General features: G+C 37.6%; 3 protein-coding genes across 10 annotated transcripts; all 3 read right to left on the reverse strand.

Annotated features, from left to right (window-relative positions):
- Positions 1 to 12,642: 12,642 nt before the first annotated feature.
- Positions 12,643 to 54,763, reverse strand: LOC127653714 (BTB/POZ domain-containing protein 8-like). Of its 2 annotated transcripts, XM_052140506.1 has the most exons (20): positions 54,711 to 54,763; positions 51,367 to 51,497; positions 49,351 to 49,509; positions 46,431 to 46,610; positions 41,653 to 41,786; positions 39,898 to 40,018; positions 37,373 to 37,462; positions 33,723 to 33,803; positions 33,514 to 33,610; positions 30,541 to 30,629; positions 26,527 to 26,629; positions 24,495 to 24,677; positions 24,231 to 24,404; positions 22,526 to 22,655; positions 21,352 to 21,413; positions 19,366 to 19,969; positions 17,674 to 17,761; positions 17,392 to 17,513; positions 15,346 to 17,208; positions 12,643 to 13,601 (listed from the first exon to the last, which is right to left on the reverse strand). In XM_052140506.1, the coding sequence occupies exons 3-20, from the start codon at positions 49,452 to 49,454 to the stop codon at positions 13,066 to 13,068; spliced, it is 4,761 nt and encodes a 1,586-aa protein (XP_051996466.1). In that variant the 5' UTR covers positions 49,455 to 49,509; positions 51,367 to 51,497; positions 54,711 to 54,763; the 3' UTR covers positions 12,643 to 13,065. The 2 variants fall into 2 exon arrangements, with proteins under 2 accessions (XP_051996466.1, XP_051996467.1); XM_052140507.1 differs by lacking the exon at positions 54,711 to 54,763 and having other exon boundaries at positions 39,898 to 40,015; positions 51,367 to 51,793.
- Positions 54,764 to 55,392: 629 nt separating this feature from the next.
- On the reverse strand, positions 55,393 to 75,805 carry LOC127654181 (epoxide hydrolase 4-like). Of its 2 annotated transcripts, none has more exons than XM_052141240.1 (7): positions 75,461 to 75,805; positions 74,655 to 74,740; positions 70,131 to 70,288; positions 67,083 to 67,211; positions 64,204 to 64,232; positions 62,495 to 62,643; positions 55,393 to 57,383 (listed from the first exon to the last, which is right to left on the reverse strand). In XM_052141240.1, the coding sequence occupies exons 1-7, from the start codon at positions 75,701 to 75,703 to the stop codon at positions 57,140 to 57,142; spliced, it is 1,038 nt and encodes a 345-aa protein (XP_051997200.1). In that variant the 5' UTR covers positions 75,704 to 75,805; the 3' UTR covers positions 55,393 to 57,139. The 2 variants fall into 2 exon arrangements, with proteins under 2 accessions (XP_051997200.1, XP_051997198.1); XM_052141238.1 differs by having other exon boundaries at positions 64,204 to 64,307.
- Positions 75,806 to 79,235: 3,430 nt separating this feature from the next.
- Positions 79,236 to 116,489, reverse strand: LOC127653895 (bromodomain testis-specific protein-like). Of its 6 annotated transcripts, none has more exons than XM_052140726.1 (23): positions 116,174 to 116,313; positions 115,958 to 116,072; positions 115,017 to 115,849; positions 113,700 to 113,993; positions 113,346 to 113,483; positions 113,115 to 113,253; positions 112,843 to 112,967; positions 106,457 to 106,822; positions 106,225 to 106,353; positions 105,889 to 106,110; positions 102,685 to 102,860; positions 102,090 to 102,367; positions 100,748 to 100,840; positions 98,149 to 98,274; positions 96,578 to 96,639; positions 96,284 to 96,431; positions 95,660 to 96,016; positions 95,263 to 95,351; positions 87,553 to 87,664; positions 87,397 to 87,464; positions 87,113 to 87,306; positions 80,723 to 80,912; positions 79,236 to 80,549 (listed from the first exon to the last, which is right to left on the reverse strand). In XM_052140726.1, exons 4-23 carry the CDS (start codon positions 113,895 to 113,897, stop codon positions 80,481 to 80,483), a joined length of 3,279 nt encoding a protein of 1,092 aa, XP_051996686.1. In that variant the 5' UTR covers positions 113,898 to 113,993; positions 115,017 to 115,849; positions 115,958 to 116,072; positions 116,174 to 116,313; the 3' UTR covers positions 79,236 to 80,480. The 6 variants fall into 6 exon arrangements, with proteins under 6 accessions (XP_051996686.1, XP_051996685.1, XP_051996688.1 ...); XM_052140725.1 differs by having other exon boundaries at positions 115,723 to 115,849; positions 116,174 to 116,312; XM_052140728.1 differs by lacking the exons at positions 115,958 to 116,072; positions 116,174 to 116,313 and adding an exon at positions 116,341 to 116,476 and having other exon boundaries at positions 115,017 to 115,058.
- Between the last annotated feature and the right edge of the window lie 5,407 nt (positions 116,490 to 121,896).

The raw sequence follows: 121,896 nt of genomic DNA on the forward strand, positions 1-121,896 counted from the left end.
ATCTCTAATATCTGTTGTTTAGGATCATTCTGGTTTTGCAGTATACTACAGTAATACTGGGAAATGAGTAGTGAACAGGACGAAGGCTGAGTGTTGGCTCTGTTTCACCGAAGTTGGGTATGTCCCAGGAAGCACAGTGTGACAAGGAGGGCTAATCAGCTGAGGAGAGGGATAGAGCTGAGGACTACGCATCCCTCCTCCTTCCTGGATTTTGGCACCAATGTTACAAGTTTAAGATGGTCAAGGAGGAGGCAGGAACCAGACGAAGCATCAACGTAATATTTGAATGAAACAAACAAAAAGTCACAAAACACAAACACACACTCGGCAGCTGCATGTGGTTCTCTCTCTCTCGCACTTACGGCCCAGCCTCCCTCCACGTCACACACATCTATATAATCTTTATAAAAGGGTAAAGTTACAAAGTACTTAAGTACAAAGTAAGTTTTTTTAAAGACATTGTCTGACTGAGTTTACAACTATATTACAACTGTACACAGTCAGTAAGAGTTTCAGTGACTTGTTAAAGCCATTAACAGACTTTTAAGCTGAAAATAGTTCAGATACTGACCCATGGTGTCCCCACAGGCTTTGCTTTCTGATTCTGTCTCTGTTTTCTTCTCCATCAGGCCTTTGGTTTCTTGTAACATCTTCTCCATCTGCGTCAGCTGAGAGGCATTTGCTCCGCTCGCCCTACGGATGAGCAAGAGTTCTCTCTCTCTCTCACTCAGCTCTTTTTTACACTTACTCATGTTCTCTGATAGTGGCCTGTCCAGCATACAACAGCACACGGTCAAACACTGTAGGACATCAGTTCTAAACCAGAGGAGAGGACTCCAATCAGCTTCAAACAGAATCGTCAGCTTCAGGCAACTCAATAGGAAGTTCTACCAAACACCACCTTGATATATGATTAATATAAATTCCTGACTGTCTCTCATGGAAGTCCGATAAGTTGTCTCTTCAATAGCAAGGAGAAGATGGTCTTTTATACTTGGTCTCCAGAACAAATTTAGATTGCAAACAAACAAACAAACAAAGAGTGAATAGAGAGTTGTGGCAGTCATGAGATCAGCCTGATTCACAGCCTCCAGCTACACTTCACCACACACTAATGGATAATAAAGCTCTGAACTCGGTGTACCTCAACATAAAAAACAAAAAAACACTTTTAGTCAAAACCAATAACACTGTTATTGTTATTTTGTTACTTTCTTGCACTGCACTTCTACAGGTGCATTCCACTCCTTCCTGCCTACTCCTTATAGCATACAAGCACCAATGATTTCAATGTAATCCAGACTGGAAAAAATTGGTTAGGATCTTGCACGACGGCTGACGACCGTGTATGCATTCAAATAGTGGATTTCCTGAAACAAAATAAGACAGAACATAATAAATGATGAGGATAGAACAATGTTTAGATCCATGGTGCAGGTGAGGTGTATCTCCTACATGGTTTATTGGGATCTGAACAAACACTCCGTACCCTAAGAGCTACAGGGACTTATTATAAAACCTCTGGTGCATAAACTTACTCTTTAAAGTTCTCTCTTATCTACCTGAGGGCAGAGGCCAGCAGGAGACAAAAGATGGATGTCCTTCTCACATGCTGTGACAAGAGTTTCAAAATGGGACTGCATGTTCAATACTAGGCTTAAGATGCATTGTTCAATAATACAGTATTTTTTTTAGAAGTATAGTGTGATTTAGAAATCTTTAGGTTTTGAAGTTTACCTTCTCTTTTGGAAACATGAGTATAATATAAAAGTTATTTTCCAAAAGAAATTCCAACACAAGACCGGTTTTGCATTTAACCTGCATGCATTTTTTGTGTAAAATTATCATTTGTGTACTTAGAAATAATAATTTGATTGTATGTTTCAAATTCAAAATATTGATTTATAATATTTGCAATTATACAGTAAAAGAGACTAATTAATTAACTTACAACCAGAACTTCATAAGCTACTTTAAGAAATCATCTGAGAGTGAATGAACAAAACAACTCCATTTATTTACACTCTGAGCCCACAAATGGCTCCTCAACTGAACACTGGGAGGATTGTACTATGGCTACTATAGACCCAGTACTTCAGGCTTGTGCTTCCTTTTAAAATGAAAATCTGCCTTTTTTGAACTTTGATCATTATGTTCTACCAACTTCAAGCTAAAAATGTGCGTGCAGGGCAAACAGCAATTTCCGATTCTGTATATTTTGAAATTTGTAAATCCAGAGTTCAAACACAACAGGGCTGAAGTTAAAGCACTTTTCCTGACCTCTGTCTCATCTAGGCCCTGTATCCACACACACACACACACACACACACACACACACACACACACACACACACACACACACACACACACACACACACACACACACACAGGCAGGCAGAAGAGCATACTCTACTGCACACACAAACATAATCAGCTTGAAGTTTTATGTACACATTGATGAATTTAGACATGACAGGTGTCCAATGTATGCCAGCCTCTATTTCCACTACATCTCACACACTCTGTAATTAATGAGCATTGTCAACATCACATCTCTGAGTGAACTTGAAGGCTTACTGGTTGTTCTACTCACAGATATTCCTTTTTTTTCTCTCTCTCTCTCTCTCTTTTTTTATTTTTTTTAGAAAAACTTTCTGTCTTTTAAGAACTCTGTGTAGCTAATTCTCTCACAGAAAATGAGTAATAAATATAGATTTATTTCCACTATTTACTTTCTCTATTTCCGTACTGCAACAGGCTCTACTGACACCATCTCCATCTGCTTCAGATAGTTGCTGAATTCGGACTGGGCTAAAGTGCTCATCATCAGACTCATTTTACACGCTTCGGGAAAATATGGAAATTATGGGGCATTTTGCATCCCGGAATGGAATTCTATTTATCCAGGACTGATTTTTCAAATAAATTTTTTCCAAAAACCATGATGATCCTGGAAAATCCAGGATGGGTAGCAACCCTACTTACAGTTGTTATTCTTAAATAATAGTTGAACAGCTCTTATTGCACACATGAGAATGGAACTCTTTGTGACATCTCATGATTGGTCACAGACTATAACAAAGAATAGAATGTTAACAAGATTTTGAATGTTTGAAGCTTTAAAAAAGAGCTAAATACTTCAGTTTGCATCCGTGATCTAATTGTGTCTAGCTGCCAGTTTACTGTGAAGGACAGCAATTGTCAGTAGAATATAGCACATTTGGAGAACATTCTGTTTGTACGGAGAGCTAAAATGACCTTGTTCTACAAAGTCTCTCTGAAACGGAGAGCAAAGTGGAGCACTAATTGTGTGTGACCTTCAACGGGAGGTGGATGGAAAGCTGTTCTTTTCAACATTCATCCTGTTTAGTCCCTACGGGTGTGCAGAGAGGTCAACCAACCTCTCTCAGGGTTATGGTTTGTCATATTTGTGTAGTGAGAATCACCCTGGCAGCAACTGAAATGAACTGGGCCTCCCACAAGACACCAAACTATGTGGTGATTTTTTTTATATCATGTCACTTAAGTTGTGTGTGTGTTTATTAACCCTTGTATTCTGTTCTTTATGGGTTTATATGCTGTGCATTAGAGGTCATTTTTGAGTGTAATTTGCACCAAAATCATGATTTAAATTTGCTATATCACTATCTTCAATGATTTAAAAACCTTACGTTTTCGAGGGGTTTGTGGATTTATATATTATATTTTTAACCTTATTTACCTCTAAATAACTAAACAACACCATTAATTTTTATATAGAATAATATATACATATATTTTGATAAATTCACTTTTACACTTTAGATATATCACAATGTTATTCAGGGACATATTGTTATACATTGGGGCAGATTACTGGCATCTGCTGTAGAAAAAACAAAACTTCAGATATGAAATAACAACATATAACCAGCAGATGACTGCAGAGGTCAACTCATTTGCCTGATTGTAACAAACAAATTTTTGTTTTCAGAACATATGACTAGTTATGCACTTAGACATTAAAGAATCAGTCTTTTTGTCAAAGTTTAATCAAAGTTCTTTCATTTTTGTTGGTTTGAGGTGTTTTGATGTGTCAGATTTTCCACTGATGCCACAGTGTTACAAAGACAAGACTTAGAGTAATATTTTAGTTACCTATTATTTATTTCAAACATCCCAATTTAATAACTGTGTGTGTGTGTGTGTGTGTGTGTGTGTGTTCTTCATTGTGGATCTCTCTCTCTCTCTCTCTCTCTCTCGTGTGTGTGTGTGTGTGTGTGTGTGTGTGTGTGTGTGTGTGTGTGTGTGTGTGTGTTTGTGTGTGTGTGTATGTGTATTCTACCAAATGTGTATGCAACCAAATGTCCCCACAATTATAGTAAAACCTGAGATTATTTACCTGGTGGGGCCCTGCCAGCAGTCCCCATGAGAGAAATGGCTTATTAAACATACTAAATTATGTTTTTTGTTTTTTTTATGTAAAAATGCAAAAAGGTTTCTGTTAGCATTAGGTTTAGCAGTAGGGTTAGTGTACAGAAATTATCGTTAGATCTGTATAAAATTCATAAAATACATGGAAGTCTATGGAGAGCCCCGACGATGATATAAAAACAAGTTTCTGTATGTGTGTGTGTGTGTGTGTGTGAGCATGTGAATTCCACATTGTGGATGTGTTATAGTATCACCACATAATTTCTGTGTGTATGTGTTCTGCATTGTGGCTGATTTATTGATTTTATTTGACAAATAAAAATGCTTTATCATCTCACCAATTAATTTCCAATAGGGTCAAATTTGACCCTGAACACCATTAGTGTTACTTTTATTGCACATCACTACACCAACAGAATCCAGCCCAGTTTTTTGGTGTGTGTATGTGTGTGTGGGTGTGGGTGTGGGTGTGTATATAGAGAGTACATTTAGGAAAAGTCACCAAACCACATCCCACTGAGATAAACCATGTTTTTTTTTTTAAAGAAGCAAAGTTCAGAAATGGTCAAAAGAAGACCCCAACAGAAGATTAGATTTAATATAAATTGGCCCCTCCCTCCATCATCCAGGGCACCAGCTAAAGAGTTTCACCGTAACAGAATAAAAAATTATCCAAATGGAAATTGGAGGGAGTTGACGATATTGATAATCTGAAGGATTTGTAAGATTTAGCCTAACCCTTTAGAGCTGTTCTGTGTCACCAACACAAGGAAAACACAGTTGTAATAAAATGAGTTTTATTTTCAAAACGATAAACAAGAATAACTAACAAAAACTACTAATATTGTACTATATAATATGTGAAAGAATAATATAAATGAATAGGTAAATAAAAGTGCATAGTATGGAAATATGCAAGTGGTTGAATTGGATGTAGCAATGACATAGTATGACTATTATCTTTTTGAAAGATAAATTGCTGTTTCTCTGTTAATTGAAAAGGTGAAAAGCTTTGTTCTATTTAAACAAAAAACGATAATGTGCAAAACATTTGTTAAACAGGTTATGTAATCTTAAGAACAATAGGAAATCATAAACTGAAAGTATACACTAATGCCAAGGTCTCTGGAGTAGTGATATTTATGCTCTTCTCGATTGGTCGATGAGTTCAGCGATAGCAACGTCTTCCACTGCAGCAAGTTTCTAGAACTGGAACATGCAGATGCATGAAACTTGAAGAGAAGGCTTGCTCGCCAGATCTAAGCCTTGTCGCTCTAGATATCTTCCTGGAATAGGAATTCCAAACTTCTTGTCTCTTCTAGTGAGACTTGGTCTACTTGGTCAATCTTCTACTGTCTCTCGGATGGAGACAAAGAATTTTGGATGATCTGTTATCCCGTCTCTCATGGAGTGAGACCAGAACAGAGAAGTATTATAGAAGTGTATCTTGTTAACGACCCTATGGACGGGGACTCATGATAAAGGTGAATTACTGTTAACATCTCCCACCACTCAGCCTGGGGACCTAGAATAAAGGTGTGGCAGATTTTGGATGCTTTATACCTTCCTGATGAGGAGGAGATTCCAGTTTGGCACTTCTTGTTTCAGGGTTATGATTGGCTGGTGACAACGGAGGGGGCCCACACAGTGTGGCTTACCCTCCCTTCTCTGTATGAAATGTTTGCATATTTTAAAATACATAGTTAAAACAGTGTCTTTAGAGTTTCATCTATGCATTGTTCCTTTTCCAAACCTCTTCAGAATAAATTTTTCTGAAGATATAGAGACCAAACATGATATAGAAAGATTAAATATTATGCATGCATTCATATATAACTTAACAGTTCAATTTGTGTGAAATATTATATTAAATTAAACAACTGCAATTTACATCAATTGTTCTGTGAACAAACATGGAGTAGATGTGAAGCAGTGACCATGTTAGGAGTAAAGATCTGTACAATGCTGTCATTCTTTGTTCAGTTTTTGCCACATAGCAAGTTTATGTGGCTTCGAGTCCTTAGCTCAACTCTGGTCTTAGGTCAAACCTTAGTATGGGGGTTTGAGATGTTGCTAAGAAACCACTCATGGACCAATGAGAAGTCCTTTCCAATGTTTTGTAAGTTCAAGGGCCTTTTTTTTTAAGTATCTGATGGTTGCGCTTGGATTTTTTTGTGTTGATCCTGCCATGATCCTATCAAAATGGAGCCACTCTTCTTTGCCTTGACAGTTAGGGAGGGGCTCTACCATCAGGTTTTTCATCTAGTCTGATTGTTCTCCTCATTTGCATACTTTGGTGATGCAGAGAAATCTCTAAACAAACTGATTGGTGAGGACCTTCTGGGTTGTTCCCACTGGTGAAAGATCAGCCTGAGAGAAAGGTGGAGTGTCTGGTGGAGCATCAGCCTTAGAGAAAGGTGGTACATCCAATGGTGTGTCAGTGGCAGAGTAAGGTGGAAGGAGTTCAAAGTGGAATGTTAGCCTGAGAGAAAGGTGGAGAGAAGGGTGGAGCATTCGTTGGCAGAGAAAGGTGGAGTGTCCGATGGAGTGTCAGCCTGAGAGAAAGGTAGAAAGGCAGAGCATCTGGTGGTAGATCAGCAGGAGTGAAAGATCAAAGTAAACACCCTAGCAACTGCCTTCAGTGTCACTCTGTCCAGAAGTGCAGAGAAGAAAGACAAACTTGAGCACCAGGACAGCTCTGCTCCATCGTCTTATGTCGTCATTGAAGAGCCTCAGAAGGAGAGAACTAAAATGGCAGTGCCTCACATTGCTACTGAATTACAGCTCTGAAATGACACTGCCTGTCCTGCTGTCCAAGGAAGTGCCCACTCCTCACATGAAGAATCAGACCCTGGACACTTCGGGAACTACAATGATGCCCTCCATCAGATCCTGAGCAGGTGGCACCAGACACAAGTTAGCAGCATTCTCTGCAAATGGAGAATTAGACCCTGGACACTTCAAAAAGAACAAGTGATGCTATTGTCATGGCTTCTGCCACTTTTTTGAAAAATAACTCTCAAAGTCTTGGGGTTTTGATGCCAAAAGTTAGACTTTATTATCAGAGATAAAAAAGCTGAGTTGTCGGCTTTAACAAATTGTTAAATTTACATTGAAGAATCAGACCCTGGACACTTTGGGAACTACAGTGATGCCCTCCATCAGATCCTGAGCAGGTGGCACCAGACACAAGTTAGCAGCATTCTCTGCAAATGGAGAATTAGACCCTGGACACTTCAAAAAGAACAAGTGATGCTATTGTCATGGCTTCTGCCACTTTTTTGAAAAATAACTCTCAAAGTCTTGGGGTTTTGATGCCAAAAGTTAGACTTTATTATCAGAGATAAAAAAGCTGAGTTGTCGGCTTTAACAAATTGTTAAATTTACATTGAAGAATCAGACCCTGGACACTTTGGGAACTACAGTGATGCCCTCCATCAGATCCTGAGCAGGTGGCACCAGACACAAGTTAGCAGCATTCTCTGCAAATGCAGAATTAAACTCTGTAAACTTCAGAAATAACAAGTGACGCTATTGTCATGGCTTCTGCCACTTTGTGAAAAATAACTCTCAAAGTCTTGGGGTTTTGATACCAAAAGATAGACTTTATTATCAGAGATAAAAAAGCTGAGTTGTCGGCTTTAACAAATTGTTAAATTTACATTGATTTACAAGCAGACAAGAATCAACTCCCAAGAATGTACACAAAAGTTTATTTAACTAAAATACGAACACATAACTAATCTAAACAAAAACATACACATGAAATCACTCATACATGGGAAAGGGAAAAGTGAAAATAAAATAAAACCGGAACAGAATAGAGGAAATTAAGAGGCGGAACATGTCTTTTAACTTCTGATGAAGGTCCCTCCTCTCGAGTCTGGCGTGACCAATGAGAAAGGTGCAATTTCCAAGTGGAAAATGTTCCTTTGTTTGGAAACTGACTCATTTGCATGATTGGGGGTTAAGTTGCTAATGTGTGCCCCTTTATGCTCTGATTAATAAAAAACACTTTACAAGACAGTAATGATCCTATACACAATGTCCTGGGGATATACATGTGAATTTATAGACAGTTTGTCTATATTTTAATGAAGAAAAGTCTGTTGTTCTGGGCTTTGAGTCCATTTCTTATTGGGTGTTACATCCCTATGCATGTATGTGTATGCATGCTTGTTTTGTGTTCTCTTCTGTTTCCCTCTCTTTTTACACACTCTGATTAGGTTTCTGTTATTGGTTATCTGGGCTGCCAATCTTAATTACCCTATTGACATCATCTCCACTCTCCACCAATGGATGGCCTTTCCTTCCCTTTAAAAGCTGTTTGAATCCATGTGTTTGGAGCCTTTTTTCGTTTGATGACAGCTTTACTTGTTAGCTTCTGATTTTGTGTATTGTCCCTGGTTCTTTGTGACCTTGTACATTCTTTATGTATACTGACACAGTCACTCATTACCCATTCGTGGTTATGTGACTTTTCATCAGTACTATTTATATAACTCGCTGCTCATCTAACCAGAGTGGAAAAGTGGACAGGTAAGAAGTCACGTGACATACACCTTGCACCACGCAGAATGTGATTTTGTATTAGACACCTGTACTTTTGGTGTTTTTTTTGAGAGCAGGCAGAATAGTTTAGACATTGGCATTTCCAACGCTGAAGACCTGTTTTATTTTCTTTTGCGTTTTGTTTGAACTAACAATTTGAGTTTAGAGGGCTATAAAAATAAGTTAGAACTGTTTTGTTTTCATTCTTTCTTTTCTTTGGCTCCACTCAAGTCCTTTTTTCCTCTGGTTTCATTATTAGTATGATCTTTGCACAACCTGTAAACACCCTGTTCAGTTATCTTTTACTTTTCGTTACGGTGATACAACTCCAGAATAAATTACCTTTTTATACCGTTTACTTGCCTGGTTGCTTTTTGTCATTTGCCAACCCAACACACACCTTTTACAATTAAAATGTTACCCCCTCATACCCTTAGACAACCCTAGGGGTCGTAACATGGGGAAAGATTGCTCTGGCATGCAGCTAGCCTCCCCAACTTGGAATGTCACTGTCCACTAGTTGCTGGACCTTGTAAAGACAGTGTAAAGGCTTGATAATGATCAGTGGGGGAGCAGAAACAAGAGTCTGCTTGGGCCTACTTAGATCTTTGCTTGTTACAGTCTTGAGACATCTGTTGGCTTATTCATTAAATAATTAATAATTGTCTGATGGGTCCAGATGCTACACATTTAACCATATGTGAGCAGTTTACCATATGTGAGCACATTCCATTCCAACACAGGGCTCTACATAGACACACACCGTAAGATACATGCTTGACCATCAGAAATAAGTGTAGAATAAAATGGTTATATTTACATATAATCATTCTACACTATTCCATCAGATCCTAAAAAGGGCTGGTCTTTGGGCCATAAAGCAGATGAAACTGTGACGGTTGCAGCCACAGCAGGTAAACCAAAAAAAATATGGTGCAACTGAATTTGGTGTGCCCAAAATATATATTTTTTAAATATGTCACATTGAATTGCTGATACAATTGTTAAAACGTAATAAAATCTTGTTACAAAAATTATAATATTTACTAAAAATTCACTATGTAATATATTTGAGAACTTTTTCTATATGTGTCTGTCAGTAAACTTTTGAACTGACTGACAAAAGTGAGTCAAACAAACTATTTCTCTTCAGGAGTATAGACCCATAAAGATGACTTTATATTAATTCAGACTCAAGTTATACAAATGCAGGTATCTCCTGACCTACTCCCACGTACTCTAGGCATGCAAATCCACTGTTGTTGTTTTTACCTTTGTCTCCTGTTATTTAACTGATAACACCTTCATGCTGTTTCTTTGCGACACCGATGGCTCAAATGTGAGTATTGCCACCATGTGGACCCACTAATTTGGGCAAATAATTCCAGGCACATTCACATTCTGTGCGGTTAGAAAAATTGGGCTGTGCGAATGCAGTACTCGAGCATTCTGTTGATGACGACATTTGCATCATGCATCCTGTGTGTGTGGACACGCAGCGTTTGCGTCTCACACCGAAAATATGAGCAATTAATCTGCAAATTAACCAAACTATTATCAGTTTTGAGGGTTGTGTTACAGGCCCTATTTAAAATATGTAATTTTTAGTTTTTTCCCTGACATTTCTACCTGATTTTAACTGGTGTTTTAACAGTCACTTTTGCACATATTCTGTCCAACTTTCAGTTTGCATTTATTGTTTTGCAGTAAATTAACATTTACACATAGTTATGTAGGTAATTGTCATGGAATTTAAAGCATTTGTCAGCAGTGTCCTGTGACATACTTTCTTCATCTAACTATTTTAAACAACATATTGTGTACCTGTAATTATTATACAGTTTTATAACGAACTGGCGGTGGGGACGGTGTTAGGATCAACGTGCAGGAAGTTTATTAAAAGAGACACAAGCAAATAATACAAAACAGCAGGCAGAGAGACGCAATCATAAAGCAGGCAGATACTGTAAATTCAATAAACCAAATAGACAGTCCAACCAGGCAAACTAAGGGTAATCCAAAAAGCAGTAAATCAAGAAAAACAGGCAATGGTCATAACATGAATCTAGAAACAATTGCAAAGGAAAAACGCTCAGCAAGGCAGGGTAAACTGGCATGAACAATGGAACCGCATGCATGTGGTAAACAGGAAAGGATTCAGTGAAGAAATGGGTGAAGATCAGTATTCAGGAGAGGGCTCCCTCTGGTGGATGGTAAGACGGTAACAAACTCCGATGTTACAATATTATTACTTTATATATCAAACATAACTCCATGACCTCATATTAACTGAGACACTAGTTTATTTGCACTTCTAGAAAAAAGTTTTTAAAAAAAACTTAAAGAGAATGTGTGTAGCTTGTCACAGCACCTAAATTACACACTTTCCCTAGTACTTTCATGTACATTTAAACAAAACATCTGCAAGTTGAGGGAAAAAAGGCCTCGGACATGTAATTTGTCCAGACAGAAGTTTTGACACACCTGGCTGAATGAATTTTAATTCATTTAAACTACGCTGCTCTATGAAATCTCCCTGATCTCCCTCAGGGAGAATGTGTGCATGCTCAAAACTTGTCCTATGCATTCGCAAATCTATTATAAAGCCACACAGCTCTGCCTCTGTTCATCCATATTCTGGCTCTGCAGATGTGTTATATCAAGGGAGAAACGATACACAAGTTTGAGTAATCAATTAGTCATTTGGCCGGTAAACTACTTTTTTTTTTTTTTTTTTGGTTGTTGAAAATGCAGCATAATACATGGTTAAATTCTTATTGTAAGAATGATATTCTGATGTAAGTGACATGAGCAAATACAACCATCAATTCAATGTCTGTTGCGACTGAAATCTCCTTCACGTTATAGGTTACATTTAAAGGTGGAAAAAGTTCTGACATGATTTATATTTGTCTCATTCTTTTACATCACAAGAATCTGGCATTTTAACAGGGGTGTGTAGACTTTTTATATCCACGGTATAGGCTGTTACACAGCTCTTTGGATTACTCCATACTGATCGTTCAATGGCACCATCCAGTGGCCAGATATTGCTCTGTAACAACCACACATCCGGGGATTGACATATCAGACGGCTCATCCGGGTCCTAAGAGCCATCTCTCCTGCTTCACAGTGCAATCTCTACAAGTCGGCTAATAAAATAATTTGAACTCAAATCAATGTTTTATGTGCAGTTATTCAATTTCTTTTGGGTAGTATTGTAATAGGCTGATTATTGAGGAGTCAGACATGCATTTTCAGAAAATAAACATCAACAGAACTCCAACACAGACCGGAAGTTGATTCCAGCTTCTCAAATTACAGTACATAATTGAGGGCATAGAGAAGCATTATAGTAAAATCGTATTTTTGATTACAGCGTTACCTCTAAATTATACCTAGCAATTTTCTATTTATTTGCAAATTACATAATAAAGATTACAGTATGGTCTCCGTTTGTCACCCATCCCTATGCTCCGATGTCTGGGTACTATATTTGGCCACATAACATATTTGAAATAGCTTTGCCCAATTATAATCAACCATACTCACGTATGCACTTATAATTAAGACCAGATGTGCATGTATTCACAACTTTTATATAAGTGTATGCTATTTACCTAAACCAAATAATTCTGCAGAGATTCAAAATGATATCCAAGCAATAAGGTATGGGCAGATAAAAAGATTTATTTACATTTTTTAAATGACCGTAAGAAAGAAGGCAAAAAAATTCAAACAACACAGGTTTTACTGTTTTGAATACAAAACAGTAAAACCACACTGTAAACCACACCACTTACATACTCTCTATACTCTGTTTAAGCTTCATCATTCAGAGACATAAAAAGCAACAATAAAAATGCATTTCTGGTATTCTACAAAAATTCAAGAAACACCCATTAAGTAAACAATAACTTGGAAAATTGCCCACATGCAAAACAACTGTACTGAGGTCAGTCCTTCTTATAGTACTGCAACTAAAAATTTTTTTTCCCAAAACAAATAAGCACAGAAGGGAGGAAGGGATGCAGCAATCCAGAGTCCAATCAAAATGGTGGCTGTAATCCAAACCAGGAGACCCTGTGTTACTGCTGCTGTCAGTGATGTGTTTCCAGCTCCACAATGGTCCACTCCCCCTGTGGAGAAGCAGCATCCTCAGGAGAGAAGCTGGTCACAGTGATGCTGGTGGTGGAGTCCTCCAGAGGAGAAATAAGCTCGGCCCAGCGCTTAAATATGTCCTTCTCATGATATAGGTAATCCTGTTCATTCAAGCAGTCTTGAGACAGGGACAGTGTCTGCTTGATCAGGTACTGCGCAAGGTTTAAATCCTCTGGAATCGAGTTTATGATGCCCAGATTTGACTCTTGGTCAGACAGTAGTTTTCGAAGTAGGCTCCAGTCTCTTTCTGCAAACTTACTGTCTTCACTCTCCACTTCCTCTTTAACTCCCTCTGTCTCTAAACCTTTGCCATCCCAGTGTGACTGCTCCTGCTGTAGCTCATTGCTCCTGTCCATGTCCAATCTTTGTACAAGGGCTTCTCCTACATCCATCTCGTAAATGGGGGACAGGGCTTTAGACGGCCGTCGGTCATGTGTGCAGGTTTGATCCAATGTGTCACAACCATCAATGTCCCCTAAAAATAATTGACAATACTGCACAATGACCAAGTGTTTAATCCTTAAGAAGGCTTTTTTAAACAGATATTTTCTTGAAGACATGCATTGTTTCTAGCTCCACACAATGTACACCCAGATTCACCCCTAGTGCAACTATCTCCTCTATGATACATTTAAGACCTTGCTTGAAATATTATTAATTTTATTTGATTCAATGGCAAGTGCTTTATAATTAAGCAAGTGTGCAAATCCAAAGTCATCCATGGTATACTGCAAGTCTGACTGGATAAGAATGGATAGCTGCCATAAATGTGATGCACACGAAAGCCTACAAATGAATGTATCTCCTTTTTTCATAAGTGCTGTAACAGTGAAATACATGCTTTTGCCTGCACCTGTTTCTCCATCTTAACTCAAGTTCAGTTCAGACACGAAGGATATAAGTTCTCTTTAGTTCTGATCACATGGAGCTTTTTTCCCCATAAAATATACACACCGAAAAGCAAGCAAGCACGAGACATCTTTAGTTAATTTTTTCTTGAAAGCTGTTTTTATGTTTACAGCTACACTGAAGATATGAAGCGGATATGAAGCATGCTGGCAAAGGATTGCTTATTGTTTTACTTAGCAAATGCCAGATGTGATTCTTTTAAAGATGAAACAAGCAAAAAAGCATTAACAGTGAATGGAATACAATACAAGTGTGAAAAAAGAGAGAATTAGGAAGACCTTTTCTAGAAACAAGCCAAATACAGAAAAAAACGACTAACGGTAATTCTACAGAAATACATTGAATAAAATAAAATCAACATAAAAATCTAGGGTTAAGAAAATGGTTATGTACTAGATCCTAATGGAACTACAAGTGGCATGACCATTTGTGAATGAGATTAATAAAAACAAAGCAAAACACAGACACCAAAATGGATACAAACAAACATAGATGAGATTTTGTAAATGCCCAAAATAAATAATGAAACCTAGTGTTGTCATGCAAGAATTCCTGGTGTGTGAATGACTAATAAACAGACAGAGCTCGAAGATCACACAGAGCTCGAAGATCACACAGAAAATGAGTATAAACCAATATCTCAATTTAACACATTCAAACATAATGGCCTCTGTTGTAAGGATGGCCCTTTAAGTGCAGTATTAAAAGGAAGCTTAGCTTACTGTATATTTGTGCATATTCCTATATACAGTATGTATATATTAGATTTGATGGCCAAGTCACATAGTGCTTGTCTTTTGCATAATCCTGTCTTATGGAAAAGACAACAAATAAATAAAAAGACAAGATATTAAGACAAAAATGACTGGGTACTTCGCACAATATGTCTATATATTATGTGCACTGGTACAATTGTAGCAGCCCAGCCATGCCACATAACAGATGATCTGACTCAGCATACTAAGCCACATACAGATATTGTTTACTGGGTAGTTTACTAACTGTAGTAGTTTAAAACATAGTGCCACAGAGTGAAGGCAGTTTAGTTGTCAATTTAGCCAATTTGATTTTTAGACAGCAAAAGGTACACAATTCAAATGAAAGAAAGGGGGAAAAGGAGGCAGTAGTGTGCTTCTAACTAAATGAATGAGCTATCAAGATTCTTCAAAACCCATCGAAGAAGAGTGAAGATTAAAGGAATTGTCTAAATATTTGAGTTTATTGGTTTAGGATGGTAGACTGTGGGTGGTTGTTTCTGAGGTCAGGGGGATGGGAAGTCAGGGGTGATGGGCTCTAACATTATACATTACCTGCTGGAGAGTGTGCAAGTGAGCTCGCAGTCAGCTGCAGCTCAGGTAAGTCAAGCCGTAAGTCAGCTTTTTTGCTGTCTATATGCTTAGCTTGCAGACTGTCATTTTGCTCTGCCAGCCGCAGATTCAGATGACTGGGACGCTCCTGAGCAGGTTGGTTACTGATATATCTGTCTAGCACAGGGGCATCTGATTTAATATGCGCACAATCTTTCTGTAGAGATTCACAGACTTCTGTCAGGAATATCACAGGTTTGGCCTCATGTGCTTTTTCCTTGTGGTTGGAGATATGGTTTCCTTTCACTATGCTTGTTGAATGCTGGGAGCAGATGTCGGTCTGGGAATTGGGTGGTTCACTGTCAAAAACTTCACAATGTGTGAAGGAATCACCTGACTGGCGTGGTGGTGTCTGGGCATCTCCTTCTTCACATCCAAGCTCTTCACACTCATCCACAGAGAGCAAAACAGAACGGCGGAAGTTAGAAGCTGACTGGTAGTCTAGCTGCTCATTCTCTTGGTCCACAGAATCTTCGAATCCCAGGTTAACAATACCTTGAAACGGTGGAGATGGCTCTGCAACTGGGCTAGCCATTCCTTTTGGCAGTACCTCAACTTCAGATGTTTCATCTTCAGTCTCCTCATCCTCAGAGGAGAAAAGCTGGTGGTCCTGTGCACCCTTCTTATTTGTTGTTGTGGTATCCATTTTGCAGGGTTCCTTCTCCATTGGCATGTCATCCTTTCTAATCCATGATCTTGGTCTCTGAAGCCCCACCTCTTCTTCACTTGTTGTCTCTGCCTCCCGTCCTCTAAGCCGGACCTCCACACGTAGTCCAGCCCCGCTCTCGTACATCTTGAGTTCCTCAGGTGTGCTGGTGTCACTGCTGCTGCGACCCAGGAAGTCAGAGCAGCGCATGGTCCCACACTTAGAAACGCCACGCTCATGGGAGTAGCAGTCGTCGTCCTGTGAGGCACCAGCATCATAATCCTCTGACTGTGGCTTAATGTCATCAGAAGAGGTGGTGGCACTGACAGACTCTGACTCAGGGCTAACCTGGGGATGAAGCCCATTCCATGTGTCCTCTAGGGGCAGCTCAGTGCTGCCTAGACTGCACGTTGTATCAGTAGGGAGGTCAGAATCCTTTGAAGAGTTTGTGGAATGGAAGCTATGACCTGGTCCAGAGATATGGGGAGGAATGCAATGGCCTGAAACCAATTTACTTCCACTCACCTCACATTGTCCAGAAGTATCTGTATTTACAGAGTTCACATAGTTTTGTGTTTCTGACTTAATCTTCACCTTTGTGCTGCTTAGTGGATTACTGCCTTTCATCATATCATGACCCTTAGTGGAAGTTGCTGATGAAGCTGTTTCTGAAGTTGCTGTTTCCTGCACAGCCTCTGGCTGTTGTAGCACGGCTTGGCTGAGCAGTGAATTCTGCTCTAGTGATAAAGGAGCTGTGGAAATCTCCACACATGAAGTCACTTCCTGGCCTCTTGCCTTACCTGCAGTAGAAGTTGGATTTGACTGCTGAGAGACATTTTTAAAGTCTGAGTGTAAGGGGCAAGATACTGAAACCTTCACAGCAGCCACAGATTTTTTATATCCAGCAGGATTTGAGTTTTTGACTGCTACCATTGATTTTGGAGATGATTTTGTTGCTGATATTTCTGAAGCTTTCTGTTTGGGTCCGATTTTGTTTGTGGAGGGTAGCGACTGCTTGGAGGAAGACGTGGAAGCTTTTGACTCGGGGATGGCGTTTGTTGTTTTCTTAGTGGTTGAGGTTTTATATATATCTTTCTCTACTACTTTTCTGGGGGAGGCAGGCTTTCTAGAGCTAAGGGCTGAGCGAGGTCTGGATGAAGCTGTTTGAAAGAGGTAACAGACAACATTTGAAGTCACATTTTACAAAAATGGCAGCCTTTATACTTTAATATATGAGATTCAGTATAGTTTCTATTAGTTGAAATGTGTAAAATGTTTCATAAATGCACAAAAGCTCCAACTAATTACTATCAGGAACACTCTGAAGCCTAAATGTTTCTTACCATGGTTTTCTGCAAGTCCTGTTACTGTGTTCCTGCTCTTTGGATCGGAGCGAGTTGCAGGAAATCCAGGTCTTGCTTGGTTGGTTGTGGTGGGTTTAGCCTTGTTTGCTTTATTTGTGGGACTATAGCAACACACAAGGACACATATATTATCAACTAAAATAAATGATTACTCAAAGATTCCTTGGTTTATTATATCTAGACAAAAAGGTGAGAAGGTGATTCACTAGTAGCCCTAGTAGTAGTGGAGGACCACAGGCTTATGTTAAGAAAACCACTCACCTGCTAGACTTGTCAGTGTCTGGTTTCTGTGCAGGTTTTGTCAGAGGAGATTTTGTTGTTGCCTTGGCTTGAAGTTTTGACCTGAGACCTAACACGTAAAAATAATTATTGAGTCTTTAGAAGACCCATTTGAAAAACACAACAACTGTCTGTTAAGCAACAATGGTTTTATTACATTATATTTTGATAATATCAAATGTTTCTAGTTATAATTTAAATTATTTCTTTATGTCTCTGTAATATCATTGTTTTTTACTTCAGTATAGCCCAGTAATCTAATTAAACAGAACAGTACCTGTCACAATTCTGTTTTCAACCCTGTAGAAGTAAAATAAGCATTAATTTTAAGATTTATTATATTAGCTATACCTCATAGGAATTCCATACGATCTGTGACCAAGGAAACAGGCATGTACAGTTTTAGTAGTGCTAAGCAGCTTAAAGGTGAGCTGACACTGGCATACCCAGCTAAAACCTACTCTGCTGAGCACAGCTTCTCTGGGTCAAAGACCCCCCCACCCACCACACCCACAATTTGTTTTTTATTAGAACGCAACATTTACTGAAACTCAGAGGCACACATAAACATACACACATATTTTTACTGATGGGGGACAGAAGCTGTATGTTATAATGCTTTGAATGTGTCTGTGTGCATTTTTCAATAGCAGTCCCTCATCTCTAAAAAGCTCTACTCTAGTTTTCACAGGACCACAAATAATGAGTTATGTAGTTGGGTCCAAACTTGGACAAAGGTTTAAGCTGCTTTACCACTATTGGGCAATAAGGTTCTGAGCACGGTAGGTCATGTTTCTAGGAGCAAATTTTTTTTTGCAGAAAGCGGCATTCTGAAATGTCACGTAAACTAGAACACTGATTTCCTCACACCATTGAAGGGATTAAAAGCAAGCGGTTTAACATACCTAGGTTTTTCTCAAAGACTGTGGCTTATTACGGTGTCAATGTCAACACAGCGGAAAGAATTCAACATTTCTGAAAGTACAGTGGGAAAATCACGTACACTATACATTATATCCATTTATACACACCAATGTAAAATACAGACTGTCCCTCATGTTTGTGTATTTGAGCTTGTACATTGGGGGAAAACCAGAGTTTTATGTAAGAGGGAAACCCCACTATTGCAGCGTAATTCTGCTTTAGATCGTGATAGATAGTGAAGGAAAGAAACACCAGCAATTCTGAAATATATCTGGAAATAAAGTAAAGAGAGAATAAAATACCGAAGTCTTCCTCAGATCCCATGTTTATTATTTACTCAAGTGTCAAGGGAAAATTACATTAATGTGAAGAAAGCTGCTTCCTGAATGAGCCGCATGTATACGTGCAGTAAAGAGAAACCCACGAACATAGCTCATGTAAACGCATACACCGATTTCGAGACTTAAGTAGCTTTCTCACAATAAACGTCTTTCTGATGTCCACGTAAACTTAGTCAGTGTGTCTGATGGTCACTTATTTATTTATTTATATGGACCTACTCAGTCATGCCTATACTAATAATAGAGCTGTGGTCAAGCCTGGCTCAGGTGGTTTTACCAGCCTCCAGTCCTGATAAAGTCCCAGAGTTCAGTATGCTCTATAACAAGATCTACCTTGATGATAGAGGCAAGTTTCATTATGTGACGTGTGGTAAGAGCATAAAGAATCAAGGTGAATGCTGCTACACACCTGTGGTTGTACTGTGGCCATTGGCGCGAGGACTCCCAGTGCTGTTGTCTGGTGAGGTGCTGCCAGAGTTGGAGGGAATATTCTGTACATGTCGGGCATTGCTGGTGCTGTCAGAGGCTGCTTCCTGAGGCATATCTTTCCCTGATGTCGTGTTCTTCTGGACTTTTCCTGCTTTAGTCTGGTCACCCACAAGATCAGCAGGGGAAGACTTTGGCCTTGCTCCAGGGTTGGGTTTCTTGTCCAGCACTACCTTCCCAGTGGATGATCCAAGGGCACCTAAAGTCGTGGAATTCTCCCGTTGAGTGCCTGAACCACCAGTGCCCTTCAACACTGGTTTAACAGTGGATGCAGTCTTGGTTTTAGCTGGTGAGTGAGTTGACTTATCCTTATCATTCTTGCTTCGGAGTGAGACATTGTTACCAGCTTTTGTTTTCCCACAAGGAGATGAGTGAGCTGTTGGCGCAAGAGCATCAGATTTCATGTTGCCTGACGCTGCTGGTACAAGTCTTGCAGGGGAATCACGTGGACCCTGTGATGCCTTAATGGGATGGTGAGTCGGACCATCACATGGAGATGAAGAGCCTGAGAAGCATTTTGCAGGCTTCTGTTACAGGAGTGAAAGAAAGATGTTGAGCAACCTAATTAGCAACCCATTTCATAGGGCAATCCCAGCCATAGACACAACTCCATGAAGTAAAATAACATTATCTTTGGAATAAAGGCTATAAAAATACACTCTTCCAAGTCAACCTCTTTGAGAATTATTTTGTGTGTGTGTGTGTGTGTGTGTGTGTGTGTGTGTGTGTTTCAAATGTCCATTTTTAAATTCAAATTTTCACATTCAAAATCCCATCTGCAGCTGCAAGCATTAAGAGTTATTGTGAAGCTCAAAACATCCATATGCACAGTGTCCATCAAATGACATCCTGCCAACCATTATATAGATTTATTATTCTATCCCCTTTAGGTTGTAGGGCTCTTCTAAACCCTTAAGCACCAATTAAAATTCTCCACAAAAATTCCTGAATGAAATAGTATTTATGAAGTATTTAATATTCTTATTAAATACATCCTTTCACAATCTTTTGAGATTTAAGTAAAAAAATATTCCGGGTTCAATACAAGTTATGCTCAGTCAGCAGCATTTGTAGCATAATATTGATAACCACAAAAATATATTTTGACTTGCATCTGGGTTACAGTGAGGCACTTAAAATTGAAAGTCAATTTTTTTAATGTTAAAATACCCACTTTTTCAAAGGTCTAGCCACAAGAGTCAACAATATGTGACAAAAAAGGATTATAGTTTGATAAAATCACATACTAAACTTTTCCGTGTAAAGATACAACCTATTTTACAACTTTGTTGCCATGCAGATGTAATGTCAACAAACACTAAAACCATAATTTTTTACAGTTATTTTAGGATTTAAACAACTTCACCGCTCCAATAATACACACATTTTAACAGAAGAATTAATGTAAGTGCTTTTATAAAATTATAAGTATCAAATTTCTGCCTTTTAAATCCTCCAGAAATTGGCTACATTCATTTCCATTGTAAGTGCCTCACTGTAATCACGATTTTGGATTTTTTTAAAGAAAAGGAGGAATGAGTCTAAAATAATTTTTGTGGTAATCAACATTATGCCACAAATGCTGTCGATTGAGCTTAACTTGTATTGAACCTGGAATATTCCTTTAAAACAGAGCTTAGCTGTAAATTTAAGTTATTATGATGATTTCCCAATGAGACAGCTCTGTAATTCTGCAACACACATTCTTTGAATCATCCTTTAGGTTGCCGTGGGGTATTGATGTGGCAATGAGCTATTACATTCGTAACAGCCAATGTAGACAATCAGTTTGTCTTTAAGTAAAAGAAAACCTTACAAAAGCAGATCTTAAAGCAGAGTAAGATAATTACAGAAAACATGAATTTTACAATTTTACAGAATAAATTAAAATAACAGAAAAAATGATTACCTGAGAGCTGGTGAGCACAGGTTTTTTTCCAAGTCTTTTGCAGTCGCCTTTATCAAGAGCAGCTGAGAGGGTTGGCGGAGGGAGAAAAGACAGAATTTTAGATTAGACAGCTTTAGTTTAATTAGAACATCCTCTCCAGCATAATCAACATTTCACAAATATTTCCTCAATCAGGCACAAAAATACGTGCATACTTGCAATCATTCACAACACCAATCAGTGAAAGTAGCAGTGTAGCATTGCTGAGAACCATTGATGCGCCTTCATCTCCGAACCAGATCCAGCCTTTGATCATATCACGTCTTATCTAGTGCAGCCCTAATATCATCTAAAAAAAGAACGATCAATGCTGCCTTCCCAGTGCTGCAAATGAGCTCCACTTTCAATAGCATTGCTGTCAACCAGTTCCTCTGAAGGAATGCAGCTCGACAGTTTGTGTGTGCTTTTGCATGCTGAACGCTTTGCAGACATATTAAATGCATTTATGTAAGTGTGTCAAGCTTTGCAGTACAGTGTTGAGGTGGGGGTCTTGAGTAAGCAGAATGTAAGCATGATCTTCACAACCAAAGCAATGCATAATTCATGTGCTAGCATAAATTTCTGTATCCACGTGCGAAACAGGACAACAAAAAGCTAATTGCTCATTTCCTAGGCTCTAATCAGAACCAGAACAATAAAGAAGGTTTGTACCTATTCCCCAACCCCTTCTAGAAATGCTGAAAATGTTGTATGTAGAATATGTTAGCCATCAATGTTAAAGCCGTCATCAAAGCATAACATGTGGACTGACAACAGACAGAAATTGGAGATTACCCAAAAGGGGTTTCCTCACCACCCTTGGCTAAATCACTGACCATGCAAAGAAAGCACTTTATCACTGCATTGGACACACACACACACACACACACACACACGCACAAGCACACACACACACACAAGCACACACACAAGCACCAGCACATTCTGACTGCAGCTTGGATTTGAACACAGAGCTTCCACAGAAAGCTATTTCTTTCTTTGTGTTCTTTTTTTTTGTACATATCTCTCTCTCCTCGTCTTCAAATTGATGCGGTACATTTGTTCCAAGATCTGTTGTTTAAACTTCATTTCCATAAATTATGGTTCTCCTTGTCTTTTATTATTGCTAAATCCTCACCTTTGTCTCTCTCCTTACCTGCAAGTATTTTTTCCCGATATCTGGGTTGTAAAGTGTCCCATCCTTGTGTGTGTCGCACTGCAAAAAAGGACTGAAGCATGAAGGTCCAGAGCCTCGAGCGCAGCAAACACAGCTCACGCCTGAATGGCTACCGAAGGGACAGAATGAATGAGAGAGAGTGTGAGCAAGTCAGTCAGAAAGAGAGAGAGAGAGAGGAGGAGGGTGGGTAGATACAACAGCAGAAGAACAGGAGCGAATCAGCAGATGCTTCAAAGGCTGGTTGTCCTGGAAACCGATCGCCGTTGCCTCCCTCTATCATTAACTGGGTCCTGTCCAGCTAAATGGATGATGTCACCAGCTGAGGCTTGGTTTCCCGCCTTCTGCACTGAATGTTCATTAAAACCCTCTTTATTTTTCATAGATCCTGCCAGTCTTTCCATTTGTGATTCATTTTCCCCTCTGTCCCTCCCTCCCTTCCTCTTTAATGGACACCTTTTAATCCTCCTCTGCCTAATCCATCCTACCATTTCCCCTGGGATGCAAATGAACTCAGAAAGAGAGGGGTGGAAAGAAATAAAATAAGAAAGGAAACAACCAAGAGAAACATGTGAGGTGGAGTTGTTTACAATGACCTCTTCTATTTGTAGTGTCACTTTACTATAATCTGACCCAGGCCTGGCCTCGTCTATAATAGGAGAGTTTAAATCCCAGGATCAAATGAAGCTTCTTGTACATGTACCATTAAACAGGAAATGCTAAGCAGATCTTTACTGCAGGCACAATGCTCGATGCAGCTCAGTGGCTCATCTGTCCAACCAATATTTTAATTACAGTGCATGCAAGGCAGCACTGTACTGTTATTCCTCAAACATTATTCCCAGAATAAATTCAGCTTGAACCACTTAACGTATAGATTCCATTGTAAGTCACTCAAATTGACTTTTATTGTTAAAATGATTGCCGTACATACTCTAACATACAGCGATGACATCATTATAATAATTGCACACTGAATTGCGAATGGTCTCTTTCTTGCATTTATTTGCAAACTGAATTGTGATTGGTCTTTCCTTTTTATATATTCAATCATATAACTGCCGGCGGCTGTTGCTCAGGTGGTAGAGCGGGTTGGCCACTAATCGCAGGGTTGGTGGTTCGATTCCTGGCCCACACGACTCCATATGCCGAAGTGTCCTTGGGCAAGTCAGTGAACCCCAAGTTGCTCCCAATGGCAGCTCTGCCATCATTGGCGTGTGAATGTGAGTGTGATTGGGTGAATAGGACACAGTGTAAAGCGCTTTGGTAACCACTAAGGTTAAAAAAGGCACTATATATATAAATTTACCATTTAATTTGTTGATTCTAGAACTTACTATTCTTTTGCTGCCTTGCAAGCACTGTTGCAGTATTTCCTTCAGGAAATGCTAATTTTGTTACTAAAAAACATTTAACAATCAGCAAATTGCAGTTAACAGACTCAGAAATACTGTTCACAGTAAGCATTTGCAAATTCAATCACCATCCATTTTAATTCGATATTTATTTTAAAAGATGTATTCTACATTCACCTGTTTGTTTTTTAAAGGACATTGTCCACTTTAGCATCAATATGACATTTTTTTTGTCAATGAGATTCTTTATAATAAAAACTATATTGTAATACTGATTGCTTAATCCATTTAAGAGTAATTAAGTGAAGGCTTTCAGTGTTTTGTTACATTACCTCCACTCCTTCTTGATTGGCTTTGTCATCAGACAGATTGTCTACATCTGTTGGGTCACCACTCAGCTGATCCATGGCAGTAAAGAGGTCACAGCAGTTCTCCACAGTTACGCCCTTTCGCACGGCTCCACACACCTTCCTCAGTAGAGTAGGGTCACGTGTGAACTCCTCTCTCTGAAACAGTCCACATTTGACTGTCAGAGCTGACAAGTTAATATGTATATACATCTCTGAACATCAATGACTCTTTGTGCTAGTATTTACCTTTCTGATGTTGTGGAAGGCAGTGGTGTGTGTGACCTGGGGCAGGTGTTTGACAATCATCTGCAGACACTCTTCTTGCAGTTCATTGGCCAAACTGAGCACCTGCTTTGCCCATTTCACTTCTGGCAGACTGCCAATCAGCTGCTCATTGCCACATAGCACAGATGCCACACTCTGCACTGTCTGAAACACAACACACCATAACACTCACGTTCTGGACTGTCTGAAACACAACACACGCCATCACACGGACTCTACACCATTTGCAACACAAATTCAAACACATACTGCACGATCTGAAACAAAGCACACTGTTACACACACTCCGCACCATCATCACTAGCATCAACACAGAACATAATCTAAATCAGGGTTTCTATAACATTTAATTAAAATACTATTTATTTCAACAACAATCCTTTGTGGATGTGTAATTTTAATAACACATTGTCATAATAGCACCTAGTCAGTAAATTAGTCATATGTCCTTTCAGTTAACACTCGGCTTCAGCGAGTAATTCTTCAGACTGTTTCAAACTGTTAACTCATGAGTTTGTGAGTCTACATGCTGGTCATGCTGTGTGTTTGTTGTTGCATGCATCCAGCAAAGTCAACGCAATAGATGTGCTGTCTATTTACTGTATTGGCGCTGTAGATTCAGGAAAGATGCAGGAAACACTGCTGTGCACACCATCTTGAATACAACAAACATCATCACAAACACGCTCTGTCATTCACACAGTGTCCATCTTCCCTCCTTCCTCTGACTCACAATGGCCGCACTGATAGAGGCTGCACATTTCCTAGTTTAATCCCATATATAGGACATCAAGGCTGGAAATCAGGAGGGGGAAAGCCCAATGTTATACAACTGCACTTGGCTTACAGCAGCTGCTCAAGTTCTGGCTAAGTGTGCATGTGAGTTTTAGTGTGCATTAGAGACTATGGTTAAAGAAAGAATGTGCTGTTTATGGCTATAACACACACACAAAGACACTCTCAATTAAGGCCTGTAATTGCTCTGTAGACAAAAGGGCTCCTTAAAACTGAGATCACAGCTCATCTTAATGTTTTATTGTAGGCTGAAGACAGAAGCAGAAGAAAAGTGAGGAAAGAGTGTTTGATGTTGTCTATGGATAAATGCGTCTGTGTACATTTATTTTCCAAAAGTGAGCAAAATCTGACAAAACCTCCCTTTGAGGACATTCAGGGACATCCTCAATTGAAAGTAGATTCATGAATTAAATTAAACAAATAATGTGTTTTTTGTTAGTTTTTTATAAATGGAAAAAGTGTTTTTTAGGGGTAGAATTAGTATGTTGTTTCTCAGCTGTTTCCAACTTCTTTTTGGCACAAAATGAAGAATAACTTCACTGTAAGTATGCAGTGGCCTTAAAGAATGAACTACGAAATTGAAGAACGAACGGGTGTGGCGTAATTTAGAATAAAATTTGGCCAAAATTAAAGAGTTTTTGAGTTTGTTTCAGTGGTTCGTAACAGCTCACCAGGGCGAAAATTCGGAAAAACTTTGTACCAGCTACTAAACACCTTCTTACCGCCATTGGTCCACGTCATCGGAAGGCGTGACCTAGTGGTCCACCTACTTTGAGGCCAACAGTTAATTCACGTCCAGTCAGTCAAGATCAGTCAAGATAAACTAACCGGCGTACAGAGTTATTAGCGAGCTGATGCAAGCTAACCTACGTCTGTACAATCGTTCACGTAGAGACATTTTCCAAGAACATGTTATGCATTTATTTTTTCTAATAAAAAAAGGAATCTAATCGACTTGAATACTCTTGTGTGCTCATGTACTCATTTGTTTTATATGCTGCTTCACTCATACCATCAGTAAGATGTATAACTGTTTGTATTCTGCCCATTAACACACTTTTAAACACCAATCTTTGCAGTTGTATCAATGTCATAATAAAATATAATAACAAAGTGTTATCGGCAATATTGTGGCTGTGTATAGCATGTTAGCGCTAAGTAAACACATGTTGTATGGTACTGTTTGTGTGTTACATACCATGTTTGCAATGACAGTTTTGAGGCACTCTCTCTGTAGTTCTGGAGGGAGGAGGGCAAAATTCCTCTCTGACCAGCACTTCACAAAATGCTCAGCGACCCATCTGTGGATTAAAACACACACACAGACATCCATTAGTGCAAGCAATCATCTCTCATCTGAGACAATTGTTTTCAGTGTGATGCCTGCTAACTGTAGGTTTAGGCTGGTGCAGCCTAAAGGGTAAAGGAATATTTTAATCAAATATGAAAATTCTGTCACCACTTACTCACCTACATAATGTTAAAAATCCACGTTTTTCTTTTCTGTGAATAACGACTTACATTTTGGTCTGTTTGCCATACAAATCTATTTGATGGCTTTAGAAGACTTGCAATGTGGTCATTTGGACTGCTTTCATGGTGTTTTTTGTCCTTTTTGGAGCTTTACATTATAAATCTACTGTAAATAAAAGCCTGTATAAAGCCTGTCAATTCTGTTCCACAGAAGAAAAATAACAATTCAGATTTAAAACAAGATAAGGGTTAGTTAATGATTTTCATTCTTCACTATTCCAATGATATAGGTTATTAAACCAAGTGGCAGTAGCTTCAGCTGGAACTGGATCAGCACTGATACCATACAATCAGATCATTGAGGCTGTACAGATAACCTTCTGTCTTGATGCGTGACTCCTCATCCTACTGCCCGCAGCAGAGGCAGCACCAAAAGTTCAGAGATTCAACACACACTCTTGGAGTCACTGGAAAGATCCAGACCTACATTCACAGCTTTCTGAGCTAGTTTACAGCAGTGTGCCGAGTTTAGAGAGAAAGGATTCAAATTAAGTAATTGAGCATTTACGTAATGGTATGAAATGATTAATGGTCAAGGATTTGATTTGCTTGGTGTCCATTTTGCAGAGGACAGATGCATGTTAGAGTCCCCTTCATACAGAAAATCTTGGCAGTGTGTAGAACTACTCCTGATCATTTTAGTCTGAACTTTATGCAATGCATTTCAGAGCAGATAGTTTTGTGAACCTGGATGCATTACAAAGTATGCATGCATTCAAAATGACTACAGAATTCCTTAACAAGTGATTCTTGATACATGACAAAGGACACCACTGATAAACCATTTTCAAATAATTTTTTTTTTAAAGTAACCTTACATGCAGCACAAAACTAAATCAGTCATGGCGGAGCTCCTTAAGTCACTAATAAACTAATAATCACACTTTATACTTCCATTTGCCACTAACAAACATATACAAGTTAGGCCTAATTCTTAACAGATTAGTGGCTTGTTCATCAACATTTAAATCTATCAAATAAATCTGTCATGACATTCATAACTACATTCACGTATCTTCAGTATTAACTGTCTATTAAGCATTGTATAATGCAATAATGCTTAATAGTTTATTCATGAAAGTTATAAAATAATAATGTATTTTATATGACATAACCTACAGCTAAGAAACAATTCTGGTTTTTTTGAATTGTTTTTCTATGAAAATCTGTGCCAGACCAGTGGTTCCCAACCCTTTTACCTTGAAGCCCCCTCTACGAAGTCTACACGTACATTATATCACCACCATGGATGCATGCTCTCTCTCCTCATGCACGCATATGAGCAAGCATACAGTGCACGAGAGTACTATCATTGATGGTTGTGAGAAATTAATAATGATAGTTATAATACAGTGATTCTTTTGGAATGTATATTGCCATGGATTTTGCATAACTATAGACATGATACTTGATACATTTCTAGCTGTTTACATTTCTAATGGTCTATTACATAGTGATTCAGAGCCATGCAGCAGCTTGGTGGTCTCGTTATAAAGCATCAACAAGGTACGCCATTTTAAGAGGTTTTAAAAGTCTTGCCGTGCATGGTTATGGTGTTATTGAAGTTTCATGACCATTGAAGATCCAAGAAAAAGAAACCCTCAAGCACTTGTCCACGTAACAGCCAGTGCACCTGTGTTAGAAACAGAATAGATTTGGTGCGCGTCATCCTCGTGCTGTTGTGCAAAGAGGCTTTTATTGTTAGTGACCTGTCATGTTTCTTTTGTTATTATTTTTATGTTGGAGATTTTGCTTATCACACTGAGTTAGACGAGGACGCTGACATGTTGTTTACAGTTATCGCGCATTTTATTTATTCATACATTTTTATTAAACTGGCTATTGACAGAGCAAGTTTCCACATTCGCAAGCAGTAATTTTCACTGGCAAATGCGAGTAAAATACACTGGCAAATGCGAGTTTAGTAAGCACTGTAGAACACTGATTATTGTAAATAATTCACAGAATTTACCGTATGTGTAAATTAAATGGTATTTGTAATTATTATCTTTACTAAAATAAAACTGTTTGACTTCTTATGGGGGGTAACTAATGCCTAATGGTGGGTCCCACTGCCTCCCCAAGAGATGTGACGGAATGACACGCCCCTTCCGTGGATCATCGTCACCTCACCTCTTCAGAGGGCCATTTTTTAGCCAGGCCCACAACTGGAGTGGGCAGAGGAGAGAGAGGAGAGACGCTGTGACTTTTCCCCATTTGGTGGTGCGTGATGGGGTTCACCTGAACTCAATGAAGTGCCTCATCACTGCTGCATTTAAAACCCAAGTTTGCCTCTCCTCAGGAGACCGTTCTGTTCCTGCTGGTGTCTGCGGGGAGGATCCAGCACAAATTAGATAGCTCACCTCACCACAGAGAACTTACATTTATTCTTTTGTTAAAACGTGTGTATTATTTGAGCTGTAATATTGTGTAAACCTTTGTATTACATTGTCATGGCAACGAAGTTGTAAAATTAGATATAACTTTACATGGAAAAGTTTAGTAAGCTATTTTATCACACTAAAATCATGTTAACATGCATATTGTTTATGTCTTGTGGCTATACTTTTGAAGGGAGTTTTGTAACATTTATGGATTGGCCCCATTAACTTCTATTGCAAGTTATTGTAAGACTCACTGTAACCCAGATTTGAGCTTTTTTTTTAAAGAAATGGAGTGACAAGTTGAAATGATTTGTTTTCCGGTGATCAACATTATGCCACACATGCTGTACATTGAGCTTAACATGTATTGAACCTGGAACAATCCTTTATTCCTTTTCAAAACTATATTGGACTTGACAACGAACTCGCAGGTCGAAAATAAAAGTGCAGCAAAGTGCTGTGCTCATTTCACAAATGAAGAGACCACTTCTAAATTGTTTTCTTAAGTCTTGTTTCGTTTATAGAAGTCTTTATGTTAAGTTTGAATATTCTGTGTATATACATTACTTACGTTTTTACACAATTTATTGTGTGTATGTTTGTTCTTGGAGCAAACCGCTGAGTCTAATTCTTTTAAGTGAAGGTCTTTTGATTCTGTAGTTTTAAAGGCACAGCAGCAAAATTAAGCATTCATTTTAGGGGGCACAGAGAGGATGGAAAGTATTCATAAAAAAAATTAAAAAAAAGATGACTGTTTATAACATTATAAGGGAAAAATATATCAAAAGTTTATGATATAACCCCTTGTTTTTTGTCTACACCATGCCAGCTTATATGACTATTTTCATGGTGACATTTAGGTTCATACATAAAAACAGATAAAAAACACTAAAAACCTATATAAGATGTTCAAGATCTATTTTTAATAAAAACTTTAAAACTAAAAAAAAAAAGATTCTGGGTTGAATTTGTTAAAAACTGTGACAAGCATATCAGCAGAATTAAAAAAACTTATAGTGGACTAGAAATACCACAGCACGATATGATCCTTTTAAGGTTAAATTGATTAAACAAATGTCCAGAGAACTGTTTGCAAATGGACAAAAACATCCACTAGAAATGAAAAATGTGTTGCACAGTATAAAGTTCATAGTACATTATAGTCTTATGAGAGTAGAGGGGGAGAGATCCGTAATGTCTGGTGCAGTACTATCAGAGAAGAAGGAAGAGTTGACCTCATTTAAAATACTTTATTGAATGTATTAGTATTCTCAGCAGTGCTGAATATACTTCACCTCACACAGGAGCAGTAGAGATCATGCAGGCCTATGGAGTGTGTAATGGCGAGGCACTCCAGTATGGATCTCTGAACTCCATCAACAGGCTGCAGAAAATGAGAAGAATGACTGAGTCAAGTTATTCACACATCGACTCTGTTTCGGTTTCAACAGTCGGAAATCTGTCATTACGAGTTGAACTCTAACATCCACTTGTTTTCCACACAGAGTGTGTGTGTGTGTGTATAATTCTGTTATTTACAACTGAAATCATTCTTAATCTAAAAATGTAGCATTGGAAGAACTCCTAGAAAGCTGGAAGTAAATAGATAAGAAGCAATTAAGAGCTTGCAAAATGGGGTGAATTATTTTGCCCCTAAAACTAATCAAAATAAACTGTACTTTAAAGATGCAACAACGCTGCATCTGAATGTCCATTCTTCCCTACTATATAGTATGCTTAAAACAGCATGTCAATGGAGTACAGTGAATCCTCAGTAAAATGTAAGAAATACCCAAAAGACCTACTACATATGGCAAGATTCGGAAGTGCACGTCCACTGGACACTACTACTGAGAGTTGAGCTGCTCTTTTCAAATGTAAGAGCATGTGCCAAGAAAGTGGAACCTTCTGGTTAAACTGTATTTGTTAAACAAAACCAGAATAGACACATTTTTCAGTTATTGTTACTAAATCATATCAAGTATTAGGGTCATGTGACAATGCCTATGTTCCCAGATGAAGTATGCCTGGGAATGTATTCATTCTCACCTGCATATCTAAAGAATGTACTTTTCTAAAGGCTGAGAAGTACGTTCTTCATCAAATGCAGTACATACTCTGACAGTACTTGAATTCAGATGCAGATCAAGTCAGTTTCAAGTCATCTTGGACTTTATACTGACACCAATTGGCATGGATGCAGCATCAGGCAGAAGCAAATGTTTTTGAATACCAATGCTATTGGAGACATTTTTTTTTTACAGACGTATTTGTCAACTCTGAATAATTAATTCCACAAACTAAATGTAATGGGGGTGTTAAGTCATATTTTTTGCAGGTCATGTGATCATGGAGGCAATCATGAAAGGATATAAATAGAATATAGAATAAAACAGCTTTTTCTGTGGTTATGAAATTATTATCTCATAGCTACATCATTTAAATATCAAAAGTGAAAAAAAAAAAATTAAAGGTGTCATGGCATGCCTTTTTCAACCCTCATTCTGACCATCTGTCAGAAATGCTCGGTTTTGGTGCTGCTGCTTCCTTAAGATTTGACAGTGCACGTCCACTGTTATGATTGGCTCTGTTTTTACTGACCTGATCTCTCCTTGCCATCACTACTCACTACTACTGGGCAGGCTACAGAGGTGATAAGTTAAAGTAGGCATTGATATGCTGTTGTGGAGGTGGTCAGATAAAAATGTCTACCACAGTGTGACATCACAATGTGAAGTAAGTAAAGTCATCTTGACAGCTTGTTTTCAACAAATGCTCTATTTGCTGTGAGGAGGAAGTTTTGAGTTCTGAAACTATACTATGTTTTTACAGTACAATGACCTCTTGTATGTTAATACAAGATTGAGGAAAATTGTATTGCTCATGTCATGACTCCTTTAAGGAAAAAACGTACTTGATCTGATCTTTAATCTTTAATAAGCAGACCACATACGAGTTGAAAAAAAGTTCAAAAGAGGAGAGGGGGAGAATGCATTCCTCTCACAATTCTGTGTAGGATGAAATTGCTGGCTAAAAGGCCACAAACTGGACTGCTCTCAAAGCAGTCTGGGAAAGTAGGAGTGTGATCGAGAAAACACTCTGAAGCACCAACAAGACAGCTCTTCATGAACAGAGAAAGACTGTCACACAAAACACCAACTCTGCTACCCACTGCTGTCTTTAAATCAGAGCGCTCATGTTCTTGACAATCTGCGCCAGCATGAACAGTGTTTGTAGAAATGGAATGAGTCTGTTACAGGACTTCAAAAGGCTGAATTACACTACCTGACTTTAACACTGATTTGAGCTCCTATTTGCAATCAGGCTGAGTCTGTGCTTATCTGCATTGTTGGCTCCAGTGCAAAAACGCATGTGCAAGTAATTTTTCTTCCTAAACAAGTGAGGACCTGATTACATGTTGATTTCTCACTCAAGCAAATCACACCACAGTTCCACTGCAACCGAACTCGGACCATCTCCTACAGGTAGTCTCGGGTTCAGTACCGCATTCCGCTCCCAGGTCCGTAAAACAGCTTTCGCATTACCAATATTTCATGCAAACCATGCTCTGTTTCGGACTAAACTGTCAGTGTGAAAGCCCCCTTAACGCCAATCACCTCAAACAGTCTCCAGAGGTCTCTAAATGCACTTGGCCTGTTTCTTTGAAACAACAACAATGGCAGAGCTCTCGTACACCTATTTTTGTTTACATTTGTCATACATTTTATTGAACGGGAGGGCTTGCATTTCTGTTCGAGTTTCTTGTGATCAGATTGATTTGAAAGTGGGGTAGTGTGTGATTCTGAATTAACTGGTGTGTGATGCCTAGTTTTTTATTTTCTGTATCCATTTACACTGTCGGTAAGTGTGTGATGCCTGTTATTTTTATAATTTGTTCAAAAGTTGTTTAGAGTAATTCTGCCTTAAGAGATGCAGAAAAATTACAAAGCCACAGCTGGGAAAAGAGCTGTTTGAAAAGCAAACGAGAAAACTACAGTGATGGGAGGAATACAGCTTTGGAGTCACACCTTAAGAGCTAGAGTGTCTTTTTGGCTGTTAAATTGAATGCTCTACAACAGCTGAGCCAAAGCCCAGACTTTACTTGCTCACAGATCACATAATGTATCCCCAAAGGGTAATAAATGACAGGATGATGGTGATATCGACACTGCCTGTGAACATCCACACTGCATAACAGGACTATTAACACTTCTGGTCGCTAATAGATAGGATGTACATGCCGCCGCAACTTCTAATACTGGTCTCACCTGTGGGAAAAAGCGGCAGTAGTCTCGGGTCAGGACCATCTCAGCCACATCTTTCAGCCCCTCCAGGCCCAGCATGTCTGCCGCTAACACAACCTGACTGAGAAGAAAACATGCACATACACACATACATCAAAATCCAGCTAAAACCACTGATTGTTTAATCACATCCAGGGGCAGTAAATGTGACTACATAAGGTGCACTGAGGTACCTGACATTGGTTCGTGGAGGAAAGTCTACGATGGCACCGTACATGAAATGAAGCAGAACCTCCATCTCATCTGGACCCAGACTGTTCAGAAATAAATACAAAACAGATACACATTCCATTTATTTTGATGTTTTACATGCTCACATAGGTTATTTTCTTCTCAACATTCTGGCTATAAGGCACTTTACTGCAACTTCACCTTTCTGTTAAATACAAATATGCAGCTTTATTGTAAACGTTCTGATTTATTTATTATTGCTCTAAAATTTAACTTTACTGCATTGTCTGCTATTGTATTTTACTTGATGTATTGCAATAAAAAAAATATTCTACTTGTTTTAAACAAGACTTAGTTTTGTTGTTGTATTGTCCATTTTGTCTATGTCTGAGCCTCGTCTTAAAGCATTTTAATGCCTAGTAACCCCTGTGTAAGCTGTACAAATGATAAATTTAACAACTTGACTTAAATCAAATATTTGTTTCTGAAAATGTATGGATAAAGACTGAAATTATTTAATTAATATATTTTTATTTTCTGTGTTAGCCTATTTCCAGTTGAAACAAGAAGGGCTGGACATTTCAAAGGGCCTGTCCAAGTCAATAGCCTTTCGTTTACTTCAAACTACAGCAAGCACACACCTGACAGTTTGTACTTGGCGGGTGAAGAAGAATATTATTTATATATTTAATATTATTTATATATCTATTATCAAACAAAGGCCATGCAAAGGCCAAGTGCAATTTCTTTTGGGTGTTCTTCTCCAGTTATTGCAGCATATACATCCAATTATTTAGTCCATTCCCTCAAGCACCAGTGATATAAACAAAAACAGCACATTCACAAGAAGTTGTTAATGTAAATGGACTATATACAATGAAATAGAAGAATATAAATATTTCTTCCTTTTATATGTTTAGAAAATGTAACTCTCATCAGGATTTGGATGTACTCTAGATTAATTTATGTGGAATGTAAGTATTATTAATCATTTTCATCAACTGACACAAAATTCATGGCTAGTATTAATAGAGATTGTAATAGACAAAAATCCATTTTTATATTTTGCATAGTTTAACTTTAATTGATTGCTATTTAAAATGTAATTTTAGTGGCATAATTTATGCAATTTATTTGTAGATGAAGAAGCTCAGCAAATAAAAGCTGAGGTAGACAGGGGTAGATTTAAAATCTTACAAATCTTTAAAAGATTCAAAAGCTAGTATTTCTGAAAGTTAACTTAGTATTGACATATATTGTACAGTATATACAGTATACAGTTAAAGTCAAATGTTTGCATACACCTTAACCAAATACATATAAACTCACAATTCCTGACATTTAATTGTAGAAATCATTCCTGTCTTAGGTCAGTTAGGATCACTACTTTATTTTAAGAATGTGAAATGTCAGAATAATAATAGAGAGAATTATTTATTTCATCTTTTATTTCTTTCATCACATTCCCAGTGGGTCAGTAGTTTATGTACACTTTGTTAGTATTTGGTAGCATTGTCTTTAAATTATTTAAATTGGGTCAAACATTTTGGGTAGTCTTCCACAAGCTTCTCACAGTAAGTTGCTGGAATTTTGCTTCAGTATATCCACATAAAAGTCCTTCTTCATGATGCCATCTGTTTTGTGATGGTGTTCTTTGGCTTGCAAGCCTCACCCTTTTTCCTCCAAACATAACAATGTTCATTATGGCCAAACAGTTACATTTTTGTTTCATCAGACCAGAGGACATTTCACAAAAAAGTAAGATCTTTGTCCCCATGTGCACTTGCAAACTGTAGTCTGGCTTTTTTATGGTGATTTTGGAGCAGTGGCTTCTTCCTTGCTGAGCAGCCATTCAGGTTATATCGATATAGGACTCGTTTTACTGTGGATATAGATACTTGGCTACCTGTTTCCTCAGCATTTGCCCTGGGATTGATTTGCACCTAACTAATTTCATCTCTAGGAGACAGAATGCATCTACTTCCTGAGCAGTATGATGGCTGCGTGGTCCTATGGTGTTTATACTTGCATACTATTGTTTGTAAAGATGAGCGTGGTACCTTCGGAAATAACTCCCAAGGATGAACCAGACCTGTGGAGGTCCACAATGATTTTTCTGAGGTCTTGGCTGATTTATTTTGATTTTCCCATAATGTCCAGCAAAGAGACACTGAGTTTGAAGGTAGGCTTAAAAATACAATACAATTGGTAATTACCAAATTTTTGGTAATTTATGGATTTATTGATAGATTATATAAATATATTTATATATATATATATAGATTATATAAATTATATTAATAGATAAATAACTTATTTTAATACAGAGAATGTTATAAATATACATAATTAAATAATGGGTCTATTCTGAAACCTAGAGAGCATCCTCCAGAGGCAGCATTTTATGACATCAAAGGCGTGCTCCCAACGCGAAGGCTGTTCCAATAGGTAATGCTGCCTCTTAAGACATCTCATTTCGGCCAAATTCTAAGGTAGCAGCGCATTTATCCTTCCCTGTGTAGGCGATCCAAGAATGCACAGCGATGAGCTCGGTGGAAAAATAAATCAAAGATGTTTTAGATTTAGATTATAAATGTACTTATAATCCATTCAATACTGAAAAGTATCAATAAATAACAGTTTAATATGATACAAAACTGACTATTTTACCCAAAATGTGTGCGCGCTGTCCATTAGAGTGTTGCGTCATCTCTTTCGCATAACCTGTATTGAAATCAGTTGCGAGTCGAGTGTCACTTGTGCTGGGCATGAGGAGCACTATTTGAAATATGCGCGGAGCTGCTGACTATGTAGAGTGTTTCAAATCGGTCTCTTATGAGGCATCATTTCAGGTAGAATGCTGCCATAGAAGACAGCTGCCTATATAGGCAGGCGACATTGAGGCAGCTCACTAAGTTTTGGAACAGACCCATAGACTAATGTTAGTGTTCCAGTAAGGAAATTTAAGCTTTTCTCCAAGTATTATGTAATTATTTTTCATGTAACACATCTTCTGCATCTTATCAGTGAACGGGGAGGAAGCGGAAAATGGACGACATTGAGTGGAGCTGAAGCAGAGTGATAACAGAATTTTTGAGCACGGAGGGAAAATTGGTGCTGCTCCACTCCACTCACATACTCTGCTCATAACTAGCAGACATAAACTAAAAACCACAAAACTAAAAAAAAATGTAATGGGGTCTTTAAGCACTTTGCTTGGATTGAACTGCTTGATATGCAACACCACACACTGAGAGCTGTTACCTGATTTTTCCAGACACAGACTGAGCTATGAATAATTGATTATTTGTAGGCTGGCAGATGCTCCTTATAGCAGGTCTTACTGAGAGCTAGACAAGACAAGTGACCAGATATTTACAACCTCTTGTATAGAGTGAGAATGCTTAAAGGATAGGTTCTGCAAACATAAAGGTATTAAATTAAATCTGAGACATATATGATGTAGGAACTCCGATTTTAGAATACTGCTTTATATTCTTAAATATAGGTTGCAACAGGGAGCTTCCTGAATCCCTGTGTGAACTTTAATTTGAACAGACATCAAGTAACTGTATCTGACACTTGTACAGTATGTGTGAAAGACCTTTGAAGACTGATGATGAGTTGGAGTGATTTGGCCAACACAACCTACCCCTGCAGAGTGATACATTGGTGCAAACTCTCCATCCAACTGCCACACAACATTGCTCGGAAATACTGCGAGCGCGAGCAAATAATGGCCCTGCAGGAAAGGAGAAACACACACACATAATGTCAGATTCCCCTTTCACTGACAAATATTTCACACAACATCACCCAGGGTTGTGGGCTTGATATTTGTAAAAATGGCCTTGGGGGTGCACATTATGTTGGGCTTATGAAGCTCATAACTGTTTAATGACTGTATTCACAATAGATGCACACAAGAACAGTTCAATAATGTTGATGTTTCCAGTGGGAAACTATTGTAGATACAAACTGAGTCATTATTAAGTTTTGATAGTGAATGTTGACTGTACGATTAAGGGGTCGTTCACACCATATTTGCATCTGTCTGTGCTGTTTTTCAATATATTTTCCAATTTTTCTCAATGAAAACATGTGCTAGATGGACGTCTCTGACCATTGCCCAAAGACACACTGTTTTTTCTGCGTCTCACACAAGAGCACAGTGTTTTTAAGAAGGCATGCCTTCTTATATTCTGGGCTCAATACAAGTTATGCTCAATCGACAGCATTTGTGGCATAATGTTGATTACTGCAGAAATTTATTTAGACTCGTCCCTCATTTTCTTAAAATAAAAAGCAAAAATGGAGTTACGAGGCACTTACAATGGATGTGAATGTGGCCAATTTTTGGAGGGTTTAAAGGCAGATATTTGAAGCTTATAATTTTTTAAAAGCACTTAAATGAATTATTCTGTTACAACTCATGTACATTGTCATCGTCTCCTGGGAGAGGTATGGAAATATGAGGGAAAGCTGATGAAAGTGAATAAGAGAGGAGACAGGGATCAGCTTTGCTGTCATGGTGTGTGTATCCTGCGGTGAGGCCAACAGATCTACTGCAGACACTTCAAGCCTGACATTCTGATCAGGACTGCAGACGCCATTCTCCATTCATACAGCAAAGACCCGCAAAGACGCTGCTCCTGGCTGATGGCAAGGGAGAGCCTATTGCTAAATAATGGGTCATGGCAACTGCTGTAACATCTGCAGCACCGTATATAGATGCTAACAAGCTATTCAATGGCAGAGAACTATACAACAGTGCTGTAATTCATCTAAAGAACATGAGTGTATCCATGAGGCATGCTTAGATTGCCAGGGAGCATCATGGGTTAGTGCATAGTCCCAGGCATTTATGATTCAGCAACATTAACTGGATCCACTAGAACCAGACCAACATGCAATGAGTGAAAACAAAATTGCCTCTTCTTCATAGTTGTAGCTAGTTTTCATTTGTTTTGCAGTTCTCATGCAGTTTCGCATTGCTATTCTTAATTCAGTTAAAGCAGTGTAAGGGATTGTTTAACCTGAAAAAGTTTATGCATCTGTCTATCCTGTTTTTAATTGTTTTTCTTTGTAAACACGTGCTAGGCTGACATCTTTGACCATTGTACCATGTCTCACTGATTTTCCAGCATCTCATGCATCAATGCCATGTTAAAGATGAAGTGTCAACTTTTAAAAGCAAATCTTGAGACACCTGCATTCTGGTCTATTCATTGCACTACATCAAGTTTTTCTAACATAAGAATGCATTCGGTTTGAATGGCCCTTTATTCTTTGATGTTTAAAGGTAAATAGTGTAAAAAAAATTAAATACTTCCTCCTATCCCAGCTAAATATGCACGGACAACTCTAAGTGAGCCATTTATAGGATGACTTCACCCAAAGATGTAAACTGTGGCGCATCTCGACCAGCCTGACAGAGCAACACTTTCAGTTTTGGGGAGGGACTATACACTCCTGGTCAGGAACTTCACATCAACCATCAGAATGGGGAAAATTCTCAGTGATTTTGGCCGTGGCATGATTGTTGGTGCTAGACAGGCTGGTTTGAGTATTTCTGTAACTGCTGATCTCCTTGGATTTTCACACACAACAGTCTCTAGAGTTTACTCAGAATGGTGCCAAAAACAAAAAAAAAACATCCAGTGATTGGTAGTTCTGTGGACAGAAACGCCTTGTTGATGAGAGAGGTCAACGGAGAATGTCCAGGCTGGTTTGAGCTGACAGAAAGGCTATGGTAACTCAGATAACCCCTCTGTACAATTGCAGTGGGCAGAATAGCGTCTCAGAATGCACAACATGTCGAACCTTGAGATGGGTGGGCTACAAAAGTAGAAGACAACGTTGGGCACTTTATTAGGACCATAGTGTTCCTAATAAAGTCTCACGAGTGTATATCTGTTTTGTTGATCAATGGATGACATGATGATCAAAAACTGTTTAAAGAGTCTCTGTGCAAAGAAACGCAGTCAAGTGGTGAATGCTCACACAAAAAGCTGAAAGTGATGGTAGTACAGTTCACTGATTGAATGATGAATTTGAAATCAGTGATACTACATGTCATGCATAAAGACTTATATAAGAGTTAACACTAATGATATAAAAGCACCACAGTAAGTTCATGCAAGACAAACAGAAAGAAGGAGCTGTTCAGGATTTTACCTGTGTGCTGAAAAGACTCTATCTGCCACCTGTATGCTGATGTCAGACATATCACCTCTCTGAAACAGAGCCAAAAGATCTGCCCCAAGCCCTGAGGCTGGCTCTAAATGCCCTAAACCTGTTAAACAAAGAAATTAAGCAGAATGAGTGTTCATGACACCGCAGTGTGTTGGTGGGTTTACTATACATCAGGCACGTAATCGGCTAGGCACAAAAAAGCCGGAAAACGTCCAGAGGAAAATAAATAAAATACTTTGTGACAGTCAACCTCTTTATTAGGCTGCTGATTTCCAGTATCAACTAGTTCAAGTATGTCCCCCAACCCCAACTTTAATGCACGCAAGCTGTAGATGTCAGAGAGAACGGCTCCATCTAGCATTGGGTGAGCAAATTTTCTGCATTCATGCATGGAAATATGGAGTAAGATAAGGTGAGGATGTGATGGTCGATTCTATTTGTTGCAAAAAACAAAATAATTGCTGGCAACAGTTATTTATTTTATTTCATTTCAGTTATTTTCAAAAATTTAAATTTTAATAATCATGCCCAGCACAAGGGACACTCGACTCGCAACTGATTTCAATACAGGTCACGTGAGCGAGATGACGCAACACTAATGAGCATAAATACACTCAGCGCGCACACATTTTGGGTAGTAGCTATGATATTTCTCAACAACCAATGCAATGCTTGTCAACAGCCAGCTAGCGAGCTAATTAACTATCATTAGCAAGTTCACTAGCTATTGTTAGCTAGATCACTAGTTGACAAGCTAAAATGTAACATATTTCAGATTTGCGTTCAGTTAACATAAAGGAATAAAAGAGCACTGGCAAAGGGAAAATAGTGTTAGCACTAGCACTGGACATTAGCGCTAGCTAGTCAGTCTTGCTAGCTAATTGGTTGTTGGTGTTAGCAACTGTTTGTGTATTGACTAGCTAGCTAGTAAAGTGTGTGAAGCATTGCTCCTTGCTTCATAGCAAGAAAAGTACCCACTGTTTTACATGTGATATATTTAATAGGGTTCGCCTCAAGTAATAGCAAGCTTCAGTGTAACCTGAACATAAATAAGTATAGAAAAGGCTGCTATTTGGTATTTTTCATTATGTAAGTTTGTAATCATCTACCGGTTTATATTTATTGTCTTTAATTGATTGTCTTGCATTACCTAACTTTTACTAAATGTACTGTGGCAGTGCCATGGTACAGTGATGTCATCAGATGGTACTTTGATATAAACCCCTCCCATAGTTTACATCAGGTGCTATGTCCAAAAACTGTTTTACATCCAACCATATTATTTCTCTTGATTAATTAAAATAAACCTGTCTTACTTGAATGAAGTCCTAAGGGTGAAAATCATGAACATCCATCTCGTGCATTCTCAACAAAGTATGTGCTTGATGCAGAAGCATGAAAGAGAATGCCCCAGACAGGACATTGTCGATAACATAAACCCTGATTAACTATTACCCCCTATTTTTTTTTTTTTACATATTTACACAATTCACACGGGTCATATTTTAAGGTTGGAAAAAACTGAATTCCAGATTAATCCGAATGAATCACATTTCTGATTCATAAACAAATGCAGTACTGATCAGTAAAGGTCAGTGAGAGTTCAGCTCTTAATTAGTGGAAGAAAGGAGACCCGTAGAGTGATTAGAGCAGAGGAGGATTAAAGTGAACACGTACTGACATCTGACAGCAGAAACTATATATTAAAAGATATCTGGAAATGTTGTTCGTCCTCACCTGTGTCAGAGCTGTCCTGAGAGTCGATATCATGGCCATCTGCAGAGGTACTGTTCAGTGCCGGTGGGTGGCCATTGTGTGTATTTAAGGCATTATTCTCCTTCTCCAGGCACTTGTCTTCTGTGTACACTTTCCTGTGGTACCAGGAGTACATGTAACATTTAATCAAGCAAACATCAATAGCTTTGCTTTTTCACACAGCTCACCCAAAAAAGGTCTTTGCCATGCAATGACAGTTCAAAGTAACCAGATGATTAGATCCAAAAATGACATGTAATGTGACAATGGCTACGTTCACACCACAGCTGAAAGTGGCCAAATATAATTTCACACACATCTGACACGGATCTGTTAATTGGATGACCATGTGAAAAGCCAACAGCACACAGAATCTGACACTTTCATAGGTGGAAATAAATCGGATACAAATCTGATTTCTTCAAATGTGGCTTTAGAGTGAACAGACAGGTCTAATTTAATGTGATTTTTTTTTACGTGTTTCACAGACGTACTTTGTCATTTGAATCACATCCGAATCTGAAATGTGTTTTTCTCACACAACCTCTAAATATTTCAGAGCAAATTGCCTACAGTTTTTCAGATAACTCAAGGGGCCTCTGATAAATCTAATCCCGTCTGAAAATGAATGTCTGTGATTGCTGATATAGCATTTTCACAATGCTTCTCCTCATGTATTTTTAACTGCATGAACTACCGTTAAGATCATACTTATGGGTACCAATCTTCTGCCTGCTGTGCACCTTTCAATATGGATGTAGATTTTTTGCCATCCCATGAAAAAATAAGAAAACAAAATCGACAAAGGGAGTCAAATTGCAGTTAACTGTTAAGACTGGCCACTGTAATATCAGCATCAGGTAAGATACCTTAAATTCTCAGCTCAATTACATATTGTTATGTAAGGGATAATATACAGTCAGCCGGTTGATATCGCACAATAAACCCCGACAGGGTGATCAGGACCCCGATGCGAAGCCTGAAGGAGTTTATTTTGGATAACCAATTGACTGTACATTATCCTGCTTATTACACGGCTACATCGACATTAAATATTGATTTGCATGTAAACTATATAATTTGAGAAGAAAGAAAATCGCTGAACAGCTGAAATCCACCCCCGGTTTGCCTCAGAGTTCTGTTGGTGATTATTTTGTGAAAATTACCATCAGACTCCTCAATACTGAGCCTATTACAAGACTACATGCAAAACAATCAAATAAATAAAAGGACATGAAACGTTGATTTACACTGAAATTAGGTAATTATGTGAGAAGAGATAAATCACTGAACAGCTGAAATCAACCTCCGGTTTGCGTCTGAGGTCTGTTGGTGTTTACTTTGATAAAATGACTGACTCCTCATTATTCAGCCTATTTCAAGTAGAGGTTTGAATCTTCACTGGCCTCACGATTCGATTACAATTCAAAGGGTAACAATTTGATTATAAAACGATTCTCGATGCATCACGATGCATCACGATGCATCTTCTCCTTCAATTTCTTTCTTTTTCAGTTCCTTCAAAATTAATTTTTTACAAATGTTTTTTCCCTTACATCTTTTTATTTAACAGCTGTTTTAAAATCAGGAGTCACATTACATAAACTGGCCTTTTACAATCAGTATGATCTGTGAATAAAACATGGAACATCCACAAGATTAAATAAATAGTTCTATAGTTTAAAAGAGTATCTCAGTTTTTCAGTTTCTTTCTTTAGAACCTCATAATAAAATCTCTTAAAAGCACAAGAAAAAAAATGATTGAATGAAAAACACTGAATACTATTACTTCAACTGATTAAATTTATTATTATTTTTTGTTTGTTTAAGCATTGAAAATCATTATTTCAAATTAATCTATGCCATGATATTCATTTTCATTTTTAAGCACAACTGAAAGTTCCTGTCCTGGATGAGAGATATATCTGCTTCTATGAGAGTGAAGCTGTCAGCTTCTCCTCTCCTCACCTGCACAGGTGATAGTAAAGTGGTTTAAATAGCGCAGTTGTTGCTTCAGAAATGTATCAAGCATCTCGTATGCACTGTTCAATCTGTTTGCTCTAGGTAGAAGATCGCACAACCCTGTGGCGAAAGCTAAGATTTATTTCAAACCTTTAACATCAGGTGTGCATACTGTCCTGACAAGCGAGTGATCGGCAATAAAGCAAAAGACAATGAAATGGACAGTGTGCAAGTGTAGGGAAAGGCATCGGGGAAAAGAATATTAAATGAAAACATCACCAACATCTCACGAACTGCTGCCTCATCATTATTTTCCTCTGTGTTTTCCACGTTGTGTGCAAATCAGTGCAATTATGGGTGCAAGCTCATCTTTCATGTTGTTTGTAGGTTTGTTATCATGAATAAACTCTCCCGTTGCTATGTGCGTGTGTTTGTGAAAGAATTTTGGGATCATAGTTTCATTCCGGAACACATGATCATGTGATTGATACAGCGGGACTGCTAAAAGTCGCGTTTGTGCACTTGACTTTAGTGTATGCACTTAACTTTGTTTCCACATCTGTCTTTGGTCCGCACCATTGCTCTGCCGTGATTTAAACTGAACTCAGAATCGATTCTGAGTCTTTTGAGAATAGATTCAGAATCATTTGAATATGAATCGCGATGCATCGCTGAAACTATTTTTCCCCCACCTCTAATTTCAAGACTACTTACCAAATAAATAAATAAATGTACATGAAACATTGATTTGAGTTTATATTATTTTATTACCTTACTTGTAGATATCGCACTGTGATCCGAGAAGCAGGAGAGATGGCTCGCAGAACCCGGATGAGCGGTCTGATACGTCTAAATTCCCCGATGTGGGGTTGTTGCAGAGCAATATCTGACCACTGGGTGGCGCCATTGACCAACCAGAATTGTATATTCCAGAGAGCAGTGTAATAAAATTTTAGAATTCACACATAAGTTTTGTTTATTTCAGTGGGTTTATTATAAGCAGCCGCTTCTATAAACTCATGTGAAGATTATTTTAATACGGTTTCAAATTAAATTAATAAATTAAGTAACTATATAAAATATATTTTTAAAATGATAAGTCGTTTTAAATGTAAACAAATAAAGTTTGAAAGATAAGCTAATTTTATCACCTAAATTAATTCAATGTGTTCAACCTTCTGTAACGCCCACATCTAGAAAACAGACACACCCACCTCTGTAATAAACGCAGAGTTCAAATCAGTGCATTCAAAAATAGATGAATGTACTGTAAATGCTCTGCTCATGCAAATTCAAAATGCGAATTCAAGTCAAAGGAAATCTAAAATAATTATAGATAACAACTCTTAAGTTACATATAAGTTATGCCATTTTCCTGCTGTCCTTCGATTTTATGGTGTCTTTTGCTCTTATGTAATACTGCACTCATGATAATGATAATTAAATTCCACAATACAAAGGCAAATTACTTTATTTAAAAGTACTTTATCCATCAAGACAGTCTTTCTCAAGCGCTTGCTAACATACAGTATTATTAGATATATAGACATTAAGTGTCCTATCCGTTTAAAAAACGCAACTAATTAAAATTATAAATGAATTTTAATTCATTATTCATATTACAATGAACAACATGCCAGAGTTTGTTATATGCATTATCCCAGATAGTTTAGGTAAGTTTAGGAGCGTCGGCTGTTCATACCAGTATCTGATTTGGGCTGCATTTAAAATGCGATGCAAACAACCTTAAAAAAATCAGATTTGACCAAAAAAATCTGATTTGGGTCACATTCAGCTGCAGTGTGAACTTAGCCAAAGTAGTTCATATGACTCTTGCGCTACATTCATGAGTTTTATCAGAGAATGTTCCATGACTTAACCTTCAGTCTGTTCCTTACACAAAGCAGTTGTATGGCTTCAGAAGACTTTGAATAATAGACATGATCACCATTTCTGTAACTCAAGGTCTCGAATGGCTTCTAGCTCTCATAAAATAGCAGCAACAACACTATGTTATACACACCAATGATCAAAGGAAAAAAAATATTATTGATATTCAGTGGAATTTTTTTAAATTCTACCGTAGCCTAACTGTAGGCAGGGTTGGGAGTAACGGAATACTTGTAACAGGATTACGATATTAAAATATTAAATATACATTCACACAAGAAGACAGAGGGCTCTTTCAAACTGTTATGTGTGAAAAGGTGGATCAAAAAAAGATGATGTTGCATTCACTCTGTCTGGTTTTAAAGAGAGTTTACCCAAAAATGAAAATTCTCTCATCATTTACTCAACCTTATGCCATCCCAGATGTGTATGAATTTCTCAGCTCTGATCCGTACAATGCTAGTGAATGTTGACTAAAATTTTGAAGGTCCAAAAAGCTCTCCACTTTCACTTTCAGAATGTGAAAGTGAAAGTAAATATTTATCGAAAATGTGAAGTATGAAGATGTGAAATATTCTTCTAAAAATCTTCATTTGCGTTTTGCAGAAGAAAGAAGTTCCCACATCTGAGATGGCATGAGGGTGAGTAAATGACAAAACAATATATATTTTTGGTTAACTATACCTTTAAGTCAGTTTAGAGGAGCAAATATTTTGTAAATTGTCATATCAACATTTAGATTTATGCTAAGCTAAAATGTAACATCAAGCCCTTTTACATGCACCCACTACCAGGTATGATTTATTTCAAGAAAATCCACGTTTGATCATCAGTTTTTGAATGCCTAATGTGAAGAACATCATGGTGAGAAGAAATAAGGAAAATAACAGGAGAATGCAGGAACATACTGTATAAACTCTTTGAGGGCTGCAGGTTCAATCCCCTGCAGGTGGATGACAGGTGTAGTTGACTCGGCTCCCTGCAGGAGACGAGGAGCTCGGGCCAGCAGCACGGCTCTGTGCGCTTTCAGCTGAACCGCAGAACCCACACACAGAGTGACGTCAGTCTCCTGCTCCTCATGCAGCAGCCTGTCAGAGCAAGAGATCTCCATCAAAATCACATCAAATCAAACTAATGTAGAGACACTTTAATTGGAACAAAGATTGGGTTTTTTAACACATTGATTGCTCAATGTCTCCTTTGATGAAAAATTAAGGGTTTTATTCATTTGCTCACTGTTCCAAGCCCATATTTCTTGATTTATTCTGCCGTTTTAAAAATGTTGTCCTGACTTACATACAATGGCAGTTAATAAGTGACTGACTTCAAAGCTTAAAAATCCCCAAAAGAGGCATACGTAGAAATAAGATCTTATAAAGGCAGCCAATGTAAGTTATTTTACAGTGAAAATCTCGACAGTGTCTGCCATAGCTCTCTTGTGCACATTCATGAGTGCACATCAGAATCTTGTTTACAATGACTTGCGCGCCGCTTTGCAAAAACATTGCAAGTCCTCGCAAGAGCATCAGAGTCATTGTGAACGAGCTTCTCTCATGCACTTATGAATGGGTACAGAAGAACTATGGTGGAAATTAAGATTTTCACTCTAAAATAACTTGTGATAACCTATGATATGCCTTCAGAAGATTTGTCTTATGACTCACATGCTGCATGAACTAGGCATGCACCGGTACCACTTTTTCTCTTCCGATCCGATTCCGATATCGGAAATCTCAGAATCAGCCGATACCGATCCCGATCCGATACCAGTGTTGTTTTTTTTGCATAATCAGTTTAGAATATCTTTACATTATTGTGTGGAACTAATTGGGAGTATTCTTTAATATGTAAAGAAACACAAACCTCTAACTACAAATTATTTCAATATACATATATAGCTTATTAAGTAATTCTTTTAATTACACTTTATTCATAACTAGTATACTGGGTAATGTAACAGCAAAATTAACAGTAATTCCAGTCTTCAAGTATTCAGTAGAAAAGAAACCAGTGTTTTATTTTTGCCCTTTTTTTCCCCAAAAATGTCAGAACTGATCAGAACTTTAAAGGATTCAGATCTCTTTTTGAAGTGGACTGAAGACATCAGTCCACTTTTCATTCACACAGTTATTTATTGGAACCCATTCAATTTAAATATTGTTATAAATTGTAAACAAATACTAATGATGACAATAATAATAATTAATTGTTATTAATATTATTATTATTGACTTTTAATATTAAATACAATAGTAATATTTAATGCACTTTTTAAACCCTCATGCTTTTATTTTGACATTCTAAACTCTAAAGGAAGTCCTGTATGTATGTTTGTAGGCAAGTTCACAGTAATTTAATTCGCTTCTTATTCAAATTCTGGTAAAAATGAACCTCCAGTGTCATTCAAATGAATATTATAAGTGAACCGAACTATTGAGCATCTACATCTGTGATGCTATACTTGAGTATACTAGCGCTCAAATATTGCGCACCGCTGTGTAGGCTAAAATCACCAGCCTGTGCATGAGTTTGTGTCAACAGAGCAGTACCATTCACTAACGCGCTGGCGCTGCGCATACTATTTATTTACTAGTTAAACACAGCCTTTTGTGATTCACAGAGCTATCACACGTCTTCAAGTGGCTTTGAATAAAATGCAGTCATATGAACTACTTTAATGGTGTTTTAATGGTCATTTTTGGAGCTTGACAGTAACAAACATGACTAACACTTAGTATCGGATTTGGATCAGGCTCGTCATACCGATAACCGATCCAGGTATCGGATCGGTGCATCCCTATTTATGACAAATTTGTATCATTGTTTAAGCTTTAAAGTGAGACACTATCAGCTGCCTCTGTATGGAAATTGGATATCTAATTTTTTTTTTTTATCTCCAGTGTTGAAGAAAGAAAGTCCTGTGGGTTTGGAACAACATGAAGATGAGTAAATAATAACAGAACTGTATTTTCGGGTAGTAACACGAGATACTACAGGTAAAAAGTCTAAAATGTTTCCATTCCTTTTATCAAATGGAAACTTTGCCTACTAAAAAGGTTCTATAGCGCAGTAAATTTAACCCAGGATAAGAGAGGGTGAGATAGAATAAGATGAGAGAAGGAAAAAGGGAGAATTATTTCGACAAACTATGGCAACAAACTATTATGACAAAGACCAAGCGATGGTAGTGGTAATATTCCTGGTATAACCTACTGCACAATAAACCACAGCAACACTCAGATGTCTTCACTGAACACTAAATCTACAAAGTAGGCCTTTTTTCTGATGGCTCTTCCTCCATCTTCACATCCACATCAGCATCTGCATCATTTTTGGCATCTTCTGCTGCGCTGTGACGAATCTGGGTGACCCAGAATCCCATGCTGCCCCAGGCCTTTGTGCTGAGTGCTAGTGTGTTTGTAGTCTGCCCTTTCTGCTCCAGTGTAAGCAAAGACAGATGAAGTGGGAGAGAAGGAAGTTGCATTTCAACCCTAAATAAAACTGCTTTGTGGACTCATTTCTATGTATGACGACATAAGCATGGCTCTCTAGCAGGTGCAAAACTCAGTGCCATAATCATACACCATATTATAGACTGGAATGAAGGGCAGGTTGGCCAATATGTTGACATAAAGCAAATTGGCAGAGTTTGCATATCAAATAACCAAAGAAAGCAGTATGAGCCATGCAACCATTAAAGCAGGTCAGAATGATTTGAATACACTGGTTGCTAAACTAAGATTGCATAATATTAAAATGCTGATAATCCAGGCAAGTTTAAACAAGGAATAACAAATAGTATTTCAAGTTCAAGGTGATTATTATTACCGGTTCAGATCTCCTGAGAGTGCATTAGCCAATCGTTTCTTCAGCTGATTTCTGCATTTGCGCTCTTTGGCTTGGAACTCCCTGGCAGCCTCAGTGGACGACATGTTATTGCCAAACTGCTGAGCCCAAACGTCAGCACATTTCTGTGCCGATAAACATCTGATGAGAGAATCAGCAACACACATTTCAGTGTAGTTAATGACACAGACTCTCAGATCTTTCAGACCTTCATTCTTTTGCAATCAATGATGACAATAATTGAATACCAGTAATTAATCATTTAGATGATGCTTTTATCTGAAGTGACCAACAGTACACTTATTACAAAGACAGTCTACTTTAGAAGTTGACAAATACACGTTTATTATTATTATTTACTTTTTAAGTGTTAAAGGAATAGTTTACCCAAAAATGAAAATTCTGTAAACATTTATCCCAGCTGTGTATGACTTTCTTTCCTCTGCAGAACATGAATTAAGATTTTTTTTAAATCTCAAATTTGCAGTCCATTCAATGCGTGAATGGTGAACAAAACTTTGAAGCACCAAAAGCACATAAAGGCAGCATATAAGTAATCCTTATCTCTCCAGGATTGATTGGATCTCTTCAGAAGACATGGAATAAAACACTGGAGTCATATGGATTACATTAATGCTGCCTTTATTTGTTTTTTGGAGCCTCAAAGTTTAGATCCCCATTCACTTGCATGAACCTAAAGAGCTGAGATATTCTTCTAAAAATCTTTGTATGTGTTCTGCAGAGGAAAGATGGCCATATACATCTGGGATGGCATGAGGGTGAGAAAATTATGAGAGAATTTAAATTTTTGGGTGAACTATCCCTTTAAGAAGGTTGCACCAGTCTTACAACCACTCAAAAAGAAACTCATACAAGGGGGGATATGGGTTTTCAATAACTGCTACTGATAGTAAGATCAGGGTGGCTGATGTCCCATATTCAGGAGACCCCAGCTAGTTGTCACTATTAAGTTGTCACATGGGCCTATATTTCAGTAACAACAAGATTTTAAGTCAAAAGTGCAATTGTGCAAATACTGTATGTATATTCCCCAGCAGAGGTTGTTTCAAACACCAAAAATAATTACAAAAATGTTGTTAAATCTAACATCTACCCCAAGTAAATTTTCACTATCATTGTATTTTTGTTATAGCTCTTGGTAAACAAATGACTATAATCAAACAACACTGGCAAACATTAAGGCAAGGGTCAACTATATTATGAATGCAGAGGTTTAAATGTGTTCTTAGAATAAATCAAGTCAGGGTATGATGCAAATGTGTTTTATTTTTAAAAAAGTGTTTTAAATATCATAATTAAACATAATTTATTAATTACAATAATTTATTTGTTAAAACTATGTTTTCATATTTTTGTATGTTACATTCACTTTGATGTCTTGATCAAGGCACAATTGGATTTGAAAACCTGTCTGCATCTGTGAGTGAGACACAGTGTTAGGCTTTATTATTAAAGTATGGACTCACAGATTATGCTTTTTTGGCTTCTATAGTGTTGCCAATATTATGAATCTCTATTATTTTTAATTTAATAATAGTTAAAAAACACTGATCTCACTGTTAGCAAGATTAGCATTTATTCACACCTTTTCAGAATTTATGGCCATAAAGCTATTAAAACGAAGTCTGCTCTAATAAACCAGCCATAAAATCACAACAGAAGACAGAAAATCACGTCAGTCATCACACTTGAGGTGAATTATGGTTAAATAAATAGTGTGAATGTGTATTCAATGGTCCAGACTGACTGCTAGCCATTAGCCTCTTTCTTTAAACACCAAAACAAAGAAAGGAACTTTGCTAATTGATAGTGAGAAATAATATCCACATTATAAACGGATGATAGTGTTTATTTCTCTCTTAAGAGGATAAAACATGTGATTCAACATAAGAGGATAAAACATGTGATTCAACACAATGACATTTCACAAGCGTCAGTCGTGTTGTCGTCAAGTGGAAGAAGAGGAGACTGACTTACCTCACCCCCTACCACATGCAGTGCATGTCACCATCACTGTGAATTCACATATGCGCTTAAATGTTAATAAATCGTGCTGATACCGAAAGTGTTATTTAAGCAGTCCATGCGATGCTGAAAACTAAGACAACCTCTACATAAGGATGGCTGGCGCGAAACAGACGTTCCGAAGCTTTGCGAGATCCCGAAGCAAAGATGATTCGAAACACTGATCCGAAGCGTGATTCAAAACACCCACGTCACGTGACAACGGCTAAATGAAGCGTCTAAGTGTTTCATCAGGTGGAGTGCTCCGCCGAATCAGGGTTTCATTGATTGGTCGGTTCGGGAACAAATCACACAATCACACAGTATAAAAGTTTTGTCAACGCATTTTCATATCGTGGGTTTTTGTGAGAGGAGTTTGGTTTTGAGATAGTGGATTTTTGGTGATATAGTGACATTTATAGTGCGATTTGTTTAGTTATATTTAGGATTTAATTTACATTTACACATTGACTTAGAGACACACAGAGTACATATAGTGACACATGAATAGATGCATTGATAGAAATATATATATATATATATATATATATATATATATAGATAGGCCTACATATATTACAGATACATATAGATTATTAGATAGATAGGCTATAGATAGGCCTAGATAGATAGATAGAAATGGAGGCTCCACAGAAGAGATGCCGTACATCTGTGGTGTGGGAGCATTTCCATTTGGAAACCCCAAATAAAGTGAGATGTGTGTATTGTGATCGGCAGCTCGCCTAATGCAACAATACATCATCCATGATGCGCCATTTGAGGAGCATTCATCCTGCCATTCTGCAGGGTGCAGAGGATGGTAGTGTTCCCCCTGTACCAAGGCCTGCTACTGACACTGCTGGGCCATCTAAGCAAGGTATGCATTGTTTGAAATATAGGCTAATTATAAGTGAAATATAATAACTAAGTGTTGGGCCATTGTTTAGAAAGGCCATGGACTAAGACATGCCTAACATCCCAATCACAACTGCCAATCACTTTAAAAACAAATGTTGTCAATATAATATTATACTTTGTGAATATACATTTTATATGTCTACATATGAGTACCCAATCTACAGCCAAGACATCATTTTGTTTTTTGTAATTGTTGTATTTCTATAATGCACTTTATCTTTCTCTGCACACTGAGCATAAATATTCATAACATAACTTTGTTTAGGAAGGTTTCCAAATGAACCAGTAGACTACTTTCACGGTAGGCTACTATTTTTCCAATATATTTGTCTGAAAGTATGTTTTATCTTCTCTTTTAAAAGGCAGACAGAGGGAATTGGATGAGGCTCTTCTGAACATGGTGGTGAAGGATCTGCAGCCCTTCACCATCGTGGAGGATGAGGGTTTCAGGGCCTTTGTGAACAAGCTTGATCCAAGCTATGTCCTCCCATCCCGGAAGGTGCTTAAAACAATGGTCAGCTGAAAGGTACAACACAACCAAGGAGAAGACAATGGAGGACCTACAAAAGGCGGAATTTGTTAGCCTTACGGCTGACATGTGGTCTTCCATTAATATGGATGGATATCTTGGTGTAACATGCCATTACATAACACCAGAGGCAACAATGGCAACTGTTTTACTGGGTGTAAGGAGGTTTTACCAAACCCACACAGCCCAGCATCTCATGGAGGCTAAAGCCTTGCTAATGGCTGAGTGGGGAATAACCTCCAAAGTTCACTGCATGGTGACTGACAATGCATCCAACATGATCCTAAGTGCCCAGCTACTCAACCTTCGCCATGTCCCATGTTTTGCTCATAATTTGAATTTGATAGTGAAAAAGGCCCTGGATCAAACCCCAGTCATCAATGAAATTCGCCAGAAAGCCAGAAAGATAGTGGGGTTGTTCAGATCCAGCTGCAAAGCAAAGGACAAGCTTGTGGAGATGCAGAGCTTGATGGGCAGACCAAGTCTGAAAATGATACAGGAGGTTGAAACGAGATGGAACAGCACATTCGACATGCTACAACGCTTGTATGAGCAACGTGAGCCAGTGGCTGCTGCACTTGCCAATTTAAACAGTGATACTGCTCCCCTGACAAGTCTTGAGTATGACATTATTCAACAGTCATTGACACTTCTTCAACCATTCAAACTAGCAACAACAGAGATGTCAGAGGAACAGAGAGTGTCTGCTTCAAAGCTCATACCATTGTACAGGATGTTGCAGCACAAGCTTGCACAGAAAAAGGAAATGCAACGCAGGAATCAACTGTACAATTAGGTAGGACACTATGACCATACGTGTAATTGGCCATAACTCTCATATTGTTGTCATTATTTTAATTAATATGGTTTTCTCTTGTGTTGGCTCATAGGCTCACATCTACAAGAAGGTCTGCACTCCAGATGTGGAGGGTACAAGACTTTTAGAGCCTTGGCACTGGCTACACTGCTGGACCCAAGGTTTAAAAATGTGGCTTTTGGAAATCCTGCCAAAGCCCTGGATGCTGAAAAGCACATCACACTGGAGTGTGCTTCACTGATGCGTTCAAACACAACTCCTGGTGAGTTTCAGTCTATGTTATCTTATGTAATGTGATTCATGAAATTTATACTTCATATGTGTTGTCAGTTTATGATTTGTTACTAATTGCCGTTTTCTTTTAATTCAGAACCACAAATGTCAACATCAGGCCCATCATCAACACCAGTTGAAACACAAGACAGTTTATGGGAACATTTTGACAATCGTATCCGTGAGACCCAGATGATACACAATCCTACAGCTGATGCCACAGTCGAAGTGAAAAAAATACCTCAGCGATGCGTTTTTGCCCAGAACTCATGATCCTCTAACTTACTGGAAAGAGAGAGCAGTAATCTTTCCTCATTTGTATGTCCTAGCTAAAAAATATCTTTGTATGCCAGCAACAAGTGTCCCTTGTGAGAGAATTTTTTCAAAGGCTGGAGAAATTATCTGTAAAAAAAAGAAGTAGGCTGAGTCCTTCAACAGCAGAGAAATTAATATTTTTGAATAAAAATCTATAAGAAAGGGAGACATTGTGGCTTGATTTATTTTTATTAATATTCATTTTTCATGACCAAAATCACATTATGCAATGTGAAGAGACTACAGGTTACAAGCTTCATATATTACAAAAATACAATAAAAAAAAAACCAACACATTTTTTTTATTAGCTCTTTGTAAAGGTTGTTTCAGATCAACACCTGCAAGTGACCACTAGGTGTCACCGTGGAGACGGGTTTCGGATTGATTCGAAGCCTCGAAACAAAATGGCACATTTGCTTCGACTGTTTCATTGCTTCACGAAGCCTCGATCTGCCCATCTCTACCTCTACATGGGAAGCGTTGCCTGACAGTTGCAATTATTTTGTTTGTTTTCCTACCCTCTTGCGGTGAATGTGCGAATTACACGAGATGCAATGTAAGGGAAGGGCTTTGCTGCGCCAACCAATGGGGTGAATAGGCTCCTTTTGATTCCATGAATGAAAATATGAATTATATACAATATGCAATATGCAAACATAGTTCAAATTTACTGTACAAAATCTAAAATTCTTAAAATTGTAAACTTATTGACATATTTACTTATATCAAAAGTGATATGTCAGACAATTTATTTAAATTATTATTATAATTTTTTTTTTTAAATGAACATGCTTTAGGCTTTTTTATTTTATTTAAGATAAAGGGTCCAACAATGCTAAAGAAAAATATTTTCAAAAACCTCTCTGGAAATTATCAATATCATTTAAGAAGCAAAGTGTAAAATTAAGAGTCTGTACCAATTATGGAATATGAGATATTAAATTTTCAAAAAGAACAAAGCATGTTCTTTGAAATACATAATAATAATAATAAGAAGAAGAAGAAGAAGAAGAAGAAGAAGATTTAAGATTTAAAAATATATAAAATCGCTGATTTTTGAGACAAGACACAAAACAGGGTTTAAATCATAGTTTTTATTTTTAATACTAAATTCATTTGAAATGGATATATTTGTTGACACAGGTCTCAGCAATGAACCATATACAGGAACAGGTTTTTATTAAAATGCTTTTTCTGAAAATTGACATTTATTCATCTTACTGAAATTTTTTATCTTTCTTTTTCTCAGTTAAAGCTGCCTCTATAACCTAACTCAAATGCCAAAATTATTTTACAATTCTTAACAGAAATGATCACAATGGGTTGATGGTGTTGACATGTTAGCTGCAACTGCAGAGACTTCAACATTGTTTTTTTAAATATAAAAAAAAAAATTAACAACCAGACCATGGCTGAGTTCAGAATGACTTTCTATTCATATTACTATATATACTACTACTTCAGCCATATTAGTCTATCATGTCAGAAATTGTAAAAGTAGTATGGTAGCATGCAATTCCGAACTCAGTCCACGTGTCCTACTGTTGCATCCACCATGAACAGGAAGTGTGAAAGGGGTACTCAGGGTTATAGCTGACCATGACATTGTCTGATTTATTCAGGATTCTATAAAAGTTATCATTATAAAAAGATTTAATGCAAAGTGAGGACACAACTTTGAATAGACAGTTTTTAATGGAAAATTACATTTAAAGTTTATACTTTTGGAATTGTTTGATATCTTACAGATCATACCCTACATTTGATATTTAGATTTATAAACGTGTTGCATTTTTAAACACTTTGTTTGGCAGTTTAACATTGTGACCTCTTGCTGAAGACAGGTTAAATGTGCTTCCAAGTATAGAGCATGCATTTAAAACAAATTCTAATGAAATTACAAATATAAGTTATACATATACACATTTCTTTTCGATTTAACTTCTCCAGTTGTTATTATGATTTTCTTGATTTCTAACATAAAAGTGGATTATTTTATGTAGACATATTTTGTCCCTTATCTCAAGAATCTGTGAAATCTAACAAGTTATGTTGGCTATTGATCTGGATGTTTTTTGAAAGGTTGGTAGTTAAAGTTTAAAAATGGACAAATCCTTCCAAAATCATAATTAATGTCTGTACCTCTCCTTAAGGTCCAGTCAAGAGTCTATCTAAAGTAACTTTTCACTGTAATTTTTTTAATAAAAATACGAGATCAGGTAAGTGAGTTCCTGTTATTATTTATTTGCTTACAAAATGGTGCAGAGCTGGTTTCTACTTTTTTTAGATGCAGCATTTAGGAAGAGATACAAAATAAGTACGATATTGACACATCACTTTGTTTTGTCATACAAGAGGATCAAAATATAATGGCATTCTCAACTGTTTAAGCAAAGTATTGTCAAAAATTACAAAAAAAAACAAAACACCAGGAACAATATTTTAACAAGACATCACTACCCATATTTTAACATTGTGTTTAGAGTAGAGAGTAGCAAATCTGATGATATAAATGTCTGATAACCCCACAGTTCAGTCTCAAAAGACATGGCACATCTTTACGTTGCAAAATGCTGTCAAAAGGCACCACACAATACAACTTACAGAGATTGTGCAACACATTTTAAAATATTGTCACCATTAAACTTTAAGGCGAATGTCATGTGCAAACTTGAGAAAAACAGATCAAACACTCAACCCTCTAAGCAAACTCTCCAATTAAAATGTGCTTTTGTTCTTTTCCGCTTCATTGAAGTTTCATTTGTTTCTATACTTTAGATGTATCAAATTTAAAATGGTGATTGCATTAATCATTACATTGGTTTGTTTTCACAGGCATCATCCCTGGTCTCCTCGTGCCTCGACAGACAAGGCCAGAGGGAGAAGGACCTCATTATAAGTTCCTGTAGTGTTTCCGGCCCTCTCCCTCCTTGATGAAAGTCCATATGAGTGTATTGACAATGTCAGGCTGGTCTTGCTGCAGCCAGTGACTGGCTCCAGAGATGATGTTTAGGCGGAAATGGTTTCTGATGTACAGACGACAGGCCTCGGCCATGTCCTGCTCCAGAAAAGCATCTCTCTCTCCCCACAGTAGCAAGACAGGAGACCTCACCTCACAGTGACTCAGTGGGAGGACACTGCAGAAAGTAGATATTGAAAACGCAGCATTCATCTTTAACATCTTACTATATTGGTTAGTTAAATAGAGGGTTAAAACTGACTTACTGCAAAGTGTATTCACACATCTTAAAGGAATTGTTCACCCAAAAATGAAAATGATCTCATTATTTACTCTCCCTCATACCATCCCAGACGTGTATAACTTTCTTTCTTCTGCAGAACACAAATGAAGAATTTAAAAACAAATATCTCAGCTCTGTAGATCAATACAATGCAAGTGAATGGTGACCAACACTTTGAAGCTCCAAAAAGCACATAAAGAAATCATAAAAAGTCATCCATACGACTCCAGTGGTTTATTCAATGTCTTCTAAAGCTATCTAATCAATTCTGGGTGGGGAAATACCCAAAAATTGCAGTTTCTAGGCACAATCATAATTTCAAGCTTGATTACACTTTCTAGTGCTTGATGCATGCAAAGAGCACTAGATGATGGAAGTGTAATCAAGCTTGAAATCATGATCGCCAAGGAGACTGCTGATGTTAAGGTTTATAGTTAAACAGGAGTTATATATTTTTGTCTGCTCTCATCCAAAATCGATTGGATCACTTCAGAAGACATTGTATAAAACACTGGAAAGTCATATGGATTACTTTAATGCGTCAACGTTTAGGTCCCCATTGTCTTGCAAGGTATGGACCTACAAAGCTGAGTCATTGTTCTAAAAATCTTTGTTTGTGTTCTGCTTGTGTTTCTTTCTGAGGAAAGAAATTCATACACATCTGGGATGACATGAGGGTAAGTAAATGATGAGAACATTTTCATTAAAATCAATGTTAAGTGTGTGTGTGTGTGTGTGTGTGTGTGTGTGTGTGTGTGTGTGGATAGGTTTGGGTGGTTTATGAGGACTTTTTTTAGGTTGCAAACTGGAAAATGCTCTCATTATTTACTCACCATCATGCCAGCCCAGATGCGTATGACATTCTTTCTTCTGCAGAAAACAAATTGTGATTTTTAGAAGAATATCTAAAATACCATAAAATGCAAGTGAATGGTGCCAACATTTTGATGAACCAAAAAGCACAAAAATAGAGCAATAAAAGTAATATATAAGACTCCAGTGTTTTAATCCATATCTTCAGAATCAATATGATGGTGTGTGTGTGTGTGTGTGTGTGTGTGTGTGTGTGTGTGTGTGTGTGTGAGTGTGAGAGAGAAACAGATCAATAGTTAGTTATTTTGCGAAAAGTAATTTTTTGCTAGAAATTCATCTCTCTGCCCAGTAGGGGGCTGTATGCATGAAGAATGTGTATGACCAAAAACACAAAAAGAATAATGTGTAAGTGATATGTTTCTCACCCAGACCTTTCATATCGCTTCTGGAGACATTGAATTAACCACTGGAGTCTTACGGATTACGTTTATGCTGATTTATGTGATTTTGGAACCCATTCACTTGCATTGTATGCTCCAAAAGAGCTGAGAAATTCAGCAGATGAAAGAAAGTCATACATATCTGTGATGGCAAGGATGAGTAAATGCTGAGAGAATTTTCATTTTTGGGTGATCTATCTCTTTAACTACATTAGTTAACATGAACTATCAATGAACAATACTTGTAAAGCACTTATTAATCTTGGTTTATGTTCATTTCAACATATACTAATACATTTTCTAAATCAAAAGTTGTCAGTGTGCAACTTTAGTTAATGCATTATGAACTAACATGAACTAACAATGAACGATTGTATTTTTATCAACTAACATTAACAAAGATTAATAAGTGGTGTAAAAATGTATTGTTCATTTTTATTTCATAATACCTAACGCATTAACGAATGGAACCTTATTGTAACGTGTTAACCTGTTCATTTCTGTTTTGATTCAAGGTTAGAATATGATACAAGTATGCTGGAGATTTATGACAATCCCCTAAAGAAGAATGTATGCAATTTCATGTCTCTCTCATTGACTTTCTAAAATAAAGTTATGTGTTCCTATTTTCTGTAGAAAATATGTCAGCGCCCTCCTACACACACCCACCTGTCCACCTACACACACCCACTCATGAACACAAACACACAGTCAGCACAGCTCTGCCCTGAGACATAATAAAAGTGTGCTAAAGGAGCAGAGGGAGGGCTTAGTTAAACATGGACATCTCACATGCTCCAAACCATATACTCTTCCAACATATTAACACAGAATATTTGGCTGTCCACAATTGTTTTGAGGATGTGACAAATCAATTCAAATCCCAATATTGATTTTTGTTAGTACTAGTATTAGTACTTAGTCATAGCAAACAGCCAGGAACTGATCTAATGCTGATCTGAACCCATTATGAGTTAATGGCTGTGCAGTTCAGGAAACATGAAATCAATCTCTCTCTTGACAAGGACACATGCACATATGAAATATGTAGTCTTATTCTGTCAACCTCAGTCATGCAGGTTTTCAATATTACTTTTATAACATTAAGAAATATCTATTTGAAAAAAAAAAATTCATTTAAAATCCTGTTTTTAAACATTATTACTATAATTTCTGAAAACAACTCAACGTATTCCCATCAAAACGGTTCCTTGTATACAATATCCCCAAATATCAATATCCAGAGAAGACACTGGAGGGCAACATTCCCTTTACTACATGTCTGTAATTCGGTGGTAATTAGATGTCCCTTTATCACTCACAAACTACTAGACATGTCCATGTCATCTTTTGGCATAAGAAACATCTGTATATGTGCCAAAAGTAACAGAAACATTAATATATTTATACCTGGAAATATTAGATTATATTACTGAATTTATTACAAGCTGTAAGAGTGGTCAGGGACAAAAATTTATTATTATTTTCTTTTTTTGGTGAAAAAAATAAAAAATAAATTATATATATATATACCAATTAGTTCCGGTCCTCGAATCTGATTGGACGAGAGACGTTCCATGAACACTGATGGTGTTACAGCATCAGCACTCAGATGCTTCACTGTGTGTGCATCACAGTGTGTCTGTTAGGAGTTACTGGCTTTATTTTTGAAATTAAGTAATTATGTTAGCCAGCAGGTGGTGGCAAAATATATTTTTTGTGAGTAATAGTAGCCAGTTGGTGAAGTAAAGTGAATCCTTTAGTTATTGTTTACATAGAACTGCGCTCTGTGATCGCTGTATTACGAATACATTAAGCTAGGAAATAGCTTTAAACGGCCTTAAATGGACAACTTCAGGATTAAGCCTCATGCTGAGATACACAACAGACTGATTTATTACAGAACTCAAGTGCTTACCTTTTTCCAGAGTTTCCACATTGGTTACATACTGTTTAAAATGGCGGAGGACATCGCTGTTTCTATAGTGAATGACACTTGTGCACTGGCTACCGTGAAATAGAGAGGAATACCCCCGCTTGGGCGTCTATTTTCCACTGAAAAAGCTGACAGCATCTCTGATTGGGGTGTGGCAACAGGTGATTGCGTATGCTCTCTCTCTCTCTCTCTCTCTCTCTCACACACACACACACACACACACACACACACACACACACATCCATCCATCCATCTATCCTTGTTTATCCAATAACTTGTTAGAAACAGCACAAGCCGTGATACTATTTCTGAAGTGAACTTTTTGAATTACTAATGGAGGCTTGGACGCATCATTTACCAGCAACGGCAGATTCTGATTCGTCGTGTAAGAAAGTAGTTCCATGCACAAATGCGTTTTTATGACCGTACTCGTTTTTTCCTAATTTTTTTTAATTTACTTGTTCATTGAACTGTTGTATATAAGCAATATCACACTGAGCAAGCGTGCTATATGGCCCTAAATCAGCCCTACATCAGCACTTACCTATGTAATTATCACAGCAGTGCTGATGTAGGGCTGATTTAGGGCCATATAGCACTCTTGCTCGTGTGATATTGCTTAAATATATATATACACATATACACACAATCACACACACGCACACGCACACACACTGGTGGCCAAAAGTTTGGAATAATGTTTAGATTTTGCTGTTTCCGAAGGAAATTGGTACTTTATTTCACCAATGTGGCATTCAACTGATCACAAAGTATAGTCAGGACACTACTGTTGTGAAAAACAGCACCATCACTATTTGAAAAAAGTCATTTTTGATCAAATCTAGACAGGCCCCATTTCCAGCAGCCATCAGTCCAACACCTTATCCTTGAGTAATCATCCTAAATTGCTCATTTGGTACTAGCAAATCACTTGCTATTATATAAAACACTGCTGAAAGCTATCTGGTTAATTAAATGAAGCTTAACATTGTCTTTGTGTTTGTTTTTGAGTTGCCACAGTATGTAAAAGACTGGCATGTTTTAAGGTCAATATTAGGGGAAAAAATGGCAAAATAAATAAATAAAACAACTTTCTCTAGAAACTCATTAGTCAATCATTGTTTTGAGGAATGAATGCTAAACAATGCTTGAAATTGGCAAAAAAATATAAAAAATGTAGATTTCATACAAAGGTGTACACTACAGTCTTCAAAGACAAAGGACCACTGGCTCTAACAAGGACAGAATGATATGTGCAAGGCCAGATTTACAACTAAACAAGAGGATAAGTAGATCAGAGTCTCTAGTTTGAGAAATAGACACCTCAAATGTCATCAGCTGACAGCTTCATTGAATTCTACCTGCTCAACATCAGTTTCATGTATAGCAGACAAGAGAAGACTCAGGGGTGCAGGCCTTATGGGAAGAAATGCAAAGAAAAAGCCACTTTTGAAATATAAAAACAAAAAGAAAAGGTTTGAGTGGGCAAAGAAACACAGACATTGGCTAGAATGCCAAAGATCTGCAATGCTGCCATTGCTGCACGTGGAGCATTTTTTGATGAGAACTCTATGAAGTAGCTTAAGAAGCTCTGAGCATTTTGTTTTTTTAATTGTAAAAGTAATTTTTCACGTTATTAATGTCCTGACTATACATTGTGATCAGTTGAATGCCACTTTGGTGAATAAAAGTACCAATTTATTTCCATAAGAGCAAAATCTGTACATTATTCCAAACGTTTGGCCGCCAGTGTGTGTCTGTGTGTGTGTATATATATATATACACAAACTAGAAAATAAGACACAATTTTAAAGAACCTGAAGACATTTCTGAAGTAGTTGAGGGCCCCAGTGAGGGCCCCTGGCTGGGAGAGGGCATACAGGTAGGCTTCAAGGTCTTCTGTGGTGAGCCAGCGGCCCTTACAGCTGATGCCTGTGCTGCGGCTGGTAAATAAACTCTTCAGGGCCTGCAAATCCACATCAGCACCCAATGAGAAAGCAGAATAAAAAATTATCTAAAAATGACACGGCTCCCCCGCTACCCACACACACATTTTACAGAGTTTTACAAAATAATTATTGTTATTCTTTCTCTTATAAATAATTTTTTTTTTAAACAAAAAAGATGTCTTCATTGGCTGGGTTTCCCATTATTATGCATGATATGCATAAAACAATCAGACCTCAAACACAAACTGGTGTCAGCTGCTGTGCAAACTAGGGCTTATTCATAATGACTGAGGGTTGAAGCCAGATGGATGAACTTGGCTCACTGATTAACTCACAAACAATTGTGCATGCTAAAGAGAGAAGCTGGTCAGTCCGGTGAAATAATCCAAATTTAATGAATGTTTTGGGTAATTAAAGTGGTAGAGATTGTCATGCAATTTAAATCACAAGCATTATCAATTTAATCAAGAATCATCCAATTTATGACAAACTGAATCTCTGTAGTTTTTCAAAGATTATCCATATGGACAATACTGATATATATGAGATTACTAAAGGGATGAAGAATTGATTTGTATCCCTCCACAAGCTACCATTTCTTTTAATATTAATTAATTAAATTAGATATTGTAATGAAGGCTGGCAATGACAATGATGATGTGAAGAACCCAAGTGCAGTTTATTCATAAATGTGAAATCAAAAAACCGTGAACATAAACATAAACATGAAACTAAACTAAACTAGACTTGACTTGACTTGACTTGACTTGACTTCCAAACAACATTACATAAACAATAACTGACACAAGTCAATGGCAACTAAACAGGAATTAAACTTTCAAAATAAAAGGCATGAACACAAATCATGAAAAAAAAACACATAAACGTGACACATCCCCCCAACAAGGGCTGCTCCTGACGTCCAAACAAAAATACATGGAGTTCAATGGGGAGCTGGGTGGGGGTCCTTGAGGCATGGCCTGGCGAGACAAGGCGTTGGGCGTGGCCTGGCAAGACAGAGTGTGAGGTGTGGCCTGGCGAGATAGATAGGGTGTGAGGCGTGGCCTGGTAAAACAGGGCGTGGAGCATGAGACCTGGGTAGAGCCACGGAAGGTGGAGCCATGAGAGGCTCATGGGGAAAAAACTGGAGAACTGGGAACTCGGAGAGTAGCCGAAGACTCGAAGGCCAGGGTGCAGCCAGAGGCTCGGAGGACCAAGGCAGGGTCACTTGACGTGGCAGACGTGGTAACATGGCAAGATGAGGTAGAAATGGCAACATGGCATAACGTGCCGCTGAGGCTTGTAAAGCTGGCTCTGGGACGGATGAGGCTTGCATGTGAAGAACTCAAGTGCAGTTTATTCATAAATGTGAAATCCAAAAACCGTGAACATAAACATAAACATGAACTAAACTACACTTGACTTGACTTCCAAAAAACTTTACATAAATATACCTGACACAAGACAGTGGCAAAGAAAAAGGAATTAAACTTTCAAATTAAAAGACATGAACACAAAAAATGAACAAAACACAAAAACATGATAGATATCAACAATATATGTCATGTCATGCTTACCTTGAAGTCATTGATGGACAGCATAAACTCTGGGTAATGAGGCAATTGGAAGAAAAAGTAGTAACATGACTTGAGCATCTGACTTGGGTGACAAAGGGCATAATCTGGACACAGAAGATGATAATAAATGAACAACACATGTATGCCAGCAGAAGACAGAGCAAATGAAACATTTCCCTCTATTTTATGACTTGCACACACATTTTTGTAGTCAAACTACGTCCAGGCATTCATTTAAAACATTTTTTACAAATTCTGGCACGGTGCACTGTGTTGAGGCTGCACATTTTTGCCAAGGAAATCGGTCCTCTCAAGCAATTTGTATTGATTTTTCAAGCATAAAAAAAAAATCCCCTTTGTTAGTGAATAAACTTACATTTAAAAACATTTAAGTCATATAAATCACATGCATGTTATTAGGAATTGCTTAAATGTGTTTATTACCTTAGTACAATATTGGAATGGATATTGATGTTGTATAGATGAATGCAGTCAGCACATATATCAGTTATCATGTTTTTTATTTTATTTTATCATTTTGTTTTATTATTTAACATTTAACATCTACATTCTCTCATGTAGAAGTTTTAAATATTCTGACATCAGAAAAGACTTGGATTCATTTATTTATATTGTCACACTGTGTCGCATCCAGGCGACATCCCTTTCATAATGCATGCAAAAGAAAGTTTAGGAGTAAAGACATCCTGGATCTGTTCCAAAAACTAGGGAGCTGCCTCCTGCCTACATAGGCAGCTTTCTTTTATGGCAGCATCCTAACTGAAATGGAGCCACATAAAAGACCTATTTGGAACACATTACATAAGGATAAAATCCTTGCATCATTCAAGTAGCGCTCACCAAGCAGCGCAGTGCCAACACACCTTTTCAGCCGTCTTGGTTCCATAAGTATTTTCCCCTAAAAAAGTCCTTCATAACAGAGTTCCAGGCCATGAACCAAACCAAACAGCTGCAAAGTGAACCACATTAAAATACATTTTGATTTGAAGCAAAAAAGTATTTAAAAATCGACAAAAAGACAGATTGTGTACTTTTCGTGTATCAAGAGGGGATGAACTGCAATGCCATGAAGCATTGCAATTGACAAAATTAAATACAAATTTATAGAAATGTGTACAACTAGTATGTCATGGAAATGGGCGGTCAGTGCAGAGCTTGTAACTGGTGCTTATTGGTGAGTCGGCATAACGCAGCCAATCCTATGGGACCGGAACTCTTGGAAACAACAGGCTGACTTCCTGAATGATCATGTTGCATTTCCATCTTTTTCCTGAACGTGCAAGTGTTCCACAATTAATAAAGCACTCCTGTTTTCCAATTCCGGTCTCCAGTGTTTTCACTTGGATTGGTGTATGTTTGGTGTAAGTTTAATGTATTACTTTTTAAAAATTGTAAAAAAAAAATATATAGAAAAAAACGATGTGGCTCCATATCACCAATACCTTAGAGTCGCGGTGAGCATTTTTTGACAGTGCCTCACCTGAGTAAGTAGATGACATGAAGCGATTGTCAGAGGTTAGTTCTGTTGATTTCATTAACTACTTTATGACACTTAAATAGTTCTCCATCACAGATGTGTATGACTTTCTTTCATCTGCTGAACACAATTTTTAGAAGAATATATCAATATTTGAGTCCTTTTTTACTATAAATTCTCCTCCCTGCTCAGTCTATCTCCACTTTATCTTTCATTATTACATTCTTCTTCTTGCATTTTGGTGATTCACATTCTTCATGCATATCGCCCCCTACTGGTCAGGGAGAATAAAAAAACGTACTTAAATATTGACTGTTTCTCATCCACACCTATCATAACGCTCCTGAAGATATGAAGTCTGGAGTCGTATGGACTACTTTTATGCCTTTGTGTGTATTTTGGAGTTTCAAAATGTTGGCACTGCATTGTATGGACCAAAAGATATTCTTCAACAAATCTTTGTTTGAGTTCTGCAGAAAGAAAGTCATACACATCTGGGATGGCATGAGGGTAAGTAAATGATGAGAATTTTCATTTTTGGGTTAATTTTCCCTTTAACAGCCTCTGTAAGTCTGTCTTCAATGGTTTATAAGTTATTATTAAAAATAATTTCTCCTATAGAGAAAATAAATGGGATTTTCACTTCAGGAACTTGACTATTGCGCTCCATTGATTTCAATACAGGTGATGCGAGACAAACGACACAATACTCTAGCATAAATATACATAGTACACACACATTTGGGTAAAAAAGTCAATTTTCTATTATTATAAACTATTGATACTTTTAACTATTAAACAGATTTAAACATATATTTTTATTAAGAATTTCTCTCGCTTTGTCCGCCATCTTGGATTTAATTTTCCATCAAGCTCATCACTGCATTCTGAATCGCTTTCCCAGCGAAGAATACAAACTATGCTATTTAAGAATTTAGGCAAAATATGGTTTCTTTAGATGTATAACTAAGGTACCTACATATTGGAGTGTGGGAGTTTGTCAATGATGCCTTTAATCCAGAGGCAGCTCACTAGATTTTGGAACAGACCCCCTTATTAGCAGATATAAATTCCAAAAGTACAAGAAAAACAATAGGTGTGGTCTTGTATATGTCACTCTCAGTGAGTATTGTGTAGTGTTATAAGACTTGCCACAGTCCCCCCATGTCTCTGCCAGACGCCTGCCTGTAATTACCTCCTCCTCTAGGCTGGAGCACAGGAGCCAGATGGAGGGCAAAGCCCCAAGATTCCCCAAGCACAACCACAATATTTCATTGTGAATGATGCACATAATATTAATGAGCCCTAAAAACTAAAGCAGTCCCTCTGGCTTGGCATGACAGAACCTGAAGTCTAATTGTCAGATGTATAGGTCACTTACCAGTGAACACACAGGGGTGAGGGCTGTTCAGCACTATGAGTTTTGTCACCATTTCAGGGTAGTGAATTGCACAGAGCCATGCAATGATGCCACCCCAGTCATGCCCCACGAGCAAACATCTGTTGTATCCTGAGGAGAGGAGAGGGAGGAAGCTGACATGTTTGTTTGTTGTAATGTGTGTATGTATGTGAGTACATGCAAGAAAAGTGAGTGCTTGTATTTGATGATGAATAGTGAGATTCAGTACGCTGGCATGCTGTGCCCATATGTTTCTCTATATTTATGTAAGTGTGCGTGTGTGTATCAGTGCATATTTAAAGTACATTAGTGTCAGTGAGGCAAAACAGGACAGAATGTCCATCAGGATAGAGATTTATTTCTAGAAACTTCTGATGAGAACATCTAGAAATGAGCAAAAGAGTAACTAACCTCTTCCTTAGAGAAATAGTTTCTCTGAAAGAGCATTCTGCCATTATATACTCACCCTAATTTCATTACAAACCCATATGACTTTCTTCTGTGAAACAGAGAAGGTGAATTTTTTAAAAGTATTTAACCTCCTGAGACCGAGCGTGACAGCTGTCTGCATTTTATATTTCTCGTTTTGATTTGTAATAGTAGCCCTTAATAAAAATGCTGATTTTTTTTTATAGAGCAGATAGTTTTCCTAAAAATGATACCAAGCAATGTGGAGTTTCCAGGAGGGTTTTTGGTAATTCATATTTTTAAAATGTTACATTTAAGATGTTACAGACAGTACAGCTGTTTTTCTATAAAACTTTGGAACAATTTGTGTTGGGAAAAGCACAATAAAAATGATTGATGATGTTTTTTCTACTTTGGCTGTCTTTGCACTGTCAAACAAACAAGCAATAGCCAGTGCTGAAGCATTTTAACAATCAGAAAGCAGCATAATTCCTTCCGATATAAGTAATGGCTTGAATCATCCAATTACTGCCAACAATGTTATAATAAAATACAACTATACATTATACATTTTGAATGTAAGTACTGATAACCATGTTGAGTGGGGTTATCAAACATCATTTGCAGCCTGAAAGTCACACTTAGCAGCATAGGAAAGATATTGGATGCTCCCTTGCTCCCTATTTAGTGATTGACTTAACCTCCAAAGTGTCATCTGTCTGCATTGTTATCAAAACAGTTCGAAATGCAATCTTATTTTCTTCCCAACTCCTTATGAAGCCTCTGAAAGCAATTCTTTTTTCTCAATGTGTAAATGCACAGTAAATATATGATTTCTAAGGAAAAAGAGAGCCAATAAGATTTGATGCCATCGATGTAGCCCCCTTTAACGGATCAAACTGATTTTAGATTGAATAATGACCTCAATTTCGCTCTGTTCATTACACAAAGTGATCATATATCTTCAGAACACCTGGAATATAGTGCATAGGTTGTATCGATTACTTTTTCTGTGCTTTAATGTGTTTTTTGGTTCTTTTTCAAAATTGGCAGACCAGAGTCATTATACTGCAAATAACTGTTTTACAATTTCACCTTTTATGTTCCATTGAAGAACGAGAGACATAAGGGTTTGTGTAATGGTGAGTAAATCATAACAGAATTGTAATTTTTTGGGAGAACTATTCCTTTAAGAGGCTGACAGATTTACTACATACAGTACCGCCGCTCCCTAAACGCATATTACACAGTCTGCACTGGCCACCAATTCCCTACGGGGGCACCATCTTACCCTAAGGGGGCACCAGAAAGTCCACCGGCTACCCTTCCTTAGACATTATTCAAGGACCCGATTCAAGCACAGATGATTGCCTCGCACTACGTCAGATTATCATCTCACCCCCCAACCACTCTGACAACATATTATTTTAAAACAGCAAATCCTTCTTTTGGATCATTCAGATTTATGTTTTTCCGCTGTTCTTTAATTCCCATAAGTCATTCCCAGCAGAACAGATAACTTTAGATAACTCAAAATTCACAGAAGACAATTTCAGTTCAGGCCCCAGTAAAGATTTAACTGATGGTATTTTCTGGCTCTGCAATATGATATGGCCCCTTAATAATGTTAATAAATAACAAAACAGTTTTTGTTAAAGAATGACTTTTGGGGCCTTTTTTGCCACATAGGCTATTTGGAACAGGTTCTGGAAATGGCATGACCCGGACTCAAACTCTTGTTGACCTCTACAGCTCCAACTTATGTTAAATTTATACAAATTTACATTGACCGTTGAATTAAATATAAATAAAATTAAATGAAAAATAATAAAGAAAAATGCCACTAAAACAATTATAGAAAATAAGCAATAAACCAAATGCTTAAATCAAGCCAACATTGTTTCTATTTAATCCCAAATATTAATTTTATTGAGCAATATATACAGTAACACAAAATAATGAAATTAAATACTGCTTGTTTCGCAATATACCCTTCTTGGTGAAATAACAACAGTTTATGTTGTCGATCATGTATAAGCTTGATGTATATCATGTGTGTCTTCTTCCTGAGTAACTTAAGTTCAATTTAATTTAGTGTTATAACAAGTACTGACTAGTTATGAATGACACCTTTGCTCAGAGCAAGGGTGGACATATCCACTGTTTGCAACAGAGTGATTCCAATTTCTTGGATCTGAGACCCTGAAGCAAGACATAATCATGAATCTTTATTTTGACGGCCTGTCACAATACACCACCGACCACTTACAAACAGACCCACACACGCCACTATGCGCAAGCAGACAAAATAATTTATCTTTGTCATGATTTAAGATTAATCCAAACCTGAACATGTCCATGAGTCATGCCGTAGTCAGTAGCTCAACTAGCGAATATGTATTTGAAATCCAGGCACAGTTCATAAGACCTAATTTTAAGCAGCTTAAACTGGCAATATCTAAAAAAGCCAAGAACATCTGTGAAATGTTTAACTTCACCACACACTATTGTTAAGACTGCCTCATTAGCATTCACCACTATAAAAATCTTATCAAATTCTTGAGTCATACAAGAATGTGAAATGGAAATAGGGCTGAGATAAGCAAGGCAGTCTGTTCTTACCAAGATACTCCACAATGTCCTTGATGTCAGTGACAAGGTAGTCCAGTTGGTAGCTCTCGGTGGAGGAGGGCAGGTCAGACTCCCCGTAGCCTCGCATGTCTACAGCAACAACACGGAATTCACTCTTAAATTCTCTCAGCTGGTGACGCCAGGAGAACCTAGGAAAACATGGGAGCATTTTGAGAAATATTCATTATAATTTTTAAGGGTTTCATATGAATACATTTGCTAGTTCAATTTAGATGCCAAAAGGCCTATACACACACAGAGCACATACACCTTGGCCATGAAGTTTTGTTATTTTCGTGTAAGTGTGGTGGTTACAAAAATATACAAAGAAAAAGAGAAAATAATAATTAGTGTCATCAGAATATGATGTTGTCATTGAAAAATAAATTGAATGTCATTAATGCATACTGTAAGATTTTGGATGATGGCAATTTATATTCCTTGCCTATGGACAATCGAGTGTTTGATTGCTTTTGCCTTGGGACTTGTTCACCTGCTGGGGGAGGGAGCGTGCTGCTCAGACAATACAGAGACTCTGATGCTGTTGCAGCAGCTCTGTGTCTTGTGTCTTTGTTTACTGTTCAATCTCCCCTTACCAGGTATGACATGAATAAATTGTCATGTAAATACACTTTGTATAATTAAAGGCTGTGAAAAATGGCAAATGTCATTCTGTGAAGTGTATTAATTGTTCGTTAAAGATGTCTAAAAGTTCGGTTCAAGTTAACCATGAGTGTATCACGTGTGCAACTGGTGAATGCTAAACTGATGGCAAAGACCATGCGGTTACAGAAATTGTGAAAGTTTAGTAAATGTATACAATAGTATTTGTACTTTTGATAACTAATTTAACAGTTAAGAGTTAGAAGTTAGTGTTTTAAAGAAGGAATGTGTTGGTTCACCAGAATATATGTACATAGTATTATTAATGTGCATTGTAATCCTAGTGTTTATTGAAATTATTTGTTTAATTTGTGGAAACAGTACCTGATGAGAAGCTGTATGTGAGTAAATGTGTATTTTTCTGTATATTGTGACTTTATCTATTTAGACAATCTGTTGTTATATGTTTATTGATAAATGAGAATGCAGAAATATTTGCATTAAGCTGAGAAAATACAGAGACTCTGATGATGTTGCAGCAGCTCCGTGTCTTGTGTCTTTGTTTACTGTTCAATCTCCCCTTACCAGGCGGTGAGGGTACTACATAAGTATGTGTTAAGTCTAAGCACAAGTGGGCTTGGCGAAATTGTCCATGCAAAGCTAGAATGGACTGGGTCAGGTGAAATTTATTTCTGAGGTTCTTCTCCGGCACAGACCTATTACATAGTCCATTCCCTGTCACGCACCAGCAATATAAACAAAGGCAGCACATTCATAATAAGTTGTTAGTGCAAATGGACTGTACGCTATGATTTATAAGAATAGAAATTTGGACTTACTGTACATTGTTTTGTGCAATAACTTCATAATTGTCGAATGTCAGGTATATTTCAGACAGTGACACTCTCTTTTTATAAATGTGCTTCTCATCAGGATTTGAATTTACACTCCATTAAATTATATACTGTAGAATGTAAGAATTATCTGGAGTGGTGGTGGCATAGTGGTCTAAAGCACATAACTGATAATCAGAAGGTTGTCAGTTCGATCCCCACAGCCACCACCATTGTGTCCTTGAGCAAGGCACTCAACTCCAGGTTGCTCTGGGAGGATTTTCCCTGTAATAAGTGCACTGTAAGTCGCTTTGGATAAAAGCGTCTGCCAAATGCATAAATGTAAATGTAAATTAAAGATTTCCTTCTACTGACACAAATCATGGATAGTATTAACAGTGATTGTATCGCACATAATTCACTTCTACTGGTCGATTTTGATTTGAAAAATTTAATTAATTAACTGAAACATGAAACAAAAAAATATTTCAAAATTCAAATTACTCCAAAAAAATAAAAAGAAAATATAATCAAAACAATGGAGTGGTCTAAACACTCATACCAGTTTAGGCCACTCCATTAACAGTGGCTTAAAAATTATTTGACAACAGGTGGAAAAATACCAGTACATATTAGATCATAAAAATTCTTGTAAATAAATAACATACCAATAATAATAAAAAATAAACCATGACTTCTAGACAGTTTAACACAAATCTCATACATTTTTGTTTCATAAAACAGCTGCAATTTGTCAGAGACAGAATTTGATGTTCCACTATATTTTTAGAGTTTGAACATTAACTTTATTACCAACTGCTTGTGAAATCGCCAAACTGCAAATGTAGGAACTGAATATAGACTTTGTGCTGAAAACAAATATGGTTCTAAAATGTCTTAGCGCAATTACCTATTTCTGAGGAAAAGAGCAAATTGCACTTTGCGGCACTTAATTAACATAAAATACACCCACAGTTTGTGCACATACACTCACAGAAAGCGCAAACACTCCCACCCACAGCCACTTGCGCTTTGCACTGGCATGACAATTACCGCTCTCGTGAAAATTGGTGAAGACGTAGCACACGGTTGTTGCAGGTTGTGCTGCACCTTGCACACTCACGAAATTAGAGCCCTTTGGATTTTATTCATGAAACATGAGCAGAACTGTCTATAAGCAGTTTGTGTAAATTGTATATAAAACAGGATGAACCGATATTTTGTGTCATTACAATATTCGATTATTTACTACAAAATCTACCGATATCGATAACTTTCATGATATGATGCTTTTCATGCTACATTGTTTCAAATCACTGATAAATAATAATAATTTGAAAGAAATGTAAATAGTTAGTTAATTATCCATTGTGTTTTTCCACTCTCTTTTGATTGAGAGGAAATAATTGGCCCCGATCATCGGTTATTTTTTAAACAATTGGACGATAGTGCCGATAATTGCATTTATCAGCCGATACCGATGATTGGCTGCTACATCGATGCATCACTTCATAAAACCATTCTTACATAAATTGACACAAGGAATTAAATGGGACAATTTATGTAAAATAGGTTTATGAACGATTTACACAAATTTTGTTCCGCTTATGTTTCATAAATAAGGCCCAATGATTCTCTTTTCTAATTTATGGGCTTTATACCTTTTATGTACATGAGAGTAAAGAGAAAACAGGAAAGCGAGATGGTATGGGATCGGGACATGGAGCAGGCTAGATTCGAACCCGCATTGCTATGATTGCACAATGCTTATTATGTCTTGCAGACACATGCACTGTACACTGAACCACAGGACAGACCCCTTTGACTCTCTTGGATAATCAACCTCCACACCAAGTACTGGCATAGAAGCAGGCCTGTCTGAAATCAATTTACTTAATGAAAGTCCCCTGAAACTAGTTAGAGTTATGTAAGTCTGATTCTTTTGAGTCATATCATTACACTCATCTGCCAGGCTGGTAGTAGCCTACCCCCCAATCAGAAATTGTTGATTTTGTGTGTGTGTGTGTGAGAGAGAGAGAGACAGACAGACAGAGAGACACAGACAGACAGACAGAGAGAGAGAGAGAGAGAGAGAGAGAGAGAGAGAGAGCAGAACGTGTAAGCCTTACTGATTCTGATGAGTCAGGTACAGCAGAGGTTCTCAGAAATTAAACCCAATATGTTAGAATATAGATGAGCGTCAAATTAACAAACATGCACACTATTCCGACCCCCACATATCCCTATTGCTCAGCACTAAGGGAAATCTTTGACTTGCATTTTTTGAATGCACCAAACTAAAGTGGAGCAGAAGTCATAGGCGAGGGTGTCCTCCAGGTCTCCTCTATATATTCAAGAGTTCATCACTGATTCTGGAACAGTAGATTGGCCAGTGAAGCAGAAAGGAGCCGTGCCACATTAATTAGGCACAGTTCTGTCCTGATCTCAGTTCTGCATTTTGGCAGCTCACAGACATGACAGCTTCACTGGTCCCCAGATACTCAGAGTGCCACGGCACTACATAGAACATCTCATAACTATTATTGCAATATTCCGGCCATATCACTGTTCACAACAATGATACAACACACCACAGATGGTGTTAGGATAAGATGGACAAAAAATCTGCCCCATGCAATGAGATTTAGATATATTAGGTCCAAAACAAGTCAGATTTAGAAAAATTTGTTGAAAGGGAAGGTTTTGTATATCAGTTTGCAGAGCTGAATACACCAAGAATCAACCTGCTTACTACATACGAAGTATATATGTGTGTATATATATATATATTGTATTATATATAGAGTATACTATTTATATACATGGATTTAGACAAAATTAAGGGAGACTCCGGTGTGTGCTTTTAAATTAACAGTAGAGTCATTTAGACTGTGAAAGTAAAAATCCAACAACAAACCAGCACACTTATCTAAGTTATTAATCTATGACTCTGTGTGTAGGCTATAATGTGGAAGACTGACTCAACAACAACGTACTTTGGAACTGTGCCTGGCAGAATCCCTGTAGAGAAGTGTATCCCATGTGCATGAGTGTGTGAGAGTTTTTAATAAAATCTCACCAAAACTCAGGGAATCCATGCAAAAACAGCATAAGTGGCTTTCCTCGTTCTCCTGCAGCAACATAGTGAAATCTGAGTCCAGACTCCTAAATAACCACACAGAGAGCAGAGGCAGTTATTCTTCACTGTAAAAGAAGTATATGATAAATGTCCACCAGTCTTGTGCATCCTGAAGTAAAAATCCATTTGCACATCTCTCTGCTTTATAGAGCTATAAAATATGAGAGAGGGGAGTCTGATCCGCAAACTTCAGCTAATATTGAAGCAATAGCTTGTGTTGACAATTCTGGAAAATTCATACCCCTTTTTATAACAGCCTGCATCAATTGGTATGTGATGAGTTTGGTGGCTGTTTAATGGACATTCTTGGTAATTCAAAATTGTGTTTTTGGAGACAAACATTAAAATTGAACTCTAGGAAAACATTTAAAGTTTCTTTCTGGTATATTTTGTAAGTATCCAGACACTCTAATGGGCAATACTTAAAGCAGCTGTTGTCAAGTACAAAAAGGCAAATACTTTTTAGAGAAACGCACATTATGTGCTAAGCTCTGCAGGTATATAAACACATCTCAACTCTGCCTAAAAGAGCTGTTTTCGGCACCATTTGAGTGGACAGAGGAGTCCAAACTATGACTATCAGTTAGTGTGGTCGCTGTCCACCCAAATGGTGCTGAAATTATGTTCAGTAACGTTCCTTCCAGGAGCAAAGCACCGAAGGGCAAAGTTATCCTAATACACGCACGCTTACAAACACTAATATGCATCCATATTTACCTCGCTCCATAAAGAAACGCGCGTCTTACCTTGATCCTAACATAACAGTGTGTACCCAAGGACGTGTCATTCAGGCACGCGGGGGGTGTCTCACGAACCGTCCACTGAAAGGTTGTTGACGGTCGTAGGATGATATTCCAGCCAAGTTTGAGCAGCGCTACGCCCGTGCACAGCGCGCAATATCCATATATGAGAGACCAGTATCCCATAACTCTGATCTTCAGCGTCAGTCCGACTGTCAACAACAGCAAGTTGTGAAGCAGTCTCGCCATTTTTACATTACTGCTGGAATACGCTTGTTGGTCGCTGTGCCTATTGATACGTTAACTCAATTGCCTTCGATGTGCATCGTAATAATCCTGTCGCACCGTTAAGAGCGCATCCTCCTGACTGGGGAGGATCCCTGGAGCGGAGTCACGCTTACGTATGACAATAGTCATGCTCAATCCCAAAGGTGTTTCATTTGCACCTCGGACTGAACCACTACAACCATCAGACGCAAGAAAATTAGAAAGCTGCTGTGGGGCCCACCGCACAATTTAACGCAACTTTTTGAGCCCGCAACACAGCGCGAGCTCACGGATTGTCCGCCCCGAGAAACTGAATGATAATAAATTATAATACTTCATAATGATTTATTTTGTCATTCCAAAGTCATTGCAGAATATTATAATATAGGCTATTTTATAAATCACCAATTTTCAGTAATCTCGCTGGACCCTAGTGGGCCCCGCCCCCCTGGTTGAGAAGAACAGCTTTAATGCACACGTTCAATTAGGATCAGTCCTATAATTCGGTGCCATTTAAGTTCCCAGTATTTGAGGTATTTTTAATGTTTAACTTCAACGTATTACAATTTGAATAGGCTTTTTTTTTATTTTATTTTTTTTAATACAATTTATAACGTTACACATTGCTGTCAAAGTAGTCAATTATTTTTTTTTATCATTTAAATTTTTTGTATTTGTCCAAAGAGCTGCATGTCAATCACCTTTGATAAAATAAGTGCCAGAGAAATCATTGGATTTCTGAATTTTTTCCCCATGCTGTTGTGGTTTTTCTATCACTTACATGTTTTCATTTATGATAATTGACTAATTTTAACACTAATAGTGGAGTTTTGTGTGTGTGTGTGTCCATTGATTTATTGTCCAACCCTGTTATGTCATGATACTTTTATCTTTAATTAAAGATAGACATACAGTATGTAATGAAATGACATCACACACACTGGAGGTAACAGTTCATTTTAGTTATCTGCATAACTCTTTTGTTTGATGTTTTCCTTTATTTTCTGATGTTAGTCATATGTGGTCAAGCATAACATGTCGACCCTGATATGGGAAGTTATTGGGAAAATGTATGTCATTCTAAAATGTCAATATATATTTATGTTAAAAGAAATAATATAATATCAGTTCACAAACACAGTATAATTTCTAATTATCATTCACAGACCATGTAGTGGATATATTTTATCCACTGAATATCCACCCTGTTATTTTTCACCCTGAACCAGCCCATTTAACTGGATGGACATCTGAATTCTTTATGCCATATATATATTATATATACCAAGGGCGTAGCAGTCACGGGGGAGGTGGGGGACATGTCCCCTGCATTCTTTAAAAAGGTGATTTTTGTCCCATGCACTTTTCCAAGCTAAACCCATTCCAAGTCCAACGGGATTTGTATACAGTATTCTTTGCGTTTTGTTACTGAGCCGCACCACGGAGGTCAATCGGCTCCTGTAGAATGCATGAAGCGCTCTGATTCTCACGCGCTCAGCAGAGGCTTGCGCAAAACTCATTTATATTAACGAAAATATAAATGAATAAGTATAAACTTTGATAGTGAACTCAAAGCGCTCCGGTTTCACTTTAAATGATCGTGTAATGGCAAATGTTCCTGCTCCATACATGCTGTGTTAATGACAAGTAGTGACAAAGAGGAGGTGGTGCACACTAACTCTATTTTTGTGTGATAAAATTATGAAACAAAATCTCAAAGGTTTTACTTAATGACAAATAAGGGCTTGTGAGTTTAATCAGAGCATCAAAATAATGTTTAATGGTGAATAAATTATGAAATAAATATTTGACTATTGTGTAATATAAAACAAATAATATAAATATAATTATATACAAAATAGACATTTTTTTTTTTATAAAATATGAGTTCAAAAAACAAGTGTAAATTTAAAATGTACAAAAAAAGAAAAATAATTTGATACTTATTTTATTTTTCATGTCATTTATAAGGTGTTAAAGCCTTAAAATCATAGTTTATTCCTATTTTATTTTATTTATATATTTGAAGGTATGTAAAAATGACTTCTTGAGGTGTATAAAGCAAACAAGCGGAATTAATAGCTATAATTGAATTATTTGTTTGACAATTAATAATCTGCCAAATTTCATAATGGTGAAAGCCTTAGTCTGTAGACACACACATTTTAAAGGATTCATATTTTCTTTTGATCTTTGATTCAGTGACTAATTTCACCAATTCTAATTCTGCAAAAGTTTGCAATTAATTTGCAATAATTGAGTCTTTAAAATACTACAAATATTAAAAGTAAATGATAAATGTATATATATATATATATATATATATATATATATATATATATATAGTACTTTTTCATACTTAAGTATATATTAATATATACTGTAATATATTAATAATGCACTGTAAGTGTTAGGTCTGTGCGAGCAACCTACTGACAGCTGTGGCTTTATTTTATGATGTAAAAATGGTTTACGCCCCCTAACAATAATACAATTTCAATAGTTAAATATCTACACTACTTTTGATAGAAGAAAAAAGGAAGAAATATTAAATGCAAAAATGTTTCCCACTTGACCTGTATTCTCCTAAATCTATTAAAGGGATAATTCACCCAAAAATAAAAATGATTTTATGATTTATTTACTCTCCTGTCATCCCAGTTTTTTTATTCAGCAGAACTCAAATGAAGATTTTTTAAATGATATTTCAGCTCTGTATGTCCATACAATACAAGTGGATGGGTGCCAAAAATTTGAAGCTCCAAAATCCACATAAGGGCAACATAAAAGTACCTCAAAGACGACTGGTGGTACAATCCATATCTTCTGAAGGGAGGGTGAGAAACAGATCAATATCAGTAATTTGTCATCATAAAATTCTCCTTCCTGTCCAGTAGGGGGCAATATGCATGGAGAATGTGAATCACCAAAAACAGGAGAAAGTAAATGAGAAGGGAAATTTACTTAAATGTTGATGGGTTTCTCACCCATACCCATCATATCATTTCTGAATATATGGACTTAACCACCAGTCATCTGTAGTACTTTTATGCTGCCCATATGTGGATTTTGGAGCTTAAAAATTTGCCACCTATTCACTTGCATTGTAATGGACCAACAGAGCAGCGATGTTCTTCTAAAAATTGTAATTTCAGTTCAGCAGATGAAAGAAAGTCATACACATCTTGGATGGCATGAGGGTGAGTAAATGGAGAGAATTTTCATTTTCAGGTTTCTCCTTGAGAAAAAAAGGTAAATAAAGCTAAGCCGTTAAGGTAGGCTAACTTTAATAATGCATAACAGAATAATTTGCACATCACAAAACCAATAGGTCGAACATATCTAGTAATTTTGCAAGAAATGTGGACTTTCCACTTTTTTGCAGATAAAGCAATCTGCTCATTTTGTATATTGGCATTCTTCATGAGACTTAAGTCTTTCAATCTTAAGCAGGTTTTTGTATGCAAAAGCACCAATTCATTCTTAATATTTTACATTTAATTACTTACATATTTTATAAATCACTCTCTTGAATTGCAAAACAAAGCTCCAAAATTTAAACATATGCAAACTTTTATATATGATGGATCACGCAATACAAACTTGTAATGAAAATACTTTTTTTTTTTTATTGATTTAACGTTTAGAATGTGATCTTTTTGAAACAATATATTTGTCTTTCCCTCAATAGCTTGTGACACCTCAGCATGGTGGTAGACTGAATAAAGTGCTTGTGATGATCATTTACAGGAAGAGACCACTGGAAAACTGCCACAACCATTACAGTCAGAAACACAATATTGAACATGCCTTCAGTCCGGTACAATCATCTGATCACCATAGCTCTGGAGAATCCACCGACTTTAGGCACAAAGAACTGCCAAGAGAGGAACTTTATGGCACTACACTTCCAAATGGATACAAATCAAAATACAGGAAGTGCAAAAACTTCTTAAAAGAAGTCCCATTCATTGAAGGCAGACACCTATAAAATTGGCTGTCCCAGGTAACGAAATACTAAATATGACTTTAACACACATGCTAATGTTAAATATCTGACACTACAGAAAAACTTTATTATTTTTTTGGTGATAACTTAAACAGGACAAGCTCAGTCAGTACATGTTCTGTTTAAATTACTGCAATAAGTCAAATACATGAAATACCAGCTAATACGATAAACAAGGATGCAGCCCTGCACAGGAACATCCCTTATAGTTCTATCAACAGCTGGCACAATACGACCAGCTATGCATTATTCATAAAGCAGAAGAGTTGATGGAATGTGTCAAAGATTTGATTACAATAATATTCAAGAGAAGTAAACACAATCATTCAGTATAAAACAAAAAGATGAACTAAACATGTTAAAGAACACAAAGACTGCTGTAAAACATCAAACATGTTTCTCTTTCAAAACTGCCTCAACACTTGGGCAGCATTTCAGTGCAGGCAAATCCAATTTATCAAAAAACAAAAGCCAAGAAAATACACACAAAACACTGTTAATGGTGCACATATTGGACCTGCAACATTTTACACGGTGCATTACTGTGTTTGTTTGTTTTTCACTAGAGCTAATTTAGTACAAATGTAAAGTGATGCAGCTATATTGCAGTATTTTCGTCCATCAAAAGACTAAGACCCGTTTCAGTCACCAGGACTCTTAGAACAATTTAGGGAAGGGACAAGACAGTCCACACCGTTCACCGAACAGTAACACAATGTACACAACCAAATAATTGTATTAGTTTAAATCTCACTCCAAGTTCTTCTCAAAGGTCGCCATTATGTCACTCTGCATGGTCATGTCAATGATTCCTGACATCTGGCAGGGGATAAAAAGCATGGAAAAGTATTATACATCATATTAAAGTATTTCAATATGAATACATTACAATACTATAAAACACTACAAGTAAAATTACATAGTAAAAAAAAAAATTACATTACATTTTAACTACATTATAGTGTGTAGCCAGCTGAGGATGAGGTACTTACAGCCTCCCTCCTGCGGCGCTCCTGCTCTCTCTTGCGAGCCATCTCTCGTTCAGAATTCTGTGGCAGAGTGCACGACTCCGGTGATGCAGGGGTATCCAAGATGACCGCCATCAGTGGCAGCTCTGCTGACTCTACTTCTGGCTTTGAAGGCTGGCAGTCCAAATTGGTCTTTTGGAGCTGCTGCATCACACTATAAATCATTTAAAAGAGAGATCACCCACAAATCTTGTGTTTTTTGGCAATAAGATTGAGGGGATAAGAGATCAGATTACTACCACTAATATAACTGTTACCCCAAAAATAAGTAACATGGAATTTTCTGGAGTTTGTTTTTCAGAATTCTCCATGTTAGATTCTCAATCCCTGTGTAATGTGGTTCTAAAAATGAGGGCTGCCACCACAAGTGTTGATCCCATACCAGCTGGGTTGTTTCAGTCATGCTTTTCTTCTTTGTGTCCGGCTGTATTATTATAAATGACTCACTGTTTTCTGGTGTCATGCCATCTGCACTTAAAATTGCTGCTGTAACCCCTGTTCCAAAAACAAAGCCGTGACTTTGAGAATCTAGCAAATTTTCGTCCCATCTCTGGTCTCCCTTTTATTGCTAAAATCTTAGAACGTATTGTTGATTCACAACTGCTTTCTCATTTGTCTGCAAATAACCTCTTCAATCTGGCTTTAGTAAAATGCATAGCACTGAGACAGCATTAGTCAAAGTCACAAATGACTTATTGATGGCTTCCGATGCTGGTTGCTTATCAATACTGATTCTGCTTGATCTCAGTGCTGCTTTCGACACTATTGATCATAGCACTTTACTCTCGCGCTTACAGTCTGTCTTTGGTGTATCTGACTCTGCTCTGAGCTGGTTTAAGTCTTATTTTTCAGATTGCAAACAATTCGTTGTGCTGGGTGGCTGCAGATCTGAGGCTGGTATGGTAAAATTTGGTGTTCCTCAGGTTTCAATTTTGGGTCCCTTACTTTTCACTCTTTATATTTTTCCTCTTGGCCAACTCTTGAGGTCTCTAGGTCTTGATTTTCATTTTTATGCGGACGACACCCAGATATATGTTCACTCAAAATCTGAGGTAAATGTGGCCGTATTACATCTTTCCAAGTGTATCACGGTTATTAAAAATTGGATGTCTGCTAATTTTTTTATGCTTAAATAGTGACAAGACCGAGGTGATGCTTATTGGTTCGCCCCACCAGTTACGCAGAGTGCAACCTGTAGCGTTAGAAGTGGTTGGCTCTGTAATCCAGTTCCAATCAAAACTAAAAAACTTGGGAGTAATTTTTGATTCTAATTTAACATTCGATCTTCACGTACGTAATACTGTTAGAGTTTCTTTTTTTCATCTTAGAAATATATCCAGATTACGGCCCATGCTGTCCTTTCCTGTAGCTGAACAATGAATTAATACTCTGGTTTTTTTCTAGAATTGATTATTGCAATGCCTTGTTAGCAGGAGCATCAAAATCTATTCTGAATAAACTTCAGTGGGTACAAAACTCTGCTGCACGTATTCTGACTAGGACAAGACAAAGAGATCATATAAAACCTATTTTAGAGATCCTGCATTGGTTACCTGTTAAATGTCGTGTTGATTTTAAGATTCTGATGTTGACGTACAAGGCATTGAATGGACTCACTCCTCAGTATCTCGCCGAGCTTTTAATACCCTACATTCCAACACGTAATCTTCGCTCTGCTGATGCCGGTCTTTTAGCAGTTCCGGTAACGAATCTAAAAACAATGGGTGATAGGGCATTCTCTTCAGTCGCCCCAAAGTTATGGAACTCCTTGCCTTCCGAAATATGATTTGCACCATCTTTGAAAAGGTTTAAAACATCCCTTAAAACGTATTATTTTACGGAAGCATTTGGGTAAAGGTGCTATTATTAGTGGTTGTTAATGAGACGTATCTTATGGTTTTACTCTGTCTTGATATTTATTTATTTTTTGTTGTTTTTAGGTTTGTAATCTTGTGTGAAATATTTTGTATTGTGTGATCATGTCTCTTTATGTAAAGCGCTCTGAGAATTAACTTTTAAAAGCGCTATACAAAAAAAAGTTATTATTATTATTATTAAATTTTAATTCTCTTATAATTTACTCACCCTCATGCCATCCCAGAGGTTTGTGGCTTTCTTTCTTTTGCGGAACACAAATAAAGATATTTAGAAGAATATGTTAGCTCTGTAGGTCCTTGGCTCTGTCAATGGGTGCCAAAACCCACATAATGGGAGCATAAAAGTAATTCATATTATGACTCCAGTGGTTAAATCCACGTGTGCAGACACGATATGATAGGTGTGAGATATAGATAGATAGATATAGATATTGAAGTAATTTTTTGTCATAAATTGATTTGCAATTTGCAAGAATGTGAATCACCAAAAACAGGAGAATGAGAAACCGAAAGTAAAGTGGAAATTGACTGAGCAGGGAGGGCAATTTATAGCATAATATGGACAGAAATATTGATCCGTTTCTCACCCACGCTGCAGAATATATGGATTTAACCACCAGTGTTGTCTGGAGTACTTTTGATCTTTGGCACCCATTCACTTATGTTGCATGCACCTAAAGAGCTGAGAAATTCTTGTAAAAATCTTTGATAGTGTTCTGCAGACAAAAGTAAGTCATACACATCTGGGATGGCATCAGGCTGAGTAAATAATGAGAATAATCATTTTTGGGTGAACTATTCTTTAAAGGGCACTCGGTCACACAAACTGTAGGCCATGGGTATCTGAATGTTGAGATAAATCAGGCCTGTATGGTAGAGTGGCCAGAGGGAAGCCACTCAGTAAAAGGCACATGACAGCCCACCTGGAGTTTGCCAAAAGGCACCTGAAGGACTCTGACCATGAGAAACAAAATTCTCTGGTCTGATGAAACAAAGATTGAGCTCTTTGGCCTGAATGGCAAGTGTCATGTCTGGAGGAAACCAGGCACCGCTCATCACTTGGCCAATACTATCCCTACAGTGAAGCATGCTGGTGGCAGCATCATGCTGTGGGGATATTTTTCAGCGGCAGGAACTGGGAGACTATTCAGGATCGAGGGAAAGATGCAGCAATGTACAGAGACATCCTTGATGATAGCAAAGAGCGGGATTAATCCCTATGGTTTTTAAAGTAAATGTTTAACAAGCACAAATGAATGTTTGTGTTCAAGTGTCTAGAAACATTTGACCATATAGTGTAGTTCCATGGTAATCCCATTCCTCCTCAGCTGTTGTTAAACCAAAGATGTATTTAGTCCTAGTATTCAGCCTCTTATAAATGACAGCTTAAAGGTGGGGTATGTGATTTTCTTTTTTGACCATTTTTTCAAAATAACTTGAAATCCTATTCCTAACCCACTTACTGGCTGTAAATTAGAAGCACTGAAATGAAAATTAAGCAATTTAATCATCCGTGGAACGGGCAGGACTCGAAAAACTCCAGCCAATCATTTTCAAGACCATCTAGAATCATTGGACAGAAAATGTGTCAATCAAACGGTCGTACCATGCCCCCTCCCCCACCACCCTGGCTGCGTGTCCCGTTCGATGCGCATACTCAAAGCTCGTGACCCAGTAACAGGAAGCGATTGTATTTATGTATGGAGAATAGAGCTTTTATAGTGCTAGTGGGGTTGTTCCACATTTCTATGAATCCTGTTTTGAATAGAAGACCGCTGTACAGACGCCAGGGCTGGCGATGTTCTTTTTTTTTTTACAGTTATGAGAAAATCAGCTCTACACCTTTCAAGAGTGGTATGCGACCCCCTCCTCCTGCTGTGTCAACAATTTGCTCTGAAAAATTGTCTGACAGGTGAATGCACTGTTTGACTAGTGAGTCTAGAACACTGCGCATCTGAGTTTTCGCTCGTGCATGATTGCGCGTCCATGTTTTTCGAATGGGTGGAGTCAGGGCCAGCGTTGGAGGAGAGAAGGTAGGACCTTAGAGTTGTGTATTTTCAAAATCTGCCGGCCGTTTTGCAAATCACATACCCCACCTTTAATTAATGGCATTGCTCCTACTTGTTTTAAACATGAGGTAGTGTAGCCCCTCATCAAGAAACGAACTTAGACCCTAGTGTTTTGAAAAAAATATTGGCCAATATCAAAACTACCATTTCTATTGAAAATTTTAGAAAAGGTTATTTTATCTCAAACTTCTTGCATGATTATCTGAGAATGATATTGAGGTGCTCCAATTTGGGTTTAGGACCTTCCACAACACAGAGACTGTTCAAGTTATCTAATGACATAGCTAGCTGTCGATTCAGGGAATGTTATAGTTCTAAACCTGCTTGATCTAACTGCCGCTTTTGATACTATTGAACATTAAATCTCATCACGGAGCATGGAAGATGAGGTGGGCATCAAGAGACTGGCTTTAAATTTGTTTAAGTCATATTTAAAAGGATAGATCATTCTCAATTTGTATTTGAAACTATACTTCCTCATCAGCATCATTATGCTGTGGTGTTCCATAAGGATCCATTCTCTCAGATTTTTTTCGATCCTCTTCGGCCACCAATGAGATCAATGAAATAAGACTATGGACTAAATCATTAAGTGTATTTGACCAGGATATAAAAAAAATAATAATAAATAAATAAAAAAAAAACTGGGTGTCACCTTTGATTTAGCAATGAAATGTGACAAGCAAATAAAGTGTTAAAAGCAGTTTCTTCCAACTTAGAAAGAATAGCCTTCAATTTGGAGATAGCTCTGTCAAAGATCTGGAAACCGTTATATCTTCATGCACTGAATGCTGTAATTCACTAATTATATATATATATATATATATACACACACACACACACACACATACATACATTTCCCAGTGTTACCTGTACCGACTTCAGTTTAAAATGCAGCGGCTAAGCTTTTGACAGGTGAAAAGAAGAGGGATAAAATAAGCCCCGTCCTGGCATCTCTACATTGGCTGCCAGTTAAGTTCAGGATACAGTTTAAGATCCTTTTGTTTGCATTCATGGTTTTTATTGGTGTAGCTCCTCAATACATTGCTGATATTTTACATCCCATCAAACTGCTAGAACGTTGAGGTCTTCTAATCAGATGCTCCTGTCTTTTACTAAGACAAGGTTAAAATCTAGGGGTGACCAAGTGTTCTCCGTTGTTGCTACCAGACTCTGGAGACTCCTTTAAACATTTCTCCCCTACAGAGGAGGCTTTTAAGCCTCGTTTAAAAGACATTTTTTTGTCAGGCTTTTGAGGTTGAGCAGAGTAATGCACTTTTCATCACAACGGTAATAGATGCAGCACAGACACATAGAACAGAGTAAGGACAGTTTTAGAAGAGTGCACTCTGTAGCTACACACTCTTGTGCACTCATGCAACTGTGCCTCACCACGTCCAGTAAATTAAGTGCTTCATCATATGTATGCGCTCAATATAATCATGCGCGCTCACTCGTCTCCAAGTGCTTGGTTACAGGACTGTGTTCGCTCAGTGTAATTTTGGTGCTCTTTCACTTGTTGTCTGATTGCCCTAATGTTATAAGTGCTGCAATGGCCCGAATCTCTCTCACAGTAGCCCCAGGCCATCAGGCAGTCCTTATTGTTGAGCCCTGGGACCAATTTAAAGATGTAGATTTTCTACAACTTTTGGTCATTCTCAGTGTCTCTTAATTGCATTTTAGTTATAGGAAGAAAATAAACTGCAAAGAGATTAAAATAACATACTGAACACAAAGATGTGAATTTTATTCTGATTATGGGCTACAGTGTTACATGAGCGTTGGGCAAGTCTGTGTGCATTAATAGAAACAGTTTGTGCGCACCCCTTGCCACTGTCACAGTGCATGTTTTCAAGTGCTGGGTGACAGAACATGAACAGTAATAACAGAAAAACTTCTCCCAAATGCTTTATTATTAGTGATATGAGTTACTAAGCTAAAAAAAAAAACTAAAAGGGTAAGCATAGATGTAGGCTTTTCAAAGCGGAGTAACCCGGATGTAGTTGCTACCTATGTAGTATGTTTTAAATTGGCCATTCATGAGATTCCTTTTCGATGAGAACACTGGCTTAAACCACATCCACATTAATCCATTTAAGTATGAAAACTACATTTTCAGTATCCTAATGACAATGTTTTCCAAAGCTTTTATTTTTGGTGGAGGAGAATACCATTCTAGTGTTTATAAGAGGTGTAAACATAGCAAAATCAATGCATTTTCATACAAAGAGGATTAGTGTGTAGAGCGAGCACAAAGAAGCCTTTTAGGTTTTGGAACTAAGCCATGGTATGCTGTGGTCAGCTGGAATTAACTCTCTGCCAGGCAGAGATTGAAAGGCCTTCAAAATGAAACCAAGATTACATAATTCAACTTAATGTATGGCATATAAAAGTGTTTATTTTTATACCCGGTTTTATCTGTGCTGCTCTTCTCTCGACCAGCCTCCAACTGCAGTTTACGAGCTCGCTCTCGTTCCTCTTTCTCCATGGCAACCTTACGGAACTGCTGGAAACTCTCCTTGGATGACTTGATGGTGCAAGGAGTTTGTGCAGCCATCTTACCCAGACTTGTCCAGGAGTCTGCATTCTTCAGAACAATATCCTGAAACACATGCATAAGTTATCAGAGATAACACTCGAGTCGATCTTGTTTTGCCATATATGCAAGTGTGTACCCACAAAGAATTTGTACCTTTTTAGGCAAGTTGGATTTGGCATCTTGAATGGACTTCCATAGTTCGCTGCTATCGTGTTTAGCTCCTAGAAAATGTGAATAAGAACTCAGAAACCATTCAGGAAAAGGAAGCTAAAAAGGATGTAAGAGAAAACTCCAGAAAGAAATGCTGACCAGGCTTTTTATGCAGCTGAAAGGAGGACTCGTCTAGTGATTCTAAGCAGCCCTGCTCATTCCTCATATTGGTTAATGGACTCTCTTGCAGAGGTGACAACAATCTACAATGCTGCAGAGAGAGAATTTTCTTTTAATTTTTATAACACCTTTTATTACAGCAAGACTCAAAATAAAACTCAACACCACCACACTTAAAATTCCCCATTATATTCCCAGTTCCACCAGCAAAATGCAATGCATAATTTTCAACCCAACACAACATCTTTTCTACCTATGTTCCTATGTTCCTTCATAGATGAATAAAATATAAGTCATGTTTTATTCTTGCTCGTGAGCCCCTTAAACAAATCTGCCCTACTATCAGTTATAAAGAGAATTTTATGTTTTCTACTAAAATAGACAGCTATTTTTGCTTAACCCAGAAGAAAATGTAGTAATGGTCCTTTTTTTAAATTTTGAAACCAAAAATGAATGGTCACTGTAAAAACTTCATTAAAAAGGCAGAAAATAAAACTTCCAATAGAACAAAAAAAGGCCTCAATCTCTCACAATGTATAAAACAAAAGGGACATATATCTTTCACAGTTGGATTCAACAATAAGATTAAAGCAATGATTGCAATGATACCATGTAGTATTCTCCAAAGATCACCCACAGACTTAGTCAATGGTGGCTTATAAAGTGAACCCCAAACAGGCTTAGAAATATCAACACCACCTAAATATTCTCTCCATGGTGTCAATACATTTTAGTTTTGCTTTGTTTACCACTTTTACACATACTTTATACAAAGCACTGCCAACCACCTCAATTAAGTCCTTTATTTTGATGACCTTTGCCTTTATCAGAAACTGTGTTAACCATGGTGATGGATCCTGACATAAATTCAGCCGAGCACCATTAATCCTTTGTCCGACCATCACCGCTGTTGAGACAAAACTGTGACTCTTCAATGAAGAGCAGTTTTGCCAGTCCTGTCTGGTCTAGCAAAGGTGGGTTTGTTCCCACAGGCGACGTTGTTTTCTGTGATGTCTGCAAAGGACCTGCCTTACAACAGGCCTACAAGCCCACAGTCCAGCCTCTCTCAGCCTATTGCGGACAGTCTGGGCACTGATGGAGGAATTGTGCACTCCTGGTATAACTCCGGCAGTTTTTGTTGCCATCCTGTACCTGTTCTGCTGGCGTGATATTCAGACGTACCGATCATGTGCAGGTGTTGTTACACATTAGTTTGCCACTGCGAGGACAATCAGCTGTCCTTCCGGTCTCCCTGTAGCGCTGTCTTAGGCATCTCCCTGTACGGACATTGCAATTTATTGCCCTAGCCACATCTGCAATCCTCATGCCTCCATGCAATATGACTAAGGCACATACACGCAGATGAGCAGGGACACTGGGCATCTTTCTTTTCACTCTTTAGTGTCCCAAGTTGTAGGGTTGTGCCGATGGACGTTATCATCTGACCAACATCACGATGTAGAGCCACCATCGTGATGCCACGCCCCCTTTTGCGAGTCTTGCTAGTGTGACTCACTAATCCTAGTCTCTTCTATAGTTAACCTAAAAACTTTGCAGGGATTGCTTTGTAAATTAAATTGAGAATATAACTAATGCATATATGCTATTTTAAATACTGTAGTATATGCCAGAGACGTGACGTGTTAGTCTGTGAAAATACAGTGTCAGGCAGGCTACACAAATATTGATCTTGACATTGTTAGCTTCTTTTTCTTACATGTCTTACAATGTACATTTAGATTAAAATATTTTATGTTGTAGGCTACAAGAAAATAGCCTTTATTAATGAATTATTAGTAGTTGTAGTGTCTCAGAAAATCTTGCTTGTTGTCACATAGCTCTTGTATACACTGAAGCGGCAGTTTAAGATAAACCCAGACCAGCGAACGTCAAATAACTTTTGTCTGGTTAATACTTTTAAAGAACAATTTCCTTGGCCATAAATCCATAATGTCAAATCAAATGAAAGAAACAAGGTGAGTATGAATAACACACATTTATTAAAACATAGAAGAACAACAAATAAAGAACAAGAAAACGGGAACAACACTCAGACCGAAACTCGGCATTAACATTTCACTTATAATTAGCAGCACAATTAACTTCAGCACAGGCTACAAAATAAATTATGTTATTGAAATATTGTAAAGTGGTCATATGAACTACACAAATGAACGTTTAAAAATATGCAAAATCTAATAGCTCCGCAACGGATGGCGAAAAATGCGTAAAGAAGTCTAATATATCTTTCACCATAGACCATGTTTAAATTTCGATGTTTCTGGCCAGAAATACCAACATATTCACTTTATCTGGTTTTAATAAGCTGCGGATTGGAGTAACTACACTACCCGCTGTGCTGAAGACCCGCTCTGATGGAGTACTGGTAGCACATATGCACAGATATTTCCGTGCTAATCTTGCCATGAACGGAAACCTTTTGTCGTTCGTTTTCCACCAAGTCAGCGGGTCCTCTTCCCCATCAATGGCCATTTCCTGCAAGTACATGGTCATTTCTGCCTCGACCTTTTGCTCATCAATGAGTAAAATAATGAAATTATACTTTTTAAGTGGAAAATAGTATTTATGTAAAGAGATATATTAAAATAAAAAGTGCACAACTCTTCTTAAGTGAAAGCTAAAAAAAAAAAAATGCTTCACGTGTCGTGCAACCTACTGATAAAGCGCCGACGAGTCATTAGTTGGGTTAGTAAAATAACAAAATAATAATTTTTCATATCATTTTTGAAAATTATATGAAATTATATTAAACCCCCCCCCCCCACCGACGATATCATCGTCCATCGCGATGTTTTACTGTCAACATCGTCAACTGCCAATTTAGGGGACATCGCCCAACCCTACCGAGTTGTTCATTAATGGTTTATGGTTCATTGAACAAGCATGGAAAACACTGTTTAAACCCTTTACAATAAAGATCTGTAAAGTTATTTGGATTTTTACAAAATTGTCTTTAAAATACAATGTCCTTTTTTGCTGAGTTTATATACAGTTATGTACATGTAATTATTCTGAGAACTCAAGTAGAAAAAAATGGCCAAAATAGAAGAATTCTGAAATCTAGATCTGATCAATGCACCCTGTGCTCTAATACCTAACAGATCTGCTAAAACAGCTTATTTTGTCTTTGAGAGCCTGAATCTGGAGTTCCAATATATCAATCTCTAGATCTTGAATAGATTGAACAGTGTCTCTGGTGACATTAAAAGTGTACTAATGACAAATATTTTGTATCTGTAATTTTCCAATATCCCACCATGCTGTATTGAAAGAATATGACTTCCGAGACTTCCATCCCATCCAAAAATAAAACTAATATTTACCAAAATGTGCAACTTCAAGCAAGGTACTGTTAAAGCACCAATATACACAATTATGCTTAACAAAATTAATAAAACCACATCTACCAACACTGAATGATACAAAATCCAACTGGACAGATATGACAAGACTTATAACATTGTACCTGATGTTCAAAACAATCAAAACGATCCAGTCTTGCTAATGAAATGTGCCCATGTATATTGCCTTTCAATATTATGAAAGTTTCTCCTTACGTCACAAAGCTGATGAGTGTCAAGGATGCTTACTAGTTTTTCACCTCAAGGCTGCATGTGGTTCAATATGATTCCTATCAATATAATTTCATGTGCAATTAACATGCCCAAATATTAAGAAATGTTCTGTTACACTGTATTTTGTCAGCATTTCTGACAAAATAACCACCCAAGCACTAAGAGCATTCTTATGACTGAAAAAATTGTCTATATTCTAAAGTTTCATTAAATCACATAGCTGTGCTGTTTTGCTTACATCCCTCGCTCCATTTCAATTTAAGGATGAGATTTAAAAAAAAAAAAAAAAAAAAACTCATTGTGAGGGATAAAACCTGCACTAAATACCAAACCAATACCATGTCATTATTCTTGTGACAATTCATTGTTAATTGTCTGAGAACACACATTTTGTTCAAACTTCAAGCGATACATGTCTGGGGACTTGATAAACAATATTCTCCCAACTATTTAATTAAACATTTTGCTGAATCAATGAATACTGAAATATCTGGGAAGAAATCTTCCACCTCAACATTCCTCTTTCCTTTCGTGCACTGCAAAAAAGTTCATTCATTCTAAACCATATCCACTGTAATCTCGCATCACATTGTCCAATTCCAGTTCACTCTATGAAACAGACAAATCATTCACACTCAAATGTTCATCTGAACTTCTGGTGGTCTTATTTTGCATTTTCTTTGATATAGATGCCGTTTTGCATAGAATTTTCTCTTCACAGCTGGCACCTTAAAAAAAAGCTTCATCTTCCCTAAGAATTTCCTCTTCCACTTCGTCAATCTCAATATCTAACCTCTCTTCATTGCTTTGATTTTCTTTCTCACAAATTTCATTCTCATTCTCCACATTTTCTTTATCCGCATTTAATTCAAGCGTTTCAAGCCCCATGCCACCCTCTCCATTCTTCTATACAACTTTCTTGATTTTACATAGTAGCAAAAATCACACATTCAAAGCCATCGACTTTAAGTTTAAAGGCATTAATTAACTTGTCAATATTGCTCCTCAAATTCATGTGAAATTGCCTACGAAATGACAACATGCTTCAACAATGGGGATTTGCAACTAAAGGGGATTTTCTTCATTGTGGATACCTGTTTTCCATGTCTAGATAATTTGCATCCCAGTGCTTCATCACTAATGAACGGAGGTCCATTAGAGAGCCAAACTTTCCTTAACGGGTTGATGAGTGGGAATACCCTAATAAAAATATTATTTAGGACTATCCCTTTTTAAACAATAACACAAAAGCACTGTTCATTCTAGAAGCTGATCTAATTCTGCTGTGACCAACCACCTCTCCTACCGCTAAAACATAATTCCTCAACTGAGCTCTCAACTCCGACTGACACTTTGATTCCGTGCCACTGGGTGTGTTGCTCATAACTCGGCCTCTCCACACTCTCCATAACCACCAGTAAAAAAAACTGCCTGACACAAAACAACCCCCCTCTTCCCCCAACAGTATTTGCAGTACGTTGTGACCGTATAAACAAGTGAACTGGAAACAGTGGAGTAAAAAATCTTCATATAATTGACAAACTTTAAGATTAGAAAAATAAATCTGCACTCTCCGAATCACATTCCACCAACTCAGCAAACACTCATGCATGCGCATATGAGAGAGAGAACGCAGTACTGTGCAGTTGACATTTTTTTAACCAGGGCTTACAAATTACACAGAAATACTTCAGAAACCAACAATAATCCAGTCCCCCCCCCTCCCCCATCATCAGGCTTAAACCCTGGTCACTCCACTGAACCTGCTCTCCTTGCAGGAATCAAAGCGCTCAAGTCAGCCAGAGCTACAATCTCTGAGCAAATTATTTTTTTTTAATCCAATTTAGAATGCCTAATTCCCAATGCGCTTTTTACGTCCTTGTGGTGGAGGACAAATCCCAGCTGCCTCCGCGTCGGAGACCGCCAACCCGCGCATCTCATCACGTGGCTTGTTGAGCGCGTTGTCACGAAGACATAGTGTGTGTGGAGGTTTCACGCCACCCCCGCGGCATCCATGCCCAACTCACCACGCACCCCACCAAGAACTAACCACAGTATAGTGACCACGAGGAGGTTACCCCATGTGACTCTACCCTTCCTAGCAACTGGGCCAATTTGGTTGCTTAGGAGACCTGGCTGGAGTCACTCAACACGACCTGGGTTCGAACTAGCGAACTCCAGGGGTGGTAGCCAACATTTTTACCACCTTAGCTACCCAGACCCACTAGTCATACACTATTAAATTATTTTTGGTTGAACTATGATCCTTCTCTCATCTTTCTTCTTGCCCGGGGCAACTCCACGCTTAACAAGAGGAGGTTAGAAGACCCCTTTAGTATAACACTCCACCCCAGAATGTCCTGTCAGGGTTTATTTTATGTCCGGCTGATTGCAGGTTATTCATTTAGTAAGGGATTTTTATTTTATTTGTATTATTGTGCTGTAAGTCACTTTATTAAGTGTCTGCAAACAATGTAATTGTAATCTAGGCAAAACGTTTTTGCCTTTCCAGCAAAAAAAAAAATACAAATCTAATTCAATTAATGTACCAAGAAGTCAGTCTAATTTACTTCCCAGCAAAAGTTCCAGAAAATAATATGTAGCTTACAGGGTGTCAGTAGTCATATGGCTATATCCATGACGACATCACGGAGCTGGTGGATGTTAAGAGACCTTGTGCTCCTCCACCTTCCGTTTGAGGATGCCCCACAGATGCTCAAAAGGATTTAGGTCTGGAGACATGCTTGGTCAGTCCATCACCTTCACCCTCAGCTTCATTAGCAAGGCAGTGGTCGTCTTGGAGGTGTGTTTGGGGTCGTTATCATGCTGGAATACTGCCCTGCGGCCCAGTCTCCGAAGGGAGGGGATCATGCTCTGCTTCAGTATGTCACAGTAAATGTTGGCATTCAAGGTTCCCTCAATGAACTGTAGCACCCCAGTGCCGGCAGCACTCATGCAGCCCCAGACCATGACACTCCCACCACCATGCTTGACTGTAGGCAAGACACACTTGTCTTTGTACTCCTCACCTGGTTTCCACCACACACGCTTGACACCCTCTGAACCAAATAATTTTATCTTGGTCTCATCAGACCACAGGACATGGTTCCAGTAATCCATGTCCTTAGTCTGCTTGTCTTGAGCAAACTGTTTGCAGGCTTTCTTGTGGATCACCTTTAGAAGAGGCTTCCTTCTGGGACGACAGCCATGCGGACCAACTTGATGCAGTGTGCGGCATATGGTCTGAGCACTGACAGGCTGACCCCCCACCCCCTTTGACCTCTGCAGCAATGCTGGCAGCACTCGTACGTCTATTTCCAAAGATAACCTCTGGATATGACGCCGAGCACGTGCACTCAACTTCTTTGGTCAACCATGGCGAGGCCTGTTCTGAGTGGAACCTGTCCTGTTAAACCGCTGTATGGTCTTGGCCACCGTGCAGCAGCTCAGTGTCAGGGTCTTGGCAATCTTCTTATAGCCTAGGCCAACTTTATGTAGAGCAACAATTATTTTCTTCCAATCCTCAGAGTTCTTTGCCATGAGGTGCCGTTGAACTTCCAGTGACCAGTTTGAGGGAGTGTGAGAGCGATGACACCAAATTTAGCACACCTCCTCCCCATTCACACCAGAGACCTTCTAACACTAACGAGTCACATGACACCGGGGAGGGAAAATGACTAATTGGGCCCAATTTGGACATTTTCACTAAGGGGTGTACTCATTTTTGTTGCCAGCGGTTTAGGCATTAATGGCTGTGTGTTGGGTTATTTTGAGGGGACAGCAAATTTACACTGTTATACAAGCTGTACACTCACTACTTTACATTGTAGCAAAGTGTCATTTCTTCAGTGTTTTCACATGAAAAGATATAATCAAATATTTACAAAAATGTGAGGTGTACTCACTTTGAGATACTATATGCTTACACAATCACTTAGCCATGTGTCAGATAACTAACACAAAGATTTAGATCTCGGTTCATACTGAATTGTCCTTCTGTCCCAATCTGGACTGGAGTACACCTATTGAGTACTCCTGATCTAACATGGTACAAAATGGTATCTCCGTGACAAAAAAAGCAGAAGAGAATTACCTCAAACTGAGAGTTGGAGATAGGCAGTAATCCTGTGACAGGCATGACTGTAGGCGGTGAGGTCAGTGGTGACAGAAGAGGAAGAATATCTGCGAGATTGAGGGGGAGAAACACAGAGATGTGTTTTTACCTTGAACCACAACCGAAGTTGTTACAACTCTCATGCAGTGTTGTTAGGCAGTGATCACTATGACAAGCAGCTGGGGGTTAAATCTATTCAACTGATTGTTAATCCACTGAATAGACTTGTCGACAAATACCAGTCAAGATGATAAACTACTAAGGAAGGGAAAGGTTGAGGGGTTGTGGCACATAAAACTATTAGAGCAGACTACAGTAAGGCTGGCAGGGGACACAAGCAAGTGATTGAGATTGGCGATAAAAAACAACCTCTTACCTTTCTGCTCAGACTTATGTGGAGGCTCCTCTGCAACAGCAGGTGAGGGGGAGCCAATCTGAGAATCCTGTAGGTCAGGGATATGGGGGGCATGTGGAGGATTGAGCGAGGGACTATGGGAGAATGTTTGGTCTGTGGGGGGTGCGACTGGTGGGTGTGGGATGATTGACACAGGGGAGCATTTGGGTGAAAATGTTGTGCGATCATTACAAGGGGAGGAAGAAGTGTTGAGTAAAGGGCAGGGGGTCTGGTCTAGAGGTAGACTGAGTGGTAAGGGTGCAGTCCACGTTTTAAGAGGTAGGGGGGCAGCTTTGCCACTAGGTCTGGATGGCCGAGGATGTTGCCGGCTGTGCAAGGCTGTCGTGGAAGGAGGGTAAGAGGATGGACAGAAAAGGGTTAAATTGATAAAATCAAAGCCGTCAAGATCCATCTGGTGTCCAAACTCATTAATATGGTTGTTAGACAAGGCATTAAAATCCAACTGAAAAATGATGGAACCATGTTTCTCTTTAATTTTGTTATAAATGTTATTGCAGTGTTCCTTTTAACAGCTTGATTTGGCCACAGTGCCAAAGAAAACACATTAATGTGAATAGCAGTATGAACAATGGCACTGAGTCGGACCTGAGATTGTGGTGGTGGCGTCCTCGGTAGGCTGCTTTGCTTGAGACACAAACCGGTCTTTGGAGTCTGTCTCAGAGACTGGAGGAGACTGGCAGGTCACATCAAGTAAATGGTCCTTTACCCCAGCAGCAGCTGCCTGCTGCAATGCCTGTTTGGGGAGGGGGCAATATTTCACTTTGGGAAAATCTGGCACACCATGAAGTGAAATGCTTCATGTGCCATCACCAAAGATGAATGAGTGGGCCTAGGCCACATAATGTGGGTCTTTACTATTATAAGGTTGTGTGATTTTACCTTGCTTTTAACTTTGTTGGCATGAAGATGGGCTTTGCTTTGTTTCCTCTTAGTTTTCTTTTCTGCAAGACACGTACAATGTACACTGGGGTCATTTCACTTCAGTCACGGCTGTGGGAAAGGCAAACCTAATCCCCCAAATCCCATGGGTATTCCTGCTTATTTAATTAAGATTAACTGATGTCCACTTATAAAAGAAGTCAGCGTACAATATAACATGTGTTGAAGTGCCACCTGAATTCTAGTTCCAAAACAGATTTCTTATAACAAAAATCTCTCTCTCTCTTTCTTAAAAACAATAAATTACTGATGGTAACATCAGTTTCATTAAAGCAGTCAAAATGTACATAATTTGCTAAGCATTTTTGTGATTGTGTGAACAAGGGAAAAACAATGTGAGATGACAGCAAAGAAAAACAAGACTAATCTTAAAAGTACTACAGTGGTCTATGAAAATGTTTTATTTAAAATTCTAGGTGTTAAACACCAAGGGTAATGGGTAAGCTTTATACTTATTTAGGTGAATATGTCTGCACACATTTACAAATAATGCAATGGATTTAAAGCAAGACAGATTCTTGCTTCTTAATGACAATTTTGTTTGGTCCTACCTCTCATGTTACTATGTCAATTATAATTTACAATTCATTAAATACATTACATACAACATAACGATGTATGCCTTTACAATCTTTTGTAGATTTTGTTACATATATATTTATACATAACCTATTTTCACAAAGTACAAAAGGTTAAATTACAAAAGTAATCCAACAGGAAAAAAAACACAGTAATAAATGAGAGCAGCGGTTAAAAACAAAAACCAACCATGACTCTCAACAGGTATAAAAGTACATAGCACAAACACTGCTCTTTCTGAATGAAGAGAGGCTCTCAGTTACATAGATCAAGGCAAATAAGTGTAGAAGTAAATTTGAAACCTGTATCTTTTGTGTTAGCCTTTACCACTGAGTGAATACTTTTAACATCTGTCTAAGGGTATATCAGAGAACATCAAATGAAACCCACAGCAAGAGCCAGCTGGTCTCAAACTTAAACAATAGAATAACATAAATAAGTGATTGTGATGAAACAAGAACAAAATTTCAAACATCAGAAAACAAATAAATAACAGCACCCAACAAAAAAAATAGAAAAAGTGCAAGAGAGAGAACTTAACGAGTGACAAGAATTGTTTCTTATTTGGAACCAAAAGAGCACTAATAAATATAAATATAAATATATATATGTGTGTGTGTGTGTGTGTGTGTGTGTGTGTGTGTGTAGGGACAAGCAATGAAAAACAAAAGAATACAACTTACACAAATTTTTCAAACGTTCAAAAAGTTTAATAAAACATATTGATGTAATGTTTCAAGTATTTTGTTGTCCAGTTGGTGTTATGGTGAAATAAGTAATAATCTACTGATGGGAACATGGGGTGATGTGTCCGAGTAGTTTATCATTTTTGGTTTGTTTTCAGCACCATTGGCCAGAGAGGGGGGACTCAGGCTGGCCTGAGAGACAGTGAGTGAGTAAAAGGGGTGGTAGGTAGGTGTGGAGCAGCTAACCTGAATCAGAGTCACAGCTATCAGATGAGCTAGAGTCACTACTACTGCTGTCAGAGCTAGACGAGCTGCTGCTGTCGCTCAGGCGAGATGGACGAGTCATGTCTTTAAACTCACCCTCTGATTCAACTGCACCACAGAAAGAAAAGGGAGAAAGAAACATGTAGGATAATTTTGCATCTGCACTGAAAACAATTACATAAATAGGGCTGGGCGATATGGACACTTCGGCATGTGGAGACGTGTAGGCCAGGATTCGAACCACCAACTATTAGCGATTAGTGGCCGACCACTCTACCAACTGAGCCACAGCCGCTCAGATATTCAATATATACCTTATCAGAGGAACCATTTTGTCTAAACAGCCATTGTAGCAAAGCAGAATTAATATTTCAAAGGCATTAAATGAAAATCTATTTCAAAATGATGAAGCCATGTTTCCCACTAAATGAACACAAGGGAGAGTAAAATGTAAACATTTGCGTCGATTTGCACGTTTACACTTATATTTAACAATCAATCATATATGGAGGCTTAATAAAAACGTATTTACCTTCATATATATTTCTTTGTGAATGAACAAGGTGTGTAAAAAACTATTTTTTGGAAACCAAATGAATATTGCATCATACCAAATTATTACTGTGGAACCCAGTAAAAGTTTATTATTGTAATATAATTCTGAATTATAATTATTTTCAGGATTTGATTTGTTAAAGATACATTTATATATTTTTGTCCTATTTACTTCACCCTAAACTGGGGTTTTTATTTTGACACTGCAAGTCGTGTTTATTTCATCTTCACCAGGAGCTTTGATTATGAAATGGGAAGGGCAATGTTTGTTTGACAGTTATGAGTTTCGCATCTTGTGAACCACTGTCAAACTCTCCTTTACAGTCTTTAATCTATTTGTAAATTTGTACAATAAATTAAGTAGTCACTAATATTTGGAATTGCGCGAATGCTTGAACCTGCAGTACTTCACAATGCATCGCTAAAATTATTATATTCCACAGCACTAAATCATATCTCCATTTTTATGTTATTTTGATAAATTATACAGTCCTGAAGGATCATGAAATTAGTCTTAATGAAGCACTATATGGATCTTAAAAATGGCCAAATAAAATTATGTTAACAATATTGTTGAATTTTATATCGTCAGCAAATTCATTGCGATTATATTGTGGGTATTCAATGCATCGTCCAGCCCTACTTATAAATCTAATGACATTGCACTTAAACTTCTTGAACATTTTATCGGACCATTTGTATTTTTACCTTTCATTATAATAAACAAACATTTAATCATATTCCACATGAACACAATGTTTTCGACAGGGAGGTTTAAAGGAATAGTTCAACCAACAAATTTCAATTCTCTCATCAATTACTCACCCTCATGCCATCCCAGATGTGTATGACTTTCTTCTGCTGAACACAAAGATTTTTGAAAGAATATCTCAGCTGTTGGTCCTCACAATGCAAGTAAATGGTGTCCAGAACTCTGGTCCAAATATTAAATAAAGGCCTCATAGCAATCCATATGACTTACATAGTTTAATCCATGTCTTCTGAAGCGATCCAACCGGTTTTGGGTGACAGACTAAAATGTTATATATTTTTCACTATAAATCTTGCAGTCTCCTTGGCGATCGTGATTTCAAGCTCGATTATAAGGCTGCAACTAACAATTATTTTAATAATCAATTAGTCTAATGATTATTAGAACAATTATTCGACTATTATTGCAAAGATGAATCATTAGTTCTTAACCGATTATACAGCTTGTGGCCCGACTTAAAAGGTTGAATTAAACATGCTTACTAACAATAAAGAGGAAAAATCGTCTTTTAAAAATACCTCTAAATGACATTCTCTCAATTAACGGGAAATTAACAAATATTAAACATTTAATTCAGTAAAGAAATTCAATGCAAAAAATCCTATTTTAATCAAGTTTTTTCTCTTGTTTTCCAATTTAAAATTATCTAAAAACAAAATACATTTACTTATATTTAGACTTGCTTTAAGAGAATGTACCTTAAATATACATTAAGTGTATTTTGTATACAAGTGTATTTTTTTTACTTTGTTATAATTCTGCAAGTGCAGTAAAGACAAAATATAGTTATATTCAAGGTCCTCTAAAAGCAAGTCTATATATTTTATATGCTGCTTCTCAGGTGAATGCATCTTTATTTTTTTTGGATTTTTAGATATTTTAAAATTTGCATTTTTATTAGTATATTCAACATTCTCAACCATGCCCGCTTAATACAACTAGATTAGAATGTGATGGCTCGCAACTTATTCAATTATAACATATGCGCCACTGTGTTTTTTTTTTTTATAAGAAATTAAATTTTTTTTAAAGTCACATTTGGGATGGCATGAGGGTGAGTAAATGTTAAGAGAATTACATTTTTTGGGTGAACTTTCACTTTAATATAATTTAAACGATTAACAAAAATGTGCAATGTACCTATTCCACTATATTTACTTCAACACACACACACACACAAAAATAATTGCATAGTTCAAATGACTGCAAGTATTACACATTCATTAGTTAATAAGAACAACAACAGCTACTTACTCTTGGCCTTTTTATTGGAGATTGGTTCCACAGTTGTGTTTTGTAGCTCTTTCTCAGTGTCTTTGTTTCTAGACTTCTTTTGTAGCTTTATACCTGAAAGGAAAAAACATTTACCCAACTTAACTTTTAGCAACAGGTTTTCCCTATTTTACATTAAATTTAAATTCTTGAAATTTGGTAGAAATCAGTTCCTAAATTAGCATCAAATTAAAATATTATTTCATGTATTTCAGGCATTGCTAATCTACACAATCCTAAAATGACTGTAAAAATTACAAAAACGCACCGATCAGCCACAATATTAAAACCAACTGCCTAATATTGTGTATGTCCCCTTCGTGCGGCCAAAACAGCACCAACCCACATTTCAGAATAGCATTCCGAGATGCTATTCTTCCCTCCGCAGTTGCACAGAGCAGTTATCGGCGTTACCATAGACTTCGTCAGTTCAAACCAGTCTGGCCATTCTCTGATGACCTCTCTCATCAACAAGGCATTTCCATCCACAGAACCCCACTAACCCAAGCGGAGTGATACACACACACACAGCAAAGCATGTGTGAAACCGTCAGTGCTCATGAAACGTCTCTCACCAATCAGATTCGAGGACCGGAACGTGTGTGTGTGCGCTTTTATAAAATGATTAGCTTTAAATTTCTGCCTTAAACCCTCCAAAAATTGGCCACATTCACTTTCATTGTGCTTCATGTAACCTCAGTTTTTTCTTTTTCTTTTTTTTTTTTTTTTAAGAAGAGGAACGAGTCAAAATATTTTTTTGTGGTAATAAACATTATAATATAAATGCTGTCGATTGAGCTTAACTTCTATTGAACCCGGGATATTCCTTTAAGGCAAAGTATATTTGATTTGCTGCATGCTGCAACACCTCACATAGTACGCATTGCAATTTCATCATCAGCGCAGTCAGCGCAGACCGTCCATGGAGTTGACAGTACTAAAGAGTATCACAAAGCAGTCAGTGCATGTGTGCCACACGGGTCCATACAGGCTCACAGTAATAAGAATACCTTGAAAGGCTAGAATGCTCAACCGTGCACGAAATGCAATTGCACACAGAAAGATGAAGTACACCCTATAGTGAGGTGGTTCTCAAAGTGTGGGCATTGAAATGGGACGAGGGGGAGGGCATTGACATTCACAGTCACCTCATCCCTCATTTTTGTGTTTCATATATGACAAAAAGTAGAAAAATATGCATTTTATCTTTTAAAAGCATCATTTCTTTTTATTGTAAACATTATTTGTTTTCCAATCAGGTTATGGGGGGAGATTTAACATCTCTTAAATCTCATATTTAAGAGATGTTAATAGTGTTACTCACGGTCTGTTTCTTTTGGTTTCTTCCGAAGGCATGTCATGATGTACCACTCCAGAGCTCGAAGCGTTGAAGGTTTGAGCATCTCAAAATCGATCTCAATCTCCTCAGGGTCCGTGTCCTTGAGGAGAGGCTCTCTCGCCTTGATAATTTGCACTACTTTGCCGAGCTTGTCTCCTGGAAGCTTGTTAATGTCCAGGCTCAGTCTCCGTTTCTCCTCATAAGACATGGGCAAAGCATTAATCTCATCTTCAGAATCATATGCTCTGCTCTCCTTGTTCCGCCTGAGGACAAAGGTAGTGTGATTTTGATTTCTCCGAGAATAATGTGCATTATAAAACTGAAGCCAGATACGTTTAGGTTGGAATGGCCAGGGATCTCTTCATATAAATGATTTATCGCCAATTACAATTTTTACGATAGATTTTTTCTTTTCTTTTATGATGCATCAAGAACTGTGATCCATTGAATGTGTCTTTTTGGTATAAGCAGGAAAGACTTGAAAGCTTGTTCCTATAAAGCTTGCCTGAATTTAAATAAAATGTAAATTTGAACAAGGCATTTTAAAATCTGTGCGCACACAGACAAAATATTTGCCTACCCTGATGACTTGTTGCTGTTGGACCTCTTCTGTATTTTTGCTGGTTTCTTCATTTCTTCACCTTTTCGCTTTGACTCTCTCACCTTCTTTCTCTTCTTCTTGGACTTCTCTCTTATCTTTGGTTTTAGGAGAGGTGTTTGGGTCAGTAACTGCAGCTGCTCTCGCACTGCTTTCAGCTGATGAGAAATGTGAGAAGTGGAATCACACAAGACTACACTAACTGAAACGTTGACATGTGTAGGGTTGTCACAATACTATAATAATGTCTCTATACTTGGAAGCACATATAACTTGTCTCAGCAAGAGGTCACAATGTTAAACTGCCAAACAAAGTGTTTAAAAAATGAACCAAATTCATAAATATAATAAATATCAAATGAAAGTTAGAGATCTGTAAGATATCAAACTATTATAAAGTAAACTTAAAATAATATTTTCCATACACAAATAAAAAAGCCAATCAAAGCGGTGTCCTCACTTTAAGTCAATTCTGTCAGAAAATGTCATGGTCAGCTCTGAGTACCCCTTTCACACTTCCTGCTCATGGATGCAACAACAGGACACGTGGCCTACCAAGTCTAAAAAAAATTTAATATCTTGGAAAAGCCCCGACCAAGTATTGAGTGCATAAATTAACGTACTTTTCAGAGGGTTGACATTTCAGTAATATAATTTCTTCATAATATTTTGCGATTCTGGATTTTTGATTTCCATCAAAACCGTTATCAAGATTACAACAAAAAAAGGCTTCAAATATTTTGAACCTTTCCACGATATTAATATTTTTTTTTAGAAGCACCTGTATAGGTTTTTTATGATATTTTAAACAATGTATAAGTCTCTGCAGTCACAGCTTCAACATATCAACTCAGTCATTCCCATTGTGATAATTTCTGTCAGAATAGTGGTATCAAGTTTGGCATTTGAGTTAAGGATATAGAGGCAGCTTTAACAGAGGAAAAAAAACAAAATGGCTCTAGTGTACAACACATGGTTAAGATGGAAAAATATTCAAGGTAACACTTTATAATAACTACACGGTATAAAGCATTTGTAAAGCATTAGTTTATAGTCAACTGATCATTTATAAACTATTGTTCCTACATTAATAAGCTACATACAAATATTTTTTTATATTTCACTGTAGCAAATTATTTATTATTGTTTAATAAAGTTAATTTATAGGCAGTTTGATTTTTTTTTAACATGAACAAGGCATGAATTCATAGTAAATAAAGAAATTATATATTAAATTAATTGCATTTACATTCAAATGTAATTGTTATAATGGTTTCTGTTTTAGTAACATTAGAAATGTTTTAGGCATTCCACTTAAGCACCTGCATGTCAGAGCATCTTAAAAGCAAACAACCTGGCAATATCTTTAATGCATCCTTTATTAAAGTTAAAATAATAAGGACGTGCATCAAACTACAAAAATGGCATTTCTTTGTGCGGTCAGCGGCACATCTATGAGTCACGTGAAGGGGGCGAGATTGAAACTGCACCCGACTGAGGCACCCTCTGGCGCGGGGATGCCCGTCCCTCGTGCGCATTTGCTGTAGCTAGATAAATAAAGTGATGGATTGCGACTTATTGAATCATAATATACTGTAGCCAGTGTGTCACGTGTGTATCTTATTGTGAAGTAAATTGGCGATACGCAACTCTAAGATGGAGTTTGTTTTTGTGAAAATATAAGGTGAGAGAGTTTAGTCTTAGCCCATTAAACACTGCAACAAAGTTTTTGATCAGTCTTTGATCAGCCTTTTTTTGGCTTGTTTTCCAAAAATTATATCTAAAACTCCTTTAAAACAATGTACATTTACATTAGTAGCTATACTGCAGAAGAAGAATTGTTACTGGAGAATGTTGAATACAATATTTAAATATTTTTTAAATATCTAAAAACAGCCCAAAACATTTACCAGAGATGCAACATGTACGATAATTAGACATGCGTTTAGAGAATATGTGGAAAACAAGACAAAAACTCTTTGATTACGATAGTTTTTTTGCTGTGAATTATTACTGAATTAAAATTTATAAAAAATATATTTTTTAATTCTTCTTGGAATTCAGTAAATTTCATTTAGAGACATTTTTAAAAGATAGTTTGTCCTCTTTATTGTTAATAAGCATGTTTAATTCAACCTTTAAAGTCTAGGCACAAGCTGAAAAGTCGGTTAAGCTAACCGACTAATCATTGCAATAATCAACCAAATAGTTGAATAATCGTTCTAATAATCGATTAGTCGATTATCAAAACAAATGTTAGTTGCAGCCCTAATACAATCTAATGCTTTACAAATACATTATACCACGTGGTTATTATAAATTGTTACCATATTCAATTGTCAACTCAGTCAGAATTTCCAGAACAGTATGAAAGAAAAAAAAAAAGAAAATAAAACAATATATAAGTATAGAATGTGCACTTAACTCCTTTACTGAAGACCATTATTTGATAATTAAAGACTTTATACTCTCGTTGGATGGATCAAATTAAAATGGCATGCTTTTTAGTGTGTCTGACGGAGTTGACACAGATTACAGTAAAATGTACGTTATGAAATGAATAAATGTAAATTCAGACTAAATTTGTATCTCTTTTTTTTTTAAACCCTAACCGTTCCCTTACAAGGTATGTTAGCTAAAACATTTGATGACAAATTTATCCATTTCAAAATAATTTAGTATTAAAAAATTAAAATGTAAAACATATTTTGTCCCTTATCTCAAGAATCAGTGAATTAATTACAAATGTAATATTATTGTACAAAATTAATTACATTTATTCACATTCATGCAGCATTGGAGGTACACCATTTTTTAACTGTCTGCCCATTCACATAGGTGTCAGATGCAGGTCTTTGGGTGTCTTTTATTCTCATATCAGTGTTTCACATCACAAGCAATGCATTTGAAACCAGTGAGCGAAGATAAAGAACAACATTTCTTAACTCTGTTGGGCAGAGTCTGAGCTGCAAATTCCACTAAACGAGTTAAGCCACTACAATCTGTCAATTTTGCTACTGTTCATAAACCAGCAATAGTGGTACAGTTTGAAAAACACTGTGGTATCACCAGTATTTTGAAGCTTGAGTGTCTTGGTGTACTGTGGAACTGGTGTACCGTGCAAAACTATCTACAAGATAGTATCTACAAGGTAACTCAAATATCTGCAGCAGTGAGGTATCTTACCTGTTCCTCCAGGCTGGCGAGTCTCCGAGCCCGCTCTTCTTCATTCTCCTCCTCAGAGTCTGAGGAGTTGTCTGATGGAGAAGACGATTCGTTGTCGCTGCTCTCAGAGCTGGACGGACTGTCTGCTCTCTCTAATTTCCCTTTCATTCTGTTAGGACCAGGAACTGAGGCGGAGTACCTCGGCTCATCAGGTATCTTCGAGAAGAGGGACTCAAAAACATCCTGGGTAAAAGAAACCAACACAAACCCTGTCAGAAAATCTCTATTTACAAGCAGGGCATATTACAAAATACAAAATGAGACAACTAAAGGCTTCTTAACAACCCACTCACACACCTGGAGTTTCCTGGCCATGGTCACTACCTCATGGGTAGGTGGATTGTATTTGTAGCAGTTTGAGAACATAAGCCGCATATCTGCAGCAAATTGTAATGCATCCGTGTACTCGCGAGATTCAATTTTTTTCTGTTAAGAATAAAAACACGTGCAAATTACATATCACAATAATAGTGAACAAAGATTATCCAGTTACATTCACAATGTTTTTTTTTTTTTTTTAAACACTTACTCTGATTGTACCAAGATCCATGGGTTGATGAATGATTTCACGATAATCAAGAAGGCCCAGTGCCTCCGCATCCACAGGTTTATAAAAGGGCCAGGCGTATGCTGTATGCTTTTTGGCAAACATCTCTTTCAGGATGGCATTGCAGTATTTAAGTCTCTCTGACAGTTTGGTCCTTCTGCCAACCTGATGCTGTAGTGGTAACTCAGGAAGGTCTTTACAGGGGGGTTTGATAGGTCGGCTGCTGCCTCGTCTGGAGAATAACTTCAGGACTTTTGGTTCTGTTATGCAAGTGGATGACTCTGAGCTAGTGATGGAAGATGCCATAAGGGTTGTAGTGTCTGCTTTCCTTTTCAAACCATTTTTCAACTAAAGGAAATGGAGATACATGAATTCAGAATGGTTAAAATACTGTGTCAGTGATTCCCATCCTTTTTGCCACTAGCACCCATACTGCACCATCAGTAAGGCTCAAGTACCTCTTCTTCGACACAAAACAAAAGATGTGTACCAAAGACTAAATAACAAGTAACATTCTCATTAATATTGATTATTTTTGAGAACGAGTACTGAGAATTCATTTTTGGTACCTGCCGATACAGAGTTCTTTTCTGAACTCCATAATCAAACGTTTACTTACATTTTATCATTAAAATGGTGTTTAAACAAAAGCATGAATTAAAACTTTAATCAAATTAAAATATAACTATTTCAACATAATATTGTATTCTTTTTTTAATCAAATAAAGTGCTTGTATAAAGAACCTCACAGCACAATCCAAAATACAACATTGGAGTAATATTGTCAAATAAAGTACTGCAAAACAGAGCATCACAGATGTTACATACTGCTCAAGTATAATACAAGTAATACTGATTATTATTATTATTATTATTATTATTATTAGTAGTAGTAGTAGTATAACACTGAATATTACACAATTTTACAGTAGTAAAAGTAATTTACTTAAAGTAATACTTTTTCCCCAATAAATATAGCTTTATTTTGACAGCTTTTATTTTGAAAGGTTTGTGTTGTTTTGACCAAGGAGCTCTGAAGTTATGATGATAGTTTCCCACTCTAGAAATGCCAGTCACTACATGACTGAAAATGATAATTAAACCGCAAAAGGCAGCTATTTAATTAAATATGTACTCTGTATGTGCCTCGCGCTACAACGTGAATCAGCACTCCGTTTACTGTCATCTGCTTCAAACAGAGCGTGCAATGCTCATGATTGTGTTTTCCCTGTAGGAGAATTGGGAGCTTTAAAAAGCTCAGAGCAGCCGGAATCAGCACAACACTGTCTCCCCACATTCATAAGCGCTAGCATTTGAATTACATGCAAACTATATATTGAGCTCATTAATTCACAGCTTTTGTGGTTAAATAATCTCACTAGGATATAACGTGATTTTAATTTGTAGGCTGAATGTTAAAAGTAATGACATTTGTATGTCAGGTTTTTGGTATCTGAGCATTTTTCCAAGTACGAGTACCAGTACAAGAGCGTGGTATCGGACCATAGTAAGATCTATTGACATCCCTTTATCAATACCCATTAAGGCAGGGCATTAATATAGATTTCCAAATTCTATTCCAATTCACAAGCTCCCGATTCAATTCTGATTAATTTGGATACATTTCAGTTATAAATGTACATTTTGCTAACACATGAAAGAAATTCTCTCTCAGCTAATGCTGTTAATTATATTTCCATGGTAAAGCTGATCATGCCTGCTTGCTGCAAACGAGCAGCACCTGATCGCCATTAGTTCCCAAGCTATATCTACCTCCCTATGTTTTGTGTTCGTTGCTCAATTTTTTGAGTCCTGTTGCTTACCACGTTCTCCCTCTGCCATATTTTATCCTATATCATGTTCTGTGTATTGGTTACCAGTCTGCACTGTGTGCGCCGGGATTGTGATTACCATCCTGCCTGTTGCCTTGCCTCCTTTGACGTTTCCCCCCCGAGTTTCTTCTCAGCGATACCTCACTGCACTAGATCTCCTCTACACGATCACTACGCACACAAGCCTTCAGACACACCATCTTTCTCCACGCTGCAGTCGGTGCCGGGTGCCTCTCGAAGCTTTACCAGCCTAGCTGTGTTTATTAAATAAACTGTTCATTGTTCTCCACACTTGGAACTTGTCACCTTTCCTGGCAGAACAATTGAGCTAGAATGAATCCGGCAGAGCAGACTGACATGCGTGCTGCACTCGCTCCACAGGGAGCGTTTCTAGGTCACCAGCATGACTAGATCTCTGCTTGGAGCAACCACCTGAAGCAGAATCAATGCAGATTGAGAGGACATGCTTATCTCGGAAAGAGACAGCGGCAAAAGCGCATCTCCTCTAAGCAAAAATCCCACACAATGACCTGTTCTCCCAGCCGCAGCACAGATCGACTATGCACACGTTTCCACCCTGGTTGACTCTGGAGCGGAAGGAACTTAACTGATGCTGCCACAGCTTCCAGGTGGCATATTCTGGTGGTAAAGTTGGCCGAACCCATTATGGCGTACTCCTTTAGCTGCTCATCCCTGTCGACAGTCACCTATTCTACAGAGCTGCTCACCCTCATCACTGGAAACCAGCAACTTGCCATTCTACTGGTCCACTCTCCCTCTGCACCGGTGGTACTAGGGTATCCTTGGTTGGTAACACACAATCCATATTTTGACTGATTAACAAATTATCTTCTAGCCTGGAGTCCCTTTCGTCTCTCCCATTGTCTTAACTCTGCCATCACTTCTGTCCATTCTTATGTGTATTTTCAGGATGAACCAGCAGATTTATCCAGTGTACCCGTGGCATACCATGATCTGGGGCCGGTGTTCAGTCAGTTTCATGCCACGACACTTCCTCCTCATCACCCGTACGATTGCGCAATTGATGTAAACCCTAGGACTTCTCTACAAGGTTGGTAGAGATTCATGAATAAATATACTACTGATTCTCTGGCAGCCAGTCTCATCTGCCCTTCCACTTCTCTTCTTCCTCTGCAGGGGCGGGGTTCTTCTTGGGGAAGAAGGATGGCTCGCTTAGACCCTGCATAGATTATCGGGAGCTGAATGATATCACGGTAAAGAATTGCTATCCTTTGCTGTTGATGTCTTCGACTTTCAAACTCTTGCAGGGGGCGTCCGTCGTTACAAAGTTGGACCTACGCAATGCTTACAACCTGATTCAGATCATAAAGGGGGATTAGTGGAAGACAGCCTTTAACACCCAATTGAATTTTTGGTTATGCCCTTTGGATTGGTCATCACTCCAGCTGTCTTCCAGGGGTTCGTGAATGACGTGCTTCGGGAAATGGTCGATCGATTAGTTTATTTAGACAATATTCTGATTTTCTCCCAGAATATGGTGTACTTCAGTGACCGCTAGAGAACTGACTGTTTGTTAAGGAGGAGAAGTCTGAGGGAGTGCGCATGTACCCTGCTAAAGTAGTTTCTGATTGACCATCCACATAATCCTGCAAGTCCTTACAAAAGGTTTATAGGGTTCACCAATTTTTACTGACACTTCAGAGATTTCAGACATCGGCTGAGGAAATGTTTTTCCTAATTAAAAGAGAGGTTTACCACCGCTACCATTCTAACTACTCCTGACCGGTCACATCAGTTCATAATGGAGGTGGATGCGTCATAGGTCAGGGTTGGTGCTGTCCTGTCTCAGTGCTCTCCTTCGGACAGGATGGTGCATCAGTGTGCTTTTTTCAACCGCACAGTCTGTCCCCAGGTGAACGGAATTACGACATCAGTAATAGGGAGTTGTTGGCTGTCAAATTGGCCTTGGGCGAGTGGCGTCACTGGTTAAGAGTACCTTTCGTAATCTAGACTGACAATAAGAACTTAAGAGTATATCCACGGTGCTAAACGTCTGAACTCCAGACAGGCCCAATGGGCACCGTTTTTCACCCGGTTCGACCTTCATCCTACCGTCCAGGCTCCAAGAACATCAAGCCCGATGCCCTTTTCCGGTGTTTTGAAGTCGGGACCTTCACCACCCTTCTGGACCCCATCCTCCCCACCTCCTGGGTGGTGGGTATCGTGTCCTGGGACGTGGAGTCTAAAGTCCGTTCCATGCTGCGTAACACCACCTCTCCCGCCAGATGCCCAACGGGTCTGTTATTCATGCTGTGATCATTATGGACAAACGTTCTCCGATGGGGCCACTCAAACGTCGCCAGTCCACCAGGGGCTGCTCATACTCCGGTACCCATTAGACAGCAATTCTGGTGGCCATTGCTAGTGCAGGACATTCATAGTTACGTTTCCTCCTCCCGTCTAAGCCGCTAACATGTCTTCCCGTCAGCCTCCGGCCGGGCTCCTCCGACTGCTGTCAGTCCCCTCGAGACCCTGGGCTCACATTGCCATAGACTTTGTTCCCGGTCTCACCCCTTCCCATAGCAACACGGTCATAATGACCACGGTGGACCGTTTTTCAAAGGCGGCCTCCCGGTCAATGTGGTTTCTGACAGGGGACCCCAGTTTGTGTCACGGTTTTGGGCAGAATTCTGCCGACAGCTGGGGGCTAATGTAAGTCTGTTCTCTGGGTTCCATCCACAGACTAGTGGGCAGGTGGAGCAGGTGAACCAAGAACTTGACGTCACTTCCCGTAATAAGTTTTCTTGGGAGCTCTCATTTAGCCTGGGTTGAGTATACCCACAATTCCTCTCCGTTGTTATCTATGGGGCTATCACCCTTCCAGTGTTGACTAGGTTACCAGCCCCCTCTGTTCCCTGCCCACGGTCCCATCCACACACCTTCATCCAACGGTGCCATCGCACCTGGCGAATAGCCAGAGAAGTCCTCCGGACTGGCACTCATATTAAGAAAACAGCAGATCACCACCATTCTGAACCTCAAGCTTACGTCTGCGGGCAGAAGGTCTGATTGTCTACCAAAACATTCCTATCTGACACTGTTCATACTTTAACCTGGATTAATAATTAATTCTGGGTATTCATGTTCTAATTTTTAACACCGTACATTCGTAAACCTCACAGGTTAACATTCTTATTTGCATATATGCAGTGTCGATAACAATGATTGTGAATACAGCTAGCAACGTACATGCAACCCGTCAATGGAGACGATCTGCTCTTCTGTGGAAATATTGCCAAGCAATTCAGCTCTGTCTCTCGTCTTCAAAGCAGTGTAAAAACCCTTTTGTGTGAGTCAATTTAAGGGCTAATTCACTTATAAACGAAAATTGTCAATTTACTAACCCAAATGTTGTTCCAACCAAATGCCTTTCTTCCGTGGAACACAATATCATGTAAAATGGATTCAATGAAAGCTAACATTCTGCCTTAAGCCATATTCAGACAGGATTAGTTTTCTAAACAACGTATGAGTTGCAATTATTACTATATAACATCTGTGATTTCATGTACCGTTTCGGACGGGACTAAGATCTCAGATTATTACAGAGGTGAGAGTGTCTGTTTTCTAGATGTGTGTGTAACAGAAGGTTGAACACATTGAATTAATTTAGGTGATAAATAACTTCTTTTTAACTTATCTTATTTAAAATTACTTTTCATTAAAAAAAACAATTTAAAAAAATAATTTATTGATTTCATTGTAATTAATTATACATAATAAATTACTTAAGTTATTTTAAAATATTTTTAAAATAAGATTATAGAAGTGGCTGCTTGTATTAAAACCCAATGACATAAACAATACTTATCTATGAATTATATATAATTACAATATTTCATACTTGAACTCAGAAATTAAGGTGAGTATCTTACCTAAAGATGATATTACAGTGACCAGTCTTAGCAGTTTCTGTGATTTTGCTCTCCTTGATTTTATTTTTCAGATTTTGTTCGTTGGATGGCAAAAATAATCGACATAAATTTTGAAAGGTGCACAGCAGGTAGAAGATTGGCGTGCATATATACGATCTTTATGGTAATACATGTAGTTCAAAATACATTAAGCATTGTGAAAATTCAATATCAGCAAATCACAGACATTCTCAGAGGACCCTTGAGCTAGTCGAAAAACAGTAGGCAATTTGCTCTGGAATTTTTATAGAGGTTGTGTGAGAAGAAAAAAACAATTGTCAGATTCGGACAGGATTAAAATCACAAAGTACGTCTGTGAAATAAATTTCCCTAACCTCCTCAGGGAAAAATAGTCCCATCTGAATATGGCATAACATCCCCTTTTGAGTTTAATTGAAGGAAAAAAGGGAGAAAAAAAAAAAAAAAAAGGAATTTGGATATGAAACAATATGGTGTAAAAGACCACATTTTCATTTGTATACTACTATTTTCATCCCTTTTAAGATACGGTCACTGTGCTAACGTATTACTACATAAATTCATAAATCAAAAATTCCTCGGTAGTGTAAGTGGAACTGACTTTGGCTGTGAGATGAGCAGACAAGGGGGCAGAGGGAATTGTGTGGAGAGCATCAGGAGGGATGACCGTCACAGTCTGCTGGAAGACCACCTCAGACACTGGGGACTGTGGCCTCATCTTTAGCCCTGCAAAAATGTACACTTGATTTTCTCTTTCAAATACCAAGCATACACTCACATTAGAAAAACTAAGTTTACTCTTATATAGCATGTAAAAATCTTTTAAATATTATTTTAAGACCATGTAAACAGGATTGAAAAGGCCTTCATTACCTGCTGGCCTCCTCCCTCCTTTGACAGGAGCTTTATTGGTCAGAGCAGAGATCTCACACTCATCCTGAGGCATCTGTGCCACCTTCTCCAGGAAAAGCTTCTCAAGATCTTGTGCCATCAGAACAATATCATCTCCTGGCTGGAAACAAAGAATGTATGAGACCAAACTTTGCTTAATAAACCTTAAATTGATGCAACATTTCAAAAAATGAGAGCGGAGTGAGTTCTCACCCGATTATACACATAACAGTTTGTGAACATGGTGTTGAAGTCTTCAACACACTCCATTGCCTTCCTGTAATAATTGTTCTCAAGGCGCCTTTTAATGGTGCTCAAGTCCATTGGGTTCTTGATGATTGTATAATAGTCCTAAATTGAAAGAGAAAATGCTGAGATTATCAAAAGCCGTGAGGAATATTTTAAAAACCAAAATGTGCACTGCATGCCTTAATGCAAACATGTAAATGCTGCTAGATTCACTTCCATTTGATTTATTACTTTGTATATGCCTTTAATTAAAAGCAAAGGTTTAACCTCATACTTTTAAGGTAGGACACAAAAGGTTCCTTGGACTTGGAGACTTACTGGCAAATTAAGTCTGACAGCATCAACAGGATGTCTAAAGGGCCAGGAAAAGTCATGTCTCCACAGGGCCTTAATCACCACCTTCTCTAGATACTGCAGCTGGTTGGTGAGGCGTCCAGGCTTCTTGGGGTTCTTGTACTCCGGGGGAGGGGGATTACCATTCATGATGAAATTAAGAGGGGGTTTGGCATCAGACATGGTCAAGACTGATCCAGGGAATGAAGGGTGTGGAAAGGGGTTTTGCTGTTACGTCTAGGCAGCTCAGCGTGCATTACACTTCCACTGCCTGCGCCACTGTAAACAGGAAGAGCATTGTCAACATCCTCATCCCATTCTGTACTGCTGTTTTTAGCTTGTTTAATGCAATCAGAAAAAGCAGCACAGCCTGTCTGCACCCCACACGCCCATTTGAGTAAACGCCGATTCATTTGATGTTATTTTGTGACAATTCAAAATGTAAATAATGTCATCAAGAGAACTACAGTACTTTGTAAATTAAAATGGAAATCATAGTTGATCAAAAATAACAGCGGATCAGTACGTTTATGGTATGCACTGTCCGCCGTTGTGCAATGCACGAACAAAAGAGCTCTTTTCAGTGCCACTGCGGATTTTATGTATCCCAATTTACCATAAAATAAAAAGGCATAAGGAAAATTGCCTGCCAAACATTATTTTAAAACAACTTTGAAAATACTGACATCTGGCCTCAAAAACTACAAATAAAAACAAAATGCAAGTCAACGTTCTTCATCACTGCATTTTCAAAATATAAAACAGATCTAGATGGCCATTACATCACGCGTTCAATCTGGTAGTATTTGAGTCGTTAAAAAAAATAAAAAGAGAAAAAAAAAAGTACTCATTCATTTAGGACAAGTACGTCAACACTTTTCCACTACATTGCAAGAATATCTTTAAAGAAGCAATTCATGTAATAAATTGGGACTTGGCGTTAAAAAAAAAAAAAAAAACACATTTGTCAAAGAAATAACGTGATTTCGCAAAATTGTCACAGGGCAAGCCGTACTCTGCACAACTGCAGGTTATGGCTAATCCAGGTTTTATAATTAACCTACACCACTTACCACAAACTAAATGATCATCCTTGGCTCTGTGAAATGTGTTATCACATTTTTTTTTTTTTTTTACAAGTTACAATGATCTTTCGGTGTACTTTATTAAAAACAGTTTTACAAGAATATAGAAATACCACGAGGATTTACAAAATGATGTGTACAAGAAAAACAATTGGATTAAAAAAAGTCAAATTTTATTTGTAATCTATAACAAAATCATCAGTTTACAATTACACACTTGTATACGAATGATTGAGGTGTCCATTTCACCGACAGTCCACTTGAAAGAAAAGAAACAGAAGTACAAAACGAATTTTATTTTCTACCAAAGTTTACAATTCGTATTTACAAAAAGCTACGACGTTGTGACAATTTATACTTGTTTAGTGTGGTATATTGCATGCAAGTTTTTCAAATTTCGAGATATTTCTAGCACACACACGAGTTAGATAAAAACAAAAATGACATCTAACTCGGACACAACCATCACCAAAATCATGTTGAAATAAAACTCAATCCTATATTTTCTGTGGATAAGGGACTTCTAAAAATATATCGTCTTTGCACAATCCACGGCCATGCGTTAAGTAAACCTCATGAACTCTGCTGGATGACGCAATCCCATCTTCCGTCATAATATGAACGACACAGAAGTGTCGGCACTGCTTAAACAATTCCTTTAATGGGCATGTTGACATTGTGCAAGCACAAATACACAATTCCGTTGTTAAAATTAAACAAATGACCAATCAGTCCATTTACATGAGTTCCCCCATTAATCGTACAAGTAAGCCTTGAGCCACAAAATGTCGCCCGGCTAGCTTTAGCACACTAGCCACATTACCCCGCCCTGTGTGATGCTGACAATGAGCTCAGAAACTGTCCCTCCCATTACCAATCCGCCAGCTAAATTAAGCCAGCTCAACCTGGACTCAAAATGTTACCTTTCCGTCTCTGGCACAAACAAAGTTTAAACTGGCGAACTGAGACAGACGTTGCAGTGCCGGAGGAGCTCTGCTGGAAAACGTCACCAACCGAGAAGTCTTGATGATTTGCGCCCGGAAGAAACATCTAAGAAAACATTTTCAGGATTTTTTGTAATCTACTTTTCAACGCCAACAGAACAAACTAACACAGCATATATGCGTTTTAAATCAACCTATTTCTTATAATAGTTACTCATCAATGGCGGACGTCTCTCACGGCAACCGCCTGGTATTTATACCCTCTTGCTGAGAGCGCGTAATCCAATTGGACGAGACACCTCACGTGCTCCCTCATTCGTCCTCGCGCCCTAAACAATTAGACAAGTACTGCATTAAAGATGTGTCGTCGAAACGTGATTTGACATAAAGTTTTTTTGGTGTTTTAAAGGGTTGTATGAGAGTTACACACATTTTATTTATACGACAAGCGGAAGAACACACATAAAAAAAAAACATAAGAGTATTTTTAAAAGTGCGACATAACTGGTCTCCGGACATCACATGACCATTCTAGACCATTCTAGAACATTCTGTCGATCGCTCGGGTCCTCTCTTTAATGTCTGTTAAATTATTACATTGTGTCTCTTTTCCGTGGCTTTGGCTGTCAGCTTCTGGCGAGCGATGGACGACGGTCATCTCTGCAGCTTCAAAATTATCTCAAAGAGAACTAACTATATATGCTACGATAGAGAACTGCAGTGCAGAGAGTACAGGCGAGGATCATCAGACACGCGTGCGCTCTTTCTGTTCAATGATTGGCCATTATTTGGCGCTCGACTGACGCTGTGCTCTTGTTTATTGTTAGAATCTCATTATGTAAAAAGTAAAACAAAAAATAAAAACACTAAAACAAATTTTTAAGAAGTTGCAATTTATGTAAACGATTACATCTGGTAGTTTTATTATTACCATTGTTGTCACTTGCACAAAGTACTTCTTTCTGTTTCGTTGTGGTATTTAATAATGTAAAGAAAAAAAAAGTGCGCTCAATTAAAAATAAAATCTCTAAACATGACTGTTTTTTTGTTTTGTTTTCTGGTTTTATTCGTGCTAGTGATTAATTATGTTTCGTGGATGTGCATGGTAGATAAAACCAGGCGGGTAAACGTATCTTTAAAAAAATAAAATAATAATACAACGATTTGTATACTCATTTATGTGTAAATGTCCCTATAAGATATAATGACTATAAACGAAAGAGCTCTTAAGTGTATAAAAAATGAATGATTAGTCCACTTATTCTGTAACCTGATTTGAAACAAACTTTCCATAAGAGGGCAGCATAAGCCCAATTTTGGTTATAATTTATTTTTGAAATTATTATTCTTTGCAGTTTTGTTGTACAAAACTTGAGAATTATTTACGAATGACCTCAAAACTACTGAAGAGGCCAACAAATATAACTGCACGTGCCAAAAGGTTTAGCAGTGGCCTCTACATACATTGATTATATAAATATTTAGCGAGAGCTATAGGCTATGACATGTCATATGTGTTGATTCACATAGTCATGTTTATTTTTGTTATCCTTATTTTAGTCTTTAAACTAACTTCAAGGGAAATCTATTAGCTGGTGTAGACAAAAATCCCCTGTGGCTGTTCAGACTTCAGACAAATGTCTCAATCATGCCATGTGTCTTCCAAGATCAAGAGGTCAGTGCCCAGCAATTCACATGGGTCACTTCTCATATGTGAGGAAGTGTTCTATAGAAAAACACTTTCACAGTTACAGATCTAGGAAGACCAGGACATGACCAATAATGGAGAAGGGATAGATAGGGCTATCTAGCTATTACACATGCAGAATACTTGATGAATATCCACCTGTTTAAAATAACCTCAGATGTTACAACCCTCATCTACTGTGCCACAACCACATCTCAACTGTGTACATTCCTCAACTGTGTACATTGCTCATACCCTTCTCCAAGGCCACACAAATCTAATGATGTGTATTTTGCCAAGTAATATCTTCAACTGGCTGGTGGGATGCTTTGACCTACAGCATCTAGTCTGTGTACATTTTAAAATGAGTGTACTAACTGTACTTAGGAATTAATGTGAAACATTTCCTGCATTCAGTAGTGACAGCTTCCATTATAAAGGCAGTATGCACTAAATTTGATGAAATTAGGCTACATTTAAAAAAACTAAAATCTTCAATAGTGTTGGTGGTTTTCTTTCTGCATAGATTGATTTCCACTTCTTTTTATAAAGAAAACAATTTATTAAAAAGATCACAAATGCAAGTGAAACAAAGAAAATCAAAGAATGAGAGGACGGGATTCACGTTCAGGACTAGATTTCATCGCATCTCTTGCTCCATCTGTGCAGACACTTTGAGTAGGCCTGGTGTGAGGCATACATATGCATGAGAAGAGAAATATGACATAAAGCCTTCGAGTACATCTTTATTGACACTAAAAAGCAGCATATCAATGTTTTCAAGAAGACAGCAAGAAGCTCCAAAACAAAGTTTTCTGTCTTGCAAGGGTGCTGTCTCATTAGTGGCAAATCACAAGTCTGACATTTACACTCTAAGCAGCGGTAAAGCATTTCCATTTCCTTTGGACTGAAGCAGAACATTTCAGTCAGTCAACATAAGTCTGTTTGTTCAGTGAGACAAGCTAGGAGAGGAGGCGATGGTAGAATGAAAAAATTAAAATAATAATAATTATATATATATATATATATATATATATATATATATATATATATATATATATATATATATATATATATATATATATAACAACTAATACACACAAACATGCATCCATGCACAAGTTTTGCAAACAGTCATACTTTTTGGCATGATTTTGGTATAATTGTCCTTCTAAATTTAAAACAATTCAATCCACTTGATCTATTGAACATTATGTGACTGAGGCAACATTTTTGCTAAACAATATTATGTGCTTCATTACATGTTTCAGTGACACTATATGTATAAATGACTGTATGTTTAAATTACATTTTAAAGGTGTAATATTATATGGACCAATTTCTATGTGAATGAGTTGTTTAAAATATTAGTTGTGATGCACCTAGAAGAAAAAGTAAAAAAATATATTTTGAATATTGTACACACAATTAAATCTTTCTTGACTGTTAATTGTTAAAGATTTGTTATTAATTAGTGAATCCCAAAAAAGGAATACTCTTTGATAAATGGTGTGCCCCTGAAGGCCAGGTGTTTGTTCATTTAGATGTCCAGGAGAAGGCCAGTCCAAAGTCAGGTCGGCATGTCTTTTGCCTTGAATCAAATCAGTTGGCAATGACAGAGTGATAACCATATTGCATAAATCATTCAACAGATAAAACTCATTATACAGAAAATCTGATTTATTTTTATGATATCAGGAAAGCTCTGGTCAGTCTCAAGAATATAATGAGAATTGTGGAATATAATAAGAGCAAAATGATGGCTTCCGAGAGCATTTGTATAGATCATTTTAAGGGTCAAGATACTATGTTTTGAGATTTGACATTCAGTGGTGAAATATGACATTCTGTCTTTTCTATGGTGCCTTGATGTAGATACCACACAGAATATGACACAGTGTATAATGACACTTGTGACCTCACCTCATAGATTTGTAAACACTTTTTTCTTTTTAAGGCTGATGTCATATTATTCATGGAAGTGTTTAAAACTGGAATGCTGATTAGGTGAAACATCCCACACACATGAACACATGACAGGGGTTTGAAATGAATACAAATATTTAACCTTATAATAACTTTCATTGATAAACATGATATAATGTTGAACAGATCACCAGTTCAATTACATTCCAAATAGAAATATTTTGAAAATGTACAGGATAAATCAAAAGTTAATCGTTTATTCTAACTTTTTGAATTTACATTAACTGATATCAGGGCTGTTTATGAGCATATGGGGGCCCTAAGCAAAATCCCTTCCACTCTTAGAAGAAAAGGTTTCATATAGAACCCAAAAGAGCCTTTTTTTTCTAAGAGTGTACTTTGAGACCCCACAGCATGAACAACAACACAACAATACACTTTTTTAAACAAATCTGAATATATTAACCACACAAAACACAAAAAATAAATAAAAATAAAATAACATTAAATTAGCATTAACAATAAATTAACAATAAATAGCTACAAATTAACACAGAAAAGGCCAACTGCTTTTTTTCCATAAAATGTGTCTATAAACAGGCTGTAACAATGTTTTATACAAGTAGTTGCAATATTTTTAGCAATTTCAAGTCAAAAAGGCCTGTGTAAATTGTGGAAATCTGCAATACCCAGAGAGTTATCAAAATAACAGTACATACATATCTGTGTTTGAAGTGATAAAAAAAAAATGCATTTGTTAAAGGGATTGTTCATCCAGAAATTAAAATTCTCTTATTATTTACTCACCCTGATGATATCCCAGGTGTGTATGATTTTCTTTCTTCACCAGAACACATTAAAAGAAAATTAGAAAAAATAACTTAGCTCAGTAGGTCCTTGAAATGCAAGTGAATTGTGATCCAATGTTTGAAGCTCCAAAAATCTCAGACAGTCAGCATAAACATCCTCCATACGACACCAGCGGTTAAATTGATGTCTTCTAAAGGGACACAATTGCTTTTGGTGCGAAAAAAATAAATATTTAAGTACTTTTTTAACTCTAAATTATGCTTCCGGTCAGAAGCGGTACGCGCGTGTGGTGTAATCACATTTGCATTTGAAAAACGCGAGAACTGATGCCTGTGAGTCACAGCCGAATGAGCAGTGCTGTTTACAACTGGGAGGAACGCTGTACAGAAGCTTAGTTGATTTGGTTTAGATCAGTTTTTATCCGTTTCTTTACTCACAATGGTGCGTTTGTGTGCTTATCCTGATGTCTCAACCAAGAGGAGAATGTGAGATTACGTCCATATCATGGCAACGGTAATGCATCACATGAGAGACCGTGGGATCTCCACCCTTTAGTGAAGTTTACCGGAAGCCATGGTTTGGAGTTAAAAAGTACATAAATATGTTTTTTTGCACCCAAAGCGATCATGGTAAATGGTCTGCACTTATATAGCGCCTTTTTAACCTTAGCGGTATTCAAAGCGCTTTACACTGCGTCACATTCACCCAATCACACTCAGATTCATACAACAATGATGGCAGAACTGCCATGCAAGACGCTAGCCTGCCATTGGGAGCACTATGGTGTTCAGTGTCTTGCCCAAGGACACTTCGGCATGTGGAGTCATGTGGGCTGGCATTCGAACCGCCAACCCTGCGATTAGTGGACAACCAGCTCTACCAACTGAGCCACAGCTGCCCCTAATCATGTCACTTTAGAAGACATTAACAGCTGGAACCCTATGGATGACGTTTATGCTGACTGTCTGTTTTTTGGAGCTTCAAATATCGAATCACCATCCAATTGCATTTTAAGGACCTACTGAGCTTTCTTCAAATGTGTTCTGGTGAAGAAAGAAAGTCATACACACCTGGGATATAATGAGGGTGAGTAAATAATGATAGAATTTTCATTTTTGGTGAACTACTCCTTTAATGGTAATTTCTTGGGGACACTGTAGGTTATTAAGATCCCAACTGGAAGTAAAGAAGATTCATAAGTTCATATATTCTATGTAACATCGCCATACAAAAACAAGAGAAATATCATACAAATAGATGAAAGACTTTCTTCTTTATGCAGATGTTAGGTATGTGAGTCAAAATAGCTGTAACAGTGTGCCAAAATGGCTTAATAGCTTGAACATCCTGCAATGTGACAGTAGTGCACTACAGTGTGCCATGTTATACTCAGTCAGTTTTCTATGACCTCACAAGTGACTGCATGGAATATTTGTAGGATACTATTAAAATTAGATTGGTCACACCACTGGAGCAGTGTTGGGTAAGTTACTTTAAAAAGTAATTAATTACTAATTACATCTTCTACATTGTAATTAGATTACTGCACTAATTACTCTGTCTGAAAAGTAATTGCATTACTTTTTACTAATTACTTTCTAAAATCCTTCTCAACCACGACCAGATGAAAAATACTAGGATAGGCATGAAATTGGTCGGTCAATTTAGGTGGCCTTAACTACTGTACTAACATTAAATACATACAAGATATATGTTTTACTGTGTAACTA

The sequence above is a fragment of the Xyrauchen texanus genome, chromosome 13 (assembly GCF_025860055.1).
Source record: "Xyrauchen texanus isolate HMW12.3.18 chromosome 13, RBS_HiC_50CHRs, whole genome shotgun sequence".
In the NCBI taxonomy this organism is placed as follows: domain Eukaryota; kingdom Metazoa; phylum Chordata; class Actinopteri; order Cypriniformes; family Catostomidae; genus Xyrauchen; species Xyrauchen texanus.

Coding starts and splice junctions, on each gene's coding strand:
- LOC127653714 (XM_052140506.1), bottom strand. CDS start 49,454: ATGTCGTCCACTGAGGCTGCCAGGGAGTTCCAAGCCAAAGAGCGCAAA. Junction 37,463..39,897: donor AGAGTCTTTTCAGCACACAG/GTAAAATCCTGA, acceptor CCTTTCCTGCAG/GGCCATTATTTGCTCGCGCT. Junction 33,611..33,722: donor CCTCCACGAACCAATGTCAG/GTACCTCAGTGC, acceptor TTTTCTTCTCAG/TCAGGTTGTGTTAGCGGCAG.
- LOC127654181 (XM_052141238.1), bottom strand. CDS start 75,703: ATGGCGAGACTGCTTCACAACTTGCTGTTGTTGACAGTCGGACTGACG. Junction 70,289..74,654: donor CATGGATTCCCTGAGTTTTG/GTGAGATTTTAT, acceptor ATGTTTTCCTAG/GTTCTCCTGGCGTCACCAGC. Junction 57,384..62,494: donor TACTTCAGAAATGTCTTCAG/GTTCTTTAAAAT, acceptor TACTTTCTGCAG/TGTCCTCCCACTGAGTCACT.
- LOC127653895 (XM_052140727.1), bottom strand. CDS start 113,897: ATGTCTGATGCCAAACCCCCTCTTAATTTCATCATGAATGGTAATCCC. Junction 96,432..96,577: donor CCAACAAAGTTAAAAGCAAG/GTAAAATCACAC, acceptor CTCCCCAAACAG/GCATTGCAGCAGGCAGCTGC. Junction 87,665..95,262: donor TCTCCAACTCTCAGTTTGAG/GTAATTCTCTTC, acceptor CTCTCTCTGCAG/CATTGTAGATTGTTGTCACC.